Here is a 136,486-nt window from a genome sequence, read left to right on the forward strand (position 1 = left end):
GCTGGCCTCTCCCCACCACCACCCTACCCCAGGAGAAGGCAGGGCAAGCGGGGTGCCTAAGCCACGGCTTGGGGCCCAGACACCCTGGCAGAACTGGGAGTGCTGAGCTGCTGCCCCGTGGAGGGGAGGGTCTGTTCAGCTTCTCTGGAAACGCAGCAAAGGCTGAGGCTGTGCAGGACGAGGGGGCGGCCCTGCTCAACAGAGGACACCTGCGCACAGCTTGGCGATGGGACGCTGTCCCCGCTCGCTGACCTTCAGGCGCTCGGGGGCACTAGTCTCCATGACCCCCAACCCCCGGCCCCACCCCGCTGCCTCCAAGCTGCATTTCTAGCCCCCGCTCTGGTCCGCGCCCCCCCGGGTCCACCCAGAGACCTCCTCCGCAGACCCCCGGCGCAGCTCTACGCGGTGCACCTGGCTGGAGAAAGAGGGGCGGCCCTTCCGGGAGGGGAAGGGCAGGTCAGACACGGGAGCGACAAAGGGCCCACGGGCCCTGCCCTGGGAGCCTGTGGCCTGTCAGACCTCCTCGTCCTGCTGCAGGTCCCAGGCCAGCCGGGAGGGGGGGTGGGGGGGCAGGGCACCGAGCCCCACTGGAGTCCGCCCTGCTCCGAGGCCACACGAGGGCCACGGCATCCCAGACCCTCCACGGTGGCCGCGTGTCCCTACCCCTCGCGTCAGCACCCCAGGGGGCACCCCTGCCCTCCCGCATTTCTCCCCTTCCTCGTCCCTCGCTGGGTACGGTTCTCTGAAACCTGACGGAGAGAAGGCAGCCTGCCTCACCAGGGCTCCTCCTGGGCCGCCCACCGGCGCGCCCCTCACCCCAGCCTCATGGCCGTCATTTATGGGTCACGGGGTGACTGCTCCTTCCCTCCAGGTCTCAGGCTGTGGAGGGGAGGCGAGCAGGTGGGAAGATGGGTCCCAGCGGGGAGGGGGTCTGCCACAGCTGCACCCGCCCCTGAGCAGGGCTGTGGGCTCATTCCCACCGAGCTCAGGCCCTGGCTTTGGGGCCCAGCCTCAGACAGGCTCCTGGGGGCCCTGGCCCACCGCCCAGCCCTCCACCTCACGGTGTAGCCACCCCCTACCTCCCACGCAGGACGTGCCCTGTATCCCCATCTCCTGCGTGTGTGTGGCGGGGGGCTATCTCAGGAACCCCCTGGAATTCAGCTCTTCTCCGCCATCGAGTTCCCAAGGGCCCAGGAACCACGAGGTCATAGCAGCCGTCCCCGCGAGACCTCAGCGTCGCAGGCACTGTCCTCCCCCTGCAGACTCTCCCCTTCCCACCCGGGGGGCAGAGGGGGCGTGAGGCCCAGCTGCACCTGCTCCCCACCCCCCAGGGCAGGAGAGTCTCAGGGAGAGGCCGAGACCAGGTCACCCAGGGCTGGATGCCGGGGTCCAAGAGGGGAGCGGGAGGGGCCCACAGGAGTAGAGCTCGGCAGGGTGGGCAGCGGCTGGAAGGACTCGGGCTGTGTCTGAACACTGGACCCCAGCCTTGCCCTCGCCTCACCAGCCATGTGACCAGGCGGTGGCCTCACGTGGAAGGTGAGCGACACACAGGCCTCTGCCCTGGGATGTCTGCCATGGGCAGGTTTCGAGGTTCAGAGCCCTCTGGGGGCAGTGGGCCTTTGGGTCCACTGTGGGGTGAGCCCCAGGTCACCCCACCGTGCCAGGGAGAGGCTCTCAAGACGCGTCCTGGGCCGGCAGGGACTTGCATGGACCTCCGCCCATCCCTTCTCTCTCTGTTATCACCGGCGACTGCTCCCCCGTGTGAGAGCTGAGGCTCCTGGGGGAGGGCCGGGTGGGGCGAGGGTCCCGGTCCACTCCTGGGCAGAGCCCTGAGCAAGCATGGGGCCAGGGTGTGCCACGTCCTCCCCCGGTCCCGGGGTCCAGGTAAGCGGGGACGCCATGGCTGTGGAGAGCAGAGGCATCTGCAGGTGGGTCCCGGTGCTCTGGAGCCTGGGTGTCCCGAGGGCAGTGGTCAGTTTATGTGACCCTCGGCTAAGCTTTGGTGCCGGTGATTCAATCGCACAGGAATCTAGGTGCTGGGAAGCCGGTTGTAGACGGGCCAGCATCCGAGTCAGCTGGCTTCAGTAACGGAGGCGACCCCCATGGCCCGGGCAGGCCCCCAGAAATCTCCTGACTGATGATAAAGGTGCTGTTGGTTCCATCTCTCTGGCACGGCGGGGCTGCAAGGGCGGGGTGAGGGCCGCCTTCCTGCAACAGCCCGAAGAGCTTCGAGCTCGTCCATTTTATAGCGTGAGCTGGGGTCCAGGTAAGCTCTTCTTTCAATGAAGCACCTTCTGCTAAAAGTAAAGTTTGCAAACCACTGACGGAGCCACACCTCATCAGTGCCCCGAAGGAGGCAGTGCGGCCAGGGGAGGAAGAGGCCGGGCCGGTCAAGGGCAAAGCCAGGTGGGGGCAGCCCACACACCCTGCGGCCTCAGCCTCTCCCTGTCTGGGTCTGGCGCTTCGGGCCAGGGTGGGAGAGGGACCTGGCAGGGAGCCCCCAGCCGGGCCAAGCAGCCCGGCCCCTCTCCCTGCATCGATCCCTGGCAGGCAGCCCCAGGTCTGTCATCAATCACCCAGGGCTGATGGAGCCTCACTTCTGGAAGATTCCGGAACAGTCTGCTTCAGCGCTCCCATTCTTTCTCCAGAAGCGGGGTGGCATCAGGGAGCTGTTGGTGGCCTCCTCTTCCCCCGCCCTGCGCTGACCTGGGGTGGGGCTCCAGGCCATTCTCCTGAGGCTGAGCCCCACCTCCATCGGCTGTGCATTTGGGACCCCGGGGAGGAGGCTGTGGTGGTCTCAGGGCGTAGGGGGCGCTGCCTGCCCGCCGCCCCGCTCATGCAGAGCTGGGCGCCACGGCCAGCCCTAAAGACAGGCCAACCCCAAACCAGGCCAAGGCCCATGGGGCTTTGGAGCCCCCCGCACGCACGCCCCCAGGGGTCTGCTCCCCGCTCCCCGTCCAGGGAACCCCTTGGAGGGTGGCCCCAGAGTAGGACTGGGGTGACAACATGGAAAGACACAGGAGGCGGAGATGCCTCTGGAAAAAGCATGCTGGTCCAGACAGGAATCCCTCAGATGTGCCCCAGCGCAGGCCCGGGTAGCAGAAAATCTAACCTCACCCAAGACGAGGTCTGGTCACGGCCCCGGCTTCCAGGAGGTGAGCCCTGAGCCCTTGGAAGGTACCACCTAGTGGGGGTGCCTTTGTTCACCTGGGGACCTCGGTGACAAATGTGATGTGGGGTGCAGTCTTGGGGTCATGTGGTATCAATTGACCTCAGGAGGGGCTGGACGCTGAGGTCAGCCACTTGGACAATCATCAATCAGTCAATGAATCGTGCTCACGTAGCGGGGCTCCCGGAGGAACTCCGGACTCGGGCTGCAGTGAGCCCACGGTTGGCTGTGCTCCGGGCCCTGGTCTCATGTGGATGCGGGGAGGCCGGCCATCCTACCTCCAAGAGAGGACAGTGGAAGCTTCCTGTCCAGCGTTTCTCCCAGGTTCTGCCCTCAGCTTCTCCCCGTGGCTGCCTTTAACCTGTGTCTCCTTTCCCGGGAAAAACCATAACCCTGAGTGTAGCAGCTCTGGTGAGTTCTGAGAGTCTTTCTAGTGAATTGCAGAACGTGAGGCTGGTCTCAGGGACCGCAGACTTGTCACTGATGTCAGAAACAGTCCTGTGTGGATTTTCCCTCCCGCCTGTGCCGGGTAAACTCTGGAGCCCACCTCCCAGAGCTGCTGCGGGGAGACTGGTCCTGCTGTCCCAGGGGGCCCCCGACGTGTGGCGGAGTTGCTGGAGGTCACCCACTTGCTCCTCTGAACGCAAATGGCTGTGCTGGCAGGGCGGTGAAGATGGAAAGGGTCTGGAAACATCTAAACAAGCTCTGGCCACTGGCCCTCTGGGACTCAGGTTCCTTAGCTGGAGAACGGCGCAGCGGGGTCCCCCTACCGAGGCCACCTTCCAGGGCCACACTGCAGCCGCACGGGGGGCCGGGCCAAGGCTCCACCTCCGCCCAGCGGGCCATCTGCACAGACCTCAGTTTCAAACAGAATCAAAGTCTTTTTGGAGTTTGGGCAAAAATCTTGTGATTTTTCTTCTTTTCAAATAGTTTGGGCTTGGCAAGTCCCAAACTATACTTTGCCAAGCTCTCCTTCCTCCTGTAATTTAACGAAGAAAAAAAAAAACAAGACGCCAAACCACTGTGCATTTCAAGGGAAACTCGGTCTGTGTGCCACTTCTGCCGCGTCATCAAAATCACGGTTTGGAGAATCGACGTCGGGCCCAACGGCCTCGCAGAGCCTTTCCCCGAGTTTGGTCGTTTTCTATTTTATCGTTTTATTTTTAATCCGTCCATGAGGTGCTGTCTCTGCAGGGAGTTGGGAGCCGGCCAGCCCACAGGTGGCCAGGTGATCCCTGCCGAGAACCCCTCCCCAGGGCTGCCAGGCCTGAGGGCCGGTACCCGGGAGCCGGCGGGCCAGACCCCAGCTGTGGGCGGAAGGGGGACAGCCGGTGAGGGGTCCTGGGTTGGGAGCTGCCGCCCTCCGCCCTGCCCGTCGCCTTCAGAGGCTAGGGACCCAATACAGTCTCCTGACTCTGTGTGGCAGGACAGACAGACTTGCTGACACCACCCCCAGGGCCCAGAGGGCCTCGGTGGGCTCTGCTCCGTGCCCCGGGGGCTAACAAGGAAGGGCTGCTCTACCACGGTGGGGTCTGGGGAAGGATGAGGGCCTCGGGATCATGGCTGGTGCTTGACCTGCATCTTGCCCTCTGGGGGACTCCCTGGGAAAACAAAGGATAGAAGGGTGGCCTCCTGGGTGAGCAGACCCCAGGCAGGGGAGACGCCAGAGGGGTAGGGCCCCTGGCTGAGCTCTTGGGACAGGCAGGCAGGATCTGCTGTCTGGTCCATTTGACTTTTGCTGCCAGGGCTCCCCCCCCACCGAGCCCCGTATGTCCTCCTTCCGTGGGTTTTCCGTGGCCCTCAGCGGAGGAGGGATCCTGCAGGGCCTACACCATCTGCAGATGGGCGGGTGCCATGCCCCAGGGAGCCGCCGAGCCACACGCCTCTGCGTAATAACAAGGCACCAGCCCGCTTACGGGGCCGGGAGCCAAGTGTCCACAGCTTTGAGCAGTGGTTTCTGCTCGGATTAAGGGATGCACATCTTCGTTTCCGCCATGGGACCCGTTCTGCAGATCTGCCCGGGGGCACCGGCCTGCTGCGGACACCAGGCCCACAAAGTCAGGCGCAGGCCAGCGCCCAGACCTCATGAGGGGAGGTTTCCACCCTGCAGCCCTGGCACGGCGCTCAGCCGTGCACCCCCAAGTTCAAAATTCCAAAGGACCTACTGTACAAAGATGTGCGGGGAGAGGCTGCAGACCCCTGGGTCTCAGCTGCTGGACATGGGGGGTTCCGGGGTGGGTGACTCCACCCATTTGGGACACACAAGACATAGGACACTGGAGGCTCCCAGACAGGCCTTTGCTCAGTGACTCACTCGAGCAGGAGCCCTCCTCCCGAGCAGGCGGAGCCCCTCCTGGAGACCCCACCCATTTCCAGGCAACCCCGGAAAGGCCACGCCAGCCTCCCCAAGGCAGGACGGTGCCGCCGTGAGCACCGGCGATGACGACTGGGGACACTAAGCAGGCCACGGAAAGCCCGGGGCAGGACAGGAGGGGGCCAGGGTTCTACAGGGAACTTTCCAGACTGTGGGACACACAGCACCAGAAGCTGCCTAAGGCAGGCCAGGCCCGACAGGTGCTGTCCGTCACACCCTGGCTGAACAGCAGCCAGAGGTACACGGGGGACAGAGCCACTGGTGCCCCTCTGACCCCACAGTCACAGCAATGTGGCCACCTGCCCTGAGCCCAGCAGGGAGTCCCGGGGCAGGAGAAGTCACCCAGACCATCAGAACCGGAGGGCTTGGGGGCTGACCTCAGCAAACCACAGCCAGGATGGGGTTGAGAACACCTGCATTTCATGTAGGGTTTAATTCTGGGACAGAAGGCTGGCTCGGCATCAGTAAATCTATAAATATAACCCACTATGTTAAGAAGTGAGGAGAAAAAAATATGATCATCTTAAAGGTGTTGAAAGCATTTCGTATCCTTTCCTACTAAAAACTTTGAAATTTCTTAGCAAGAAAAGAATGGCGCAAACCTCCCTAACTTGATAAAGATTTCCTCTAGAAACCTTCAGCCAAAGTCATGATTAACGGTAAAACTTTAAAAGCATCCCCCTTACAGTCAGGAGAACAGACAAGGGTCTCCATCGTTACCAATATTTTTTTTTATAAAGTTATTTATTTATTTTTATTTTTGGCTGTGTTGGGTCTTCGTTGCTATGCCCAGGCTTTCTCTAGTTGCGGCGAGCAGGGGCTACTCTTCGTCACGGTGCACGGACTTCTCCTTGCGGTGGCTTCTCCTCTTGCAGAGCATGGGCTCTAGGCACACGGGCTTCAGCTTGTGGCTCGCGGGCTCTAGAGCGCAGGCTCAGTAGTTGTGGTGCACGTGCTTAGTTGTTCTGCGGCATGTGGGATCTTCCCAGCCCAGGGATCGAACCCGTGTCCCCTGCATTGGCAGGCAGATTCTTAACCACTGCACCACCAGGGAAGTCCCACCAATATTTTTATAACATTTCATCTTTTACCAGTATTACACTAGAGATCATAGTCAAGGCAGTAATATATATATACTTTAAAAAAAGAACTGAAAGTCATAAATATTTGAAAATAAAAAGATCAAGCCATGACTGACTGTAGGTGCTATCGAGAAATCAGAAGGGGGCCAACTGAAAAGCTGTTTGAATTCCCTGGGGGTCCGGTGGTTAAGACTCAGCACTTTCACTGCCTAGGGCCCAGGTTCGATCCCTGGTCAGGGAACTAAGATCCCACAAGCTGCGCAGTGCAGCCAAAAATATATATATATATATATATCAATGTTAGAACTAATTATATAATTTAGTCAAGTTGTGAGGTCAAAAAGCAACATTCAATAGTCACTAACTTTCCTGTACAAGTAATGACTGATGAAAATACATTGTCAAACATGTCACAAGAGCCAAAAAAAATCTAAAAATAAATCCAAAAAAATGTAAAAGGCCTGGATCAGGGGTCCCCAACCCCCGGGCCACGGAGCACTACCAGTACATCGCCTGTTAGGAACCGGGCCGCACAGCAGGAGGTGAACAGGGGGCGAGCGAGCGAAGCTTCATCTGTATTTACAGCCGCTCCTCATGGCTCGCGTTACCGCCTGAGCTCCGCCTCCTGTCAGCATTATGGGGAGTTGTATAATTATTTCACTATGTATTACAATGTAATAATAATAGAAATAAAGTGCACAACAAATGTAATGCACTTGAGTCATCCCAAAACCATCCCCCCAACCCCAGCCCGTGGAAAAACTGTTTTCCACAAAACTGGTCCCTGGTGCCAAAAAGGTTGAGGACGGCTGGCCTACATGATAAAAATTATAAAACTGCATTGAAAAGCAATTGTTTAAAAAAACTGAATAAAGGGAGAAATTTGAAATACATAAGATTCTCAATTTTGAGAAAAAAAATCAATTCTCCCAAAACTAGCCTACACATTCAGGGCAATTCATGAGACTTCAGGTCGAGCCCAAAGTTCTTACAGAGGAGAATAGCCGAGAAATTTTGAAAATTAAGAAATATGTGTCCTACTAAACTATGGTATTTGAAACAGCGAGGTTTTGGTCCAGACGGAAACCTGCACAGAGATGGGAGGATGGGAGTCCAGAAACACACCTGCGTGGGTTGGAATTCATGTGGACCGATTCACATGGTTGCGGGCGAGGTGGAATCTGCAACGGAGACTCCAGGTGAGAGACTGGTCTTTGATCCATAGAGAATTCCTCAAATATCAATACAGAAAGACAAACAACAAAGGTGGAAGATGGCAAAGGGCTCAGATAGATGGGCCCCAGGAAACACGCAAGGTGCCACGAACTTATGAGAACATCTCAACCTCCCAGTCCTAGGGAAGCACAGATGGAAACACTCGTGAGATTCACCTGTCGTCCAGGTGGGCACACGACAAGGGGCTTCACCTGGCCCGGTGTTTCAGAAGGACAATTTGGCCGTGTTTATTTAAAATATTAAAGTGCACACCCCATAACTCAGCAGACGTGTTTCTGATCATCTGTTCTATAGAAGAACTCATGTGTGCTCACATAGACTCACTGGTGGGATTTAATGTCGATTTGTCTGGAATAACAGAACTCTCGAGCAGAGGCGTGGTTAAATAGAAGGAGAATGCAGCCGCTTTTCAGAATAAAGAGGAAACAAACAGAAAGGACAGGGAGATCTGGACATACGAATGTGAAATGACCACCAGGACTTAGGGTTCAGTTGAAAATGCTCCACAACAATATGCCTGATAGACCTGAACTATTAGGGTCTCTCAGATGCCCAGGTAAGACCCAGAGAAAGTTCTAGAAGGGAATGCCTGCAGTGTTAACCTCAATACTCTGGATGGAGGGTGTGATTTGGGGTGTGAACAGGAACTTTATTTTTCGTCATACACTTCTGAATTTGGAGTTATAACAATCACATATACATACGCTACTAGAGTATTTTTTTAAGTTTTTAGGAAGCTTTAAATTCTGGCTGTTGGTCATGCACACTGGATCTTGGCTGAGAGCAGCGGGCTTCGGCCTGCTCAGCCACCTCTCACTCCAGCACCTCTGCCCACTCCGGCAGGGGCTGCAGCAAATAGTCCCCCTACCCGAGGCCCTGCGGGAGACCCTCCTGAGTGGGCAGCCCTTTCACCTGTCCAAACCAAGCGTGTCACCTGTAAGTCCCAGGATCCCGGGCCCCCCTGCTACCCCATATATAACTGCACTCCTGGCGCCGGGGGCACCCAACCCAGCTCCTGCCTGGTGTCCCCGGGTGTTTCTGACCACTGCAGGGGGTGGGCAGGGGGCTGGCAAGGTCTCTGGTTTTGAAGTGCATTTTCCACATTTGCAGTTAAGTCAGAATACCCAATCTGGACAGCTTGAAGGTGGAGACGTAGAAATGGTCATTTGGTGAGACTAGCTCCTTCCAGAAAATCTGCAGGCAGGGTGGGAAGGAGCCTGAGGCTGGGGGTCTCTCTGAAGCAATGGGAGGGTCAGCAAGCAGGCTGGCCAGCGACCACTGCTCTGAGCCTCATGCTGAACGCAGCCCTGAGGGGCGCGTCCCATCCCCACAGGAGAGGCCCGTGAGGATGAAGAAGCAGGACATCGGGGGTCTTCATGGCCTGGACCAGGGCACGAGGGACATGTGCAGGGTGTGAACACTCAGGTGAGGGCCAGCCTGTGCTGGTCAGAGCAAAGGCGACTATCCCCCCTGGGAGCCCCTGAGCTAGGGAGCCAGAGGTGGAGGGTCAGGGGAGGGGGGTGATGGGGAGCAGCCTCCCTCACCTGTGGCCGGGCTGGCTGCCGGCTTAGAGGACGGATGGAGGATGGATACGCCAGCCCCTGCTGTGAGCTCCGCGGCCTGCTGTGGCTCATGACCTGGCGGTGACGAGTCAGTGGCACACGGAGAAGCCTCTGCGGGAACCTGACATTGTGACGACATTGCTCTTGCCTGTTATGAAAGGGTGGGTCCACTCCCAGTGGGTGGGAAACCAAAAACTCAGAGCCTGAGAAGCTCTTCTCGTGCCAGGCGCTTCCCCTCCGCACCCCTTCCCTCCCTCCCAGGGGACCTGCCTTCCAGGTGACAAATGCAGGTCCCCACCAGGGCTGGAGTTAAAGCGAGGACACACTACCAGATTGCCTCCTTCCCCTGTAACTCCGGTGTCCCTCGCTGTCCCCACTCTGGAAGGTACTGTCACAACAGCTTATCACAGGGACGTCCCAGGAGGGTCGCTCATGCCAGGTGTGCTCTCAGGCTTCACACAAATTAATCAGACTTACGAAGAATGACAACTCTGGGTTTTTTTTGGTGGGGAGCGGGTTATGTAAAATTCACATAACATAAAATTAACCATTTTAAAGCATACGATTCGGTGGCATTTGGTACCTTCACAATGTTGTGCAACCACCTCTCTCTGGTTCCAAAACATTCTCAACACCCCGAAAGGAAGCCTCACACCCACTGGCAGTCACTCCACATTCACCGCCTCCCCCAGCCCCTGGCTGCTACCAACCTGTTTTCTGCCCCTGTGGATTTCTCTCCTGCAGACATTTCGTATAAGAGGAATCAGACAATACGTGCCTTTTGTGACTGACTTCTTTCACTGAGCGTAATGATTTCGAGGTTCATCCAGGTTGTAGGCTGTGTCAGCACTTCATTCCTTTTTATGGATGAATACTACTCCATTCTGTGGGTAGACCACACTTGCTTTATCCACTCATTAGCTCATGGACATTGGGGTTGTTTCCACATTTTATGTGCTGTGAATAATGCTGCTATGAACATTCGTGTACAAGTTTTTGTTTGACTACCTGTTTTCAGTTCTTTGGGGTATATATACTTTGGAGTACAATAGCTAGGTCAAATGGTAATTCTCTTTTTCTTTTTCAGGACCCACCAAACTGTTTTGCCCAGTGGCTGCACCATTTTACATTCCCATCAGCAATGTACGGCACTTCCAAATTCTCCACATCCTAGCCAACATTTGTTATTTTCCATCTTTTTTATTATATCCATCCTAGTGGGTATGAAATGGTACTTCCTTGTGGTTTTGATTTGCATTTCCGTAATGACTAATGATGTTGAGCATCTTTTCATGTACTTTTGGCTATTTGCATATTTTCTTTGGAAAAATGCCACTCAAGTCCTCTGTCCATTGTTTAATTGTGTTGTTTGACCTTCTATGGTTGTGTTGTAAGAGTTCTTGTATATATATACATATATATAAAATATGTACATATATTATATATTTAGTTAATTTATATTATATACACATAGATCTAGACACTAGATCTGTATCAGAGATGTAACCTGCAAACATTTTCTCCCACCCTGTGGGTTGTCCTTTCACTTTCTTGACTGTGTCCCTTGATGCATACAAGTTTCTAATTTTGATGAAGAAGTCCAATGTATCAATTTTTTTCTTTTGTTGCCTGTGCTTTTGGTGTCCTAGCTAAAAACTCATCGCCAAATCCAAGGTCATGAAGATCGACCCCTGTTTTCTTCTAAGAGTTTTATAGTTTTAGCTCTTCCCATTTAGGTCTTTGATCCATTTTGAGTTAATTTTTGTGTATGGTGTGAGCTAGGGGTCTAACTTCATTATCCCAGCACCATTTGTTGAAGGGACTATTCTCTCTCTCAGTGAATGGTCTCCACACCCTTGTTGAAAACCAATTGACCATAGACATGCACGGGCTTATTTCTATTCCATTGGTCTATGTCTTTATGCCAGTATCACGCTATCTGATTACTGTAGCTTTGTAGTGGGTTTTGAAATTGAGAAATGTAACTCCTTCAACTTTGTTGTCCCTTTTTAAGGTTATTTGGCTATTCAGGGAACAACCTTGTATCGTGCCCATTTTTCCCATGAGATAATGGAGAAAGCAAAAGAAGACACAGTGCCCTCCTGGGGTGGCTCAGCTGGGCACTGGCAGTTTGGGCACCAGCAGTGTTGGAGGGGATGAGGGGAGAGGGCTCGGGGGCCAGGCAAGGGCACTGGGTCTGCGGGCCGGGGAGCACCTCCAGGGGCTGCCTTGACCTGGCTCTGGGGCTCCTGGGGCTGAGGGCACAGTGGGCAGGCACCTCAGGCCACCCTCCCCGGCTCCAGCCCCAGCCTCAGGCCTGGGGACCCCTTTGATCTGGGGCCCCCGGGAAGGGCTAGGCTGCCCCGTCTGTCCCCTTCTCGGGGACACCTTGGCCAGATTCTCACTGAAGGGCAGGCAGCAAGGAGACAGGCAAGCTGGTCAGTGTCACTATCCAGTCTAAGCCACCAACTGCCTCTGCGGAGGGGACACTTGACCTCCAGTGCCCCCTGCCTCCCAGCAAAGGTGGGCCATGGCCACGTCCTGCTCACCCAGAACTGGCCCAGGTCTGGGGCGCTCGGGCTGAGCTTGGCTGTAGGGACGACCCAACAGGCCAGGTCATGGCTGCAGGCTGTGGTCACCAGCCTCCCCTTTCTCACCCAACTCCTCAGCCGTGTTGTTCCAGCCGGTGCCTCCTTTATCCATGGGGATGTCCCTGCTGTGCTGGGGGACGGGGAGCTGTAGCCTCCTGTGAGCAGGGCCAGGGCCGGAACCTTCCCTCACCTTGGGTTGCGCCCAGGACAGCAGGGCAGGGCGAGGCCGAACCGCTCCCCACGCCACCCCCGCCAGCAGCGCACCCCTGACTCTGGAAGCAGCCTGCCCCTTGACTACCCCTCCCTCCCACCTTCTACCCGTTTCCAGGGGTAGGGGCCCCTGGCTCAGCGTCAGATGTCCTCTCCCACCCAGGAGGCATTTACTCTTGCACAGAGAGTCAGAGCCCGGCAGCGTCACTGGCAGACCACGGCGGCTGGAATCTTCTCTCAGCCCCACCTGCCAGAGCCTCCCCTCGGGGTCCAGAAGACCCGAGTTCCTACCCTGGGACTCAGTGCACCTGCCAAGGTTGCAAGACCCTGCTCCTCGGACCCTGCAGGGCCCCCCAGGAGAAAGCGCTTCCCTGTGGGCCCACACTCCATCCCCTCCCTGGCTGTGCCCTGGCCCCAGCTTCACACAGCGTGTGGTGGTCTGAGCGTTGGGTGGCTGGGCTGGGTCCTGACCACACAGGCCGGGGGCCTCCTCAGCCCGGTGTATGGGCCCCGCCCCCAGCCCGTGGGCTGCCCACCAAGGCCACTGAGGCCAGAGCCACCTCCCCACTGTTCTCTGCTCCTCCCGGGCTGGCTGACAAGGGCCCCCAGCCTGGCCACCTCTCCCGTCCTCCCTGCCGACTCAGCCCCTTCTCTCAGGCGGACTCCCTGGGGAAGACCCTCGGACCGACGGCCCTGCAGCCCGGGGCACCTTTGTGAGGAGCAGCAAAGATCAGGACAGCCAGCCAGAGAGGGGTCCGTTCCTGGAGCACCGCTCCACGGCCGCGGGGTGCAGAGGAATCATCGCGTCCTGGGCTGCTGGGGTCTCAGCCCACGAGGTGAGCACGGGGTCCGCGCCTCCACGAGCTCAGGGAGCACGTAGGTGAGTGAGCAAGGTCACGTCCGAAGAGCAAGGCAACGCCTTGTTTCAGATGCCGATTCGTCTCTTCCTAAAAATGACAACTGGAATCTGGGTCCTCCTTCGGCCACGTGGTGGACCCTGGTCCTCCTGGGCCAGCTCCTCCCAGGGGCGAGTCCTCCACGGGGTTCTCAGAGGGTGCCTCGAACTTGACCCAGCCCTGGAAATTGCTCTTTGCTTTGGGGACCCAGCAACCCCTGAGGGCTGTCCACACTCTCCGGGTGATGAAGGAATGCTGGAAGGCCTCAAGTGCGGAAGACTGACTTCCCTCAAGGTTCCTCGAGGTCTCAGGTGCTGCATCTGCGTGGACACATACGTCCTCGGCCCCAAACCTCTGGGGCTGGCAGCAACCTCAGACCTGCCCCAAGATGAGTGGAAGATTCCGGGACTGAGCCAGGGCTGTCTGGGGCGGAGGGAGTGGCCTGGTTTGGTTTAATGTGCCGGTCAGCCGGTCAGCCGGTCAGCCGCAAAACAAGGAGCGGCCGAGGGCTCTCTGGCATCGCCCTGCAGGCAGAGTCTCTGCGGGCTTTTGGTAGAAGCTGGTTTTAGAGCCAGCAGCCTGGCCGTATGGACTGGAGAAGGAAAAGATGAGAAGCCAGCGACGGTCCCGGAGGGAAGAGGCGCGGAGGGCACACGGAACCAGGCAGGGAGGGCCGGCCAGCCCAGCCGGAAAGCAGCAAGCTCCCGGTGGCCTGGGCCTGCCAGGAGGGCTTCGCCCCAACACGTCACGCGGTGCCTGGACACCCCAGGGCCCGGCTCAGCCCTCCCCAGGGGACGGGCCAAGGAGCCGGGGCGAGGAAGGCGGCACAGGGAAGAGCGCGCCAGGCGGGCCCAGAGCTGAGGGCGGGGCCTTCTCCTCCAGTGGGTGCGCAGACCCCAGACTCGGGCACGGGCTGTGCAGGGCCCCCCCTCCGTGCAACTCCTCCCCAGCGCGCCCCGCGTGCACGAGAGGCCTGCCCAGGCTTCTGGCGGATCAAAGGGCCCCGCAGAGCTGAGCAGGCTGCCTTAAAGTCTGAGCCCGGCAGGCGTTGGCGCGAGAGGGGCAGGGGGACACGTAGGACCACCCTACGTGCGGAACAACAGGGGCACCCGCGGAGCGAGGGGCAGGGGGACACGTAGGACCACCCTACGTGCGGAACAACAGCACCCATGTTTTGTCTGGCCTGCTGACCCCACGGTGCCCAGCTTGGGCCTCCTCCACCCTCCCTGCTCCCAAGAGGCAGCCCCTGGCCCGGCTTGGGGAGCAGCTCGGTCTCAGAGCAGAGTCAGTCTTCTGGGGGTTGGGGACGAGGCCCACGTCTGGGGGGCCTCCAGAGTCCCACTGAGTGTCTGGGCAGAGTCGGGGCCAACTTTGGGGTCTCCACACTGGGGCAATCCCGGGGTGGCCTTGGGCCGAGACCCTTCATAAGGACAAGAGACGCATTCCCGAGCTGCCGAGTGAGGGACTCTGTTTTCCCACCTCCCCGCAGAGGCAGGGAGCTGCAGTAAACCAGTGGCACCCACCAGGCCCAGGGTCTGGCTCCCCCTCCCACCCCCAGGCTCTGGGGAACCCCGTTAGGGACCCTGACTCCGTCCGCAGGACGCCCCGCCTGGCGAAGCCTCTGCTCAGCCAGTGTCACATTCCCCTCCATCAGCCACACGCCGTGGCGTCCACTTCCTCTCTCAGGCTGCTGCCTGGGGGCCCCGTGCCCTACAGAGGTGGGGGGACCCTGTGTCCTCTGCTGACTCCCAGGGCATCACAACACCTCCGGGGCCCCAGTGGGTCAGGGTGTGGCAGCCTAGCTGTCCTGCCCAGTGCCCTCTGACCCCGTGCCTTACTGCCAACACGACGGGGCCCTCGTTAGGGACACGGCTGGCAGTGACGGTCGTGAGCAGACACGTGGATGGAATTGCTCAATCTATCTGAAAACTTGCTTTTGGGGTTCCCCTGTTGCTCCGCAATAGCTGGGGAAGGGGAGCACCGGCCCGTGGGGATCCAGAGGTGGAGGCCAGCAGGCCGGCAGCCCTAACGTGTGGATCCGGCGACCCGCGCACTCCCCATGTCTTCTGAGCAGCCAGGGCCCAGCGTGCCCTGACCCCTCCCTGGCCGGAGACAGGAAGTGGGGGGCAGGGTGCTGCCCTCCAGGACTCGGGGTCACTCCTCGAGAAGACGGAAACGTGGGAGAGCACAGGCCCCCTTCCGAGATGACTCTAAATGGTCCCTTTCTTCTCAGCCCTCCCTTGGTGTAAGCAGAGGGCAAATCCAGCCCCCATCACACACCCACTCGTTCAGGGACGATGCCACTTCCTTTTCATGAGCAAACCACTCACTCCTTCCTCCCTTTCTTCCATTGCACGTCTGTGTCTGCACGTCTGTGCCCACACCTCTGGCAGACCAGGGCCCCAAAGCAGGAGGTGGTGGTCTTGGTTGGAGCCACAGCAGCCATGTGTGGGCTCACGAGGCCCTCCCCAGTGTAACCCGGCCCTGGCTCCCGAAGCCCAGGCTGCCCCAGACGGGCACTAGATCTGAACGGCAGGGCCGGGGCAGTAAGTGGGGGCCTGGCAGAGGCAGCTGTGTCTCAGGAACAGCGGAGTCCCAGAAGCTGGCACTGGGGCACCTCCTCTGGGCTTCATGACCAGGGATGGGGCCCCTTCCCTCTCCCAGTAACAGTGTCCACGTCTGTACAACATAAGCACTCCCCCGGGTGGGGCAGCAAGGAAGGAGGCTCTGCGGGCCGGACGACTGGACGGAAGAGGGGAAGGAACACTGCAGGTGCACAGGCATCTCCTCTCCAGGCCCCCAAAGCCCCGTGACCTGGCAGAGCCGCCTCCACACCTGGCCTTCCAGCTGCTTGTCATCAAGGCCCTCTGGCAGGGGCCAGCCCCACCCAGAGCCGGGAGGATGGTCCCGCCTGCCATCCCTCTGGGCCACAGGCCAACACCGTGGCAGGGCCTTCATCGCTGCCTCCTCCCAGGCCCTGAGAATGGGGCCCCCAGGAGCTGGGTCCACGCGGGGTCACAGCAGCAGCGTCTCTCCCGCACAGGCACAGACCTCCCTCCTAGAGCCTCACGGAGGAAACAAGGAAACTGAGCCGAGTGCCACATCCAGAATCACACTGCTGACAAGTGGGAGGGCCGGGATTTGAACTCAGGCCTGTTCCTTTCGCTCCGGGACAGGACCAGGGAGTCAGCTAGCGCCAGCTACCGAGATGATGCACCTCCTTTCCTCATGTTGGCTTTCTGTTACTTTCAGTCATCAAGTGTCCTGATGATGCAAAACTGGCAAGAAACTGCACCTGGTGGGGAGGCACGCATGTGCCCTGGGAAGAACCTCCGCCCCAGCCTGGACCCTGGCCTCCCCTCGGCCCCCTCAAGTGCATGGAGGCTGAGCACCCAGGAAGCCACCCAACGTGGAGGAGACCAAGAGGGACGCAGCCAGAGCCCCGCACCCCTGGGGAGGGGAGGCTGCCCGGCCGCCATTCCCAGTTTTCCTTACAGCCATTCTCCAGAGGGACACTGCACCCCTCACTTCCCCGGCTCCCCTCGACGTCAGGGAAATGAGAGCTCGGATCCAGCTGGGGGCATGTCTCCTCACTAGGGGACACTAGGGGAAGGGCCCTGGCTGCGAGGGTCGTGACCTCTGAAGGGGAATGACACGGGGACCTTGCAGGCAGTGGTGAGGATTTCTCTAGGGGATGGAGTCATCATACACCTGGGAGGCACGTGTGCAGGGGCCGTGCCCGTGACCACCATGTCCTGAAAACCGGCCACGTGAGCATGGCACATGGACATTCTGGCCACACCACTGTCTGGAGGCCCAGAAACGCACTGGACGCTGACGCCACCCTGAGAAATCTCCCCGTCTGGCCGGATTAAGAGGAGGCGACAGATCCCCATAACAACAACAGTACGTGTGTGTGACTCTATCGAGCCTCAGGCCGTCTGGCTCCTGCCTGACCCGGAAGCACAAGCACGAGGCTGGAGGTGAGCTCCTGAAGAGAAGGCGGGGACAGGGGCCAGGTGGCCTGAGCCAGGCGGGCACAGGGGAGGCATGCAGGCAGCTGTGCCAGGCACAGGCAAGCAGGAGCAGGCTGGCCTGAGCGCTGCACAGGGTCTGTGAGTCACCAGCATGACTGGGTGGCAGGTGCGTGAGGACGGCCAGAGGCCAGCACGCTGGGGTAGGGGCCTCCCAGCCCCGCTCTCACACAATGACTCAGTGTCTCTGGGTGAGGGGGTAGAAGACTGCAAGCCCCCTCTTGAGGCTGCTGAGCCCACCACTCTGGGAACCCCAGGGGAGCGATGGAGCCCTCCTTCCTACCCACAGTGGACAAGCTCCCCCTGCTGTGAGGTGAAACGGTAAGCCCCCAGGTTCAAGGTTTGGGCACCCTTATTGGCACATGGTGGTTATCCTGGGGTCCTCTTCCAAGGGTGCCTATTTATTTGCTTTCCCCCCATTTCAACCAATCAGGCGTCTGGGGTCATGGCCTGGTGGTCTCTGGGGCCTTTGCCCACGTATCAGGAGAGCAGGAATGGGGTGGGGGAGGGCAGCAGCCGGGAAGAAAGAAACGGAGGCACCCTCAGCTCCCGGCGCCCGTCCCCCCGCCCCGGCCTCTCACCTCGCTTCCCACGGCCCGCATCCCCACCCTCTGCGGCTACCAGCACTGTCCACCCGCCCTGCAAGGTCCCCCGCCGCCTCGCTCACTGTTACGCCCTCCTCAGCCCCCAGCAATCTGACCTGTTGTCGGCCCGACGCCATCCCTTCCCCAAGAGATCACCTGCCACCGCCCAGCGGCCCAAGCCAACGGAAAAGCTTCTGCCCCCCTCGCTCGCCTCTCGAGCACCCAAAGCATCACGTGGAGGGGACACAAAACCGGCTGCCGATCTCCAACAACTAACTCGTTGGTTGCCTCTACGCAGGAACGGGCGCGCGCGAGGTCTACTCTCGGCTAGTTTCCCACGTACAGCCCCCCACTCTCCGCCACAAAAAAAATCAAGTGTGAGCTGGAGCCGCGGGAGAGGCGGCTGAAATGGGCGCGGGGACGAGGGGCCGTAAAGGGGTGCAGGCGGGGGACAAAGGGGACCAAGGCTGCGGGAGCGGACGCGCGAGGCACGCGGCCAGGGTGCAGGAAGGCACGGCCTGATCCGAGGAGAGGGAAGACGGGAGGGATGCCGACTTCGGCTGGGGGCGGGGAGGCCCCTGATAGGCGCGCGGAAGGCGTGATGTCACGTCCGGCGGGGGAAGCCCTGCCTCAGCACCCCCGCCCCCGCCCCCACAGGTGGTGCCGCCGCCCCGGGCGCTGGGCGTGGAGGGCCCGCCCCCGGGGACCCCGGACACGGCCCGCGCGCTCCCGGCCACCCCGCTTCCCTCCAGCAGTCAACAGATCCGCGCGAGTCGGGCGGCCCCGGGAGCAGGAGGGGCGCCCCGTGCGCCTCGGATCGCGCCCCCGCGCCGCGCCCCGCCCCGCCCCTGCGCGCCCCGCCCCGCGCGCCCCTCCCCGCCCCTCTCCCGGGCCGCCGAGGGGCCGGGCCGGGACTGCGCGCTCGCTTGCCGCGCTCTGGGCCGCCGGAGAGAGCGGCCGGACCTCGCGCCCCGCGCGCTCCGCGCCCAGCCGCCGCCGGCTTTTGTTGTCTCCGCCTCCCCTGCCGCCGGCGCCTCCGGACCGCGAGCCGAGTGCGCCGGGACCTTGGCTCTGCCCTTCGCGGGCGGGGGCTGCACGGGCCCGGCCGGGGGCGCCGCCGGCCCCGCCATGGAGCTCCGGGCCCGAGGCTGGTGGTTGCTGTGCGTGGCCGTCGCGCTGGCCGCCTGCGCCCACGGGGACCCTGCCAGCAAGAGTCGGAGCTGCGGCGAAGTCCGCCAGATCTACGGGGCCAAGGGCTTCAGCCTGAGCGACGTGCCCCAGGCGGAGATCTCGGGTGAGTGACCCGGTGCTCCCGGGTCTCCCCTGCGCCCCCTTCTCTCTCCCGTTCTGCCCTCGTCCGCCCTGCGCCTCCGCGCCCCGCGCCGCCCTCCCTCCGCCCGGGTCTCCTCTGCTCCGCTCGGCCGCCCCCCGGCCCCCAACACGCACACCGGCCCCTTCCCCGCGGAGCTGTCCTCGCCGGGCGGCGGACCGGGCGGTCCCCGGCTTGGTGCGTCCTCCGGGAGAGGCAGGGCTGAGCTGCGGGGCCGGCTGTCGGGGCGCAGCCGATGGTGGCCATGGGCTAGGTACTCCCACCGGCTGTGCGGGCCTCTCCGGGAGGCGCCACGGGTCGGCCCGGGGATTCCCGGGGGTCCCCGGCAGAGGCAGCCTAGGGGCCCCGGGGAGGTCGGGAGCGAACTGTGCACTCGGGGAGGGGCGGGGGCGAGGGTGGAGAGGCTCGACCTCTGCCACCGGGAAGGGAACATCACCTCGCAGGGATTCCTGCCCAGGGAACTTGTGCTCGCCTGGCACTCAGGGCCGCCTCGGGCGGGGAGTCCAGCTGCAGGTGGTCGGCGCCTTGGATCCCGCCCAGGGGCCGTGTCATTTCTTTGTAAGAGCATCGCCGTCCCAGGCGGCCTCAGCCCTGCAGCTGCCCGCAGTCCTGCCCACACCCTCCCTGCAGGCCTCTGAGGAGCTTTGGGGACCCGGAGTGAGGGTGGAGGTGGAGCATGGTGGCTAAGGATTTCACAGACGCCCCCCAGGCTTTTTCCTCAAACTGCAAATGTGTCCAGAACCGCCGTGGGTCTGCGCGTCTGTTCAGGGTGCCTGGGACACGGTGGACGGGAGCAGAGCAGACCAGCTTCCTGCCCTGGGGAACTCCTCCCAAACTGGGCCGGGGTTGGGGAGGGGGCAATTTGAGTAGTGACACGGGGGACATGGAACGACCACAGCCACAGGAGTTCTGAGCGAGAGAGGAGTGTGAGGGGCAAGTCCATGGCCGTGTCTTGCTGGGGAATGGGAGGGGGCAGCCAGGCCCTGGACCCCTGCCCCCAGCAGGGCAGGACCCACAGAAGGCTGCCTTGATACCTTGACAGCCCCCTGCCCCGGGTTCACGTCCCCCAGGGTAGGCCTTCCTGTGCCTCTGTCTGCTGACAAAGCCCTGTCATTGTCAGGGCTGCCACCCTCCCTAGGGGACAGGTTTGGGGGGCACATCTGGGTGCCTGGGGCCAGCACACGTTGGTTCGTAAGCCCCGCCACCCGCCATGCAAACAGAGGAGCTAATGCCCAGGAATCCCTGGCCTTTCGGTTGAATCCCTTCCCCTGGACACCAGGGTCTCAGGGCAGCTGAGCAGCTGCCCTCACCCAGCCCCGATCTTAGACGGCACTCCAAGGTCCCCTCGCCCCGCAGCTCTCCTTCACACATCCACTCCCGCTCGGCCGCTGTGTCCTCGGGACCATCCTCAACTTGATCGCATCCACAGGCCTCTGTCCCAGTTAGGCTGAGAGACAGAGTGGCAGAGTCTGGGCAACCGTCAAGGGCTGGGAGAGAGCAGGGCAGGCTGGAGAAGGTGAGGTGGGGCCGGCGGGGGGCTGGGTCTTGGCCTCCTTGGGCTGGGGCTACAGTGGGTTGGGGACCCGGAACCAGCAGAGTGCCTTGCTGTGCATGTGATGGGGGGGGGGGGGGGGTGCGGTGTTCGGCCGCCCAGCAGCTGTCCGAGCACCGCACCAGCCAGGGCTTCAGGTGCTGCCCCCCGGGGCCTGGACTGCACCCCCTCCCGACCAGTGCCCGTGGCTCCTCCGTCCCACCTCCAGGGGCTTCTGGGAAGCTGCTCTCCCCGACCCCCTATGGCTTCATACTCCCCCATAAGCACCTGAGCTGGAGAGTGCCCTGCAGGGCCCAGGCACCGAGGAGAGTGCCGGTGCCACGTGGGGTGAAGGAAACAGGGTGACCTCCCAAGGCAGCGGCCAGGCCTGTCCTCTCCTGCTCCGAGCAACTTGGCCGGGCTCCGTGGAACGGGCGCCCTCTGGTGGCCCCGTGGTGACACGCTGCTCTCGGGGATCCGGGCCTTTGGTCTCCTGTCCTGCCAGGCGGCAGGCAGACTTCTCCAGCCTGGGGAACCCCGGGGGTGGACGGCTGGGCTGGCTGGTGGGGTGGAGACTCAATGCTTGCTAGTTGTTGGAAGGGAGGGAGGGCGGCCCTGGGTCTTTGGGTGGCCTTTCCAGCCTGCGCCTGCCTGGGAGAGCAGAAATGGTGTGGGCTCATGAAGGAGGGACCATCAGCGCGCATGGGGCTCCCGTTCGTGACTTTGTGTAGTTTTTTGGATGGACGGCCAGGTGTGGCCCTGATGAGGACGACGGTCATCGCCTTTTACAGGCTGCGCAGCTCAGGCAGCCTCCCTCCGGCCAGAGCACTATATGGAAGGTGAGGGGGAGCCGCCCCTCTAGCTGGCTCTCTCTGCAGCACTGGGGAAGAGCCCGGCCCCATGCTGCATCTCACACACACACACGCACGCACACGCGCGCGCACACGCATGTGCACACACTTGCACGCACATGCACACACGCACGCACGCACACGGGCCGGCCATCTTCTATCTCTGCCTGTGGGGTTGCTCCTGGTCCCCAGATGTTTCCTGAGCACCTGCTCGGCCTCCTGACACTTGACACGGTTTGTCATGTGTCTCTCTGACCCTTCCCTGAGGCCCTGGGGGCAGAGGCCACCTCTGTCTGTACTGTTCTTTGTAGTAGCCACAGAACCTGGCGCAGTTCCTGGCACAAAGTAGGTTCTCAGTCAAAACTTGCTGGAGACCCGCACACGGCCTGCTTTCTGCCAGCTGTGGTGGGTGGGCAGTGGGAGACGGAGGGCCTGGGCACGGGAGAAGGGGCCTGGACTTCGGGGCTGGAGATCAGAGGGGAGCGTGGGCCTGTCAGTGCAACACGGACTGGTGGGCAGCTCCTCTGCTCCTGGACCCCGGCTGGCCGTGGGCTCCCCACCGAGGACCACCCCTTAGCCTCCCAGCGGAAACCGCTGCTTCTCTGTGCCGTCCTGCCCGAGGCCGAGGGAGCCCGCCGAGCCTGTCCCTCGGCCGTGCGGCTCTCGCAGGCCATCTGCGTACAGCCCGGCCCCACACCGGACGGTTGTGTGCCCCCTGTCCTGTTCAGAGGGCAGAGGCCCCGTGTGCCTGGCCTGGGGCCCCAGGGTGGTCCGTGGCCTCCAGCTGAGCTGCTGCTCTGGCCCTTCACCACTAGAGCAGCTGAGGTTTCATCACCCCCAGCGTGAGGGCAGGGCTGGGGTGGGGAGCGGGGAGAACCACAGGTGGGGGGGCCCAGGGGAGCCAGGAGCCGACGGGGCCACCTGCGCGATGCGGCGGCCGGGGCCTTGCTGGAGCCGTGGTGCCGGCCACGCCGCGTGCTGCTCCGAGGGGCGGGACGTCCTCCGTGGGCCTGGGCTCAGGTGCCAGCCCTGCCGCGTCGGCCTCCCCGCCACCACCACCCCCCCAACCTGGCTTCTCTGTGCCTCCGTTTCTTCACGTGTGACACGGGAGTAGTCACGACCACCCGAAGGCTGCAGGAGGGGAGCATGCTGACCGTGCGCTCTGCGGCTGCCTCAGGCGTGTCCTCCCCTGTGCGCCCCGCCCTAGAGGCCCCTGGAGGGCCTCCAGGCGGTGGTGTCTGGCACTTGGGAGCCCTCATCGTGACCCAGACTCAGCGTGGCTCCCTCCCCGTGACTGTCTAGCTGGTACAGCGGATGAGGAGGGGTCTTTGCAGACCTGCTTCACAGATAAGTAACCGAGGCCGAGAAGCCCCACAGCTTTCTTCAGGGCGCTCGGCCCACGTGGAGCTCTGAGGTCTAGAGCCCAGTCTGTTGACCCCAGAGCCGGTGGCATTAACTGCTGAACAGCCCTGGGCTCTGTGTTCTCTGGAAGCCTCGTGCCGCCCCGGCCTGGAGGCCTGAAATGGGGCCTCGAGGCCAGGCCCTGATGGGCCACCAGCTGCCTCCTCCTGGTCGTAGACTCCACTGTTTAGGCCGGGTTAGAGCTCCTCTTAACTGGAGCACCTCCTGCGCCTTCTCCGGGGCCGCCCTGCCCCGACCCCGACTGCTGCCGGTGACTCGGCCTTCCACGTAGCTGGGCCTCACCCTGAGCTGGTCCCGGGAGCCTGTCCAGTGAGGGCCCGCCGCTCCTGCCCTGCTAGAGAGGGCTGTTCCAGGGGCGGGAATCAGGTGACCCCGCCCGGGGTGTACACAGAGGATGGCCCAGCTGTGTGCTGCTGGCCGACCCTAAGAGCAGCCCCTGGCGTGTCCCCAGCACCATGCCGGGCCAGGTCCCCCAGGAGTCATGGACAGATGTCCCATCCAGGAGTAGGTGACTCCAGCAGACAAGACAGGTCGGTCTTGGTAGACTGGTTCCATGCCGGCCCTAAGAGGGAACAGCGTGAGCCCGTGGTGGACAGGGCTGCAGGGCCCCGGAGGCCTCCCAGGAGAGGGACTGAGGACACTCCCGCCAGGCGGCAGGTGGGCCTCGGAGCCGGGAGGAGAGCACAGAGGGTGTGTGGGTGCACCGGGCCTGTGCTAGGCCACCACGTGCATGGGCACAGGTGTCAGCCTGGCTGGTCCTGGACAGGGAGACAGGCCAGGAGAGGGGCTCACCCGAGGCCACGCCGGAATCAAATCGGGCCCAGGCCTGGACATGCCCAGGTGGTGAGAGGTTGGTCAGCTTGCCAGACCCTCTTCCCTGAGGCCTGGCTTGGTTCAGGAAGATTTCAGACCAAGACTCAGGGTCCAGGCCCTGCCTGTCTGATGTCTCCTTGCCTGGTGCCTGGCACCAGCTGTGACCACATCCAGCCGTCAGCACAGCCCTGTGGGGTCAGGTCATCACCCACATTCGGGAGAGGACACAGGCTCAGGCGGGTGAGGGCTCCAGCCCGGGGCCACCCACCCCGTGCCAGCTGGCGGCCTTCTTGCCACGTGTGTCTAGGAACAGGCCTGGGCAGGTGCTCTGAGCTGCCTGAAGTCTCTGGGCGGAGATGGTTCAGGCGGAGGTGCTGCAGTCCTCCCCAACCCCAGGCCCTACCCCGTCCCCAGCTGTGGGGTGGGGGCTGTCCTGTCCTCCCAGCCGTGACCCCTACACTGGGGGCAGGGCCGGGGCCTCCAGCTTTCTCGACTGTTCTTGGTCTCACCGTGGGTGCCAGGGAAGCTCTGGGTGTGAGGGGTGCATACTGGCTTTCCTGGCAGGAATCCTGGAATCCTGGGTAGATCTAGGAGCCCCTGAGGGGGCCAGGCCAGCCCCACCCCAGCCCCTCGTCTGCCTGTGGCCTCAGCGTTGGCTCCCGCCAGCTCCTGGCTGGCTCACCTTCCTGGCACACGCGCCCCCTCCTGCCAGGGCGGCCCTCCCCATGCCCACCCCCGGCACACGCCCGTCACCATCCTCCCTCCGGGGCTTGGCCCTGCCACGCAGCTTCCTGGGCATACCCAACACACCCACTACTCTCCAGGGCTCTCCCTGTTTTCCCGGGGTGCTCCCCGAGTCTGGGCAACCTCAGCAGTAAGTGTGCTGAGCACTGCCCACGTGGTGCCAGGCTGGGCTGGGTGCTGGGGGTCAGGCGTGTGTCCGCTTCCCCCGGCTGCTGGCACCGATGCAGCAGGCTAGGCGGCCTCACAGCAGGAGTTTATTGTCTTGCAGTTCAGAGGCTGGAAGTCCAAGATCAAGGTGTCACTGGGCTAGTTCCTCCTGAGGCCGTGAGGGAGAAGCTGTTCCAGGGCCTCTCGTGGCTTCTGGGGGTTGCAGGCGATCCTTGGGGGTCCTTGGTCTGTAGTCTCTGGGTTTGTCTTTATGAGTAGGTGTCCCTGTGCTGGCCTGCTTCTGAATTTCATTTTATGGAAATAAGGACACCAGTCCTATCAGGTTAGGGGCCCAACCAGTTACATTTGCAAAGACCCCACGCTCAAATGAGGTCACCTCCTGAAGTCCTGGGGGTTAAGACTCCGACATACGAACGAGGGTCGGGGTTCAGCCCATTGCAGGCGCGGCGCCCCACTCTTGGGCGCATCCTGTCCAGTGGGCGGGGGTCCTGGGCTCTGGGTATTTCGGTGGGTGGCTCCTCAGGACAGGACCATGCCACAGGCTCAGGGTCTCGGCTCAGACGTGCGCTGGAGCCTTGGTGATGGAGTGAGGGTGTCAGGCCATGCTCAGCCCGCTCCTCACCCCCACCAGCCTGCAAGCTTCTCAGGAAAATGGCCAGAGCTCTGCACCCCATGGGCCTTAACTTCTCCAACTGAGTCAGAGGGGAGGGCCGGGCGCCACTCATTCTGACATTCAGAGTCTGGTAACTGCCGACCCGCTGATGCATCTCACTTGTGGCACGTCCCAGAACCTGGGTGGGCAATGAGGGGCCCAGCCGTGAGACCCTCATGGGGGTCAGGGGCACCCGTCTGGGAGAGTTGTGACTCACTGGCACCAGTTTGCCGTGGACAGCCTGGGGGTCCCCCCCCACAGGTGCGAGGGCCCCTGAGCAGGGGACACAGCATGCGGGGCAGGGTGTGGGGAGGGGAGGTGGGCAGGCAGCTGGCTCCTGGCTCCGTGGCCCAGCCGAGGACGCTGGCTGCCGATTTGTGCCAAGTGCTCCTTGGGTTCTAGAGGCTTGGCTGGATGACAGGGCAGGCCCGGCGGGCTCCATCAGCCCTGCGCCCTCACCATCTGCCCTGACCTCGGCCCCCTGGAGGCCCAGCGCCCTGCCTGCCGCCCCGCTGCCTCTTGGAGGAGGAGAGCTGCACAGGCTGGGACGCCGGCAGGGGGAGGCCAGGCAGTTTGCGACCTGGCCGAGTCCGGGGCTGCAGGGAGGGAGGAGACGGAAACCGGGGTCCAGCACCAGGAGATGGTGAGGACCAGCCAGCAGCACCGCGAGGCGGGCCTCCCATCAGCTCGGGCGTCGCAGTGTGGCCGAGCCCAGGGCCCTGCAGGTAGACAGGATGACCACAGCCGGGCCCGGGGCCAAGGAGAGCACCTGGGCTGGAGGAGGCCAGCACGCGGAGGCCCTGCCGGAGCCTCGGCTTGGGCCCTGCCTTCCTCGCCCCTCCTGCCCACCCACTGAAGTGCCCAAGAGCCAGCCCCGGCCTCGGCCCAAGGCCCTGCGTCCTTAAGCCGTGCCCTGGCCTCTGCCGGCCCATTGCCTGGCAGCCCCCCCCAGCCTCCCAGAGCGGGCAGGACGGGGTGCTTGCAGGGCAGGCCGAGTACCACCTGGTGCAGCCACTTAGTGTGCAGGTGGGGAAGCGGGGTCCCAGAAAGGGGTCCCCGTGCTCAGAGCGCCGTCCCTGGAGTAGCTTCTCCTCCGTGGCCTTGCTGCCCTGGCCCAGGTTGGCCCCAGGTATCTGGCGTGGGCATCGGGCAATGGTGCCACCCACTGAGGGGGTGCCCCAGAGAGGAGGAGGGCGGGGCGAGCCACGCAAGCCTGCCTCGTCGGGGCGCTGGGGGCATCCGTGTGGCCCTGTCCGTAGGTGCTGGGTGTGCGTTCCAGGCTGCAGGGGTGAGGTCGGCCAGAGGACAGAGCTGGCGGGGAGGCCACAGAGCTCCCACAGGTACAAGGAAAGACGGGCCCTGGCAGACCCCAAGGCTGGGACAGGTGGGCGAGCCCCAGGAGGGGCTGGGTGGGGTGTCCGGGAGAGGAGCCGGCCTGAGAGAGGCGCACGTGAGGACTCGGGCTGCAGGAGGGCCCGGCCGGCCGGCAGGAGAAGAGAAGGTCAGGCTCAGCTCAACTCCAGCCCAAGCTCTGCCAGCCCACCACCTCAAGGAGGGCCTCCTAAGGTCAGAGCTGGTCCTGCCGACGGGCACCAAACGCCCGAGCCCCGCCGCCCTGCCTGCTTGGAAGGGACGAGGAGAGGCTGGCCAGGCAGGAGGCGAGGACCTTCACCCTCCTACCCGTCCATCCATTCGTCCGCTCTGTGCTCACCCCAAGCTATGGGCCCCACCCCCCGCAGGTCAGGGTCTAGTGAGAAACTCAGCTGGGGCCGCCAGCCCCTCCCACACCCCGCAGTCCGGAGCCAGGCGGCCACTGCGCCCCGGCTGGTGGCCTGGGGGTGGATTTGGCTGCAGTGCTCCCAGCAGCTTGAGGGAGGGACAGGCCAACACGTCTCCCTGTCAGGCGGGCAGCCAGGCCCTGGACAGGCGCACCTGGCAGTGACTGTGGCCCTGTGCCTCCCTGGCGGGGACATCTCTTGGGCTCACCATCAGCACCAGAACCTGTGGAGGTCCGTGGCCTGTGCTACACCTTCGGACAGTGTCCCCAGTGCTGAGGACCGCTGTCTGAACCTGAGGGCGGCCGTCCGGGCTCGTGTGTGTGTCTGAGCGCATCCTTGGCGCCTGGGGCCACCTGTGGACATCTGGGCCCTGTGGTGAGCCATGTGTGACGTCTGTGTGCGTGCTCAAGTGTCTGGGGCCACGGAAAGTACATCCCACCCACCTGTGACCATCTGCAGGCCCTGGGGAGACGGATGATGCCACCTGCTTCAGGGCTGGCTGAGGTATTCACTCCCATCTCCCTTCATCATGGAGTTCGGGACACACCGGACCCACAGGGGTATTTTAAAGGGACGAGGCTCTTAAAACGTTTAGCCCCGCCGTCCCTGACCCCCCGCCCCTGGCCTGGCAGTGGCTGCCCACAGGACACTCCAGGCACCTTGCCGGTCTCCCTTCGAGTGACCTAACACCCAGGGTCTGCCACCTCCCCGTCACTGTATATTTGGGAGCTGCTGCAGGTCAGACACACAGCTAACCGCCCCAGGATGACGTGGGTGTTCCCAACCAGGAGCCGTTCCCCGGGGGCGTTTTTGGTTGTCACAGCATTTAGGGGAGGGGACAGGGAGGCCGGAGACCCCATGAAGTGCAGGACACTCCTGAACAGGTGGGAGGTGGCTTCCCGAAACACCAGTCCCACCCCATGAGAAGCCCTTGAACCGAAGCTCTAGGCAGGATGGAGCCAGCGGCCGAGGGGGCAGAGGGGAGGGGGCACCCCTCTGCTTTGGGGCCAGGATGGCCTTCCAGGGATGGTTCTAGAAGGATGGGCAAACGGGTGGACAGACGTGGGTGTGAAGGCGGGTCATTTGAGGCTGGGCTCCTTCACCAGGGTGCACTGGAGAGGCCCAGGTTTAGAAGTCAGGGAGTTCTGAGAAAGAAATTACATCTCCTTTTTTGCTAACCTTTAGCATTTCCTGTTACTATGAACAAGGCGACGATGGCATTCTAGAATCTGGGACTTGGTCACCAGTGGAAACTGCTGATTTTTTCACGTCCTTTACATTTTTAGCAAATATCTCAAAGTACCGTTTCCACTCATCACAGCTTCGAGTTTCTGATGGGCATCAGGCCTGCAGGATGTTCATAGGAAAGCGCATGGACACCACCTCACGCGCCTGTTTATAATGTTCCGACGGCTGCAGCACTGCAGCTAGCTTCCTTCCTGATTCTCTGCGTAATTTTTTACTTCATTACTTCTTTATTCTGAGAACGGGTCTGCAGTCTTCAGCCAGCGGCCAAGGGGGCCCAGGGCCCAGAGAAGAGGAGGCCTCTGGGCGGCGGGCTGGGCCCTCAGCCAAGGCGCGAGGGCTGGTGGAGCCCCATGTCTGCCCCAGGAGAGCCAGCGGGCCGGACGGGAGCACTGGGGCAGAGCGGGGGCCCGGCCAGCTGCCTGCGGGTGGGGGTGATGGGGACACAGAGATCAGTCTCTCTGAGTCACTCGGTAGTGTTCCTTGAGCTCCTACTGTGTGCCGGGCGCTGTCCTCGGTGCTGAAATGCAGCCACAGTGCCATCCGCGCAGGGACTGGACGGGTGTCAGAGGCTTCACGTGAGCTGCAGCTTTGCTGGCCACGGTGACCACGTGTTACTTTTGTAAGTTATAAGTAACGAGAAATAACGTGGGTTTAGACACACGCATGCGGTTTGCAATCATACATGTCGCTCTTGACCGCAGAGCGAAGACCCCTCCCAGCCTGGGGCGGCCCCTGGCCCACGTGCCGCTTGGCCACTCTCACTGTGAGTCGTGGCCTTCTCGCCCCATCCTCCCTGAGGGCTTGAGGCGCTTGCTTGGCCCCAGCTCCCTCCTGGCCCGAGGGTCCCACGCTGCCCTTGCAGGGCTCTTGCCTTGGGTGAGCCCCCCCACCCCAGGCATTCCTGGCCCAAGGAACCAGCCCCCACCTCCTCTGCTACCTAGAGTTTTCAAGGCCACCCCCTGGCCCAGAGCCAGTGTCCTTTGGATCCAGTGGCCATTCCCAGTGGCGTATGTCTTAGGAAAGAGATGGGGCCCTAGCAGAAGCCAAAACCTGGTCTCCTGGATGCGGCCATCCTGCCGCCAGGGTTCAAGTCTGGTGCCATGCTCCCTCGCTGTGTGACCTTGGGCCAATTGCTGAACCTCTCTGTGCCTCAGAATCCTTTTCTGTAAAATGGGGATGGTAGCAGCGCCTGCTGTGTGGAGTGGTTGTGAAACTGGTTTCTCGTGTGGAGTGCTCAGCACGGGGCTGTGTCCTAGGGGGGCATCACGGCAGGGGGGAGCCTGTTGGAGAGAGAGGCCCATCCTTTCTCCAGAGGCGGCCGTGGGGAAGAGTGCCCCCTGGTGGGGAGGGAGGCCAGCCTGCGCCGGCCAGGCCCAGGGGCCACGCTGGGGGTCAGAGGGATTGGGCTGGAGAGGAGGGGCTCCCCGGTCACTACGGCTGCTTCCTGGGTGGCGCTGTCTCGTGGTGTCCCGTGTTCCCCCTTGGCTGGCCCCGGTCCTGAGAAGTTGGGAACTGCAAGAAGAGTTGGCTGCAGGCCCCTCCTGGAGGGGCAGCCCGCGATGAAGGCGTGCTGCCCCAGCACAGGGCCATGCCGCCAGCCAGGAGGGCTCTTGGGGCAGCCTTGGAGGGTGGCAGCCGGTATTCAGAAATGAGTGCCAAGCAGAGGCCCAGAAGGCCCTGCAGGCTCTGCAGAGACGTCGGAGGGTGACGGGACGACAGTGCCAGCAGGGCCCCACCGTGGTCAGCCCGCGGCCAGCCTAGGGGCCTGGCAGCCTGCATCAGAAGGGGCCTCTCCTTGCCCAGGTCATGTGGGGCCTGTCACTGCCCCTTTGACCCGTCTCTGGGGATGGGGCTGTCTGCCCCAGGAATCTGACTGCCCTGGGCGGGACCGTCCCACCTCTGCCTGCTGGATGTGGCCGAACAGAGTGGGGACCAAGACACTGGGTGCCTGAGGGAGCAGAATTCCCGGCCTGCTTAGAGACCTGGCCCTTCCCTGACGGATGCGTCAGCTTGACCACCCTGCAGGAACTGAGCTGGAGAGGTCAGGACATAGGCTGGCCCACCCATTCCCACTGGCCCCCAGGACCCACAAGAGGTCAGGGTCCCATCTTTGGGGAGCCGGGCAAGCGGGCAAATGCCAAGGTCACCTTACTGCTCCAGGTTGGGAGCCCTTTCTGGTGGGTTTGTGCTGCTGGCAGGAGTGTCCCGGCAGGTGTCCCTCCCGTGCGGGGGGTGGGCATGGCCGCTGGCCCCGCGGGCTCCTGCCCAGCTGCCTGACGGTGTCCTAGGTCTTAGCTGCTCCTGGCCACTGACGGGGTGGTGCAGGCTAGCAGGGTGGCCAGGCCACCACTCTGCCCTCATCTTCCAGGAGCCTTCATCTCTGTACCTGGGACCTCTGGGCTGCTGGTGGGCCCCCAGGTGCCAAGCACTTTCATTTCCTCCCCTTCAGTGAAGACAGGGAGGCACTCGGGCCAGTGGAAGGAGACCAGCACTAGGCAACACGTTTGAGACATTGAGCAAGTCTCAGAACCCTCCCAGCCTCAGTCTTCCCATCTGTGAGATGGGGATAATTGTATCTTCCTGTTGGCTGAGACGGTGAGGCCCACCGTTCTCCAAGGAGGCCGGGGGCTGTGGGAAGGTGGACCCTGCTCTGACATCCACCTCTGCCCTCCTGCCGCTGGCATGGGCAGGGTCTGAGGCCCTCGTCCAGGGAGCCTGGAAGACAGTGCACACGTGTGCATGCCCACGTGTGGCGGGGAGTTGCCGGTGGGGAGCCTGAGTGACTTTGGTCAGGCTTCTCCCCACGCCCCACAAAGGGCCGGGCCGCCAGATTTAGCAGATAAAACTACAGGAGACCCAGTTAAATTGCTATTTCGATAGTTAATAATTTTGTAGCGTTATGTCCTGAATATTTAAGTCTCAAATAAACAACAAATACATTTTTAGTATAAGTAAGCTCCACATATTTAGTATAAGTATGTCCCAAATACTGGGGAGGGGGGATTGTGTGCTTTTTTGGTGGTAAAATATGCATAATAAAATTCACCGTTTGAATGATTTTTACGTGTACATTCAGTGGCACTAAGCTCATTCCCACTGTTGTGCAGCAGTCACCACCATCCACCTGCAGAAATTTCATCTTCCCCAACTTCATACCCATTAAACACTCACCCCCCCCCCCACCCCACTCTCTTCAGCGCCTGGTAATCACCATTCTACCGTCTCTATGAATTTGACTCCTCTGGGGACCTCATTTAAGTGGAATCATAACAGTATTTGTCGTTTCAAGACTGGCTTCTCGCGTTCAGCATCATGTTTTCAGGGTACATCCACGTTGTGGTGTGTGTCGGCGCTTCGTGACCCCTTAAGGCTGAATGGTGTCCGTTGTATGGATGTGCCCCGTTTGGTTTATCTGTTCATCCATCAGTGGCCACTTGGGCTGTTGCCACCTTTTGGCTCCTGCAAATAATGCTGCTGTGAACAGGGGTGGAAAAGATTCTGTTCAAGTCCCTGCTTTCAGTTCTTTGGGGCCAGATACTTCTAGTCTGAAAAATAATGCATCGTTTATCTGAAACGCACGGTTAGCTGTGTCCTGGCTGTATCTGCGCGCACGCCCTCACAATCGTGCCTTTGGGGCTGGGCTCGGTGCCCCGACACCGGCGAGCTGGGTGTGTGCTGGACACGGAGGTGCGGCCTGGGCAGACGTGCTGAGTCAGCAGCTGGGGACCATCCCACCTGAGAACTCCCAGGGCCCTCCGGGTGGCTGTCTGCATATCGCTTGGTGGCAGAGCGTGTCTGCTCCTGCTTCAGCCGCCACCCTCCTGCTCAGGAATTCCCCTGGGACTGGAATCAAGGGAGGTCTTGCGGTGGGAGAGGCGGGGGAGGCCAGGATTCTTCTGTGTCCCTTGCAGCACTCCAAGCTGAGTGGCCTGGGCATGTCACTCTAGCTCCCTGTGTGGCGCCGGCAGCAGTAGAATGGGAGAGAGCAGTTGTCGTGAAGAGGAAAGGATTCTCAAACCCGGAAATGGCCGAGACCCTTGCAGGCACCCAGTGAGAGCTCCATCTCATCAGGAGGTGGCCGGGGCCTCTGGAAGAATCAGGGAGTCCTTGTGGACTGTGAAATCACCCCCGCAGGCCCCCCTCGCACCAGCACGCAGCTGGCTGTCATGCCGCCTCTGGGGAGGGGTCGGGTCGGGGAGGTGCTGGCTTTCCAGGGGAGGGGGAGGTCTGAGGCTGCGGCTCTGGGGCAACGCTGGTGTTAAGCCTCATTTCCCTGAATGCCAACGCTGCACAGAGATCCTTCCTTTATACATATTTGTTACGCAGCACCAGGTCCAGGCTGGATGCTGGGCAGAGAGGCGAGAGAAGCGGAGGCTCCCACCAGCAGGCCGAGCAGCTCTCCTGCTGCTGGGAAGGGTGGCCAGTCGGAAAGCCCCCAGGGGGGGCCGCCCATGCTCAGGGAGGTTACCGGCTAGGCAGGTGCTTTGGCCCAGAGGGACCTGGAAGGCTTCCTGGAGGAAGGGAGAGGTGAGTGGGCCTTGAAAGAGAGTAGGGCGAGGGAGAAGGGCGCGTGAGATCGAGGGGTTAGCGGAGCAGCAGGTGAGAGCTGGATGCCAGCGGGGATGGCCATGACCTTGGAGATGGCTGCCAGGCTTTGTGGGCAGTGGCTCGGTTGGGGGTGAGCGGCTGAGCCCCTCTGTTCCTTCCCCTCTGGATTTACGGAGCCTGTGCTGGGCGTGGGCCTGGGACTCAGCCTGCCCCCGAGGGCTCCCTCAGTGGCACCCAGGGGTCTGCTCTATATTCTGGCCCAGCTGAGAGTCTGTGCCCTCTGCCTGTTCAGCCTTCCCGGGGTGGATGGACGGGCCTGCGTTGGGTCTTTGTGGGAAACTGGCTGAGAGGACCCCTGGGCCGCAGCGTCCCCTTCTGCTATTCCAGGATCGCCCCGGTGGACACGGCAGAGGCAGGCAGCATCAGTCCATCTCACTCCCAGGCCCCATGAGAGAGCCCCCTGCCCTGCAAGCAGGACCTGGGGTCACGGGCACAGAAGACGCCCCTTCATCCCCCCTTGTTCTGAGGCCACGGTGTGAGCCCTGAACCCTGAAGCACTGTGGGAAGGCCAGTGGGAAGAGGCCTGGCCTCTGAGCCAGAGCTGCTTCCAGGCCCACATCCAGGGAGGCCCACCGCCTTGCCAAGGCGCCCCCAAGCCCGGTGCCTGCCGGCAGGGTGGCCTGCTCGGGGGAGGGGGGGGGTCCCTGAGCAGGAACTAGGCAGCAGAGAGCGGCCTTGGGAGTTACCTGGTGGAACCCCCTTCTTCAGGCGCCCTCAGTGTTCTGGGCCCCCTTGGAGAGGGCGCTTCGCTCCAGAGCTACCTGTGCAGCACGTGTCTCCGTGTCGCTGTGCAGGCTGGCCAGGGTGTGGGCGGGGGAGGGGGACCCGGCACGGCGGCACTGCGGCGAGGGGGGCCTCAGTGGGTGGTTTCTCCAGTGGGTCTGGCAGGCACGGCGGAGGCAAGGAGCAGGGCTGGGGCTGCAGCGAGTGGAGGGGACTGGTCCTGCGTGTGGGAGGGTGACCCAGGAGGAGGAGGTGGCTGAGCCAGAGGAGGGCGTGGCCAGGCGCGGTCTGATATTTCCTGGGGACGCAGACCAGGACGTTAGGATGGAGGCCCAGGTCCCTGAGGCCAGAGGCTGGGGGCTGGAGAGGGCGGGGAGAGGATACGGGGAGTGACCGGTGGTGGCCCTTGAGTGCCCAGACAGCAGTAGGGATCTGGTCGTTGTCATGCGGAGAGGGGACTCTCAGGCAGTAGGCTGCCACTCTCCTTCGGAGGAGAGAGCTGACGCCCCTCCCATCACCATTCTGGGATCGGCCCTGGCTCCCCTGCGCACCAGACTCCAAATGGGGAGCAGCCCCCCGTAGGGCAGGGCGGCAGGAGCCGGGCGGGCCCCGGGCCGTGGGAAGCTCGGGGTCTGAGCGCGGCTGCCGAGCCGGCGGCGGGAGGGGTGCGGGGCGGCCGCGGCGGTTTCCTGGGAGACGGGGGCGGTGCCGAGCGCAGCGGGGCGGGGGCCGCGGGAGGAGGCGCGTCGCCGCGCGGGGAGCCGCCGCCCTCCACCGTGCGCGCCAGTGCGGCTGCAGTGCCGCCCTGGGAGGCGGACGCGGAGCCCTCCAGCCGGACCCGCTCGCCTGCGCTTCCGCGCACCTCCTCCAAGCCCTCCAGCCCGATCCCGCTCCTCCGCCTTTCCACGGGCGGACCCCTAGACCCCCACGCACCCGCACCCGGAGTCGCGCGCCGCCCGCCCGGACCGTCGCCGCCGCCGCCACCACCGCAGCTGGGGACGCCGCCGCCGGAGCCGCCGCCGAGAAGGGGTTTCGGGCTAAGCCCGGGCGGCGTCCGCGGAGCTGGGATCCAAGCCGGTGACCCCGCCCGGGCCCAGCCCGCCGCCCGCCCTATACCCATTTCCATCTTCGCCGTCCCACCGCATCTCCATCCGCAGGCCCGCCACCCTCACCTCCACTCCCTCCTCCTAGCCATCTTCATCTCCAGCCCTGTCGTCCCCCATCACCACCGCCAGAACCCCACCTTCAGTCCATGCTACCCCGCCCTCACCCTCACCACAAGCCCTCGTCTGCGCCCTCATGCATTTCTCCACCCCCTTCCCATCATGAGCCCCCTCGCCAGTCTCCGCGTCCACCCCATCGATCCCTCACCCTCACTGCGCCCATCACCAATCCACCTCTCCTCCCCTCAGCTCCCCACCTTCACCCCATTTTCGCGTGCCTCCCGCTGTATCCCCGCAGCGCCCCTGCCACCCCTCCCCGCCCCCATCTCTTCCTGCAGCAAGCCCCCCTTCCTCTTCCGTCAAACCCATTCCCCTCCCCTTCGCTTGCGGCAGCCCCCGCGAGCCCCCTCTCCCGCCACCCCCGCCAATGCCTGCCGCGCCCACTGCGGCAAGCCCCTTCCCCGCCAATCGCGTCGCCCTCCTGCCCTCCCCCCCTCGCCTGCCGCAGGCCCCGGCGGCGCGGCCCCCCTGCTCTCTGCGCGGCCGCGCCCACTGCGCCAGCGCCCCCTGCTCGCTGCGCCAGGAGCCAGGAGCTCGGCCGCCGCTGCAGACCCTCGCGCGCCGGCTCCTGCTCCGCGGCGTGGGGCCCTCGGTCCCTGGCCGGCAGCGACTGGCGCCCGGGCGCTCGGCCTTTGTCCCGCCGCCAGCGACGCAGCCCCTGGGCAGCGGGACCCCTGGCGAGCCTGAGGGGCGGACCCCTCCCGCCGAGCGCAGAGGGGTCGCAGCCGAGACCCCTCAGTTTCGGTCCCCGTGCGTGGCGGAGGCTCTGCAGCGGCGGCAGAGGGCCGCCTTGGTGATGCTGTCATGTGGCCGGAATGGTGGAGGGGCTTAGGGCCGGCGGTGAGGTGGTCGGTGAGGGGTAGAGAAGCGCGCTGGGAGCGGGGCGGGAGGGGTTATGGGTTTTGTTGCCGCGTTAGGAACGGGGGAGGATGGTGGTTGAAATGTCCTGTCCGAGGTGGGTCTGAGGCTGCCCCCCTGGATGGACTCTAGGTGCTCGGGGTGACCCTGCGACAGAGACTGGCGAGGGACAAACGCTTCTTGGTTGGGGCCGGGGGGGGGCGGGGTGAGGAGATGAGGAAAGAAGGTCTGGAGCTCGGGTTGTGGGCGGTGCCCAGGGGACCTCGGGTTATTTGTCCAGCGCCCCCCACCAGCAGGCTGGGGGACGTGCCAGCAGGGTCCTGCAGCACCCACTGGAGCTGGAAGGGGTCCAGGAGCAGGAGTGGGCATGGGCATCTGTCCCAAGAAGGGTCAATTGCTTGGGGAAAGCCTTCTGCACACCCCACCCGCTCAGCAGGCCGGCTGGGGTCCAGAGCTGAGAAGAAGGCAGGGGTAGGGAAGCAGCCCCCTAACTGCTTTTCCAGACCTGGGCCTCTCCCTCGTGTTTTGGAGGCCAGGGTGCCTAGAACTGGCCACAGAGCTGCATTCCAGCACCGTCCTGGGAGACGAGGGCGGCTAATTGCCTACACTGAATTGCCGAAGAGTATTCTAGGGGCGGCAGGATTAGTTGGTGCAGAGCATCTGGGATGTGGCTTTAAAGTCAAGTTGAGCAGGCAGTCTGCATACTCCTGTGTGAGCTGCAGAAGCTTCTGGAGAGATGGGCTTGGTGTGGCGCCATCTTTCCTCTGCAGTCTCCTTGGGAGGGCTCTAGGGCCACCAGTCAGGAGTGGCTGCCAGGCTGGGCCCGGACGAATGAGGTCTGCATCCAGCATTGGTGATGGGGATCACTGCTGCGATGGGGTCTTGGGCTAAAGCACTGGGTCTGCAGAGCTGGTGGGGGGACTGCTGGGTGGGAACGCCATCAGGAGGCTGCTTGTGCCCTTAGGAGGTCTGGGAACTGTGGCTGTGTCAGCAGGTGGCAGGAGGTGTGAGGCTTAAAGATGTTTAAGCCATAGGCTGATGGGACTTGCTGAGGAGAAGCCGGAATCTGGGGTGACCCCAGGAGGTCTGAGTATGGGGGAAAGAGGGCGGATACGTGGTCTGCCATCCAGCAAGAGAAGGAACTGCGGGGGGTGTGGGTAGGAAGCGAGTGCAGGTGTTTTAACCTGGGGAGGGCGGCTGGGGGTTTGGAGACTTGGGACCTGGGGACCAGGCCTAGAGGAGGGGCTCTAAAGAGACTGGGGATGGGGGAGCAAACCTGCCATGAAAGAGCTCTCCCCTCTTCCCCCCAGAAAACCTGGGATCACGAAAGGAGGAGGTGTCCCAAAGGCTGAGGGAAGAGAGAGTTCTAGAAGGATGTAGTCTGCTGTTGAAAAAGCAGCAACAGACTGAGGAAGAAAGGAGGGGCCATCACTGGCCAGCTGGGGGAGAAGCCTCAGTGCCGATGGGAGGGGTCCGTGGGAAGAGGGGACAGGCTGATGCCTCCCAGTGGGGAGCGGGGACCGGAGGGGTGGAGTGGGCAGCTCTAAGATGGACGGAATACCAGCCATGCCCTCCTGCCTGGCCCGAGTGCCCCCCTTTCTCCAGGCGTTTAGCCGAGAAGAGGTGAGGGTTTGGGGGTGGAGGTCTGAAATGACAAGAGGGGAATTTTATCAGTCTGCCTTGCACACTTCCAGGGTCAGGGAGCTCACCTGCTCTCTGGCAGGCCCCACTCCCCTCCAGCCGTTTGGCTTAGATCAGGGAACAGACTTGCTTTTTGGGAAGGTGCCCTGCAGAGCCCACCTCTGCCCGGCTGATGTCCAGGACCGACAGATGACCTGCGGGCCCAGGCCGAGCTGGGCCAGTGCCTTGACCACCGACTAGCACCGGCCACCGCATCTGCCCTGCCGCGGGCTCGGGGAGCCTCAGCCCAGCCTGCCCGGGGCCTCAGGCCGGCGCCCGGGCTCTGGCTCCGTGTCTTCACTCCCGTGTGTGTCCGAGGAGGGAGGGAGGGACGGGGGCTGTGCTGGGGCGGCCGGAACAGCGCAGGTCACCGGGCTGGCTGGACGAGGTAGCCAGGCAGGGCTGAGGGGGGCCGCAGGGAGGCTGCAGGGGGGCGGGGAGGGGCGGGGAGGCCAAGGGGGCGGGGGGGCGGCTCACGGCTGTGAGCGGTGGCTGGGCCGACAGCGCCAAGGAGCCCGCTCAGAGCCGGCCTGAGAAAAGGGGGTCCTGGGTGATTTGTCCTCGCCTCTCTCCTGCCTGCAGGAACGGAAGGTTCGGGAGGGAGCGCGGCCAGCCGGGGAGGCCGCCGGCCCCTGTGGCCCGCAGGTGCTTGCACCTCGCAGCCTGCACCCTCCTGCCTCTCCTGCCTGCCCGCCGCTGCCCCGTGACCCATCCGGCCTGGCCTGGGTGCCTGTCACAGCTGAGCCTAGGCTGGCACCTGCAGCCACTCCCAGCCCCAGGGCACGCCCCCAGTTCAGCCCCCGACCCCCAGCCCGGCACCACCACGGCCCGCTGGTCCCAAGCAGCAGGGGAGGGGCCTCGCCAAGGGTGCTCTCCTGGCCCCTGCCGTTGGAGGGGAAGCCGGGGGGAGGGCGGTCGGGGCCCAGGCCCCTCCTGGCTGGGTGCACACGGCCCCATCGCACAGCCTCCACCATCAGGGAGACAGGTCCAGTATCTGCCCTGCTGTGCCAGCTGGGACGCCGGCTGGAGGACCCTCGTCCTGCTCTGTGAGCTGCCCCCTGCTGGCGATGGTCCAGGGCCACGGGTCAGCGTCAGCAAGGGCAGCCGAGAGGAAGAACTGTCTCTGGGGACGTCCTCGGGTCCCAGCCCTCCCTGCCTAGAGGTGCCCGCCCACCCCACCCCGGCCCCGAAGGAAGGAGGGCAGGGATGGGGGTGCTTACTCTCTGCCAGGCCCTGGGGAGCCGGGCTCTGTCCCTCCACCCCAGCTGGTTCCCGTGAGGCCCACACGTGGCCAGAAAGGCCTGACTCGCCCTGGGGTGGGGGGGGGGGCAGGTCCCAGACCCCTGACTCCCCACCCCCGCGGGCCTGGGGCTCTGCAGGGCGTAGGCACACGAGCTCCGACGTCTACTCCACAGGCAGCCCTGTTCTAGGGTGGAGGCCACAGCGCCCCTTAGACAGCAGGCCCTGGGAGCAGGGGTGGGGGCCCCGGGGGACGAGGCGGCTGGGGGCAGGTTTGTGAGGGAAAAGCGGGAGGGAGCTGCCCTTCCTGCCTCTGCCCACCCCCCCTTCCTCCCCACCGAGCCTCTGACACCTCCCTCGAGTGCCACCCGAGTGTGCAGCGCCCTTTGCCCCCTCCCACCGCGCCTGGGGCACCGCTGCCCTCTCCCCGCTGTTACACTGATGGGCACAGAGCTGCAGACGGGCCATAGGGCGACTCTGCCCTCCGCACCTGTCCCTGCCTCCCCGGGGCGTGTGCAGCAGAGGAAGACACTCAAACCTAAGTGTGACCGAGCCACCCCCGCAGGCTCTTCAGGGTTAATGCAGCCTGCGGAGAGTGACTTGGTCTTACCCACCCCTCTCCCCCCGCAAGGCCTCCGCTGGAGGCCGCTGCCCACCCTGCAGCCCCCCACCCCTCAGGGCAGCCTCGGGACCCAGAGATCTCTGCCCAGGCTGCTCCACGACCCCCTGCAACCATGCCAGCCGCACCGGGCGAGCCCTCGACCCCAGCCCCACACAGCCTCTGTCCAGGCCAGACCCCTGCGTCCACTTTCCTCCGTGCCCTGCCCCGCTTAGAGGCAGGAATTGCGGCCTGTGGGGAGTGGGCCTCGGGGGCTGTGAGGCAGCGCAGTGGCCATGGGGGCCTGAAATCGGGCGGCTGGAGCCACTTGGCCCCTGACTGTGTGACTTCAGACAGGAACCCTCATCTCTGCCAGCCTCAGTTTCCTGGTCTGTAAAGTGGGTTCACAGCACCCACCTCAGAACTGGGCCCAGCACAGTTTGAAAGGTGCGCCCTGCACCACGAGAGCGGTGGAAGCAACCTCAGTCACGTCCTAGCGCTGCTGTAAGCAGTGCTGCCGGGACCCCGCGCCCGGGCGGTGGCACGGGGGTGATGGGGGATTTGAGGGTGCAGAGGAGGGTGCACACACCTGAGGGGGCTCAGTGTGTCCTGCCAGGTGGGTGCGGGTCTCACAGCAGGGCCCCAGCAGACTTGTGCCCGGGCTGTCCTGATGGGGTGGGCCTCAGCCTAGGGGGCCACGGCCTCTGGCCGGCCCGGAGCTGTGGGTGGGTGGCCTGCCCAACCTGCAGGGCCTGCTGTCCTCCGTGGGAGCTGGCAGCCCGGACTGGGGTCGGGGAGGCTGGGGCTCTCCTGCCCTGCCCCTCGGGGATCCCTTCCTCTCCCTGTCCTCAGCCTGGGCCCAGGGAGGGGCGCCGGGCAGGCCTGGACACTTCCCCTGTGAGCCTTGAGTCTGGCAGCCCCCCATGCCCCCCACGCAGGACCTGAGGCCTCTCTGTGCTGAGGTCCAGGCGTGAGCGGAGCTGCTCAGGGCACCTGGGGTGGCCCTCCTCACACGCAGGGGGCGTGGAGAGCTGGAAGGGGCTGAGTGGGGACAGCACCCCACAGCCCTGCCCTGGGGCTCAGCCTTCCGCACCCCTGCTTTACACCCATCCGCACCGGGGCTTGCCCCAGGGGTCCTAGAGGTGGGATTCTGCAGAGGAAGCCCTGCTCCTGTGTCCTGCGCTGAGGGCTGCACGGCCCACCCTAGACGCTGCCCCGAGCCGGGCCTGCCTCCCCCCAACCCTGGCTGGCAGCCCCACCTGTGTGCCGCCTCCCGGGGCCTGCTGCCCACGTCCCCGCTGTGCAGGAGAGCCCACCGGCCGCGAGGCCCCGTCTCCTGGTGCCCCGCCCCCCAGCCTCCTGTAGCCCTCCTCTCCCTCACGCCAGCCCCTCCCCACAGGTGAGCACCTGCGGATCTGCCCCCAGGGCTACACCTGCTGCACCAGCGAGATGGAGGAGAACCTGGCCAACCGCAGCCGCGCCGAGCTGGAGACGGCGCTCCTGGACAGCGGCCGGGCCCTGCAGGCCACGCTGGCCGCCCAGCTGCGGGGCTTTGACGGTGAGGGGCTCCGGGGCCGCAGGACGCTCACGGCAGGGGGCTGGGCACTTGGGGGCCTCTCGCAGCGAGGCAGGGTCAGAGGGGACGTAGTAGCAGAACGCTGGCCGCGTGCAGGGGCCTGAGCGGGGGGTCACCTGCAGGTCTCTGTCCACCCCGAGGCACGCACGTTTGGGGAGGGCCAGCCCGTCCCTTCCATCAGCCCCTCAGAGGGGACCCTCTGCCCTCCAGAGCTGTCCTAGGCACCTGCCAGGGACAGGCCTGGCACTGGCCACCAGCTGGCCTGGAGCTGGGGAGCTCAGCGTGAGGACTGAGATGGGGGGCCAGGACGGGGCTGCAGGCTGGGGGCACGAGGAGTTTGGGGCCCCTGCCATGGCCCTCGAGCCTCCAGGTCAGCTGTGTGTGTCAGTCATCTATTCCCAGCCCCTCACCAGCTCTCTCGTCGTGTCTGGGCCCCTAAACAAGGGACGGTGGGATGACGTCGTGACGCTGACAGCGGGCACCTCGGAGGGGATGGTGGGCGCCGGTGGGAGGGGCCCCAGAAGTGACAGCTGATGTCAGAGCCTGCACAACATCCATTCGGGACACTAATCTGTGTTCAAAGCGATTCCTCATCCGCTTCCAGGCCCACTTGTGCCCCCCCCCACCCCGAGAGTCCTTTCCACCTGCCCCTCTGCGTGCCACTTCCCGCCCCGCGCCTCAGCCCCACTGTCGTGCCTGATCTGGCTCCCTCCGCGCCTCGTGCCTCGGGAGCAGTCCTTACCTGGCCACCAGCGGCAGGGGTCTCAGAGCCTTCGTCTGAAGTGCGCCTGGGACCCGCGTCTAGCGGGGCCTCGGGTGGCTGTGTTCCAGGACGCGGGGCCCACGCTCACGCACCACACCTTTGGGCCGGCTGCCAGGGGCCTGGCTCAGAGCAGGACCCTGCTCAAAAGATGGGGCTGGGGGCCGGCCATGGGATTGGGGGCCCCATGACCACCCCGTGTGCTGCTGGGCTAGTGACTGAGCTACAGACTGCCCATTTGGGCCAGAGGCTGGGGTGGGGACCAGGACCCGGGGTCCCACGGCAGGAGCTGGATGGGAACTTGGACTGTCCGCTCCTTCCCACGGTTCCCACCTGGGGAGCTGCAGGGGCACAGCAGGAGCTGCGGGAGGGTCTTGGGTGGGGTGAGTGTAGACACAGGTCCGAGGGCCAGAGGCCTGATGTCCACCACGCCTCAGAGCAAAGCCAACCTGGCCCTGTGTCCCTGGACACCCGAGTTTGGGTCTGTGTGGGGCGGGCTGGCCACAGCTCTCGAGGAAGCGTCTGAGTGGATGGTCTGTGTGCTTATGGACCCTGCAGTCTCCCTGCTGAAAGGGGTGGACGGCGTTGGGGGCCTCGTTCTCAGCACACGGGGCACAGAGGTATTTCCCCAAAACCACAGGGGTCTGCGGCCCACGCTCACGCCCCGCCTCGGCACCCTGTCCGGGACTCTGGGTGCATCCTGAGGGCTGCGGGAGACCCTCTCCAGACCCTCAGGCTCGCCAGCTTCCAAAACCAGAGGGAGGGCGTCCAAGAGAGATGAGGACGGAGGGGGAGGGCAGGAAGCCCAGGAGAGCCTCAGAGGTGGGCAGGGTGGATAGTGCACAGAGGCACGCCCCCAGGGCAGGGGGCCTGGCTGCGTGACAGAGGCCGGGGGAGGGGGCGGGACGCAAGGAGAGCTGCTGGGAGGGAAAGCAGGCGAGGGACGCCCTGGGCCTTCTTCCCCCACTGGGTCCCACCCCCACTCAGAGCACCCTCCTGCCCCTCCACACAGACCCTTGCCAGGTGATCTCGGGGGGCACTGAGGCACCGTGTGTCCCCTGCTCCAGGCCCAGCTCAGAAATGGATTCTGGATGCCCAGACCCCGGGCCAGGAGGGGGAGGTCTCAGAGCCCCGTGGGGGCGGGCACCCAGGGCCCGAGCAGGCTCTGATGACTCTCAGAGCACCGGGGGTCCCCGGCGGAGCCCCCTTAATGCCGGTCGCGCTGCCACAGCACGCGGGGTGGGCAGGGGGCTCTGGGAAGGCCTGACGCCCGTCTCCCGCGCGCAGATCACTTCCAGCGCCTGCTGAACGACTCGGAGCGGGCGCTGCAGGAGGCCTTCCCGGGCGCCTTCGGAGAGCTGTACGTGCAGAACGCCAAGGCCTTCCGCGACCTGTATACCGAGCTGCGCCTCTACTACCGCGGCGCCAACCTGCACCTGGAGGAGACGCTGGCCGAGTTCTGGGCCCGCCTGCTCGAGCGCCTCTTCCGGCAGCTGCACCCGCAGCTGCTGCTGCCCGACGACTACCTGGACTGCCTGGGCAAGCAGGCCGAGCCGCTGCGGCCCTTCGGGGAGGCCCCCCGCGAGCTGCGCCTGCGCGCCACCCGCGCCTTCGTGGCGGCGCGCGCCTTTGTGCAGGGCCTGGGCGTGGCCAGCGACGTGGTCCGGAAAGTGGCCCAGGTGCGCGCGGAGGCCCCGCCCCCTGCCGCACGTCCCCGCGCCCCCACCCCGGGGCCCTGGGCCTCCCGGTGCCTCCTTTCACCCTCCACCCCGGGCGGATGGGAGGATCCAGCATGCGAGCTGTGCTCCGGGCAGCGATGGCGAGGCCGGTCCCGGGCAGGAAGGGAAGGAGATGGGCTGCGGCTGGATGCTGAGCCGGCTCCAGGGGTCAGGTGGACGGGAGACGGGAGATGAGGGAGATGCGTGCTCCGAGGCTGGGGCGGGGGATGCCTGGCCCCGTCGGGCAGCTCGCTCCGTCAGACCCACCAGCGTCGGGTGTGGGAGGGCATCGGCCTCAGGCGCCTGCAGCCCTGGGCGTGAGCCACCTCCACCCCAACTGGGGTCCCTAACGAGCCTCCCCAGCCCCAGCCTCCATCCGTTCCGCTGCATGGTGGGCGGTATTCCCGCTTCCCTGGGAGGGTTAGTGACCACCGTGCTCCGGGAGGCGTGGCACTGTGAGCGTATCGGTTATTAGACGGAGCCCCGCCGCGGCCAGCAGGCCAGCTTGGCCACCTGAGAAGGACCCCGGCGCGCCCGTGGGGCTGCGCACCTGCTGCGGGGCTGCGCTCAGGCTGCCTTGGCTCCCCAGGTGCCCCTGAGCCCGGAGTGCGCACGGTCCGTCATGAAGCTGGTGTACTGCGCCCACTGCCTGGGGGTGCCCGGCGCCCGGCCCTGCCCCGACTACTGCCGCAACGTGCTCAAGGGCTGCCTGGCCAACCAGGCCGACCTGGACGCCGAGTGGAGGAACCTTCTGGGTGAGCTCCCACTGCCGCCACCACCTGCGGGAAGGGGGGTTGGGGGCGTGCAGAACCGGGCCTGTCCTCTGGAGCAGGCGGTCCCTGGGGCGAGGAACAAGATGCCCCCTGAACGTCCCAAACAGAGTGCAACGTGGGCAGCTGCCCGGGAGGGAGCCCCGCGGGGTCACAGTCCTGCCCTTCCCCCCCGAGCGCGTACGCGCCAACACGTGTGTGACCTACAGCGGGCCAACCCGTGCATGAGCTAACGTGTGCGTTGCTGCCCTGGGGTGGGCCAGCTCTGAGGTGTGCCGACGTGACGTGGGCCACCAAGCACCTGTGCCAACACAGGTGCACCACAGTGTGTACACCTGCTGCTGTGAGGTGAGCCTGCGTGCATCCATGTCGACACACGTGGGCTGACGTGAGGGCTCAGCGTGCCTGTATACCGAGATACGTAAGTTCTAACGCGTGCTGACACGTGGGCCAGCACACATTCACGCGGAGACACGTGCTAACATGGACGTGTGATGGCATGCCTCGAGCCAACGTGAAAACGTGAGGTAACATAGGCATGTGGTGGGCCAGGTGTACGTGTGCCGACAGGCGTAAGCTTACACACATGTGCTCAACCTACACGTGTGCCGACGCACACAGGCGCTAACGTGTACACGGGCTGGCCTGACGTGGGCCGACATGCAGATGTATCGTCTCGTACAAGCTGCCGTGTGCGTGGTAGCACGTGGCGAGCCAGTGCGCGTACGTACAAAGTGCCCCCTGTGTGTGTGCTCACGCCTGTGCCAGACTCCATGGTGCTCATCACAGACAAGTTCTGGGGCCCGACGGGCGCAGAGAGCGTCATCGGCGGCGTGCACTTGTGGCTGGCAGAGGCCATCGGCGCCCTACAGGACAGCAGCGACACCCTAACGGCCAAGGTGCGGGCCGGGGCGTGCGGTGGGCGAGGGGGGGCGCCCCGGATACCGCCTCGTACCCTTCCAGGACCCCTGCGTTCTCCCCCAGGTCATCCAGGGCTGCGGGAACCCCAAGGTGAACCCCCAGGGCCCTGAGCCTGAGGAGAAGCGGCGCCGGGGCAAGCTGGCGCTGCCGGAGAAGCCGCCCACAGGCACGCTGCAGAAGCTGGTGAGTGGCCCCTCAGCCGGGCAGGCCCCGGGTGGGCGCAGTTGGGGGTCCAGGGCAGGCTGGGCCGGGGTGCCCGGTGGCCTGACTGCTGCCCTGCAGGTCTCCGAGGCCAAGGCCCAGCTCCGAGATGCCCAGGACTTCTGGATCAGCCTCCCGGGGACGCTGTGCAGTGAGAAGTTGGCCATGAGCGCGGCCAGCGATGACCGCTGCTGGAACGGGGTGGCCAAGGGTCGGTAGGTGCCCCCCAGCTGACACAGTCCGTCCCTCCTCCACGGCCCCTCGCCGGTCTGGGGCACCAGGTGTTGTGTGCACAGGGCCATACCTGACGTGGGACACGCAGCGGGACGCAGAGCTGGGATGAGGGCTGAGCCCTCGCCCTGTGCCAGCTCCCCACAGCAGGCGCCGTGCCCAGCGCATCCTCACCCCGCCATAGCGGGGCCTGCACGGGCTCCCGTCGGCCCCTGAAGCCTCTGGGGGGGTCTCAGGCTTGCCACCGCCCTGACGGGGGGAGGGGAGTGGGCAGGCATGCTGGGGCAGTGCCCTCGTGCGGGGAGCGGGGCAGTGACCCAGGGCCTGCCTTCCCGGCCTCCAGGTACCTCCCCGAAGTGATGGGCGATGGCCTGGCCAACCAGATCAACAACCCCGAGGTGGAGGTGGACATCACCAAGCCCGACATGACCATCCGCCAGCAGATCATGCAGCTGAAGATCACGACCAACCGTCTGCGCAGCGCCTACAACGGCAACGACGTGGACTTCCAGGACGCCAGTGAGAGCGGGGCCCGGGGGGGCCTGGGGGCTGAGAGCCTAGGGTTGGCGCCGGGACGCCAGGGAGCACCCCCAGCTGGGGAAGGGTGCCGGGGACGGGGCCCTCCCAGCCCCACGGCCTCCACAGTGGCTCTGAGGACGCAGCCGCTGCCCGGGTGTGGTCACAAAGTCCCCCTGCCCCTTGCCCCCAGGCACAGTTGTGACCCGGCCCGGATGTCCTCCCAGCCTCGGCAGGCCCAGGGGGTCGGGGTGCTGCGGTCAGGATGGAGCTGGCGTCACCGGCCCCGGGAGGCCCAGGCGGGGGGACACGGCTCCGGGGTCCCCAGGGCTGGGCGGGCCCGCGGCTCTCGGGGTCCCCAGGGCGGGGCAGGCCCGCTGGAGCCTCCTCTCCTTGCCAGGTGATGACGGCAGCGGCTCAGGCAGCGGCGAGGGCTGCCCAGACAACGAGTGTGGCCGGAGGATCAGCAAGAAGGGCTCCAGCTCCCGGACGCCCCTGAGCCACGCCCTCCCCGGCCTTTCCGAGCAGGGGGGCCAGAAGACGTCAGCCACGGGCTGCCCCCGGCCCTGCACGTGCCTCTTGCTCCTCTCCGTCCTCACCCTGGTTCTCTCAGCAGCCAGGCCCCGGTGGCGGTAACTGCCCGGCCCCAGGGACCGAGGCCAAGGACTGACTTTGCCAAAACTCGAAGCAGACGGTATTGAACTCCCTCGGCCGAGAGCCCCCGGGGCGGGACAGGAAGGGCCGGCGAGGGGCCGCGGCCGTGACCGTGCTGGGGGCCGGGTGAGTGGCTTTGCCAGCCACCCTGGCTTTTAGTTTTGTATGAGGCCCTCAGGTCAGCAGGAAACAGTGTCCCCAAAAGCCATGCATTTCAGGGACCTCGGGGATGCCAGTGCCGTCTCTCCCCCCAGCTCCTGCGCCATCACGGCAGCACCAGGGCCTGTGAGGAGGCGGCCCGAGCAGTGTCCCCCGGAGCGCGAGCCGTGCCTTCCTCTCCCGCCTGCCCCGCCGAGCACCGGGGGCTCCAGGTGTCTGAAAGCCAGGCCCACCCCCAGCGCCCAAGAATCCCTGAGAGGGCGTCGGGGTTCCCGCCGTCCAGGGTCTAACGGGGCCTTTGAGATCATGCATGAACCTTGACCCGCCCCCCCAGAGCCACCTCTGGGCTCTGCTCTCAGCGGCGTCTCTGCGGGGCTGGGCCGCTGCTCCTGGCCATCCACGTGGACCCGCGGCCCACACGGGGACTTCTGGCTGTGCAGGCGCGCCACCTGCTGTTGTCCTGCCCCCTGTCTCCGCCCAGACCCAGGGCCAGTCCCAGCTCAGGGCGACACAGGCCAGGGCTGCAGGTGACCCCTGGCTGTCACCTGGCCACAGGGATGCTGGGTGGCTGGTGAAACTTCAGCTCAGGGCCAGCGAGACCCGGCTCTGCGGGCCAGAGGGACATCCCTTCCCTGACCCCACCAGCTGCAGGGCCCGGGGAGCTTTGACAGTTAAGGGCTTTTCCAGCCGTGCATCCTCTGCAAGCGCTTCCCGTTCTCTCACCTAGAGCTGCTTTCTCAGCTCCTCCCGAGATGCTTTTGAAGGTCCCGGGTGACCTTCTGCGGCCCTGGGATCTGGGCGCAGCCCCGCTCACTCAGGCTACCCAGGCCCCTCCGTAGACCTGTGGGCCCACCCTCCTGGGCCCTGCCCTCTGCAGGGCCTGGGGAGGGGCTGGCGAGAGAGGGAGCCGGGCAAGGGAGGGGGTCCTTGAGGGTCTGGGGGGTGCTGAGCCACCAGGGCCAGGGAAGGTGGTCCTAAGCAGCCCCCGGGCCCTGAGAAGGCTGCTTCGCGCTGCTTTGCTTTTCCTCACAGGACTGGGGGGGGCCCCTGGCCACTGGTTAGGGCTTCTGGGATGCGTGGGGTCCTGCACTCTGCCAGCAGCCCAGCCTCACAGGCACACCCACCCCATCGTAAGCGTGTCGTGCCTGGGCAGGGGGCTGGGCTTGGGGCCTCCTTCCCTGCGAGTGAGGGCTAGCTGAACTCTCAGGGGCTCTGGGGCAGTGACCACCCGTGTGCCAGGACGGCCGCCCTTGAGCTACACGTGGACGGCCCCAGAGCGGCCTGCACGCTGGCCCTGCCCTACGTGCATCTCTGGGAGGGGCGGCCCTGCCACGGTCACTGGCCAGGCGGCGGCCAGGCCTGCTGTCTCCTTGTGCTGCACGGTGTCAGCAGGTGACGTGTGTTCTTTGAGTCCTCGTGTGAATAAAAGGCTGGAGGCCGCGTGTGGCTGCAGTGGTCCCGCTGTGCTCAGCCCGGCTGCAAGGGTGTGCCGTGGGCCGTGCACAGCAGGCCGTGGCTGGTTGGGAGGTCAGGAGGGGCTCGGGCACAGATCGCGCCTGGCGGTGTGGCCCACGGCTGCAGAGTGCACGTCCTGCCCCCGACCGGGGTCCCCCTGCCGTCCACCCTCACCGCCCCTGCTCTGTACACACACATCCGGACACATGTCCCAGGAAGGTTCCCGTTACCAGTTTCTGCCAAGTAGCCTCAGAGATGCCCAGAAGGTCAGAGCATGGGGACCAGCGTCTCCTGAGGTCGGGCCTGGCGGGACATCCTGATGGTCCAGTCAGCCCCCAGTGCCCCAGAGAGAGCCCTGCCACGCCTGGCTTCTCTCACCAAAGCACGGACCCCTGCCCAGCCACCCTGCCCTTCCCCAGGCAGTCCCGTGGGATCCCTGAGTAAAGCTGCCAGACCCACCTCTGCCCCCGGGGGGCCCTGCGGCCCCACCTGGACACCGGCCTCTGCAGCACCGCACCGAGTGCAGGGCCCGGCACCTCAGCCAGAGGCAACACAGAGGCGGGAGCCACTGAGGGTCACTTCATTTGGGTGTCGCAGCCCACGGTGGCCTGCCAGTCAAACGTTCTGCAAAGCCTCTCTGTCACCTGGGGCCCTGGAGCACTGAAGGACCAGCAGCCAGGACCCTGGGCCCCGTGAGTGTAAGGAGCAGGGCCCCCAGCACAGGGTCAGGGGGAGACCAGGCAGCCCACCCTGGGAGGAGAATGCCGCCCCACGGAGGGAGGCCTGCAGGGGTCGCAGCTCCTGCTGGGCCTGGGGCGAAGCTCAGGCCTCCCTGGACACCTGCCCGGCAGCAACTGCGTGCTCACCCGCCCACCCCTCCTCGAGTCCTGGGGTGGTCCCCGTTCCTGCTGGCCCAGCTCCTCCTGGAGCCCTGTACAGGCAGGTGGGTGCCCAGACGCTCACTCGTGACCGTAGGTGGAATATAAGCACCTCGACTTGCGTGGCAGCTTCAGGGTCGCAGACTTCTGTGGCTCGTTGCCACGTTGCTGCAAGGGTTCCCTTGTGAACAGAGCTGGATGTATTCTCCCTGTCGGGGGAAAGGAGTCCACGGGTGAGGTGACAGCCGACGGGTCAGGAGCAGGAAGGGAGGGGGCCCACCTTGGGGGTCTCTCTGCCTTGTCCCTGCAGCACTGGGCCCTCCCTGCCCCGGGCCAGGCCCCGGACCACCCTGGAGCTCCCAAGCCCTGCCCACCCCAGGCCAGGTGCCGGTCAGTGAGAGGCTCCCCCTCCTTGGCTCCTGGTCCCCGTTCATTCCTCATGGGAATCCAGGAAGCCACAGACATCCTGACCGACCCACACTGATGGGCAGAGATCTGCCAGCTCCACAGGGAGCTACCTGTGGGTGGCCTGTGCAAGGCCAGCGTGGGTGTCTGCAGTGCACACACATGCACAAGCATGCACACACTCATTCAGACACACCAGTGTTTGCATACGCGTGCAGGAATGCGTTCTCTGCTCCCCTCCAGGTGACACTCCGTCTCCTTTACCTGGAGACAAGCCCTCCGTCTAGAAGTGATGTTTATAATCAAAGTGCTAGTCACTTCCAGGATGGAGAAGTGACTCCCCAACCATAAGACCCTAGTGAATAATGGAAGGATTAGAATGAGGGTGTCTGTGTCCCTACTAGAAAGTGAAGACACGTGACAGGGCCATCAAAGATGGGGCACATGGGTGGGATCCCGGGAGACCCCAGCAGACCCTCCCTCTGCACAGCAGGGACTCCTTCTAGACAGGACCCCACCCTCGAAAGTGAAACCTCAGTGACCCTAAACACTTCCCTCCTCCCTTCGTGTGGCCTGAAAATAAGGACAGGAACCTGCAGAGTTTCTAGCATAAACCCATTTCTATACCCAGCCTGGGAAAGCAGAGAAACACACCAGCAAGGAACTTGCCCAAGATCTCAAAATATGCAGCAGCGTTGACCTGGGGGAATCAGACCGACTGTCCCGACATGAGAATATCAAGAAACAGGAGAAAATATTAAGAAATGTCTACTTTGAAGAGGTCACGGCAACATGGTAGCCTCAGCTGAAATGACCCACTTCCCGGCAGACATGTTGAAATGTTGGGCAAAATCAAAGTATTTATAAAATCAACAGCTACCTGAGGTCACAGGAGAGCTAAGTCCGATGCACTTAAAAAAAAAAAAAAAAAGGCCCTGTGTGGTTGCAGTGAGTGTGTGAGTGGTTATCAGATGCAGAAACATTCCCTTCTGGGCATCACAGGTGAGCAGACAGGCATGGGACAGGCAGCTGGAGCTGGCAGCCCTGTATGGCCTGGACTGTGGGAGGAACAAAAAGCTCTCCCTGCTGGCCAGCGGGGGCCGAGAAAGCTTCGCTGCCAGGGCTCTGAGCAGAGGCATCTCCCAGCAGCATCAGAGTCCCACTGGTCCTCAGCTGACGACAGACAGGAGCAGATACAAAAGCACCCACAGAGCTCGCCCAGTGTAAGGCAGAATGTGATTTCCCCCAGGGAGAGAGGGAAGAGCAAATCCCCAGCAAATTAGCAAAAAAAAAAAAAAATAGCAAATTTAAAAACTACAACATGCCAAAAACTACCCACCAACCAGAGAGAGCACCCTGAGAACGCTGGATGATGGGGAAACTGGAATAGTGCATAAGGTGGTGTGTGTGGCAGCTGCCAGTGCACCCCAGAAGGTGTGGCCATGCTCAGTTCAGACCCAGCTCTCCCACCGAAGCCACTGGGCACACACAGACTGCACAGGGACACTCCCACACAAGGACAGGCCTTCGAGACCAGCATAGGTGACTGTTTTGCATAATTTCATAGAGACAAACAGAGAAAGTCAAACAAAATGAGACAGAGGAACATGTTCCAAATGAAAGAACAAGATAAAGCCCCAGGAGAAAAAAACTAATGAAACAGAGATAAGTGATTTACCTGCTAAAAAGTTCAAAGCAATGGTCCAGAAAAACGCTCACCAAACTTGGGAAGAGAATATAGGAACACAGTAAGAATGTCAACAAAGAATTAGAAAATACAAAAAAGAACCAATCAGAGCTGAGGAAGACACTGAAATGAAAAATACACTAGAGGGAATCAACAGCAGAATAGGTGATACAGAAGAACATGTAAGCAACCTGGAAGACAGAATAGTGAAAATCACCCTATCAGAACAGCAAAAAGAAAAAATATTTTTAAAAAATGAGGACAGCTTAAGGAACCTCTGAGACAACATCACACATACTAATGTTCACAGTATAGGGGTCCCAGAAGGAGAGGGAGAGAAAAAGAGGCAGAAAATGTATTTGATAAAATAATGGCTGAAAACTTCCCTAACCTGAAGAAGGAAACAGATATCCAGGTCCAGGAATCACAGAGGGTCCCAAACAAGATGAACCCAAAGAGACACATACCAAGACATATCATAATTAAAATGGCACAAGGTAAAGATAGAGAATTTTAAAGGCAGCAAGAGAAAAAGAGAGAGTCACAAACAATGGAACCCCTACAAATCTATCAGCTGATTTTTCAGCAGAAACTTTGTAAGCCAGAAGTGAGTGGCACAACATATTCAAAGTGTTGAAAGGGAAAAACCTACAACAAAAGATACTCTACCAGCAAGATTATCATTCAGAACTGAAGGAGAGATAGAGTTTCCCAGATAAGCAGAAACTAAAAGAGTTTGTCACCACTAAACCAGCCTTATAAGAAATGTTAAAGCATCCTCTTTAAGCAAAAGAGAAAAGACCATAACAAGAAATGAGAAAATATATGAAAAAAATCTCACTGGGACTTCCCTCGTGGGCCAGTGGTAAAGAATCCGCCTTGGGGGCTTCCCTGGTGGCGCAGTGGTTGAGAATCTGCCTGCCAATGCAGGGGACACGGGTTCGAGCCCTGGTCTGGGAAGATCCCACATGCCACGGAGCAACTGGGCCCATGAGCCACAATTACTGAGCCTGCGCGTCTGGAGCCTGTGCTCCGCAACAAGAGAGGCCGCGATGGTGAGAGGCCCGCGCACCGCGATGAAGAGTGGTCCCCACTTGCCGCAACTAGAGAAAGCCCTCACACAGAAACGAAGACTCAACACAGTCATAAATAAATAAATAAAAGAACGTGAATTTCTTTAAAAAAAAAAAAAAAGCAAACTGGGCTATTCATTTCAGTAACAGTCAAGTGGTCTTAGTTTGCATTCAATTTCCAATCAGTTTAAAAAAAAAAAAAAAGAATCCGCCTTGCAGTGCAGGGGACGTGGGTTTGATCCCTGGTCAGGGAACTAAGATCCCACATGCTGTGGGGCAACTAAGCCCACGCACCACAACTACTGAGCTCGCACGCCTCAACTAGAGCCCACTTGCCACAATATACAGAGCCCATGAACTCTGGAACCCGTGTGCCACAACTACAGAGCCCATGCACCCTGGAGCCTGTGCACCACAACTAGAGAAGAGAAAACCCACACACCACAACTAGAGAGAAGCCCGTGCACCACAACGAAGAGCCCGCGCGCCACAACAAAAGATCCTGCATGCCTCAACGAAGATCCCACATGCCGCAACTAAGACCCAATGCAGCCAAAAATAAATAAAATAAATAAATAAAATAATAATAATAATAAACCAAAAAAAATCTCACTGGTAAAGGCAAATATATAGTAAAAGCAGTGGATCAGCCACTTAAAATTTAAGCTAGTACAAAGGTTAAAAGACAAAAGTCACAAAATTAACTACAATAAGGAGTTAAGAGATACATATAAAGATGTAAAATATGACATCAAAAACAAAATGTGGAGTGGGGGAGTAAAAAAATGTAGAGTTTTTAGAATGTGTTTGAACTTACATGACTATCAGTTTAAAACAAATTAGATAGATGGCAGATAGATATAGAGATATGTACATAGATATAGAAATAGATATATAGAGACAGAGATATACATGAACCTCACAGTAACCACAAACCAAAAGCCTACAATAGAGACACACAAAAAAAGAGAAAGGAAACCAAACATAACATTAAAGAAAATCATCAAACCACAAGGGAAGAGAGACCAAAAGAAGAAAAGAGCAGAGAAGAACTACAAAAGCAACCAGAAAACAAGTAACAAGATGGCAATAAGTACATACCCATCAATAATCACTTTAAATGTAAATGGAGTAAATGCTCCATTAAACAGACATTGCATAGCTGAATGGATTTTTTTTAAAAAACCTATCTATATGCTGCCTATAAGAGACTCACCTCAGAACTAAAGACACACACAGACTGAAAATGAAAGAATGGAAAAAGATATTCCACACAAATAGAAACAAAAAGAAAGCTGGGGTAGTAATACTCGTATCAGACAAAACAGAATTTAAAACAAAGTCTATAACAAAAGACAAAGAAAGGCATTATATAATGATCAAGTGATTAATCCAAGAAGAGGATATAACGTTCACAAACATGTATGCAACTAACATAGAAGCACCTAAATATATAAAGCAAATATTAAGACATAAAGGGGGAAATTGACAGTAATACAATTATAGTAGAGGACCTTAATACCCCACTTATGTCAATGGACAGATCATACAGACAGAAAATCAATAAGGAAACAGTGGCCTTAAATGACACATTAGACCAAAAAGACTTAATAAATATCTATAGAACATTCCATCCAAAAACAGCAGAAAACACATTCTTTTCAAGTGCACATGGACCATTCTCCAGGATAGATGACATACTAGGCCACAAAACAAGTCTTAACAAATTTATGAAGATTGAAATCATATCAAGCATCTTTTCTGACCACAATGGTATGAAACTAGTAATCAATTATAGGAAGAAAACTGGGGGGAAAAAACATGTAGAGACTAAACAACATGCTACTAAAAAAAAATGAGCCCATGAAGAAACCAAAGATAAAATAAAAAACACCTTGAAATGAATGAAAATAGAAACACAACTTTCCAAAATCTATGGAATGCAGCAAAAGCAGTTCTAAGAGGGAAGTTTATAGCAATACTGGCCTACCTCAAGAAACAAACAAAAGTCTCAAATAAACTACCTAACTTTCCACCCAAAAGATTAGAAAAAGAAGACCAAAGCCCAAAGTTAGTAGAAGGAAGGAAATAATAAAGATCAGAGTGGGAATAAATGAAATAGAAACAAAAAAAAAAAAAAGAAAAAGAAAAGAAAGAAAGAAAAAGATCAATAAAATAGCTGGTTTTTAGAAAAGATAAACAAAATTGATAAACTTTTAGCCAGACTTATCAAGAAAAAAAAAAAAGAGTAGGCCCAAATTTTTAAAAATTAGAAATGAAAGAGAAGTTACAACTGATATCACAGAAATACAAACCATCATAAGGAAACAGTATGAACAGTTATACAGCAACAAATTGGACAGCCTAGAAGAAATTGATAAATTCCTAGAAACATATAATCTCCAAAACTGAATCATGAAGAAATAGAAAATCTGAGTAGACGAACTACTAGTAATGAAACTGAATCGATAATCAAAAAACTCCCAACAAACAAAATTCCAGGACTAGATGGCTTCACAGGTGAATTCTATCAAACATTTAAAGAAGAGTTAACACCTATCCTTCTCAAACTCTTCCAAAAAACTGGAGTGGAGGGAACCCTTCCAAACTCATTCTGTGAGGTCAGCATTACCCTGATACCAAAACCAAAGACACTGTAAAAAGAGAAAATTACCAACCAATATCCCTGATGAACAAAGATGCAAAAATTCTCAACAAAATATTATCAAACTGAATTCAACAATACATTAAAAGGATCATATACCATTATCAAGTGGAATTTATTCCAGGGATGCAAGGATGGTTCAATATCTGCAAATCAATCAACATGAAACATCACATTAACAAAACAAAGGATAAAAATCGCATGATCATCTCAATAAACATCTAGCAGAACAAAATTCAGCATTCTTTCATGATAAAAACTCTCAACAAAATTGGTAGAGAGGGAATGTACCTCAACATATTAAAGGCCATTTATGACAAACCAACAGCTAACACTGTATTCAATGGTAAAAAGCTTTTCCTCTAAGATGTTAGGAACAAGACAAGGATGCCCACTCTCACCATTTCTATTTAACAATAGAATTGGAAGACATAGCATTCAGACAAGAAAAAGAAAGAAAAGGCATCCAAACTGGAAGGGTAGAAGTAAAACTGTCACTATTTACTGATGACATGATACTATATAGAGAAAACCGTGAAGACTCCACCAACAAACTATTAGAAATAATAAATAAAAATTCAGTAAATTTGCAGGATACAAAATTAACATACAGAAATCTGTTGCTTTTCTGTACACTAATAATGAACTATCAGAAAGCAAAAACAAGAAAACAATCCCATTTACAATCAAATCAGAAAGAATAAAATACCTAGGAATAAATGTAACCAAGGAAGTGAAAGACTTGTACTCTGAAAACTATGACACTGAAGAAGGAAAATAAAGACTATACAAATAAATGGAAAACTACCCATGCCCACAGATTGGTAGAATTAATGTTAAAAAGTCCATACTACCCAAATCATTCTACAGATATAATGCAATCCCTATCAAAATACCAATGGAATTTTTCACAGAAATAAAACAATTACAGAATTTGTATTGAACCACAAAAGACCCCAAATAGCCAAGGCAATCTTGAGAAAGAAGAGCAAAGCTAGAGGCATCACACGTCCTGATTTCAAACTGTATTACAAAGCTATAATAACCAAAACAGAATGGCACTGGCACAAAAACAGACACTTAGATAGTGAAACAGAATAAGGAGCCCAGAAACAAACCCACTCACACATTGTCAATTAATCTCCAACAAGGAAGCAAAAATATATGATGGGGAAAAGACAGCCTCTTCAATAAATGGTGTTGGGAAAACTGGACAGCTACATGCAAAATAATCAAACTAGACCACTATCTCATACCATACACAAAAATCAATTCAAAATGGATTAAAGACTTGAATGTAAGACCTGAAACCATAGAACTCCTAGAAGAAAACATAGGCAGTACTCTCTTTGACATCATCATTCTTAGCAATATTTTTATGGGTCTGTCTCCTCAGGCAAAGGCAAGAAAAATAATCAAATGGGACTACGTCAAACTAAAAAGCTTTTGCACAGTGAAGGAAACCATCAACAAAGTGAAAAGGCCACCTACTGAATGGGAGAAGATATTTGCAAATGATATGTCTGATAAGGGGTTACTATCCAAAATATATAAAGAACTCACACAACACAATATCAAAAAAACAATCTGATTAAAAAATAAGCAGAGGGCCTCAATAGGTATTTTTCCAAAGAAGACAGACAGATGATCAACAGACACATGAAAAGGTGCGCAACATCACTAACAATCAGGGAAATGCAAATCAAAACCACCATGAGATATCACCTCACACCTGTCAGAATGGCTATCATCAAAAAGACAACATAACATGTGTTGGCAAGGATGTGGAGAGAAGGGAACCCTCAGGCACTGTTGGTGGGAATGGAAATTGGTGCAGCCACTATGGAAAACAGCATGGAGTTTCCTCAAAAAATTAAAAATAGAGCTTTCATACAATCCAGCAATTCCGCTCCTAGGTATTTATAATCCAAAGAAAAGGAAAACACTAATTTGAAAAGATATATGCACCCCAATATTCATAGCAACAATATTTACAATAGCCAAGATATGGAAGCAACCTAAGTACCCACTGACAGGTGAATGGGTAAAGAAGATGTGGTGTATTTATACAATGGAACATTACTCAGCCATAAAACAGAATGAAATCTTGCCATTTGCAGCAACATGGAGGCACCTAGAGGGTATTATGCTAAGTGAAATAAGTCAGGCAGGGAAAGACAAGTACTGTATGTTTTCACTTATATGTCGAAGCTAGAACAAAACAAAACAAATATAACGAAACAGAGGCAGACTCACAGATACAGAGAACAAGCAAGTTGTTACCAGAGGAGGGGGGGGAAGGGTAAAATAAGGGAGGGAGATTAAAAGAGGTACAAACTACTAGTTATAAAATAAGTCACAGGGATGTAATGTACAGCACAGAGAATACAGTCAATATTTTATAATAACTTTGTGCAGCGTGTAATCCATAAAAGTATCGAATCACTATGGTGTACACCTAAAACTGTTGATAACGTAAGACTGTGTAAATCAAGTATACTTCAATAAATAACAGTAAATAAAATTAGGTGTTGTGTAGTATCAGAGAGGGGCAAAGGGAGAGATGGAAACCATAAGGTCAGAACAAGTCTATTTTTAAAAAGAAAACAGGAGAAAAAGATTGGGAAATGCACCAAGTGGAGCTGAGGCAGGGATGCCCCCGCAGAAGGCGGGGACCCCCGCAGGAGGCAGGTGGGCAGGAGCTCTGAGTCTGCGGGGCGGGGGGGCGGGTAGGGAGAGCAAGTCTTGGACCCAGTGGGGTGGGAGGTAGAACGAAGACCCCCGTAGAAGTGAGAGCCCCCCACTCCTCCTTCACAGGCTGGCAGCCTGAACGCAGCCCCCAGGCTGCAGGGGCCCACGCCAGCCGATTCCTTCTGGATGACATTCTGGAAAAGGCGAGTGTGTAAGGGTGGGAGCCGACACGCACTGCCAGGGGCGGGGGAGACAAGACCATAAGACAGGTGGTGCCGGACGCGGGCTACCGCGTGGAGAAGATAAAACGGGCCCGTGCTTCCCATTATCAACAAAAATATATTTGGGACGGAATAAGGAGGGAAATGGTGGAAAGCGATGTTTCAAAACAGAGGACGGCGGTGTATGACCTGAGGACGCGGCAAACTTTCCCAAAGCAAAGCCGAGGGATGCGAGGGGCGACCACGGCTGCACTGACGTCCAAGCCCGCACAACAAAGACCACGGACACGGGGAAGTGCAGGTCACAGAGTAGAGAAGAAGCTCCTACTATCAATTTAAAAAAAAAGGCAATTTAACAACAACAAAAAATGGGCAAAGATCACACACATGTAATTCACAGACAAGGAATTCCAAAGGGCCAAAAATAAATGTATGGAAAATGCTCAACTTCGCTTGTCATCAAGGAAATGCAAAGAGACCTTCCAAAGCGTCGTGCAGTGTGGTCTCACAGTGGAAGCAATTCCACCCGTCATGTAGGGAGATGCCAACGAAAGCAGGACCCCAGAACAGGAGACGGGGCGGCTTCCCTGCATCTCGGCCAGTTCTTAACAAGCCAGGCCTCACACGAGCGTAACTCGGCATGGACGCCTGTGTGGACACCTGTCCCACCTGGGGGGAGGGGGGGAAGGGGCTCCTTTTATTATTTTGTTGACTTTTTTAAATTTCCAGCGTTGCACTAGGTCGGGTCCAGGGCCTTGAAGCTCTTATAAGGGGGTGGAGGGTGGTCTCTTCTAAAACAAGAACACAAACCACAAAGGAAACTAAGCTGGGAGCCTCCCCAGGCTCAAGGTCACTCTCCGGACCCCCGAGGAGGAGTGGCAGCGGGCGGGAAGGCGGAGGGGCAGGTGCCCAGCTCCCCAGGCTCCAAGGGCGAGCTGCCGGGGGCTCTGTGGCCCGGAAGGAACCTGAGGTTCCAGGCACTGTGGTTTCTGCATCCTTCCTGGGACCCGCCCTGCTCCCCACCCCATCTCTCCAGAGCATAGAACGCTGGCTCTGGGCAGAACGCCAGCACCCCAAATTCAAGGCCCTTTATCTCAACCACCAACATTCCCGGCCAAATGCCACTGCCCTTTCCCCATCCCAAGGCCTCCTCCCAGGCTGTGCCCCTCTCGGGCTCCCCGACTCCCTTTCCCAGCTTCCGGGCTGCTCCCCAGACCTTATCTGGCATCCCTCAGGGCACCACCAACCGGCCTGGTCCCTCCGGCTCAGAGGCTCCGGCCCCCCACCCCCCCACTGTCCCCTCCCCTCATGCCCTGAGGACATGGGCCCCCCTCATAGCATCCTCTTGGCCTGTCCCCCGCCCCCGCTCCTCCCCCGCTCTAAGAGGGGCCCATCCGCCCATCTGCACCCCCGCCCCTTCGCCCCACCGCCTGGACCTCGCCTGCTCCAGGGCGCAGCGCCTCAGACACCACCGGCCACTGTCCTGATCACCGACCCCCGGCCCGCACCCCGCACCCCTTCACACTCTCCGCCGTCCTCCCCCACTGCCCTCCTGACCTGCTGCTCTTCCACTGAGTCTGGACCCCGAAGGCCACGGCCGCCACCCTCGCTCTGAGGTCGCCCACGGTCACCCTGGGCCACCTCCCCCCTGCGCCGTCCTGCCCCCCCCCCCCACCTCAAGTGCCCCCGGTGTGGGCCTGGGGCGAGGCAGGTGCCAGGGCTCCTCTTACCAGCCTGAGGGAGGACCTGGCGTCCAGGTGGCTGGCCGAGAGGAGCCTGGAGGCGGGGAAGCTGAGAGCGAGGGTCACAGGGAAGCCAGGGGGCATCCGGGCGCACTCTTGAGCCACAGGAAGGGTGGGAGTGGCTGGGGGGAGGGAGAAGGCAGGGGTGGGAGTGCCTCGGAGCACCCTCAGCAAACTGACCCCCCCAACGGCTGCCCGGCCCTCCACCTACTTGGCAGTGACCGCCTCTGCACACGCGGGCACACGCGGGCACACACGGACACACCCCCGCTCCGCAGCTGCCCGGGGCAGGAGAAATCCCACCGCGCGGCCCCCCCTTCCTGAGGCCGTGGGCAGTCCGCTCTCCCCTCCCCTCTCCCCTCAACTTCTCGGGACGCACAGGACTTGGCCCCGAGGCCGCGCCCCTCCCCGTCCAGCCACGCGGCTCCAACGACCGCCCCCGGCTGACGGGTCCACCGCGGCAGCCCCGCCACGTGCCCCCGGCGCCGGCGCGCGCTTCTCTGCAGCCCCGCCTCCCGCAGGTGCCCGGCACACGCTGAGCGTTTCTGCATCGAGCTCTGACCCTGCACCCCCTCTCGCCAACACCTGACCCCTGTCACTTAGACCCGTCGATCACTGCCTTGTGCAGTGATCCCGTGGCCCTCCCCTCCTGCCCTCGTGGCCCTGACGCCCAGCACAGCCCCTGAGGGACCCAGCGCCAGGCCCTCGGGGCTTCTCCCTCTGGGGCACCGAGGTCCCGGCGAGTCACCAGGCCTCGCACGCCGTGCTCCCTGGCCTCAGCCCACCCCCCGCTGGTGGTCTCACCCCGAGCGCTGCTGCCCCAGCGACCTTGGACGTTCCCCTCCCACCAGCCTCCAGCAGGCGACCGGCAGTCCCAGCGACGCCACGACCCCCCGACGGGGTGGGGTGCACGAGGGAGGGGCGGGCAGGCTCCTCCAGGTCCAGGCCACCGACAGGGGCACAGGTGGGGCCCAGCGTGCGGCCTGAACACAGCCTCCCTAGCTTCCTGGGGCCCGTCTTCCTGCAGCGGGGCCTAAGTGACCAGAACTCCAAGTTCTCAGAGAGCCAAGGGGCCAGCGGCCAGCCCAGCCCACTGCGGCCGGGAGAAGGGAAGTGGGATTTCGGGGCACATCCTCACGCTCAGAGAACAGAAGCAGGCAGAGGGTCTCAGCAACATCACAGAACTTTCTGGAAAGGGAGCTTTGCTTTGCAGGAACCCCTAGCACGGGGCCCCCTTTGCTCCACACACACTGGCAGTGCCGGGCACCACCCTGCTCTGAGTCTGTCAAGGGGAAAGCTGACCCCAGGGACAGCCAAGAGCCCAAGCTATCCCTGCGTCTGAAATCCCGACCGGCGGCTGCCCGAGGCACTCGGGACCTGAGGGGGTGGCCACTGGCTTGGCTGTATCCCTGCTCTGGTCGGAGTCTCCGTGGACGGCAACGTGGGAGGGGGACGGGCGGCACGAAGGAGGGGTCCATGAGGCACAGCCTCCCAGACACCGCAGGGACCACCAAGGGCAAGGTGAGAGGTGATGGGTTCCCGTATATTCTGCAGACGCAGCTGAATTTCCGGGTGAGGGAGGGACGGAGAGGCCAGCGCTGGGCCGGTGGCCTGAGGGTGGCGGTGATGGGGAGATGCTTCACCACACAAGTGAAAATACACAGAGGCACAGCATCCATTGAATAGATCAGTGGAACAGAGACACAGAGACGTAAGATTTAAGCTGGGACGACGAACTGTAGCGCAACAACTGTAGAACGGAATGCCGCGTATCCTTTAAGAATCAGTGGCTGAAAGCCTTCCCTTAAAGTCACAGGTGGCCTGCCGCTGCCACGCCATCCAGCACCACTGCAGCACCGGCCAGTGTGCCGGGGAAGGGATAGAGAGCCACAGACGCCGGGGAGGGACGGACCCAGCCATCGCCATCTCCAGAGCCCGTGGCCGACCACCCAGAGGCTGGGGACAAGCAGTAGCCGAGCTGCCCGATCTCGTCCATGGTGTGGGCACAGATCACGTGTAAGACGAACGCTGGGGCCTGCGGGCTGGGTGCCCCGTGGACGGTACTGAGGCACTGTTGTGGCACCTGCGGTTCAGCCTGGCACACAGTTCCTTGTGGAGGCCGGCAGCCGTGGCCCTCCCCCACACAGCAGCTCTCCCTCCTGGAATGTGGGCCCCCCCAGGGCAGGGACCCGGTGCCCTTGTCCTCTGCGGTGTCCTGGGTGCCCAGAGCATGCTGGGCAGCGGGGAGGCACTCAGTGCACGTGTTGGCCCAGAAAGGAGTGGACATCGCAGCACCCATCTGGGGGCGGGAGGGAGGGAATGAACCACGTTTGGGGGAGGGCGGTCAGCCAGAGGGTGGAGCCAAGCGCCAGGGGGGTGAGCGCCAGGGTGGGTGTGGCGACGCAGCGGGGCCAGAGGCGCGAGGGCTCTGAGGGCACGCGGGTGGAGGGCGGAGCTACATGGCCTTGGGCCGTACTTTGAAGGCGGAGCTGAGCAGGTTTGCTGAAGATCTGACGTGAGGTGTGAAAGAGGTTGACGGTGATTCCTTTGTAATGGAAAATATCAAACGCAACAGCAACAGATTGTTGCCTAGAAAACAACATACAGGAGGTGCTAACTGTCTCCCAATCAAACTAAACACTGAAAATAATTACAAAGTCCCAGCAAGACATTCTTGAACCTGACAATTTACAATTCATCTGCGTATGGACAACAGCTAGTGCATTTCAGAGGGAACAGAACCCTGGTGGGATTGTCCCGGGGACAGTGGAGCCAGCAGCCTGGAGCACCCAGGAGCACGTGTGCCCGGGCAGCAAACAGAAGTGGACACTCGATCACCATTAATCCCGGGGGGAGAGGTCCAGCTAGGCGGCTCTCGGGTCCTGCACAAAAACGAATTCTAGGCTGATTATAAAATTCCAGGTAAAACCATAGTGCAAGAAAATCGTTTGTAAAATCTGGGCACACCCTTGTATAATCTCGTCCAGGGTTGCTCCCTAAGCAGGCCAGCAAACCAGACCCTGAAGGATAGAACAGACGGAGTGAACAAGAGAGTAGAAAATTCCACGTGGCCAAGTTCAACTGGGAGAAGGCCCTTTCCACAGGAGAGGGAGAGGGGATGTGCTTTAGGAAGAGTCCTCACAAGTCGGCGAGAGCAAAGCTCTCCAGTCAAAGCAGGGCAAGAGGAAAGACAAATGTTGAATCGGAAGCGTGGAAGTGTGCTCACACTGGTACAAGCCTTCCCCAGGGGACCGGACAGGGCGACAGTGCCAGAGCCCGTGACTGATGGTGCAGTGTGGGGACACGCGCGGTGACCTCCCAGAACGCAAAACTAAAGGTGTGAAGAGTTAACGCCCGTGAATTTAGACAAAGGGAAAGATAGGCCAACGGTGTGCGTGCAGCACCCTCTCACAGGTGAACGGTGAACCCAAACGCCCTTCACAGGGGCATCGGGCAGACATGCTCGGGTTCCCGCGTGGAAGTGACAGGACCACGCGGTGCTCTAGAAAGGCAGGTTAAGGTCGCAAAGTTAACCTTTGTTTTAATTAACGTAAATGGACGGAGTGCATGAAAAAGCACATGTGTGCATGGGGTGCTTGAGGACATACACGCATGTATGCACGCGTGCACAGATGAAAATCTAAACATGTTCAGGATAGTTATACTTGAGTAGGCTAGGATGCTTTACGCTGATTTCATCTTGCATAACCAGAATGAAACAAACTATTTTCATTTGGGGAAAATGATGTTGCAGGTAAGTATTTAGTAGCATAGAGAGATGTTCGTGGCCTAGTTTAGAACACGACCGTGCTCCCACTTTAGATACGCATGTGCGTCTGTGCTGTGTGCACGTGTGTTGTGTGTGTGGTGTCTGTAGACACATAGATGAAATCGGAAGGACACACACCACAGTGCCAACCGTGGTAATTTCCGGGTGTCAGGATAATCGTCATTCACTATTTCTTACTTTTGTGTATCCATATTCTCTAACTTTTCTACGAGTCCTTGTTAGGACGTTTTCCTTCTGGCAGATGCAGTGGGAGGCGGCCACACCCCCACCCCTCCCCCCTCCCCAGGAAGGCCCTCCACTGCCATGTTACGTGTCCCCCCGGGGGGCCTGCAGCCACCACTAGCCGAGGCTGCTACAAAGGCCCAGCCCCCAGCCTCCATGGAGAGCCCCTCTGAAAAGCCAGCCCAGCTCCAGAGCAACACACAAGGTCATTTCTCACTCTGCCCACAGGCCTTCCTCTCCCCTTACAGGAGCATCAGTCAGGGTGGCCCCCAGCAAACTTCCCACATAGGGAGCCCCGTCTCCAACAAGAGGCTATGGAAGTCAAGCAAAACCCCCATGGCTGCAGGTGCCGCCTTGACCAGCAAAAAGCCTGCCTGGTTGCGGACCTCACCTGCTGGGCTCCAACCCCAACTCCCTGCCAACTGCCGCGCCCCGCCCCGCCCCTCTCCCCGAGGTTCTGCTCTCAGCAGCAAGCCCCCCTTCTGCCACCTCCTCCCTGGAAGCACCACCACCTTCTTGCCCTCACTTCTCACCACCCCCCTCCCCCCACCCCCTCCACGAGAGCAGACGCACCACCCAGGGGCCCACCCTCCTCACGCTGTGCTCCTGGCTCACGGTCACCCTCTAGTTCCTCCTCCGTCTCAGTCCACATCCAGCAGCCCCTCTAGAACACCCCTGGCAAAGCAGACACTCAGTAAACGCACGTGGAAGAAATGAACGCGCTAGACACCAGCGGACAGCCTGGAGCCCATGGGCAGAAACGTGAGACACCCAGCCCGTCCCTTCTGAGCCCGGTGGGTCCCCCGGGTCCCACCGTCCCGGCGGTGATCTCTAGAGCGCGCTCCAGCCGCACCCTCTGGCCCTCCTCCTCTCCTGACAGACGGCGCAGGCCCACTGGGCCCAGTGAGATCGCCAGCGCGGACGTGGAGCCCCTGGCCCGGGTAGGGGCAGAGAGGGTTAAAAACAGCCCCACGGGGGCCACTTTACTGGGGGTCAGGAGGGAGACCTTGCTACGCACAGCACTGCAGGCGCAGACCCCCCGCCCTCGATTCCTTGGGGCCAGGAGCCCAGAAGCGACCCCAAGGTGCAGCTGCCAGCAGGTGAGAACAGGCAGCCCGGCCCCCGCAGCCTGGGCACCAAGCGCGGCTCCGCTACTGAGATCCTTCCACCCTCCAGCCCTCGCCCTTCCAGCAGGCCCTGCACCAGGAACTGGCAGGGGGAGGAGAAGGTGAGGGGCCTGGGCCGTCCCCCGGGGGCCCACACGCCCTTGAGGGCCGGCGCTGCTGCTCCCAGAGCCGTACTCCGCTCCCCACCGCAGCGCCAGGTGACCAGAGCCCGACGTGGGGCGAGGGCTGCACAGGCGTGCCGTGCTCCGTGCGCGCACGTGTGTGGGTTACACGGCAAGGACTCCCTGTGTGCTGTGATCGCTCCTCAAAGAGGACCCAGCCCCCGGTGCTGTGAGCAGATCCAGGGTGCACCCCACAGGGGCCTGTTATCAAAAGACCCACTACACAGGGGGGAAACGGAGGTGACACCGGCTGTCAGAGCTTCGGGGGCACAGGCCCGAGGGCAGGGTTCAGCCCAGCCTCTCCGGTGGAACCGAGGACAGGTTCTGAGAAAGAGCAGGCGATGCCTGCCCCTCTCCCTGGCCCCCAACAGGCCCGGGCCGCCCGGCCACGTCCCAGGGGACGGTTCTGCACACAGCCCTGCTCACCACCGGCCTCACCGGGAGCACAGGGCCGGGGAGAGTCACCACCCACTCACCCTCAGCTCTCCTCGCGGCCCACCAGAGGGGGGTGGGGAGGGTGGGAGAGGAGGGTGCTTCTAGAAGCAGACTCCTGCTGCGACAGACACCCGGGAGAGCGGGCTAGGAGGAAACTTCCAGAAGCAGCCCCAAGGCCAAGTGCCCTGTGGTCCGGGAGAGCCATTGTCTACCAGGGCCGTCCGGTGTCAGCAGAGCCCCCAGGTGTCCAGCGGAGCCCCCGGTGTCACGTCACACCTCCAGGGAGCCACGGGCACACTAAGCGTGGCGTTGCCATCTTACACGGGGACAGTGGCCTCCCTGTCCCCACACAGACCCATCTGGGAATTCTGCAAAGTGGCTTGAATTTGAACAATTTCAGAGGATGATGGGGGATGCTTGCCCGGCCACCCTGCAGGCTGGTGCCTGTGTCCCAGGAGCAGCCCGGCCCGGCGCCCGGACTCACCGATGGCCGTCAGTGAGTGGCAGTCCCTCCTGTGGAAGTCGCTCCAGGCTTTGGTCTCGCGGTATTCGCTGCAGGTCAGGATCCCGTAGCAGCGGGTGCAGGGCGTGAGGCGCACCCCAACGCAGCGGCCACACTCGTAGCAGAGCTTGAAGAAGGGAATCCCGCCGGCGAGCCACGTGGGCCGTCGGGAGGCACCCGTCACCTGTGCCCGAGGCCCGGAGCCCCGGGGCCTGCCCTGTGTCCAGTGCGGTGCTACTGGGAACAGGAATCAAGCCTCGTGCCCTGGAAGCCGTCCGGGTGCTGGCCGGCCCGACTGGGCAGGAGACGACACCACACCATTAGGGGACCCGCACCACGGCGTGGGAGTGGGGGGCAGTCTGCAGTGGGGGGAGCAGCCTCCTAGCGGGCGCGCCTCGGGAGTGGGCCTGGCACGCCTGCGTCAGGAGGACGGTGAGCCCGGTGGGTGTGCCTCCCCCGCGCCCAGCCCACCCCCGTCCACCAGGGTTTAGTGGGCGGGCGCCGTCCAGGACGCCCACCGCCCGCAGCAGGGCCAGGCCTCTCAAGAGCCGCGCTGTCCGGGGCAGCGGGGGTCGGGGCCGGCCTGGCAGCACGCCCAGCCCACCGCCACCCTCGGCCACTCACTGCCCCTGCTCGTCCAAGTCCAGCCCCTCGGGCAGGCCGGTGCCCTTCCGCTTCAGCCGGCGACAGGGGGCCAGCTCCGCTGCACCGGGAGACCGCGTTAGCCCCCGAGGGCCCTCCTGGTCACGCGTGACGCCACCTGCGGAGGGGGCCCTGAGCTGCCCACCTCGACCACCCTCCTGTGGTGGGCCCACCCCTGGCTGCGCGGCAAGGCAGGCAGGCGCCCCAAGCCTTGGACAGCCCCCCGAGCAGGTCCGAGGGCGCAGAGCGGGGCTCGGTGCTGGCGGCGCCCCCTGCCCCGGCATCCTTGCCCTAGGATCTGCGGCCTCCTGGCCACCGGCCCCGGCTCTGTGTCCCCTCACCATGCCTTGAAAGGCCACCGGGCAGCGCCAGGTTCTCTCTGGCCTTGCCCGGCTCACACCCCTCTCTGGAGGGGAGACTCTTGGCTCTGCTCTCTGGCCACTGGTGGCAGGAAGCACAGCGGGCCGGGGGACAGGCGGGCAGCGAGCCCCCGACAACAATCACCTGCGGCTCAACCGCGTCCCTCCACCTTCCTGTCCTTAAACAACACGCAGTCCTCCCAAGGAAGGTCACCTATCCTCCGCTTCGCCAGCACCCCTGAAGATGCAGGAACTTCACAAAGAAACACCTGCTGGCGAGTAGAGATGAGTAGAGAAGGTGGGAGCCCCTCATCACCCCCCCAACCGCCGTGCCCACCAGCACCCAGAGCCACTTCCCACGCTGCTCTGGGGACTAGGACGTGGGTCAGGAAGCCAGCTGTGTGACGAAGTGTGCAGGGCCAAAGCCACCGTCCTGAAGACCACATGGCACCAGGGCGATGCTTCTGGGAGGGCTGACAATAAAGCAGAACTTAAAAGTGGATCTGATGGCACCTCGGTGTCACAAATCACCTCTTTAAAAGGAAACAGGGAAATGACAAGAGGGCATGTCTGTTTGTTAGAGTGCTGGGACTCTTTTGTGAACAGCTTTGTTGAGACCTAATTCATATTCCATCCGATACACCCATTTAAATGTGCACAATCCAGTGGCTTTTAGTACATTCACAGCTGTGCAACCATCACCACAATCAATTTTAGAACACTTTCATCCTCCAAAACGGTTCCAGCCCGACAGCTTTCATGCCCCGATTCCCCTACCCCTCCATCTCTAAGCAACCACTCATCTACTTTGTCTCTGTGTATTTTCCTGTCTGGACATTTCATATAAATGGAATCATATAATATACGGTCTTTCACGACTATTTTGCTTACTATAATGTTTTCAAGGTTCATCCATGTTGTAGCATGTTTCAGTACTACATTCCTTTTTATGGATGAATAATATTCCATTGTATGGTAGACCACAATTCGTTTATCCATTCATCAACTGATGGATACTTGGGTTGTTTCCATTCTTTGGCTTTTATGAATCATGCTGCTATAAATCTCCGTGTGGACATATGTTTTCATGTCTCTCGAGTATATACCTAGGAGTGGAATTGCTGGGTCGTATGGTAATTTGATGTTTAACATTAGAGGAACTGTCAACTGTTCTCCACAGCAGCTGCACAATTTTGCATTCCCACCAGCAGCGCACGAGGGTTCCACCATCTCCACATCCTCACCAACACTTATTATTGACTTCGACTATAGCCATCCTAGTGATTGCAAAGTGATATCTCTTATCTCCCTAATGGCTAATGATATTGCACATCTTTTCATGTGTTTGTTCGCCATTTGTGTATCTTTCTTAGTAGAAATTTCTATTCATACTCTTTGTCCATTTCTTAATTTGGTTGTTTGTCTTTATTATTAAGTTGTAAGATTTTAAAATTTATCCTAACTACATACAAGTCCCTTATGAGATATATGATTTTCAAAACATTTCCCATACTATGGGTTATGTTTCGTTTTCTTCATAGTATACTTTAAAGCACAAAAGTTTTTAATTTTGATTTATTTTTTTCTTTCCTTGCTTATATCTAGGAATCCATTGCCAAATCCAAGGATATGAAGATTTATCCCTGTATTTTCTTCTCCAAGTTTTATAGTTTAAGCTCTTACATTTAGCTCTTCAATCCAAATTGAATTAATTTTTGTATGTGGTGTGAGGTCGGGTCAAATTTCACTCTTTTGTGTGTGGATCACCAGTAGTCCCAGCACCGTTTGTTGAAAAGACTGTTCTTACTCTCACTAAAAAGTCTTGGCACTGTTGTTGAAAATCGGTTGACATAGACACATGGGTTTATTTCTGGGATCTATTCTACTCCATTGTTTCTATATGTCTATCTTTAGGCCAGTATCATGCTATCTTGATTACCATTGTTTTGCAGTAAGTTTGAAATTGGAAAGTCAGAGTCCTTCAGCTTTGTTCTTTTTCAAGATGGTTATGGCTATTCTGGGACCCCTGCAATTCCATATTAACTTTAAAATCAGTTTCTCAATTTGTACAAAGAAGTCAGTTGGGATTCTGATAGGGAGATGTCTTTCCATTTATTGAGGCCTCCTCTAATTTCTTCAACAATGTTTTATGGTTTTCAGAGTATAAATTTTACACTGTTTTTGTTAAATGTATTCATAAGTATTTTATTCTTATTGATGCCATTGTAAATGGAATTGTTTTTTAAATTTCACTTTTGGTTTGTTCACTGCAACTGTATAGAAATACTATTGATTTTTTTATGTTGATCTTATATCCTGCAATCTTACTGAATGTATTTATTAGTTTTAATAGTGTAGTAGCTTTATTTTTAGATTAATATTACTATTTTTATATGTAGTCAAAATAGTTTAATACTAGTTTGTTAGTTTTAAAAGTGGTTTCCTAAGATTTTCAATCTGTAAGATGATATCTGCAAATAGAGTTTAACTTTTTCCTTTCCAACCTGAATGCCTTTTATTTATTTTTCTTGCCTAATTACACTGGCTAACAACTCCAATACAAAATGATACAGAAATGGTGAGAGAAGACATTCTTGTCTTCTTCCTGATCTTAGGGAGAAAGTATCTAGTCTTTCATCATTGAGTTTGATGTTAACTATGGGGTATTTTGCAGGTGCCCCTTATTGGGTTAAGGAAAGGCCGTTCTATTCTTTGTTGTGTGTTTTTATCATGAAAGGCTGTTAGATTTTTTACATCAAATGTTTTTCAACATCAAATGAAATAGTTTTTTCTTTCATTTCTAATAATGTAGTGTATTACATTTATTATTTTGTTGTTTAACCACCCTTGCATTTCTGGAGTAAATCCCACTTGGTCATGTCAGATAGTCAATAGTTCTTTTGACATGATGCTGAATTTGGTTTGCTAGTATTTTGTTGAAGCTCTTTTGCATTTATATTCATAAAGGATATTTGTCTGTAGTTTTCTCATAATGTCATTGTCCGGCTTTGGAATCAGAGTAATGCTGGCTTCATAAAATAAGTTAGGAAGTGTCCCCTTTAATTTTTGAAAGAATTTGAAAAGGATTGGTGTTAATTCTGCTTTAAATGTTTGGTATAATTTACCAGCCATCTGTGCCTGGGTTTTTCTTTGTTGGGAGGTTTTTTATTACTTATTCAATCTTTTTAGTTGTTATAAGTCTGTGCAGATTTTTTATTTCCTCTTTAATCAGTTGTGGTAGATCATGTGTTTTCAGCAATTTGTCCATTTCATCTCAGTGATCCAATTTTTGTCATAAAATTGTTCATAGTATTCTCTCATAATCCTTTTCATTTCTATAAGTTTGGTAGTAATGTCCCCTCTTTTACTTCTGATTTTAGTAAATTGGGTCTTCACTTTTTCCTGGTCAGTGCAGCCAGATATGTCAGTTTTGCTGATTTTTTTCAATGAACCACCTTTTGGATTTATTGATTTTCTGTTGTTTTTCCGTTCTCTACTTCATTAATGTTTGCTCTAACAGACACACATTTATCTGGCTAGCTAACTAGCTTACTTTAGGTTAGTGTGCTATTCTTCCACCAATGTTTTAAGCAGGAAGGTTAGGTTACTGATTGAGAGATTTTTTTTCTTTTTAATACAGGCATTTACAGCTATAAACTTCCCTATAATCACTGCTTTAGCTGCATTCCATAAGTTTTGGTATGTTGTGTCTTCTTTTGCATTCATATCAAAGCATTTTCTAATTTCCCTTTTGATTTCTTCTTTGACCCCCTGGTTATTTAGGAGTGTGTTTTATGTGATTTCCCCAAACTTCTTTCTGTTATTCATTTCTAATTTCATTCCACTGTGGCCAGAGTACATAATTTGTATTATTTCTATCCCTACAAATTTGTTAAGAGTTTTGTGGGTTTATGACCTAGCATATCATCTGTCCTGAACAATGTCCCAAGTGCACTTGAGAACAATACATATTCTGTTGTTGGGTAGGTAGAATGTTCCATAAATATGTTGGGTCTCGTAGTCTAATAGTATTGTTCAATCTTCTGTTTCCTTACGATCTTGTGCCCAGTTTTTCCATCAACTATTGAAAGTGGGGGATTGACATCTCCAATTATTTTATTGTTGGATTATCTGTATCTCCCTTCATTTCTGTCTGATTTTGCTTCGTGTATCTGGATGTCTGCCATTAGGTGCATATAGGTTTATAATTATTTTATCTTGCTGATTAATTGACTTTTATCATTTTTAAATGTCCCTCTTTATCATCAGTAATATTTTTTTGTTTTAAAGTCCATTTTTTCCTAATATTAGTATAGCCATTCCAGCTTTCTTGTGGTTATTTCCATGATATATGATTTTTTATCTTGTTACTTTCAATCTGTTTTTATTGTTGACTCTAAAATATGTCTCCTGTAGACAGCATATAGATGAGCCTTTTTTATTTTTATTCAGTCTGACAGTTTCTGCCTCTGGACTGGATTATTTAGTCCATTCACACTTGTTATTATTGATATGGTTGAATTTACATTTGCCATTTTACATTTTGTTTTCTATGTGTCTCATAATATTTTTGTTCCTCTACTCCTCCTTTATTTACTTTTTTGCATTAAGTGAATACTTTTTAATGTAACTTTTACTTTCTTCATTAATTTCAAACTATACTTTTGTTATTTCCTTAGTGGTTGCTTTAGGGTTTACCATATGAATCTTATCAAAATCAGCTTCAGATCCATATTAAGTTAATCCCAGTGAGATATAAAAGAGTAACTCCTATATAGCTCTGGCCTCTTTCCTCCCTTTTTGTGACATTATTGTCGTACATATTACATCTGTAAATGTTACAAACCCAATCTTACAGTGTTATGATTAGTTATATAATTTTGTGTACACTAAAGAAGCTGAAAAAAGCATGTATTTATAGCTTTTGCTATATTAAACTTATTATTTATCATTTCTGGGTCTTTCTATTTCTTCTTCTCAATTTGAGCTGCCATCTGGAGTCATTTCTTACTACAATACATCTTTCCTCCTACCCACCTCCTTTGTACTGTTATTGGCAAATATATTGCATTTCCATATGTTATGGGTTCAGTAATACACACACATCTATAAATATATATTAATATATATGCACACATTATATATAAATGAAATTCATACATACTTATACTAATTTTTATATAAATTGCTTATATATAAATTAATATGCAAATTGCTTTTGAAATCTGTTAAGAAAAATACACATTCATTTTTACAGTGACTTTTGCCAGTGCTCTTTGTTCATGTGGATTTGATTTCCATCTGGAGTCACTTGCTTTAGTATTTCCTGTGAAGCAGGACTACTAGTAACAAATTCTTATGGGTTTTGTCTTTCTGGGAATGCCTTTATTTCACCTTCATTTTTTAAGTTAGCTTTGCTGGATATAGGATTCTTGGTTGAAGTTTATCTCTTTGAGCACTCGGACTATAACATCCCACTGCCTTCTGGCCTCCATTGCTTCTGATGATAGGCCAACTGCTAATTTTATTGGGGTTCCCTTGTAAGTGATAAATCATTTAACTCTCAGCATTTCCCTTGTAAGTGATGACTCATTTAGCTGTCAGCTGTTTGTGGGTCTCTTTGTGTTTATCCTATTGGGAGTTCATTAAGCTTCTTGCATATATAGATTGACATTTTTCAATAAATTTGAGATGTTTTCATCCATCATATCTTTGACTACTTTTCCTGCTCCTTTCTCTCCCATCTCTGCTTCTGGTACTCCAGTTATGCATATATCGATGTGCTTGGTGGAGCCCGCTTTTCTCCGGGGACCTGTTCATTTCTCATCATCATTCTCCCTCTCTGGGGCTGGTTACTGTTATCTGCTCAGTGGCCAGCTGGGTTAACGCTGTGATGTCTACATCCTCCCTGCAGCGTGAAGCTTCTGATGCTGCTCCACACAAGGTGCAGCTGCGTGGGTATGCCCACAGTCACCCAGGACTGACTGTGGTTTGGGCAGGGCTCTGACTGTCTCCTTCCTGGAGCACACCCAGATGTTTAGTTCCATTGACTGCTGACTGATTGTTCTACTGTTTTCAACAGTGCTCTTGGGCATAAATTGCTTCACAGACTGGTTCAATCAAACTAGGGCTCATTGAAGGGACAGTTCCCAAGGTCAGTATTTGAGATTTGCTCTGACCACAGGAGGGCTCCTCCCAGCTGCCTCTTTCCTGGTTTCTTTGGCAACCAGCCAGATTACAGTTTAGCCTTTATCTCTAATGAATCTACAGTCTCCTTAACAACTGCCTTTGCCACAACCTCCACTGATTCTGAGAGTACCATTAGGCTTGAATGTCTCCATGCTCTATTGCCAATGAGGTAATTTCCTTTGAGGTGAAGTTCAGTGCTCTCTGTTTTATGGTGTGCTTCTCCCCTGGGTAGATCTCTGAGCCATGGCTCTGGCACTGTGCTGGGGACAACGGCACACTTTCCTCTTAGTGACACTTCCACTTTAGGACCTGAGCAGTCAGTGGAGGTCAGGGATGACAGCCTCCGGTCTTCTGAGCTTGCCTCTCCCAGCATGAAATCTCTGCCTTACTAGCTGGGGCAAGAGCGATCAGAGCCCCAGTATTCTCAGTGGTACCACATTGAAGGTTGAGCCTCTGTCCCATAAATTGGGGGTTGAGCATAAAAATGAAGCCCCACTCCCTGGACATACCAAAGTCAGGTGGCTGGGCACAGGATGAGAATTGCTGACATCTACCCTTCCCAGAAACACAGCCCTCATATTCAGAGCTGAGGGGAAAGGGAGATCTGAATACCACAGATTCTCCGTTCTTACCAAATTTGATTTTCTTCAATAAATGTTATGCTCTATGATCTTTAGACCATTTACCAAGACTTTAAATGGTTGGATTTTTAAATTATCATAATTTTCAACAGTCTTGCTTGGAAGTGGGTCTGTGGACCACCTCATGCTGTCATGTCAGAAGTAGAAACTATATACCTATTGTTTTATATAATTGCTATTTCAATAAGGTAAGGAAAGGCAAGAAATATTATTTATACTGTCTTTTATAATAACACTTGCTGGTGCTCTGTGTTCGTGTAAACAGAAATTTTCACCTGATCACTTGCTTTCAGAACACCTTTAGTATTTCTTGTAAGGCCAGACTACTAGCAGGTTTTGTTTACCTGGGAATGCCTTTATTTCATCTTCATCTTTGAAAGTTACCTTTTCTGGACATAGGATTCTCAGTTGGCTGCTTTCAACCTGAAGATCTTCCTTTAGAATCTCTTTTAAGGCAAGTCTGCTAGCCATAAATTCTCTCAGCTTTTGTTTAACTGGGAATGTTTTTATTTTGCCATCATTTTTAAAAGATAGTTTTGCTGGATTTAAGAATTTTGGTTGAATTTTTTTTTTTTTTTTTTTTTAGCACTTTGAATGTCATCCCACTATCTTCCAGCCTCTAAGTCAACAATTAATCTCATGGGGTCCTCTCGTATGTAATGAGTCATTTTTCTCTTCTTGCTCCCAAGATTTTCTCATGGGCCCTGGATTTCTGCAATTTTACTATAATGTGTCTGTTTGTGGATCTCTCTGCATTTATCCTTTCTAGAATTCCTTTGTCTTCTAAGATGTATAGATCAATATTTTCAGCACATTTGTGAAGTTTTCAGCTACTATTTCTTCAAATATTCTTCAATCTCTCTCTCTCCCTCCCCCCACCCCAGTCCCATCCCCCCCTCCCCACAATCCCATCACACATATGCTGATGTGCTTGGTGCTGTCTCACATTCCTTGAGGTTCTGTTCATTTTTCCTCACTCTTTTTTTCTCTCTCTTCTTCTGATTGCATCATCTCTATCAATCTATCTTCAAGTTTGCTGATTCCTTTTTTCTGTCACTGCTGTGCCCCTCTTAGTAAAGTTTTCATTTTGGTGACTGTACTGATTTTGAATTCCAGAATTTCTGCTTGGCTCTTCTTAAAATAATTTCTATGTATCTCCTTATGAATGTTCTCTACCTGAGAGGTTGTCATCATACCTTCCTTGACCTCTTGAACTGTGGCTTCCTTAGTTCTCTGAACATACTTTAAATGGCTCCTTTGAAGTCTTTCTCTGTTAAATCTGACATCTGGGTGCTCTCAGTTTGTTGTTTATCTCTTTTTTTTTTTAATCCTTCCAATGTATGCATCATATTTTCCCATTTCTTTGCATGTCTCGTAATTATGGGTTGAAGACAACGATTTAGATAATATACTGTAGCCACTCCAGGCACTGGTGCTCCCGCAGTGCTGGGCTTGTTATTGTTATTTGCTTATTTGCTTACTGACTGGCTGAATTATTTTTGTGTCTGTCCTCCCCCCACCCCCTGCAGTGTGAAGCTTCAGCTGTTGCCCCTGACAGGGTGGAGGGTCACTCACAGCCACCCTGGATGACAGTGGTTTGGGCAGGGCTTCCTTTGACCATCTCTTTTCATGACCACACCATATATTAGCGCCATGGATTTCAAGCTATTGCTCTATTACTTTCAAAAATGTCCTGGGATGTAAATTCCTCCTCAGTCTGATCCAGTCAAATGAAGGCTCTGTGAAGAGACGGTCCCTGAGGTTTGTCGAGGCTTGCTCTGGCCTCTGCAAGCCTCCCCTCTGCTCCCTTTTCCCCAGTTTTCTCTGGCTACCAGCCAGCCTCTAGTATACCCTCGGTCTCCAAGAACCTACCAATCTGCCTCCGTTGCCTTTCACCGGTGGGCTTTCGCTACTCCATGCTGCATGGGAAATGAAGTGAGGCACCAGGCGGGGGACGGCCCATCTGCTGCCCACATTCATTCCATTTGTATGATTTGGGGGGGCCTATCAGAGTCCACCCAACTGAAAAAAGGTGCCACGTTGCAGACCATTTGTGTGGAACTGTAAGGAGAATCCAACCCCCCGGGGGCTCCTCAGGTTCGCCTGCAGGGGAGAGGGTTTCTGTCCGCTCCCAGGAGGGCGCAGCTTTGGAGGACCCTCTCCATCCTTCCTCCACACAGAGCCGGAGCCTCATCTGACCAGCCAGACTGACGTGCTCGGGCCCGTTCCTCAGAGGCAGCTGACGCGTGTAAAGCCGCTGCTCTCGGCCTGCACGCCCTCTCGTCCTCCTGGCCTCTCTGGTTCAGGAGCTGCCGTGGCTGCAGGAGCATCTGCTCGGTGGACCCAGACGTCCCCCCAGGCAGTGACAAAGCTGATGCTCTACCTGCTGGGGTCCCCCTGCACGGCGAGGACCTGGGGCCAGGAGGACCGGTCAGTGGGCCCCAACCTACCACAGCTGGGAACGTGGGCTGTCTGACCACTGGACGCCACACTGTTGGGTAAAAGAGGAACTAGCCAAGGACTAAAGAAACAGATGCTGAACAAAAATCAGCGCTTGGGTCATCGGGGTCACGACGCCGTGCATTCTTTGGCAGAAGCTCAGCACAGGCTCAGGTCCCGGCCTCTGTCCTCACATGAGGTCTGGAGGCTCCTCCGAGCTGGGGGCGCATTCCAGGTGGGACTGGGCTGGGGGCCCAGAAGCTCCGCCTCTGCCTGCAGCTGCTCCTGCTGCCCCCTCCCTGCCCCCACCGCTCCCCAGGCTCCATCCCAAGACCCCCGCTCGCCTCCCTGCCCCGCTCTCCCCTGAACTAGGGAGACTAAGTGCAGGAGTTGAGGGGCTGGGCGAGGCCCCCCAGCCTTGGGCACCAAAACCAGGTGAACCGGGGCCCCAGAGGCAGAACCAAGCCTGGAAGAGAGAGGGGCAGAGCCGGGACCCTACACGGCCCCTAGGAGGTTGTGCCAGCCAGCGCCTGCTTCCCAGAAGAGCTTCAGTGCCAGGTGTCCTGCCCTCTGATGCTTTTCCAACCCCCCCCCCCCCAATGCACACACCCCTACGGTGCCTCCAGACGGTTTTTGTTACCTGCAAGCAAAAGATGCACTTAAGTCCCCACTGAGCCACACAACCCTGCAAGCAGGACAGAACCCCCCGCCAGCGCACGGGCAGCTGGCGGGGGTGCGACACATTGTTGGGAAGCCTTCAGAAGCCAGCTGCCCGCTGGGGGAGGCGCACTAAGCCCCCAGGCCACAGCACACCCCCAGGTTTGCCACACGCATGGCTGCTCCACCTCCCGGGACGCCAGGTGGCGCCAACAGCTTCTGCCACGGGCCCCTCAGAGTCCCCACTGAGGAGGTCCTGACCCCGCCTGCTGCAGCGGCGCAAAAGTGCACTTTCACTTTTAGAAAGATCCATTTTTTCTGTTTGAGCTTAAATACAAGGCAACTTCATCAATACAAATATACAACTCCCGACAGTAATTCGCAATTTTTAAAAATTTGCCTAGAATAAGAATTTACCCTCTGAAGTCACAGTTTCCCGAGCTGCAGCCTGTGGACACCCAGGCGAACCTCGGACGTGATCTCAGAAGTCTCTCTGCGTGTTTCTCAAATAGGAAGGACATTTGCCTAGCATCCTTCCCACTGGTGGATCTACAGGTTCACAGCACGTGCCTCTTAGGAGGAGAGAGACAGGCCATGGTTGGCTGAACCGGGGGAGGAGAGGGGAGCTAGTTACCTCGCCCGTGGGCCAAGAGAATTCTCCGCATCCCAGCTTCACGTCCAGCCCGAACTCTCCTCGGTAGACACAGCCGTCCTGCCACTCCTGCACACCCCGGATGAGCTCGATGTAGGCCTCCTTCAGGTCCTGCTCCCTAAGGGGACCCTCGGGCTCCTCCTCTTCCCCCTCTGGGGCCTCCGGGATGAATCTAGGAAGACGAAGAGCAGGGGGAGGGGAGACCGATGCTGGCTGAAGGTCTTAGGGCCACTGGGTACCGAGAACCACACACCATCTTATTTCAACCAGCAACCCCCGAGGCCGACTGCGTAGCTATCCCTGTTCTCCAGAGAGGGAAACGGAGGCACCAGGGGCACAGTGCTTGCCCAGGGTCACACAGAAGTGGAAAGTGCACTAAGTGTGCAGCCATGTCGGTCTGACGAGGGTAACGGCTGCAGTGCCCTGGAGCCCGGGCCAGGCAGCCCTCTCCAGCCCAGGCCAGCCCCACGGCCTGGAGCCCAGTGGCTGCCCCACTCCAACCGTGCACTGGGGGGCCTTGTCTCCTCCCCTAGCCCAGCGTGCACCCCTCCCCTGGCCTCTCCCCTTGGTTTGACACTCCATCTGGACCAGGACAGGAAGCTTTGGGCCAGGGGAGGGGTCTGAGAGCAGTGTGAGGGACAGCAAGCCAACTAGCAAGGGGCACAGACTGAGGGGAGGATGCCAGGACGGGCAGGCGCGCAGCAAGGGGGCAGAGCACGTGCCACGGTAGCTTTGCCTCTTCCCTGCTCTTGCTAGCTGAAAGCACTGACTTAAAAGTAGACCCACCTCTCGCCCCCTCACACCCACCCCCACCTCCTTCCCCACTCTAAAGGGCTCTCTGGGGGATGCTGCGCCGGGGTGTCTCTGGCCTACAGACCTGTGCCACCGTCAGGCTGATGGCCTGGCGGGGCTGCTCACGCATGGGAACCCTCAGACTGAGCCCCTCCACCAGCCAGCCTCAAATGCCAGCCATGAGCCACAGAGGCTTAACAAAGCACCTGCCCAAGGAAGAAGGGATTCGCCTGCTGCAAACACAAATATCTCTCTTTGCCACATTGTTATTTGTCTGTAGAAAGAAGCCAGGAAGGATAGAGACCCACATGCAACAATGTTAAAGTCTGGGGGCTCAGAATTGGTTTGTTTTTCTTTTTCTTACCTGTAGTTAGGGGTTGAATTGTGTTCCTCTCCCCCTCTCCCCACCCAAATTCATATGTTGGGAGTTCTAAGTCCCGGGACCTGACTGTGTGCCTGTATCTGAAGACAGCATCTTCACAGAGGCGATCAAGCTACCGTGAGGTCATGAAAGTGACCTCAATGTGACTGATGTCCTTAGAACCCAATGTGACTGATGTCCTTATACAAGGGGGAAGTTTGGACACAGGGAGACACACAGAGAGAAGATGATGAGAAGACACAGAGAGCAGACAGCCATCTGCAAGCCAAGGAGAGGGGCCAGGACAGATTCCCACCCCCTCAGAAGGAACAACCCTGGGGAGGGTTCCCACACCTTTTGGTGCCGAGCATGGAGCTCTCCGGGGTCCCGGCAGCAGCAGGCACACTGCCCCCCTCCTCCACCTGGTTTTCAGAATTGCCAGCATTTGGGATTTCGTAATATGAGATTGAGGATAACGATCTTCCATGTCTCTCGTCTTCGAACCTGGAAGCAAAGCCGGGGACCCACATTCGCCCTCAGGGGTCCTGGCAGGCACCCCCGGACCCGCCCACAGCACCATGGGCCTCAGAGGAACAAGGCCCTTTCCCCTAACAAGGCGGACGTCCTGACCCTGTTGGAACCGCCCAGGGAAACCTCCTCCAGCGCCCCGAGGGTGACCCTAGAACCACAGGAAGCACCGGCTGGGCTACCCTCCTGCGACCTTACAGTAGGTCCACGTTTTGGGGCCACAGACAGCAGGCTCCTCCTTCCCCCGCGGGCCTCGGGAGCCAGGGCGGCGAGGACCCGGTCCCCACGCAACCCCACACTCACACCCTCTCACGCACGTCGGGTCCCAAATCTGCTCTGCTCCCCTCCCAGGGAGAACAGCGGGCCAGACCCAGGGGGCGTGGAGCCCAGGCACAGGCCCCCCACCGCCGCCTGCACGCAGCTCGGGGATGTCCCCACTCATGCCCCTGCCGCGGGGCCGCACCGAAGCTCGGAGAGCTCTCACCGACCGCACAGGGTCCACGCAGGCCTGTGGCACACGCAGCGCAGACCGCTCGCCAGCCTCCGCTCGGCACAGCTCAGGGTGCAGGAGTCAGGTTTCCCTGGAGACCGGCCCGCCGTGCCCCAGGCGGCTCCGGGTCCCGGCCAATCCCCGCGCCCGGCCACGCCCATACCCACGGCCCCGCCCACACCCCCTGGCGTCCCGGGTAGGGCAGGTGGGTCCCCTCTGTGACCTCACAGGGCCCACGGGCCGCCCGCCCCCAACCCCCGGCCCGCGCCGCGCCCGGTGCCCCGCGGAGACCCTCACACCCGGCTTGCTGAGCCTGGGCCGGCGGCCTCCACCTCGGACACCCATCTCGCGGTCAAGCAGAGGACGGCGGGTCGGCCTCTGGGTCAGGGACTCCCCGGGGGAGATAGCGCTAAAAGCTCCCAACGCCCCCCGGGAAGAGCTCAGAGGCCCCGTGTGACACCTGAGGACACTGAGGCACAAGGGAGTAAATTAACTTGTCCACAGCCACGTGCTAGGACACGGTAGGGCCAATACTTGATCAAGCCCTGCCTGACTCCAAAGCCGGTCGTTTCCGTTCAGTTAGTGTTTGTGGAAGGCACAGAGCGGGAGCTCACGGCCTGGCTGGGGAACAAGATAAGGGAGGAGCCGAGGGTCACTGGGAGAGAAGTGTTAGCTGTCTGGACCGAGGGGTCACTGGGGAAACCTTTATGGGGAGAAGATTCCTAAGTAGGGTTTCAGAGGATGAGTAGGAGCTCTCTCAAAAGAAGAGAGAGTGCATTTCAGGGAACTGGACTAGTACGTGCACAGACACAAGGCTGGGAAAGAGCATGAGGCCTTTCTGCCACTGAAGCAGTCGTGGCTTCCTGGAGAGCGAGCGAGGAGGGGCTCTCTGGAGGCGCAGGGGTTGGGGTTCTCGACGCAGACTGCCCCTGAGAACAGGGGAAAGGGATAAGAAAACCTGATGACCAGGCCCCCCCACGAGCTGGAGTGGTGGGAAGAAGGCAGCTGTGCCAGGATCCCAGGGTTCCAGGGGCACTTCCTCCACCCTGCGATCTGTCTCCCAATTCACCTCTTTCTTCTCCCTTGCTCCCCTCTCAGCCCCCCAGTACCACCTTGGTTCCTAGATCCCCTCTCTACCTCTTATCCTTTCCCCTCAGGTCCCATCTTTGCTTTGCTCCAACTGCAGCTTGCGAAGCTAAACAGAGACAAACCGTGCTGCCTTTAAAACTTGTTTGTGAAAAGAGAAAGAAAAGCAGTCAGCTAAAACTTCCTGTTAAACCATACCACCTGCTGTGAGTTGAGCAGTGCCCACCCCCACCCCCAAAAAAGGATAAGTTGAAGTCCTAACCCCTCTGAATGACCTTATACAGAAACAGTGTCTTTACAGATGCAATCAAGTGAAGAGGTCAGACTGGATTCGGGTGTGCCCCAAACCAAGTAACTAGTGTCCTTACAAGGAGAGGGAGATTTGGAGACACCAACACAGAGGGCAGAATACACTTCGGTTGTTTTCAGCCTATGGGTTTGTTGTAATGCTTTGTTACACTGACTCTAGGAAACTCATATATCACCCAGAATAAAAGACTGACTGAACAGCAGCTAAAACTATTTGTTTCAGCAAATCTGACAACTTCGTGAGGCTGGCAAAACAATTCTAACATGTGGCCCAAAAAAGGTGTTCTGGAAAATTCTATAAACTGGAAAAAAATGCAGTATGAAATGCTGAAATTCTGCTTATGTTCATAAGAATATATGCACTGGTATTTTTAAAAACCAGGCATACAATTAAAAAGCCCTATTTCCACAAATTGATACAAGTCCTACAATGATGAAGAGTATATTCCAAAAGAATGTTTTCATAGGAAAAATATATTAATATTCATCGACAATATTCAAGAATATTAGTTTTTGGTGAATAAACTTGGTAAAAATCAGCAAATTAGTAGTTCAGCAAACTGACCTTTAGGACGACTGGCTTTCAGCAAGTTAGCTGTTCAAATGACCGGTGATGGTGTTCGCAAATCTGAAAATACTGGCTGAACCTATTATAGTTATGAAATTTAGTGAAATATGACTGATGATGTGTGCATGGGGAAGAAGAGTGGCATTTCTATTAAAATTCAGTTGAAGGCTTTGAAAAGTCAACAAAAGCCACTTAAAAACTGCAATCAAATTAGATGCATGTGAGACACTGTAGAAGATTTGTGAGTAAAAAAATATTTTAAGAAATTCCAAAAGGATTCTACTGGCTGATCACTTCTCAAGTGCTTTTAAGTTCACATGAAGGAAAGCAAGGGAAACTGGAAGTCACGGCCGGGCACCGAGTGCCACTATGAGTAACGCCTCAGCTGACCCACAGGGAAAAGTGAGCGGACGTATATGTGTGATCATGACTCATCAGAAGAAAGGGAGTGGATATACATGACAGGGAGTAGGTCAAAATACAATGTTTAAGGGAATGGGTAAAAATCTTGCTTTAAATGACTTTTTAGATCAACTAAATGATGGTTAGGTTTTTATCTTTTTTTTCAGAATCACATGGAAGGCATGGTAACACACAGCTTCCTGTGTCTCACTCCCAGGGTTTCCGGTTCAGCAGGTCCTGAGTAGGTGGACTCCTGAGAATGTGCATTCCTACCAAGTTCCCAGATGCTGCTGCTGAAATCTGGACCACGCTTTGAAAACCACGGGGCCACGGTGTGGCGGGCAGGTGGTGTCGACTGAAAAAAGAAAAAGCACAACCTGAGAATTATGAGTTAAGTTTTTTGGGGGGCAAAATGAGGACAATACCCCAGGAGGCAGCATTTCAGATAGCTCGGAGAAACTGCTCTGAACAGGTAGCGGGGAGGTCAGTATATATGTGATTTTGGTGAAGGGGGAGTACATGCAATCAAGCACGTATTTCTTGCAGAAGGTTTCTGCTAGTCACGAGGAGCAGACGTCACTGTGAAGGATTTTAGTGCTTTTCTAGATACAAGGAGATGCAAGAATTGGGCTCATAAAATCTTCTCCCGAAAATATCTAACCATCTGAAGAACTGTTCTGCCAGTTTTTCCTAGAGTACAGAGTGCCACATTCCTGATCTCTGCCCTGAACTCCTGTCAGGAGGTGTTGAAGGTCAGCAGCTGCAGCGGCTCATAATTTAATCCTTGTAGAGGTAGATGGCCAGTGCCAATTTGTAGGTGACAAGGGAACAAAGAGAAAGGATGATGGACAGGACAAAGCAGGAGGGGCCTTGAATGCCAGGTTAAAAACAGAAGCAGCAAGACATTTTTACACAGGAGGGCGGTGCAGTCAGACGTGTGCTCTGAGAGGTTTCAAGACTTTTTGCCTGGGACCCATTGTAATACCCCATTTCATATCATGAGCCAGTACAAACATAACTCAAAAAATTATGCGGAAAAACTCACTCTGCTACATGAACGCACCCTAATATTTTCATGTAGTCTATTCTTTTCTATACCATTTTACTAAAAATAAAATACAGGTCATAACCCTCAAAATTGATTTCACAACCCACTAACGGATCACAACTTGCTGAGTCAGGACCAACATTCAGAAAAGCACTGCTTTAAAAAGCGTATTCCGGCTACAGCGAGGAAGGCTGGAAGGCTCCCCTCAGGAGGCTGGTGCCAAGCCCAGAAGACAGTGGCCCAAAGTAAACACAGCAATCAAGGTGGAGAGAATGGATTTGAGATACTCAGGATGACTTGCTACCGACTCATTAACTCCATGGGGTGAAGGAGTGTGAGGTTATCAGTTAAGAGGCCTTGGAACAGAAAATCCACCTCAAATATCCAACAGTAAAGGGTGATTGGATGGCTCAGGAAACCAAACAGTCCAGAAGTTGGAGGCTCTTCAGGTTTGGTTTGATTCAGTGGCCCAACAGTATCTTCGAGGACCGTTTCTTCAGCTGTGCTTTCAACCAAGGCTGGCTTCCCTTTGTGGTCATAAGGAGAGGACAGAGGTTTCCAAGCCCCTCTCTCCTCTTTGGTTCATATGGCAGCCCAAGCCCTTTCCTGAAGCAATCATGGGGGTACAGGCGTCACTGACTGGACGTAATCAGAAGCCCGATTCTGGAGCTGGGCGACAGGGAAACTCCACCTACTTGGATGGCTCCCGTGAACTCTGGGGAAAATGGGAATCCCATCCCAGGAAAGTCAGAATCCTTCCTTAGGCCACAGAAGAGGGAAATGGATGCTGGGAAGGCCTCTACGTGGGTGATGTCTGGACCTGCGAAGACCAGTGAAGACCTGGTTACACGCCAACATTTGAATCTTTAGCTCAAGGGAGAGCCCCAGGTAGCAAAAGAGATCTGACAGTTACCAATGCTTGGTGGCTTTGGCTAGAATGGAGAGAATCAAGGTCACCCAGAGAGACTGTACAGGTTCATTTTGTCAGGTTTATTGAGTACTCTGTATGGGGGAGGGGGCGGGGCATGGGAGTACTGGAGAATAATTTTTAATAGAACGGATTGCAAATCTTAAGTAATGATGCAGATGAACCAGAAAAAATGTTTTCATATTATCAGAATAGAATTGAAATGGCAATAACTAGATGCATGCAGGACTGGAAGACAGTTAACCGTTCACTGAAACCGGCCCCTGAAAGACACTGGACCTCAGAAAAATCTATTGAAGAGGGCTTCTTACATGGCAACTGTGTAATTAAATGGTATTAATTCTTTAAAGTTACAGTAGTAATGCAAAAAAAAATAATTGAGAAAAATAAAAACAAAAATACTGGTCTATGAAAAAATGATGAAAAGCTAACGGTAAGTAGCTTTATTTTATATGAACCATGTTTTACAATAAGAGAGAAAATAAAATGCAGAAATTACACAGGGTGATTTATTAGGAAACAAATAACAAAAAGGAATATACATAAAGCTATACTAAAGGGCACCTCACCTGGCTATGCGGTTATAAGAGAAGCAGTTATTAAGGGGCCTACCTACAAAACCATGTGCAGGATCCCGGTCAGTGCCCAGGTGAGAATCTGTGACAGGGTCCCCTGCTCCTCTGCACATCAGCCACAGCTTGAGAAGCGCACCTCCCCGAGCCCCGCCCAGCTGGAAACCTCCACGTTCGCAGCGACAGGCACCAGCTATTCTCAGATGTCCCGGCTTGCAACCTGCGGGGCTCTGGTATCCAGCGAGGAGAGGCCCATTCCTCCCAGCAACCCGAACCCGCCCACCTCACTGCGGCCATTCAGACTCTTCCGATGGCCACCAGGCCAGCCAATGGCCGCAACCCCCAGCCTCAGCCAATCAGAGGAGGCCTCTCCCGTTTAGACCTGGCCAATGAGGAGGCGGCCAAGGTTTTGTGGGCGTGCCCGCTCGTGCACAACCACTACAGGGCCCGCCCCGGGAGAGAGGGAGGGGCGCCCATCGGAGGCCTCTAGGACCCGGGGGCGCCCGGCCGGCCTCCCGACGGCCCAAAATAGACACCGGGGCTGGGGGCCCGAGAGCAGGTCATGGAAGCGGAACGAGCCGGACGCCGCGGGGCCACCGCGGCCACCCCGCCGCTGTTCGTGCGCGTCGCCCCCTCCCTCTTCCTCGGGAGCGCGAGCGCCGCGGCCGCCCCGGAGCTGCTGGAGCGCGCGGGCGTCACCCTGTGCGTCAACGTTTCGCGCCAGCAACCCGGCCCGCGCGCGCCCGGCGTGACCGAGCTGCGCGTGCCCGTATTCGACGACCCGGCTGAGGACCTGCTGGCGCACCTGGAGCCTACCTGCGCCGCCATGGAGGCCGCGGTGCGCGCCGGTGGTGCCTGCCTCGTCTACTGCAAGAACGGCCGCAGCCGCTCGGCCGCCGTCTGCACCGCCTACCTCATGCGTCACCGCGGCCTCACGCGGGAGCGGGCCTTCCAGGTAGGGCGGGACTTTCTCGTGGGCGGGGCTTCCGGCGGGAAGAGGCGGGGCCTTCTGGGCGGGCCAAGGCTCTAGGCAGGGTCGGGGCCCGCTCGTGGGGGCGGGGCTTCGAGGAGAGCCCGCTCGTGGGGGCGGGGCCTCCGGGCGTTGGGGATGCCCGCGGAGCTTGCAGCCAATGCTGTGCGGTGTCCAGCCAAAGCCTCTCGTTTGCAGATTGTGAAGAGCGCCCGCCCGGTGGCCGAGCCCAACCCGGGCTTCTGGTCCCAGCTCCAGAAGTACGAGGAGGCCCTGCAGTCGCGGTCCCGCCTGCCCGAAGAGCCCTCGGGCCCGACTGAGCCCTAATGGGTCAGCCCTTGAGGACGGCCCAACCCCAAAGGGGGGCGCTTGGAGTTTCCTGCAGCCTCGGGGTGGGAAGAGGTAGTTCACGCACTGACGGGAGGGTGGTCTGTCCTCTCCTGCCTCACGTCCCACGGATTTTTTATTTTCTGCAACTTCCTGAAGGTCTCTGTCTCCCCCTTGACGGTAGGGCAGGGGTGTGTCCACCGAGGAGAGAACTGAGAATCGTTCCTCCCCTGGTCAGCAGGTTTATTAGACAGAGCTTGGTCAGGAACATCAAAACCACTTGAGGAATTTTAGCCAAAACCACATTTACTACAGAGAGATGGAGGCCAGGGAGCCAAGGTCAGGAGATGGGGAAGTACAGGAGTCACAGAGACCCGCCACCCTGTTCCTGGCTGCCTTCCACTCTGATGTGGGCGACTTCTGGGGGGCTGCTGGCAGAACCTCGTGCCTGCCACCTGCTCAAGCCACAGTGGCTTTCCCAAACCTCACACTGGTCCCATCACAGAACGCAACATGGGATCCAGCTGGTGAGGGCCCAGTTTCCAGACTTGTAGCTGCTGTGACACACAGTGAGGGTTTGAGGCTGTGTGACAGACCACCCAATGTGGGCACCCTTGGGGGTCTCAGTGTCCGTACCCACCTCCTACCTTACTGGCCTCCCAGTTTCAGCAACAGCAATGAGTCCCAGCCTAACATCCTGCAGCCAAGGTCATGTCAACAATGCAATGACCACCCGTGTGTCTGAGCTTGTTGATTCCTCTTCTGGTTCAGAGGCACCCCACTTGGACACGCTACAGCCTAAAGACTATACTAGAAAATTAATCACCACCAACACTCCTTAAATAAGATAGTGGGGAAAGAGTAAAGGAAAAATTGGGTAACACATATGAATTACAGATAATATAATACCGGATTAATATACAAATATATACATAACAAGTTTATGAATAAACTACTGCAGTTGATGTTTATCATTTTCCTTGACCCTCAGCCAATGCCTCAGGTCCTGGTCTTTCCTAGTCGGGTGTCTGGAGCCTTCATCCTGAAGAGCCCTGAGCGGTCCTGCCTGCACTGGCGCTGTGGCCTCGGCGACCTCTGCCGTACCACCAGGGAGTCCTGGGAGGCATCAGGAGAACGCCCTGAGTTCCAGCGTCCTCCTCCTGGCCCCCCTGAGCAGCAGCAAAGCCCTGCTGCCCCTTGAAAGTCAGGATCAGGGAATTCCCTGGCGGTCCAGTGGTTAGGAGTCGGTGCCTTCACTCCTGGGGCCCAGGTTCAATCCCTGGTCAGGGAACTAAGATCCTGCAAGCCGCATGGTGCGGCCAAAAAAAAAAGAAAAGTCAGGATCAGTCACCTCACCCAGCAGAGCAACTCCTGATTTGAGGCTTGAGCCCCAAATGGTTAAGTGGTGTCTCAGCCCCCCGTCCAGGTGTGTCCGCAGATGGAAGCATCCTACCTGCAGATGAAGACCTCTGACCCAGCAGAGCCCAAAGTTGTGGGGATGGGAAGCTCACACTCTGTGAGTGAGGCACTGGGGTGGTTGTGAAAGGGTCTTCCTCCTCCCCAACCCTCTTGCTCCTGCACCTGGGCTTCCAGCTGTGACGGTCCCTGGCTCAGAGCACACACCACACCCTGCAGGTCAGCACCCAGCCCGGTACGATGTCACCAATCGGCAGCCCCCATGTCCGAGAGCCACAGGCCTCGTCATAACCCAAATGCAGCTCTTCGTGGCTAACCCGACTTTCACACCTTTATGGAAGGCTTGCCAGCTGCCACTTACTCCCCACAAGCCCCTCACAGCTCGTGTCACTTTTTCATCAACCCCGTAAACAAGCTCCTGCTGTTGTCTCCACGTGGCGAGCGAGGCTCCAGTGGCTCCACCTGTAACCTCAGGTGAGCTGAGCGGTTTGCCCAGCTAGGAGGTCAGGAGCCAGGACCTGAGCCCACATTTTTACCCTGTGTGCTCATGACACCCTTGCTGGCATGCCCCCTCACCTGCTGACCAGGCCCTGGGTGACAGGGCTGCCAGGATGTCAGAGCCTGGGCCAGGCTGAAGGACATCTGTGGGTCACATCAGCCTTTTGTCCCACCAGCTCCATTCTGAGAACCATCCAACTTTGGCTGCCACCAGAGGCCCAGGTATCCCTAGGACCTATGACCCAGGGACAACACAGCCCCCATCTGAACACCACAGGCTTCCTGGAAGCCCTCCTGCCTCCGTGCCCACCCGCTGGCAAGTGAGGCCAGGGACCCACTCCCCTCCCAGTGCCAGCGCACTTGAATAGGGGTACCTAAGTCCACGTGCATCCGGGGAAAGCTGGGGTGCAGGCGGAGTGTCAGCTGCATCAGCCCACCCAAGCCAGCCAGGATTTGATCATCAAAAGGCTGGTGTATGAAAATTCCTACGGGAGGAACCCCAGCCTGTAGCAGTGCCGACTTTCAGTTTCCTCTCCCCTAAGCGGTTTGGGGCGGGAGTGAGAGGAGGACTGCACCGCAGCCGCCCTGGACCTTTGTCAGCAAGGCAGTGCCCCGCCCCCAGCACTGAAGGCAGTGTCCTCCGCAGGACAGGAACAGGGTGGAGAGTGGAGACGACCCCTGTGGCCTTCGAAGTGGTAACAGCCCCTCTGGACCTGCAGGACTGCCCCATTCCACCCCTTCTGTGTGCAGAACTGGCCGCTGGGAGGTGCCCAGGAGAGAAGGGATGAGACCCAATCCCTGCTCACCCAAGTCCAGGGGACCAGGAGGGCGAGAAGCCCCCTGATGTTAACTTACCCCGAGTGTGCAGGTGGCTGGTAGACCTGCCTGCGGGTGCCTCGGGCAGGCTAGTGTGGGTGCCCACACACGGTCCTCCTGAAGGTCTTCTAACTCCAGCCCCACTGGCCTGGTGGGGGGTCGGTGGCTCCAAAAGGCTGGTCAAACTGGGAGTGCCATCTAAAGCACTCTGCCCTTGGCACCTGGGCAGGTGCTGGGCCACCTGAAGGCATAGAGGACTGATCAGACCCCAGTTCTCTTCCCTCTTGAGTCTCGGATGCAGGACTGAACCCCCTCCTCCAGGTGACTGGTGAGTTTGGGGTGGGGCCCCGATAAGGAGATTGTGTCCCCCCAGCTAAGATGGCACATAGGAAAAACTGAAGAGATGCCTCGGTGCAGGTGCTCTGAATCAGTGAACACGTGTCCTCCCACTCAGGCGTCCTTCCCACCCAGCCCCCCACCCGGGGAGGAGGGCAGGCAGGATCACGTGGATGACAGATTGGGATACTGAGCCCAGAAGGATCAAACGCTACGCAGGGATGCCATCAAGGCTTAACCTGCGTTGTGAGTCAGGCCCCAACTTTGCCACAGGGAGACTGATCAGGGGAGAGAGGTGGGTTGGATTCCAGGCCAAAAAGTCCCTTCTCCCTAAGGGTCTGACTTCTTATGCGATGATGACAGCATCTTGGTGGCCCCTCTGGTTCCATGGCTTTGAGATCCCCCTGATGCTAGCTCTTTGAGCACCCTCGCTGGTCTGCAGGCATCCCCTCTGGGCCTAAGTCTCTGGGCAGGCCTGGGCGAGGTGGAATGGGGACAGGCAGGCCAGGTCCTGTTACTGCCCAGCCCTCACCTATACAATCTTCCTCCAGGGCCCTGACAGCCCTTAAGGTAGCACTGTCCAGCACAACTTTCTACAGTGATAGGATATCTGCTCTGTCGAGGATGGCTACCACTAGCCAGACACTACCCTCCAAACACACACGGAGACCTTGAAATACAGCTAGTGCAACTGAGAGACTGAACTTCTAATTTAATTTAAATCTAAATAGCTACACTGGGCTTCCCTGGTGGCGCAGTGGTTGAGAATCTGCCTGCCGATGCAGGGGACACGGGTTCGAGCCCTGGTCTGGGAGGATTCCACATGCCGCGGAGCAACTGGGCCCGTGAGCCACAACTACTGAGCCTGCGCGTCTGGAGCCTGTGCTCCGCAACAAGAGAGGCCGCGATAGTGAGAGGCCCGCGCATCGCGATGAAGAGTGGCCCCCACTTGCCACAACTAGAGAAAGCCCTCGCACAGAAACGAAGACCCAACACAGCCAAAAATAAATAATAAATAAATAACAAATAAATTTTTAAAAATAAATAAATAAATAAATAGCTACACTTATCTGACAGCACAGCCTTAAGGTTCTCGAGCACCGCCATGCACCATATGGCACGTAACACAGACCACTGGTCTCACAGAGGAGTGGGTCGGGTGTATGGGAATCATTCTATCATTCCTGGGGCCAGAGGTTCCCGAATGGACGAATAACACTGAGTTCCAGACGCCACACTTCCCAGCTTCCCTGACCCAGGTGACCCAGCAGTCGCTGCCCCAGGAACCTGGCCCGCAGCATCGCTGAGGGATCGGGCATCCTGACTCCCGGGGTCTCCCAGACGCAAGCCGGGTAGGAAGCGCAAAGGGCTGGGGAGACCGCAGGGCCACTCCGCCACCCGGCGCACCCCGGCTCGAAAGCACCCCACCCCCAGCACAGTGCCCCGGCCACCTGCACACGGCAGCTGCAGCCCCATGCACCGCACCGGCTCCCGGCCCAGCCCTGGCACAGCGTCCCCGGCTCCCCTGTGACCCCGCCCCGCACAGCGCCCCGGGCTCGCGGTCCTAGCCCCGCTCTCGGCTCCTCGGTCTCCCCGTTCACAGCGCCCCCGCTCACTGCGCCCCCGGCTCCCCGGTCTCCCCGCGCACAGCGCCCCCGGCGGCGGCCGAGCGGAGCCCGAGCGGGGCGGCGCACGGCGCGGGGCCGGGCCGGGCGGCTCCCGGCGCGACTTCCTGTTGTGCCCTCGCCCCGCCGCCACCGCCGCCGCCGTCTCCCGGCGCCCCTCGCCCGCTCCCCGCGGCCCGGCGCGGCCGCCGCCCATGGATTTCACCTAGCGCGGCGGCTATGGCGGCGCAGTGCTGCTGCCGCAAGGCGCCCGGCGCCGAGGCCGCGCCCGCGCGTCCGCCGCCCGAGCCGCCGCCCGCCCTGGACGTGGCCTCGGCCTCCAGCGCGCAGCTCTTCCGCCTCCGCCACCTGCAGCTGGGCCTGGAGCTGCGGCCCGAGGCGCGCGAGCTGGCCGGCTGCCTGGTGCTCGAGCTGTGCGCGCGGCGACCCGCGCCCCGCGCGCTCGTGCTCGACGCGCACCCGGCCCTGCGCCTGCATTCGGCCGCCTTCCGCCGCGCCCCCGCCGCCGCCGGCGAGCCACCCTGCGCCTTCGCCTTCGCTGCACCCGGGCCGGGTCCCGCGCCGCCGCCCCCGCTGCCCGCCTTCCCCGAGGCGCCCGGCGCGGAGCCCGCATGCTGCCCGCTGGCCTTCAGGGTGGACCCTTTCACGGACTACGGCTCCTCGCTCACCGTCACGCTGCCGCCTGAACTGCAGGCGCACCAGCCCTTCCAGGTCATCCTGCGCTACACCTCGACCGACGCCCCCGCCGTGAGTCCCCCGCCGCCGGGTGGGCGCTGGGGCGGTGGGCTGGTCGCCGGGTCGTTTCCAGGCGGCTTCTCCCCGCGCTGCCGCCAGGCGAGGGGGGGCGTTAATGTGGGCTCTGCGCCTGAGGCACCTGCGGAGAGATGGGGCCGGCCTGGCACTTCCCCACCTGGCTCCGGAGTCCTGTCCAGGTGCCTGCAGTGCTTCCCAGCTGGTGCCCGGGGAGCCCGTAGGAACCTTGGACCGAGCGAGAGCCTGGGTGCTGGCCCTGGACCGTGGGGACAGGGGACAGCATGCCACCACGGGAAGCCTCTCCTTTCAGGTGTGCAGGGACTGTCCCTGCCTTGGGACAGGGACAGCTTCTGGTGAGCACACGCCAAGCCATACATCTGAGGGAGCCTGGCACTGAGAAGCAGGCCAGGCAGTGTCAGATGTGGAAGGGCCTCCGTGTGACCTGGCCTTCAGAGGAATGTTCCCTGGAGGTGGCAAGAGGGACAGACCTGGCGGAGTGGGAGGCGGAGAGGCCCGGGTTGGCTCTAATGCTTCAGGCCCCCTGGGGACTGGCGGGTGCGTCGGCAGGGTTGCCCCGTGTCCCCAACACAGACACACGTAGGCTCTGCGGGGCTCTGGACGTGGAGCACCTGCCGCCCCAGGGGCTCAGCAGGAAGGCTGGGTGGCCCAGGCGGGGTGCTGTGGCTGAAGCACTCCTCCACCTATGCATAGGAGGGCTTTCAGAATGGAGCAGGGCCTTCCGTTCTGGCAGCATGGGGGCTCCTGGGTCTCCGTGTGAACAGCACACTTGTGACACTGCCCGCCCCAAACACACACACACACACACACACACACACACACACAACATGCACGTAGCTCTGGGCGGCCCCAGAAGTTTCCACGTGTCAGTGCCCCCGGCGCGTAAATGGATAGGGCGATGCACAGAGGCATCAGGTCAGAAGCCATCAAGGTGACACCTGGACAGGAAGAGCCTAGAGCAGACACACACCTACGGGCTTCCTGCATGATTCCCAGGAGCCCTCGGCTGCCACCTCACCTCCTTTGTGAGCTTCCGTGGGTGTGCTGGCCTGGCCCCTGGCCTGCTGGGTTGGCACCTGCCGGGGTAGCCTGGGTCTCTGACAGCGGCGTGTGTGCCTCCCACTACAGCCGTGAGAACAAAGGGGTATGATCCTCCCTGACCTCGATCTGTGAACTTGGAGCCCACGTGTCTGGTCCACCCAAGACTGGCGGAGTGGTGGGACTAGGGCCCATAACAGGCCACCCTTGCTGGCCTGACCATACCCCCAGCAGCCTGACCATGGGGGCCTGTCCCCAGCATGAGCCAAGGGCTACCTGCAGAAGGACTCAACTGTGGGGGGAGTCTCCTTAAATGCAGATTCCTGGGTCCCAGCCCCAGGAAGCTCTGTGGCAGGGCCCAGGAGTCTGCATTTTTGAACAGGCTCCCCAGACAGGCCTTCTGAACATCTGGGGCAGCCCTGGGGGTCCGCAGAAGAGGAAGGTACCACTCACCGTGAGAAGACAGAGACATAGCGGCCCAAAGGAAGTTTTGAAGACGTCTGTGAACGCTGACAGTGGTCTGGCTGGGTCTGCAGGAGAGGCAGCCCCCTCCTGGGTCTGGGGTCTGGGGTTTGCGGGGTAGGGAGCCCCACTTGGGTCTGGGGTCCTCCACGTCTGTGGTCTCAGCACAGACAGCTCGCAGCGGCAAGCGGCTGGGGTTACGCTCAGCCGTGGATTGCTCAGACCTGTCACTTGCAGGGGGCTGGGGTCCTTCCGTAACGGCCCCGGGAGAGCCTGCGTGCGCTCGGTCACTAAAGTAGACGAGGGACAGTCCAGTTGGCTTCAATGATCGTGTCGTCCCGGCAGAGGGGGCGTGAGAACAGATTTGGGGCCCCACGGAATGGCTGCGGTTGGGTTGGGGGAGCTCCCCCAGGCTCCGTGCGGACCTTCCTGGAGACCCCGGAATGTTCGGCCGGAGTTGAGAGGGGGTGTCTTGCAATGGCCCTAGGGAGGCTGGGGGCAGTGGTGGGCACGAGGGTGCAAGGGAGGGCTCCCTCGTGGGGGTGGGGCCTGGCCTCGGCATCTGGGGGGCGGTCGGCTGCGAGGGCGACAGTGTCCGGCAGGTGTGGAAGCAGGTAGGCGGCACGGCACCGAAGAGCACCCCCGTCCCGGGCCCCCGTGGCCTCCCCGGGCCACCAGCGCCGCGCAGCGGCGGCCTCTTCCGGGCGGGGGCCGTTTCCTTGCGCAGCGGCCCTGCAGGGCGTCCTCCCCACTCCTGCCCCGAGCCCACGCCCGCCCCCGACGGCTGCCCTTCCCGAGGACACCGTGCGTGGTGTCAGGTCCTGTGCGGAGGTCCCCGTCCGTCCTGCCGACGAGCGAGGCACCCACCAGTGCTGGCCCGCCCGGGAGGTGGGTGCCTGGGCGCTGGTGGCCGCTGCGGGGTCTGTCCACAGGGCTCCGGCCGTGGCCCCGGCGGCCCTCCCCCAGGCTGCCGCTGTCCCGCCCGTGCCCTCCGAGAGCCCGGCCCGAGCTCCCTGCCCACAGGCCCTGGCCTGGAGCCCTTCTCCCCATGGGGGGGTGGTCCCTCCCTGTGAGGCTGCGCCATTTCCAGGGGTGGCCCTGGGCTCAGGCATACGTGGGGGTCACCAGGAAGCACTGCTTTCCCCACACGTCCACATTCCCAGCTCCCTTTCCTGGCTGAGACCGGGTTCGCTCCTGCCTGTGAGAATTTGGACTCGGGTGCTCTGACCGTCTCAGTTTCCCTCTGGCAGCTGGCGTGAGGGGCACAGGCTGGGGGACTCCCTGGGTGCATGGCCTCCCACCTGGAGAGAGGCCTGGCCCTGGTGGCGAAGCACAGGCCACACTCTGTGTCAGCTGCCCTGCCTGCCCAGGGTGGGCAAGCGATGGTGCCCAGGAGCTGCTGTTGGCCCTGGACGAGCCCAGTCAGGCCATCCCCTCCTGGGCCCTTCCTTATTCCCTCCCTCTCCAGCTGCTGCCCCAGCAGCCCTGGGCCTGGAAGCCTGAGAAGGACAGGGGGGTGGGGGCCACTTCCCAAGGCCTTGCCCTCTCCAGGAACTCTGCTTAGCTTTCAGGAATCAAGGCTGGGCTGGCAGGGGTGTTCTGGCATCCCCACGTGCTGCACTCTGTGGGGCATGGCCCCCAGGCTCCCCCCATTCCCTGTGTGCCTCGGGTGCCCCCGCCTCACTGGTACAATGAGGGCCGTCAGCCAGCAGCTCTGGTCTCCAGGAGGCCTCAGCCCACGTGATGGGGAGGGCGTCACTGGCCAGAGCCCAGGGGCCGTCGGCTGATACCCTGCCCACCGCCCACTGCAGATCTGGTGGCTGGACCCAGAGCTGACCTACGGCAGTGCCAAGCCCTTCGTCTTCACCCAGGGCCACTCCGTCTGCAACCGTTCCTTCTTCCCGTGCTTCGACACGCCCGCCGTCAAGTGCACCTACTCGGCCGTCGTCAAGGTCAGCGCCCACCAGCAGGCCCCGCTCCTCACTCTTACCTGCCCAAGTCTGGCCCCAGCTGCCACCGGGACCGCTGTTCTAGAAGGAGCCCACCCTCCTCACTGTGCAGGAGGGGGCAGCCTGATAGGGTCGGGGTCCTGGACCCAGGATGAGCCAATAGGACCCTGACGAGGGGAGGGCACAGACGGAGTCGCTGGGTCCCAGGGCTCCTGGCCTGAGCGTGGCAGCACCCCTACGCCCACCCGACTCCCGACTGGGGCAAGAGGTGTGCAGACCAGGAGCGTGGGGTTCCCTGAATAGCGTGGGGGGACCTCTGATGGGGCTGAGAGGGTCCCCGACAGTGACGTGGCTACCTGATCCAGGTGGCAGGGCTTCCCGTCGGGGACATGGCATCCCCTACCGTGAATGTGGGGCTTCTGACCGGGCTGTGGACTTCCCACTGGGGACACGGGGTGCCCTGACGGGGCGTGGGGCTCCCCATCGAGGACACAGGGTGCCCTGATGGGTGGGGCCTCCTCGAACACAGGCCCCGTCGGGGGTGCAGGTGCTGATGAGTGCCACACAGAGCACCTACGTGGAGGAGGAGGGCGTCTACCGCTTCCACATGGAGCACCCCGTGCCCGCCTACCTCGTGGCCCTCGTGGCCGGGGACCTCCAGCCGGCAGACATCGGGCCCAGGTAGGGCCGCCTCTTGCTTCCTGCAGCTGCTGCTGCCGCCCGGAGTCCAGGCCTCGGGGAGATCCTACCGTGGGCCGGGTGTGCGGCCCGCGTCTGCAGCTGCCCGGCGGAGGACCCCACATGCCATATCGCCACTCCCCGGGGCCGTCCCTGCCAGGCTCCTCTCACTCCTGTGCACCCCCAGACCTGGAGGCTGGGCTTCCGGCCTCCCCAGCGGCCTGCGCAAGCTGGTCCTCCTGCCGGGCCGGGCCGCCGCTGGACATAGCCTCACGCCTGTGCGGGCTCCCTCGACTCAGAGACAGAAGGAGCCGGCGGCCCCTCGCGTGTGGCCCGGCCCCCATGTGGGAAGGGCCTGCGTGGTGGCCGTGAGTGAGGCAGGGCGGCGGGCGGCAGCTGGGCGGTGGACCAGGCCAGGCTAGGTGTAGGTGGTGTTTGAGCCCAGAAGCAGAGGGAAGGCCTCGTGGGGTGAGCGGGATGGGGGCTGGTCGGCCCCCACCCACCCTCTCCCCTGTGACAGGAGCCGCGTGTGGGCTGAGCCGTGCCTCCTGCCCACGGCCACCAGCAAGCTGTCGGGCGCGGTGGAGCAGTGGCTGAGCGCAGCCGAGCGCCTCTACGGGCCCTACCTGTGGGGCAGGTACGTCCTGGGGCACCTGGGAGCCTGGCTGACTGCAGGAGGGGTCAGAGGGCAAGTCCCCACCCTACCGAGAAGCAGCGGGAGCCCCTGGTGGGGGGCCTTGTCTGACCTGGGGAGGAAGTGGTGCTCACTGCCCGGGCCCCGGCCCTCTCACGGTCGCCCCCCACCCTGGGCAGGTATGACATCGTCTTCCTGCCCCCCTCCTTCCCCATTGTGGCCATGGAGAACCCCTGCCTCACCTTCATCATCTCCTCCATCCTGGAGAGCGACGAGTTCCTGATCATCGACGTCATCCACGAGGTGGCCCACAGCTGGTTCGGCAACGCCGTCACCAACGCCACGTGGGAGGAGATGTGGCTGAGTGAGGGCCTGGCCACCTACGCGCAGCGCCGCATCACCACCGAGACCTACGGTACCGCCCGGGCCGGAGGAGGGGCGGCAGGGGCACCGCCGTGGCTTCGTGCAGGCTGGGCTACCAGGGCCATCCGGGCACTGTGTGCGGGGCTGGGAGCCCAGCCTGGCCCCCGGGGTGCGGTCCCCCTGCCGTGTGTGTGTCCAGCTGGGTGGCCGGGGGTCGTCTCCACAAGGCTCAGGGCAGCAGCCTCGCACCTGCCCCGTCCAGGTGCTGCCTTCACCTGTCTGGAGACGGCCTTCCGCCTGGACGCCCTCCACAGGCAGATGAAGCTCCTCGGCGAGGACAGCCCAGTCAGCAAGCTGCAGGTCAAGCTGGAGCCAGGTACCCACTGCCACCGGCCCTGCTCCGGGCCCCGGACACGTCATCCTGCAGGGCGTCCTTGCCCCCCCCAGGCTAACTCTGGCCGGGCGTCCCCGTCCCCACTGTGGCGTCCCTGCAGAGGCCAGGTCGGGGCCCCTCAGCCTGCCACTGCCTCTCACGGGCTCTGAGCACCCGTCACCGTGGTGTGTGGGCCGAGGTCTCCACCGAGGCCCCCCGGGTAGGGCGGGCCCCATCTCCGCACTCCTGGGACATCCAGATGTGAGGGACAGCGGCCCTCTCCCGCTCCACACAGCACCTGCCCGCCATCCTGCCCCCGTCCCTCGGGACGTGGGAGGGTCAGGGCGCTGCCCAGAGCCATGGGTGTTCCGCTCGCAGGGGTGAATCCCAGCCACCTCATGAACCTGTTCACTTACGAGAAGGGCTACTGCTTCGTGTACTACCTGTCGCAGCTCTGCGGGGATCCCCAGCGCTTTGACAGCTTTCTCCGAGTGAGCGGCCCCCTCCCCGAGACAGGCCCCGCACGCCCCCCTCGTCTCTGCCCCAACTCCCAGGGCTGCCCTTCTCCCCTGGTGGTGGGGATGGAGTGGCGGGGGCCTGTGAGCGGAGCTGGGACGAGGCCTTCTCTCCGGGCAGTGCCTGGGGTGCTTCCTCCCCTCCCTCCCTCCCTCCCAGTTCTGACCCCTTGGCAGGGCCCATGGGGCAGCAGCGGGTGCCTCCGCGCCACCCTGGGCCCTGCACACCGCTCTGTGCAGACGCCTCAGTGCGGCGGCCCTTTCCGGCTGTGCAGGCCCCAGCTGTGGGGCGGGTGGTGGGATGGTGGTGGTGTGCCCAGCCCCCAGGCCAGCCGAGCCCTGCCCCTGCCCCAGCAGGCCTACGTGGAGAAGTACAAGTTCACCAGCGTGGTAGCCCAGGACCTGCTGGACTCCTTCCTGACCTTCTTCCCGGAGCTGAAGGAGCAGAGCGTGGACTGCCGGGCAGGTGAGGCCCACCGCCTGCCGCGGGTCCGCAACCGGCCAGCCCTCGGCCTGCCAGGGAGGCGGCGGGTGTGTGGGCTCCACCGCCCCAGATGCCCCCTCTGCCTGGAAGAAATTCCCTCGGGTTCATCCGTCCTTCCTGCAGCCACCCTCGCTGGACAGTGTGGGCCTCGGGCTGGACACCATAGGAGCAGAGAGGAGGGTGTGCTTCCCAGCACGGAGGTGGCACTTAGCCCAGGAAGACCTGATTAAGCAGTCCCAGAAAGAGGTCCCCGGAAACTGCCAAGGGCCTGGGGCAGGATCTGCGAGACAGAGAGAGGTTTGCCTGAAAGCTAGCTGAAGGCAGCTGGCCTGCGTGCGAGGCTCACGGGGGTGTCCCTGGTCCAAGGGCTTGGGGGCCAAAGAAGAGACTGGAGAGTCTGACGTCTAGGGAGAAGCCAGGGCTTGCTATAGGGCAGTGAGGTGTGGCTGGGAGGTGTGGGCAGGGGGACCCTGTGTTTGGGAAGGTTTGGTCAGTGCTCCAAGCGCTTTTGGGAGCGGGCGATGGGCAGAACCTGCCCCCACGGCTGCCCAGCTCCAGGGTTTTAGAGCAGGAACATCGTTTTCCCAGGGTGGTGCCCCCTACCCCCTCGTGGGGCAGAGCCTATCCCGCCACCTCCCCTCCATGGGTTTACAGTGCCTCGTTGCCTTCTACCCAGGAGAGGCGTGGAGGGGCCAGGGATCCCTCAGTCACCAGCTCGAGCCTCTGTGTGCCCCTTCGCCAAAGCCACCCCAGTGGTTTGGAGTGGCAGGGGCTAGAGGTGACCCCGGCCTCCCCAGACGGCCCCCGCCCTCGGGGCTCCCAGGCCCCGGAACAGTCACACCCAGGCACACCCTCGGGGTCTGGGGTCTCCTGGGCAGGCCTGCTCGGGACCCCAGGGTGGCGTCTCCCCTGCAGGGCTGGAGTTTGAGCGCTGGCTGAATGCCACGGGCCCCCCGCTGGCCGAGCCAGACCTGTCTCAGGGATCCAGCCTGACCCGGCCCGTGGAGGCCCTCTTCCAGCTGTGGACCGCGGCGCCCCTGGACCAGGCGGCCGCCTCCGCCAGCACCATCGACATCTCCAAGTGGAGGACCTTCCAGACGGCGCTCTTCCTGGACCGGCTCCTGGACGGGTCCCCGCTGCCCCAGGGTGAGTCCTGCAGCCAGCGGGGTGGTGGGGGAAGGGAGGGGCCAGTGGTGGGAGAAGGGAGGGGCCGGCTGGCCTGACCTGCCCGTGCCCGGCAGAGGTGGTGACGAGCCTGTCCAAGTGCTATTCCTCCCTGCTGGACTCGATGAACGCCGAGATCCGCATCCGCTGGCTGCAGATCGTCGTCCGAAACGACTACTACCCCGACCTCCACAGGGTGCGGCGCTTCCTTGAGAACCAGGTGCAGCCACCGGCGCGGGCCCCGCCCCGCCCCCGCCCCCGTCCCCGCCCAATCAGACTGGGCATCCCAGAGAATGGGGTGGGGAAGACGTGGCATCGGGGCTGGCAGTGGGGGGAAGAGCGCACACCCCGCCGGGCCTTGGGGAGGCGGTGCCCAAGGGCCAGGCTGGGAGCAGAGTCCGGGGTGGGGGTCTGGGCCCACTGGGCCCTGGGCGTGGACAGCCGGGGCATCTGAGCTCTTCAGAGGCCCTAGGGCCCCAGGCCTGCAGGGGCCCGGCCTCCCCACTCCCCAGACCTGTCCCCCGGCAGTGCCCCCCCTAGCCTGAGCTCCCTGGAGCTGGGGCCTCTACAGAGGCCTGCAGTGGCGGAGGCAAGGACAGTGGGGCGCGCGCTGCGGCAGTGTGAGTGCAGCCCTGGGGCCGGCGGGCGGGAGGGGCCGGGGAGCGGCCAGCGTGACAAGCGGCCGCCCGCAGATGTCCCGCATGTACACCATCCCGCTGTATGAGGACCTCTGCACCGGCGCCCTCAAGTCCTTCGCCCTGGAGGTCTTCTACCAGACGCAGGGCCGGCTGCACCCCAACTTGCGCCGGACCATCCAGCAGATCCTGTCCCAGGGCCTGGGCCCCGGCACAGAGCCCAGCGTGGAGCAAGGCGGGGCCAGAGCGGACTCGGAGGCGGACGCGGACGCACCAGCCCTGCTGCTCGGGGACGAGGCCCCCGGCAGCGCCATCTCTCTCAGGGATGTCAACGTGTCTGCCTAGCCCTGACTTCCCGACACCACGATTGTGCCTTCTGGGCCCCGGCCCACCGTGACCGCGCCTCAGCCTGGCCGGGAGCTCTGCCGGGCCCGCGCATCCCTCCTGCAGGCTCTCTGGGGCCCCCCCGGGGCCGGCCAATGCCAGGGGACCTGGTCCCCCCAGCCCTCTTGCACTGCAGGCCTGGAGCGGCCAGCACACGCCACACCCTCCTGTCTCAACACTGACTGCCAGGCGCTGCCCCTGGGTGGATGGCGACCGCCACACCGTGCCTTACATCTGCCGGGGGCCCGGGCCACGCTGTCCCCCCAGCGTGCTTCCTTCCCGCGGACCCCACCCCCCACCCCCGGGGATGGCAGCCTCGGTTGGCCCCCGGCAGAGGACGCAGACGTGCCCTCCGTGTGGGGGGAAGGGACACCGAGGAGAGGGTGGATGTCCCTGGGGAGGGGCCCCCGGAAAGCCTTAGCTCCTCAGGGAACACGGGATCACAGGATCCCAGGCCCCAGGGGGAGTGGGACGGGACAGTCTGTCTTGGGGCTGCCTCGGGCCAGTGCAGCAATAACACACAGGGAGGGGCAGGCGGCGCTGGTGCTCTTTCTAGGCCCACCCTGCTGGAAGAGGCCTGGGGAACCCAGTGCTTAGAGCCGGGCCCCCCGGGGGACCACTGTGCAGGGTCACCGTGATTGTCCCATTAAACCTCCACTCTGCAAACTACCTCCCGGCCTGTTCGTCCCAGCTCCTTCACACCTGCCCAGCTGCCGTGGGGCGGGGTCCTGAGCTGGTCACCGCCAGACACGCAGGCTCCCGGCCAGAGGCCGGAGGGGATGGGTAGGGCTGAGGCTCTTCTCTACCCCCAGCCCCTCCTGACCATCCCGGCTCTGCCCTCGGAAGCCCCCGATCCTGCCCGGCAGCCCTGAGGGTCTGAGCACCAGCGGCACCCTCCACCATCCCCAGTCCCTCCCCCCCCCAGCCCCAGACCCCCAAACACCAAAGCAAGGAGGCCACTTGTCACCACCCTTGCTGTGGGCCTTTCTCAGCAGTGGTCCCCCATCCCAAACTGGAGTAAAGGAAGAGGTGAGTGTGACTTTGGGGGATGGAGAAGGAGGGACGTCTGCAAGCACAGGTGCAGTCGAGGCTGCAGGTACTGGTGGGGTTTGGAAGAGGGAGTGAGGTTGGGCACTCCACTTGGGGCATCACCACGAAGGATGGCTAAGCTGTGGGCACTGGGATTGATGCAGCCACTGCGACAACGGGCAGCGATCGGGCCCTGCTCCTCCTGGTTGCCTGCGGGGTTGGGCTCACGGGGCAGCACACCTCTGGTTGTGGGTCTCCCACCAGGATTACACGCTCTGGCCCCGCAGTGACATGTCACCTGACCCACTGGCCGGACCCGGTCACAGAGCCCCCTCTACCCAAGGGGCCAGGGCGTGGGAGGACCGCAAATGGTGGGCCAGCAACCCTGGCCCTGCCACATCCGGCTCCCAGGTCACCAGATGTCCCACTGACTCTCCTTCCTGCACTCAAGATCCAACCCCTCCACCGCACCCCCCTGCCCCGGCCAGAAGCTGACCTGGCCCCATCCAGTCACGGCCCAAGGTCTCGGGGGGCTGTCCCAGCACCAGGGCCAGGTGGGGCTCCCCTCGGCCCAGCCACTCGTGAGCTGGAAGGCCAGCCACCCACCCACGGGGAACAGGGACAGGGCGGCAGCAACAACACCCTCGCGGAGGGAGAAACACGGGGGGCCATAAGCCCCCGCCCCATAGCAGTGTTAGAGGCCCACCAGGGACCCCATCCTGGGCCAGGCTCCCCCAGGCCTGGGTTCTCTGTGGCCCTTGGCTCTTCCCTGGGAAGGGTCCATCCTCCTCCTGTCTAACTGACCACACCTGAACGTGGCATTGGCCGAGCCCTCTTTGGGGGCTGAACTGCTTCCTCGGCCTCTTCCCCACCAAGGCCATTTTCAAGTCTCTAGTCACAAACTTTTTAGTCCCAGCCTCCTGGTTTCTTTGGCAGTGCAACTCTCAAAAGCACTGCGGTCCCCCAAGGTCCTGACATGGCCTCTGTGGGCGTGCCGCCACACCCGAGGCGCCTGCTTCGCTCCCCCCGGCCTCGCCCGACTTTGCGAGGCTCAGAAGCAAGCCCCACAGTCTCACCGGAGTGACGCCCACACCTCGGTGTTGTCCTCGCCACACTGTCCTGACTCTGATCTGCCCTCTGGGATGAGCAGGTGCCCTCTCAACCCCATGAGTCCCTGCATTCCTGCCTGTCTCGATTCCTTTTCCTCCCAGCTTGCAAACCGGGAATGTTTTTTCAGCCTCTCTCTTCCTCGTGGTATCTTGCCAAACGCAGCCTGTGACCAACACAGGCTGCCAGGGTTTCCCAACCTCTTCCACCAGACCTGTGAGTTATTTTGGACATCGTTTGCCTCATGGGTCATCACGGTTGAGTTCTACCAAATGTTTTGTGGCTGTATACCACAGCTTCCAGTGACGGGCCCATGCCAGCCCCCGGCCTGCATCCTATGTCCTGATACAGCCTCACACCTATTCTGGGGCCGATGTCTGTGCTCTGGCAACAAACAGCTCTAAAATACCAACGTTTTATTTTATTTTATTTTTAATTAATTTATTTATTTTTGGCTGTGTTGGGTCTTCCTTGCTGCGTGCAGGCTTTCTCTAGTTGGAACGAGATGGGGCTACTCTTCGTTGCGGTGCGCAGGCTTCTCATTGCGGTGGCTTCTCTTGTTGCGGAGCATGGGCTCTAGGTGTGCGGGCTTCAGTAGCTGTGGCTCGCGGGCTCTAGAGCGCAGGCTCAGTAGTTGTGGCACACGGGCTTAGTTGCTCCACGGTATGTGGGATCTACCCAGACCAGGGCTCAAACCCATGTCCCCTGCGTTGGCAGGTGGATTCTTAACCACTGCACCGCCAGGGAAGTCCCTAAAATACCAGTGTTTTAAATGACGAAGTTTTATCTCTCACTCGTGCCTCGTGTCCACTTCAGGCCAGGCGGGGGTGTGGGCTTCCTGTCACTGGTTCCTGAAGGACCTATGCTGATGGACGAAAGCACCTCGCCAGAGGTGGGGCTGTGAAGGGGCTCACACCAGCAGTCAGATGCGCTGGGGCCACGCGCCACATCTGTCCACTCCTGCCACGTGCATGGAGGTGGGGGTTTTCAGCCAGCGGCAGGACTGACCACCGTAGGGGCTGAGGGCAGCGTTGGGAGACAGAACTTTCAGGACAGAGAAGGGAGCAGTCAGGCAGGAGAATGGGGCCGAGGGGGGTGACGTCCAGGATGGGGATGGGAGTGGCCGTGAGCATCGGATCTGCTGGGGCCAGGGAAGGTGGGGCAGCGAGGAGAGATGGCGTGTGGAGAGCTGACGCGTGAGGGTTTGCACGTAGAGCCCCGCGCTGCCTGGAGCCTCTCTGGGGTCCAGGTACAGGTGTCTTGAGTCCCTCAAGCCGTGTCCTGTGTGGTCCAGACTCGCCTTGGGGGCGCTTCTCTCCCCTCCCCCACTCTTACTGGGACTTACTGGGGGTAAGCCCCCCTCTCTCAGGCCAGATGCCTTGGGTGGAACTTCAGATGTGAAGATAAGGCCCAGTCAAGCACCCACCCAGGAGAGCACCAACCACGTGCACGACGGCCAGCACTCACCGGCTCAAACTGACCCCCAGGGAAGCAGGGCTAACAACGTAATCAGAACAGAACTAACGTCTCAGCCACACAATGGCGGGGTGAGGGTGGTTTGAAATAAACCCTAAGACAGGAACAGGCACCTGTGAGATGACCGGGGGTCAGGAAAAAGAACCAGTCAGAGGCCTTGGAAGTTTCTTAAAGGGACAACTTTTTAAATTAAAAAAATGCAACCTGAGAAGAATGGTCACAATGAAGACGGGACTCACGGATCGGAGCACCTGACAAAGAGCGCTCCTAGCGTCAGCAAAGGGCCTTACGAAGGGAAAGTACACAGGAAAAGCGAAGCAGCGGAATTCGCCCAAGACCCGGGGTCACGGAGAGACTGGGCCGCACAAAGCAGCTCAGGCTGATCAAGGCATCCTCGCCCTCAACACATCCGGGACTCCAGCCTCCTTTCCTTAGCCGTTGCCCCCTCTACCCACCATCAGACCTCCCCGGCCAGGCTGGGCCACCTGAGGCCGCCACGCCCCAGGCAGCCTCCCTAGCCCACACACCCTAACACAGGCTGTCCTTTCACCAAGAGCAATCTGATGGCAGCTGTTAAGGGTTTTTTTTTCCTTCTTCACTTTCTTTCTAAATAATCACTGACCAGACCCTGGGAGGATGCAGGCCAAGAGTAGGGCAAGGACCCGAACGTGGGGTGCGCCAAGGCTGCCCACAGGGCTAGCCCGGCATCCGAGAGGGGCTCTAACGGGCGCAGGGCAGGGCGCTAAGAGCGCTCCCGCCCACCCACCCAGGCCCGGATAAGCCTCCCTTGTTCAAAAACGCATGAGCAAGCAGAGAGGAAAAGACTCCACGACCTGAAGTGAATGCAACGGCCGCAGTGCAGAAAATATCCCACTTTGGAAATATGGTCACCTCAGAGGACTGAAGTCAAGGAAGAAATTACCTGTATTGTGTTCAAAATAAAATTTAAGAACACATGACCATTTTGGAGCAGTAGTTAAGGGGGAAAATTCCTATAAGGAGCATGTATTATTTTTAACAATGAGGTTAAAAAAAACCCAAAACTTAATCTAAAACATCACCCCAAAAGAATCCATTCCTCTGTCAGCAAGCAGAGTGACCTGGGCCCGCCTGGTTTCAGAATGCTGGCTCCGTCCCACGTACAGCTGCAGGGTCCTGGGCTGCCACCTCCGCCCTTTGAAGTTCAGGTTCTTTGTCGTAAAATGGGACAGTGACACCTACCTCTGAGATGCGTGAGGATCATACACACTCCATGTATCGTCATTGTCAAATGCACTTGACCCTTCAAGCCCTCAGGGGCGGAGCCTTCCTCACTTCTGTTGAACGGATTGCGGGTTGCAGGAAAGACACGGATGACTTTGTTCCAGCCCTGCCTGGGAAGATTCCTTCAGCTGGAACCTTCAGACAGGGGCAGGGGAGAGACCCAAGCTTCCAGAACCCACTCCCACTCCACCCCAGCTAAGACCGTCCCACGGAGGAACAGTCCACATTCGTGGCCCTCACTGACTGCCCCTTGGCCCAGGCCCAGCACTGTGTCTCACTCAATCCTCAGCACGCCCCAGGACCTCTGCACTGTGGGGTTTGTAGCTGGAGACAGGGGCCCAGAGAGCAGCTGGGACAGCTGTCCAGCAGGGCCAGGTTTCCGGTGATCCTCGCTCAGGTGACTTCAGGCTGCTCCTGGCTCGGGGGCCCTGGACTACTGTTCTGCATGCCTCCCGGCCCCGCTGGGGTGGACGCCCGTGCTCCCACCGTCTCTCAACGCTCAGAGGCCGGAGTCAGCTCTGGGATGTGCATGGTGGACGCTGGTCCTACGGGCCCAGGGCCTTGCTAAGGTAGGGGACCTCCCACCTGTCCCGTCCCCTCAGGAGGAGAGTCCCGGAGAGAAGGGCTTGCTCAGAGGGACAGGCACCCCACTGCCCGCAGGCCCGGGACACGAGTCAATCTCCGGCTGCCTGGGGTGGGGCACATGGCCTTCACTGTTCTGTGGGCCTGAAACTGCCTTGCAGTTCAGACGTGTCAATGTAACTGAGAACGCGTCTCAAGAGCTTCCTAACCTGAGGGGCCCGAGGCCAATCCTTCTTCCAGCTCCACGGGGCCTCCCGATGTCTCACTTGTAACCGTCAAACAGCGCTATGACATGGAGCTGGTGTTCCCGCCTTACAGAGAGGGCCCTGAGGTCAGACTTTAAATAACTGCCCATCCCAAGACCTGCGGTTGTGGAGACTGGGGCTGTGAACCAGCTGCCCCCAGAACTCCTCATCTTCCCACCCCAGGCTGCTTCCAACGCCTCCTGATACCCACAAGCCAGAGGCTCCACTCTGCACAGGGCGGGGGGCGGAGGGAGGGGGGCCCAGGAGGGAGAGGGGACTACTGCCAATTAGCCAAGGGGTCATCTCTGCACCCAGAGGTGGGGAATGGCACCACAGGGCTTGTGGGGGGTAAGTGTGGCCCAGGCCGAGCTGTGCCCGCAGGCCGACAGGAGAGCTGCCTTCATGCCATCTCAGTGTTGGTCACAAACCAACACTGCAGACCTGGGCTGCTGCCTACCCAGCACCAACTGTCTCCTGGCCCCTTCTCTGGGCATGGGCCCAGTTCTGGACACCAACGTGCCCACAGGACACTGCCTGCTCTCCAGAGCTCGCAAGCCTGGGTAAGTGGCACAGCAGAGGCCCCCACTTAGAGTCCAGATCCTGGGCTGGCCCCAGCTCGCTGCTCACCACCCCAATGTGTTACCTGGAGCAGACCAGTTGCCCAACACCCCAGGTCAGGGAAATTTGTCTCAGTCCTTCAGGACACCCACATGAAGCAGAGCCCAGGCCATTCCTGATTCCATCCAGCTACGGTGCAGCCTCCAGCTTGCCATAAACATCTTCTGGGAGAGTCAGCACCACGGGGATGAAGGGTCATGAAGTAAGCATCCCAGAGAGAGATGTCAGACGATGCGGTCACTCCCTTCTCTAGAACCTCAGCAGAGATGAGGACCCTAGGCCTCCAAACCAGGGATCTGGGGCCTGGTGGGGTCAAGATAGCCCATATCATGCCACCACTAGTAGCTGCTACTCATGCAGGCCTTGCTGGGCCTCTCAGAGGGAGAAGCCGCAGCTGTCACAGCAACCGGGGGCTCTGGAACAAGAAGGTCGAGGCAGGGGCTTTTGGACCAGGCTCCGTTTCTCATCAGCAGTGGGGACTTTTTGGATTAGATTGCAGAAGGGCTTCGATCTGACCACCCTTCCTATCTGGGAGGCTGGGCAAAAGCGGCCTGGGAATACAAAATTTGAGAAGCTCTAGTAGGTATCAGAGAGTTGTCCTAGAAGGATTGTGCCCCACCCCACCCCATCTCCTCCCCTGTGCGGCCCTCTGTGAAGGCTCCAGCCACAGTGAAGCAGGCTTGGAGAGGCACTCAGAGAATAAGCCTCTGGCTGGCTGGCTGCCTTCCTTCCTGGGAATGGGGACGCGGAAAGGCTGGTTCCTGCAGCAAAGGTGAATCCTTGAGCAGATCCTGAAGTCACTGCCCTCACCAACCCGCAGCACTGAGCGGCCATGGGCTGTAACCTTAACTCCAGCGGGTCACTGTCCAGCCCACCAGGACCAGATGCCCGGCCATCTGGGGACCAGGAGGATGGTCCAGCCTCATCGCCTGCCCGGCTCCGGATCCAGCGCGTCTGATCCCAGCCTGCCTTGAGACAGCCTCCCAGGCCTGGGAAGGCCCTCCCGGGGCCGTAACATTCCCCAGGACCCCAGCACACAACCACAACAGTGGCGGACACCACACGGTCCCTGACGGCCCACAGCTCCCTTTCCCGAGTCTCATTGGCTCTCCCGACACCAGGTGGCCGGACCCACCGTCCCCGCCGGAAGAAGTGCATTCTGGAGGCAGCGCGGCATGCTGGGACCTGTAGTTCGTGTCCCGACCTCGGCCGAGACTGCCTCTCTGGTCCCTTCAGCCTCAGGAGGCAGTCCCGACGCCCCGACCCGAACCACACCGGCCCGAGGACAAGACGCTGCCAGCCTCCCAGGTGTGAGTCTCGGCTGAGACACCTCCGAGCCCCCCGGCCCTGGAAAGAGCAGTGCAGCCAAGGCGACTAACCGGCTTCGCTGGAGCCTAGATCGAGAGCCACGCCCCCTGGGGGCTGGGACTCTGGCGCGGACTTCCCAACGCTCAAGTGGGATTGGGCCGTTCTGTCATGTGATCAGGGGCTACTCTCCTGGTTGGCTGCAGCCTAGATCGACGGTTACCGGGGCGACGGAGCGGGCGGGCACCGGGGCCGGGTGGTACTGTGGGTCCAGCGGGGCTGGGGGGCCGGGCCGGAAGGGGGAAGCGCGAGGCAGGCGGGACCGCGGCCGGTTCGCTCTCCCTCCGGGGCTGCGCGCCCCCTCGGCTGCGCTCGGCACCGGGGTGCGGACAGCAGATGGGACCTCGGGGTGCCCAAGATGCGGGCGCCGGCCAGGGAGCTCTTCCGGGACGCTGCCTTCCCGGCCTCGGACTCCTCGCTCTTCTCTAGCTTCTCCACTCCGCTGGCCCAGTTCCGGGAGGAAATCACGTGGAGGCGGCCCCAGGTGGGGCAGGGGGGCGCGCGGGTCTCACGGGTCTCGCGCCAGGCGTCCAGGCGCTCCTTCCTGCAGGGGTGCGAGCGCGGCAGCCGGGGTTAGCCGGGGCTGGGTGCACGGCGGTCGGCAGGGTCTGCCGCCGCTGTCCTCCTGCGTGGGCTCCCAGGCCCCCTCCCCAGCCCACTTGGGGTGTGCTGGACCGGAGTTTACGGCCCCTACCTGCGAGAGCTCCATTCAATAGGAGATTCAAGGCACAGCGAGAGGGGCGTTTTAACAGACGCAAACTCAGCCCCACTTGCGTCTGCTTTGAAGAGCTTCTAGTCTGCATGGCTCTTCTGGCCACAAGCGGTCTCGTTCTGTTTCTCATGCTGTTCTGGAAGGGCCAGGCTGAGCCTACAAAGCAAAGCCGTTTTGCTCTGCACGTTCCTGTCTTGGACCTCGTGCACTTGCACTTTCAGATGTAATTATTTTAAGGTGGCAGTTTAGAGGGATGCTCTGGCCTAGTGCTATGCTGATATCTTTAGAAATGGTGTATCAGCTGAATAAGACTGTCCAAGGAACAGTCTCTCCCTGAGCGTATGCAGTCTTAGTGGGGACATCTGCGTGCACCAGGCCTGGAAGAAGGCCAGACCTGGCTTTGGCTGTTGAGGTGCTTTCCATGGGCAACACTGAGAGGGCATGTTTGGCATGGAGGTGCCAAGGGCCAAAGAGCCTGATTGGCCATGCCAGTGGAATTTGGGTTAAAAAAAAGTGGGGGTGGATTTTAGGGACAATGGGAGGCCATTAGAATGTTTTTAGTAGAGGAGTGATTCGATTTGATTTATGTTTTAAGAAGCTCACTCTTACTGCCAGGTGTGAAGTGGATTGTTGAGGCAAGAATGCAGGTGGCCATTGCAGTGGTCCTGAAGAAAGATGAAGGAGCTCAGATTAGTGTGACAGCCGTTGGGATGGGGCTTTGGAGTGGATGGATTTGAGAGATATTTTGGAGGGGGGATTGATAGGTCTTAGTGACCGATTGGAAACTAGAGCTGGGTTCATGGTGGTCAGGAAATGGGAAGAGAAACATATTTACATAACACTCATTATATGCCAGTAAAGGCTAGGTATTGTATGCACACAGAATTTATGCTCTTGATTTTATTTAGTTCACCGAATAATTCTATAAGGTTGGTACTTGTATCTCCATTTTACAGATCAGGAAACCAATGTTAAGTCAAAACGTTGCCCAAGGTCTCAGAACTAAGAAGTGGCAGAGGTAGGTCTGAGACCCGAGTTTGTCTTAGTGACCGATTGGAAGTAGATGGTGAGGATGAAAGAGGGACCAAGAATGACTTCTAGATTTCTAGCCTGAGCACCTGGGGGGATGATGGTCCCGGTTGATGTGCTGGGGAAACTGGGAGGTGGAGGAGAGCTAGGGGTGGAAATGTAGGCTTGGGTTGTGCTCTCACAGGTTGAAGTGGAGCTAACAGTAGGCAAGTGGATATGAGAGTCGGGAGCTCAGGAAGACCTGGGCTAGATGCTCCACCTGGGAGCTGGGACTGTAACAGATGGCTTACTGTCCAGGGTCTGGAAGGGTATCTCAGGAGAAAGTACGGGCAGAGAAGAGGCGGCTTGGAACCGAGCCTTGAGGAACTGCAGGTGCCTTGACAGGTAGACTTGAGAAGTGGCAGGCAGTGAGGGGAAAGGACAGCCAGAAGCCCTTGGAATCATGGAAGCCAGGAGGGGGCTGCTGGGGCCGGGGGCAGCCACTGCTCTATGCTGCCGAGTGTTGGGAAAGACAAGGACAGAGGATGCCCGTTGGAGGTGACGACACGGAGGTGACATTGATAAAAGCGGTTTTGGGGGCATGGCTGGCTTAGAAGCAACGAGGTGTTGCAAGGAGCCGGAGGGAGGAAGTAGGGGCAGCAGCTCTTTCGAGAAGTCGGTCAGTGACGGGCCTAGAGGGGAAATAGTGCCCAGGGACAGTATCTTAGAGAAGAGGAGACATCCTCTCCCATGCCTTATGCTGGTGGGATCCTGCCTGCAGAGAAGGAAGGAAGCAAGGATGGTGGGAGGGATCAGATACTGAGGGCAGGAACGGGGTCAGGTCAGGGGGCTTCTGATGGAGCATCAGGTGAGGCCATCCGCTCAGAGGGGCGAGGGTGTTTTGAGAAGAGAAGGGGTAAACTAGTCTGGGGTGTGGAAAATTGAGCCTTTTAGAGAAACAGTATAGAGGACCCACTTGAGACTTGCCTTTATGAATTTAAAGTGAGACCGTTTTCTAGACCAACATTGCACTGTTTTATGAAAGCGGGGGTAGGATTCATCCAGAGTTGGGAGTTTTGCCAATTAAGGAAGGTAGACAGAGACAGGGACCCCGGAATCTAGGTCGGATGCGATGATCTGAAGCCAAGAGGGGCTGGCGGATACTGGCTGCAAGAAGCCAGCTGCTTCCCGTCCCCTCTTAGGCAATGTGGATGACCAGAAAAGCTCCTCCCCGGCCCCTGTCACATAGATCCTGTGTTCTTAGTTTTAAAGCTAGCCACAGGCATGAAGTAATTCTGGACGATTTTCTTTATTTCAGGAAATCTGCGCCACGCCCCAGCTGTTTGCAGATCGCGCTCAGGAAGGGCAGGTGAAGCAAGGGCTGCTAGGGGACTGCTGGTTCCTGTGCGCCTGCGCCGCCCTGCAGAAGAGCCAGCACCTCCTGGACCAGGTGTCTGCCACAGTGCGCTTCCTCTCCGACCCTTGCTTCCTGTCTGCCCGCGTTGGAAGGAAACAGGAGGCAGCCAAGCTCTTGCTCTGCGGGGCTCGGCCCTCGGGCCACGGGGGCTCCGAGGCGCAGACGCAGTGACCCCCTCCCGCAGGGGCCAGCAGGGGTGCCTTCTGCCCTGCTCTGCCATCTCCTGAGCCCTGGGTCAGGCAGGCATTTGGAATAAAAAGGCAAACATGCCAGCCCAGGGTAGGAAAGGGTTGGCTGAGAGGTCCTATGCTGCTTTGGAGTAAGCTGCCTAGCCAGTTGCGGTTGCTTTTTTTTTTAACAGGTTTTGAATATAAATTGGCAAAAGGTGATTAAAACTGTTTCCAATGCTAAGCAGGTACCACAGTTATAGAAAGCCTGTCAGACTCCTTCCCCAGGAGCCCTCACGGCCTTGGCTAAGTGTCACCGATACAGGCAACAGTGTTGATGGTGGTGACCCCTTTCCGAGCCGCTCCCACGTCCCAGGCCCTGCGCTTAGCCCACCCCAGTTGCTGGCTTTCATTCTCACAGGCCTTGCTGGCTTTGACCCTTTCTTACAAACGAGGGCACTAAAACCATTGTCATGTTCCCAGCTAGTAAGGGACAGAGCCAGGCCCAGACGAGGCCATCTGGGTCCAGAGCCCGTCCTGTCTCTCAGCATTAGGCCAGAATCACAAACCCAGCAATGAAGAGCGGGCCGGGCACTGTCAGAGTTTCTGAGGTCCCAAGCTCCAGCCAGGGGGTCGCTGTACCTATGGTGACCTGCCACCAGCCGCTCTGTCGAGAACTGGGTCACTCGGGCCTATAAAAGTCACATCTGTTTTGGATTCAGGTCGCGTGTTGATTGGGGACACTAGGACATGATGGTTGACTTTGACCTCTGGGAGCCAGTCGGCTCCCTCAGTGTGGCCCTAGCCTCTTTTATTGAAAGGTCTGTTAGTCTTCTGCCCAGTGAGCCGGTTTTGCACAAGCACTGCCAGCCAGGCGTCGGGGGAGGTGGAATCCTTTGCGCGACGGGAGGGTACCGTTGAGCACGGTCACGCTCTGCTCGGGATGCTGGGAGCGCGCCGTGTGGTGGCTTCTCTCACCGTCTCCTTTTGCCTCTCCCCACGCGCGGCAGGTCTTTCCTCCGGGACAGCCGAGCTGGCTCGACCAGACGTACCGCGGCTCCTTCACCTGTCGAGTTTGGCAGTTTGGACGCTGGGTGGAGGTGACCATAGATGACCGTCTGCCTTGTCTTGCAGGGAGACTCTGCTTCTCCCGGTGCCAGAGGGAGGATGTGTTCTGGCTTCCCTTACTGGAGAAGGTCTACGCCAAGTACGCACGCTGGGGGCGGAGGGGCCGGGCCAGGCGGGCTGGGGGCCCGGGAAGCACATCTGCTCGCCCTGGGCTGCAGCGTCCTTGTCAGCAGCGAGGGCCTGGTGGCCAGCCCTGGGTGGGGCGACCCGTCCAGAGACAGAAACTCTGAGACTTGGCCTGTGGTTTGCTCTCCCCTCTGCCCACTCCCTCTTTCCCTGCCCTCATTTCAAAGTCGGGCATGAAGGCCTCGCCTCCAGAAAGAGGGTGTGTGTCTTCCTCTCTCTTTCCTCAAACCCAAGCGAGAGAAATGTCTCCGTCTATCTGTGTCACCACTGGGGACAGGCGGCCTCTGTGCAGGTTGCTGGGAAGTAATGAGGCCGCCGAGGTACCATGCTCGTTTATCGTAGTCCCGAGGCCGAGGGCTTGCTCCCCCAGTGTGCCGATGGCCGTGCTGAAGGGCGCCGGGCCGGTAGGCAGGCCTCCGCGCTGGGAGTGAGCCCTCCACTGCTGCCGCTGGCGGGGCCGAGGGCCTCGATCACGACAGACGCAGGAGTGGGAGCGCACAGCCTCTGTGCCCGCCTCCCGCTGGTGCCCCACAGGGGCAGAGGCAGCAGGGCACCGCGGGGTGCTGTCCCTTATGGCCTTGGAGGCGAGCTTGTGTCTGCACTTGGTGAGGACAGGGTGGGAGGGAAAGAGGGGAGGAAAGAGAGGCGATTGAGGTGGGTAGAAGGCAGACCACAGGGGGCAGGAGAGGGGCAGGGGGCCTGGTGCCGGAGCCTCACGCCCTCCTGGCTGTCTCCCCAGGATCTACGGGTCCTATGAGCACCTGTGGGCGGGACAGGTGGCTGATGCCCTGGTGGACCTCACTGGTGGCCTGGCCGAAAGGTGGAACCTGAAGGACATGGCAGGAACCAGCGGCCAGCAGGACAGGCCGAGGGGCGCGGAACGTAGGACTTGTCGGCAGCTGCTCAGCCTGAAGGACCGCTGTCTGCTGAGCTGCTCGGTGCTCAGCCCCAGAACAGGTAGGGCGGGAGCGGGCGGCGGCACGGCAGGCCTGCGCACCTGGGCCCTCTCGGCCTCCTGTACGGGGCTTTTTACTGTGGTCCTATATGGACTAAGTGGAAAGCAGGACCTTCGGAACTGGTGTCTGGGTGTGTGACCTTCCCTACTGACCGTCCCTCTCTGGAGGGAAGTGTACCCTTTCCCCTTGACCAGGGCTTACCCCTATGGGGAGACAGGAGCCTGTATTGGGGTCACTGGGAACCAGGTGGTGGCACCATCTCTGGCCCAGGTGGTAATCTGGCAAAATCGACACTCAGGTTTTCACTTTAGTAATATATCTGCTCATTGAAAGAAATCCGTTGAAAGAAAAAAATCACTCAGATTTGACTACTTTGGACTTTTTAGTCCCCTTTCTCAGTTTTTTTTTTTCAAAAAGATGTATACGTTTTGTATTCTATATGATATACCATTCTCTGTGTTGCTGTGTACACTTGGCAACGTCTTATTTTATTAGTGTATCTGCTGTGCTCTTCTTAATCCTTCCCTTGATGTTGGATATTTAAGGCCTTTCCCATTTTATGCTATTATAAATAACATTGCAGTGGACATCTTTATGCACAATTGTTTTCATATTTAGGATTATTTTCATAACGGGATTTTTGTCCGAAGAATAAGAACATCAAAATAAACTGCCACGTGTTGACCGTTACGCTGCGCGGCACGTGCGTGAGGGTTAGCACAACCCCGGTCTGGTTTCCCCACCTGCAGACCTCAGGATGGGGGTGGGGAAGCACACTTTGGGGGTGAGGGGGGCCCACAGAGTGCTGTGCTGGGGCGCCGCGCGAGACACGGCCTCAGAGGGTGGCCTGTAGAGCATCAGCTGCCCCCAGGGTGGGGTATGGCTAATTCTAGGCACGTCAGGCTTTGGGGGAACCCCCAGGCAAAGATGGAGAGCAGCTGGAGCCCACCGAAGTGGCAGGGGTCTGGGGACGTGGGCAGGACACCCAGAGTGGCGGCTCTAGTGCCTTTGTAAGCAAAGCCCTTAAAGACATTCCAGGAGTTTCTTCTCCCGTCTGGACCGCCCCCTGCCCCCCCACCGGTCTCTGCTTGGCCCCTCCACTTCTGCGCCTGTCTGTCCCAAGACCTCTGGCCAGGTGGAGGGTCTCCCACGGGCCTCCAGCTCTCCCCACCGGTTTCTGCTCAGACACTACCTGACGCCCCTGACACCCTAGCGGGCCTCTCCGAGAGCAGGTTTCGCTAGTTTCTGGCGTCACAGACCCACCCGTGACGGTGCTGGGAGCAGCCCTTTTGAGAACCTCCCTCATCATCCTCAGCGAGGACTGCGGCCCAGAGAAGGGAATGACTTGCCAGTCCTGGTGGCAGCCGAGCCAGAGTCTAAACCCAGGTCCTTCACTGTGACTCACGCTGCATAAGGCCACCCCTGAGCTGAGTTGTCTGCAGCGGTCAGGAAAGGAGCCCCTGGTGGCCCGCGGGGACCCGGGTGCCTGTGCAGCCGCAGTTGGGTGGGCTGGGGCGTCCCAGGGAAGGAGGCGGACCTGTGCGTCTGCGCGGTTTGGGGACTTGCTGGCTGTTCCTCACCCAGGTACCAGGGCGCTGGGGGAGTTTCACGCTTTCATCGTCGCGGATCTGCAAGAGCTCCGGGGTCGGGCTGGTCAGAGCATCCTGCTGCTGCGGATTCAGAACCCCTGGGGCCGGCGGTGCTGGCAGGGGCCCTGGAGAGAGGGGTGAGTGCGGGCCAGGGTGCGCTCTGGGTCATCGTGCCGGTCTTGGGGGGGGGGGGGGCGGGGCGGGGCCTGAGGGGCCGCCCAGAGCTGCCTCTACCGCGTGCGCGCCTGGTGTCCGAGGCCGGGCCGTGGTCAGGACAGGGTTTGGTTGCTCTCCTGCTCGTGGGCCACCGTGCTCTGTGCTCGGCCCCAGATGGCCTGTTGAGGCCGGCTTAGTGCTGGCCCTGTGACCCAGGTGAGCCGGGGCGGTCGGGGCCTGTCCTGAGGGCACCCACGGACTGGTGGATGCCCTGCCGGGCTGCGGGTGACAGAGACCCACGGGACGCCTGCACCCAGACCTCAGCTCAGCTTCGAGACCGGGACCGAGGCCGCTCCCCTTCGCCGGCCCAGGGTCCCAGAGCGGGAGCAGCACCCCCCCCGCCCCCGCCCCCCACCCAGCCCGGCAAGGGCGCCTCCTGCCCTGCTGCCTGGGCACTGCTGTCGCTCTCAGGCGGGAGGCCTCGGCTGAAGGGAGGTTCCTTCCAGGGGCGAAGGGTGGAGCCGGGTGGAGTCGGCGGCCCAGCCCGAGCTGCTGTCGCAGCTGCAGGAGGGGGAGTTCTGGGTGGAGGAGGACGAGTTTCTGCGGGAGTTTGACGAGGTCACCATTGGCTTCCCCATCACGGAGGCTGGCCACCTGCAGAGCCTCTACTCAGGTAAGGGAGGCCTGCGCCCCGGGGGAGGCCTCGTGGGGACGCGGTGGCCCGGACGGACTGGCCCCTGAAGTCAGGCACCGCGTCCCACCGCGGGGCGCCTGGGCACCCCTCTTGCCCCTTGGCTTCTCTTCAGGGCGGAGCAACGGTCGGACCCCCCCCCCTGCCCTGGGGGGACAGGTGGCGGGGTGGGGGCCCCCTGCCAGTGCAGGGGGCGTGAGGGGGACCCTGTCCCTGCGGCTGACGTGGGGGTCCCCGCCCAGGAAGGGCACTGTGCCACACTCAGGCGCTGCCCGGGGCCTGGGTCAAGGGCCAGTCGGCGGGAGGCTGCCGGAACAACAGCGGCTTCCCCAGCAACCCCAAGTTCTGGCTGCGGGTCTGCGAACCCAGCGAGGTGTACGTGGCCGTCCTGCAGGGACCGCAGCTGCGCACGGCGGGCCACCCAGGCAGGGACTACCAGGCCGTGGGCCTGCACCTCTGGAAGGTAACCCGCCCGGGCCCGGCACCACGCTCTGTGGGATGCAGGCACAGGGATGAAGAGGCCTGAGCCCCAGGAGCCCCCGACGTGCCCCTCGCCCCCCCGGCTGTCCTCCCACAGACCCCGCTCAGATCTGAGTCCACAGGACTCACCTCCCTCCCCTGGCCCAGGGTGCGCCCTTTGGCCAAAGGCAAGCTACACAGAGGCAGCCGTTAGCAGAGCTGGCAGAGGTGTTAGGAGAGCTGCGGGGGGCGGCCTGGGACCTCCCTCAGTCCCCTCCCTGCAAAACGGGCATGGGGTCGTTGTGCTCCCGTGGGTTGTCTGAGGGTCTGAGGGTAGGTCTGTGGCTCCCGATGGAGACCCCTGTCCTGCTCTCCGAGGGGACGGGAGGGTGGCCGACGGGACCGCGCTGCCCGTTGGCTTGCCCAGTCGCTTGGTGTTTAACCCTGTATGTGCTGACGGGGTCTGACAGCTCACATCGCACTGTTCCCCGTCCCTGTGCGGCCACGGCCCGCCTGGCGTTCCTTTCCTCTTGCAGAAACTGCTGGCAGGCCGTTTGCCTGGCAGTCCCCAGGTTGCATCAGCCACCTGCCTTTGCGGGCGCGGCCCTGTCTAGATTTGTCTCTTTCCTCCCAGAGCAGGAGGACTTGCAGGCTTCCATGTGGGACGGAGCCGCTGACCCCAGGGCTGAGGGGAAGGCCCGGGTTCACCGGGGATGGCGGGGGGGACCCGTAGGCCTGGGTGCTTCGAGGGGGGCCCTTCTGTGATGGGTGCACGCGGGCCTCCCCTGCAGGTGGAGAAGCGGCGGGTCAGCCTGCCCAGGGCCCTGTCCGCGCCCCCCGTGGCGGGCACCGCGTGCCACGCGTACGACCGTGAGGTCCACCTGCGCTGTGAGCTCGCCCCGGGCTACTACCTGGCCGTGCCCAGCACCTTCCTGAAGGACGTGCCAGGGCAGTTCCTGCTCCGGGTCTTCTCCAGCGGGAGAGTCTCCCTCAGGTGAGGGCGGCGGGCGGGCCAGGGACTGGGGCAGGGCCGCGTGCGTTCGCGCCACGGCCGCCTCCTGTGCTTGTCTCCCCGGCAGCGCCATCCAGCCGGCAGCCCAGAGCGCTGCCCCCAGGGAGGCCCTGCCCGTGGGCGAGTGGGAGACCGTGAGGCTGCGGGGCTCCTGGACAGTCGGCCGGACGGCGGGGGGCAGCCGGAACTTTGCCTCCTACCCCACCAACCCCCGCTTCCCCCTCTCGGTGCCGGCGGGCGCGGGCCCCCGCTGCGTCCGCATCACCCTGCGCCAGCACAGCCGTGACCACGAGGGCCTCCCCATCGGCTTCCACGTCTTCCAGGCAGGCGCCCCTGCTCCCGGGCGTCCGGGTGGGGTGAGCCGGGGTCGGGGCGAGAGGCCCCCTGGGGTCTGTCCGCGTCATCCAGTCACACGCAAGACTCATTTCTAGGTTTCCTAAAGTCCGTAGCTCACTGGGGGTCACAGCTCAGCTCAGGCAGCCCCGCGTCCCCTCGCCCGGGCTCAGAACAACTGGACCCTTGTGTCCTGAGCTGCCCCCAGCACTGCACCTCCAGCCAGGAGGCCCGAGAGGGCGCAGAGGACGCCGTTGTCCAGCAGGAGCCGCCCTGAAGCCGCATGAATCCTCCCCGCCCCAAACCCCGTGCCTGAGTCTGGAACCAGCGAGGGCCTGGGCTCGTGGGGACCATCAGGAAAGGGAGGGAGGGGAGGCCCACACCCGCTGAGACGCGATGGACGGTCGCGCCACCGAGCGAGGGTCTTTAGATCAGAAAGAAAAGACAGAGCTGGGGGTGAGGAGCTGAGAGCGAGGCCGAGGGGCGGGGCCGAGTCCCAGGCAGTAGGAGGGTGGGGTGGCCTTCGGGAACTCGGGAAAGTGTGCCGGTTGTCCCCACAGAAGAGAGGCTGCCCCCCGGGGTCATGGGGGCCTGGAGCTCTGCCCACGGGTAGCCGGAGACTGTGGAGGCCAGGCGAGGGCCAGGGGCTCACAAACGCCGCCCCGAGCGCCTTCCCCGGCCTCAGTCTGCCCTTCCCCTCCCGGCTCGTGAGCAGGGTGCACCTAGCGGACCTGTAGCTGGAGGAAGCGGGGAGGTGAAGTGCCAGAGGTCAGAGGTCGCAAACCCAGATCCCGTGGTGACGGTGTGGCTCCCCTGCTCCTTCTGGGGGCCCCGCTTCAAGACGGGCTTGGGCAGTGGCAGGTGCCCGAGGAGGGCATGGGCTGGAGGATGGCCCGGAGCTGTGCCATCAGGGGCCCGTCATGGGGCTGGCACGCTTAGCCTGCGGTACCGACGACGTGGGGGAGGGGAGGGTCGGCTCCTCTCTGAGAAGGTTCTGTGCCCTCAGGATCCCAACGGCTGAGGACGCGCTCTGGAGCCTCGCTCCACCGCAGGCCACCCCCGGGGTACCCCCCTGGCGCTTCGAAAAAAGTGCCGGTGCCGGGGCCAAAGAGATGAGTCCCAGGGCAGGGGCTTGCGCAGTGGGGGCCTCCTGGTGCCCTGGGTCTTAATTCCCCCACCTAGCTCCTCCCAGCGGCCACCCTGAAGGCTGGGCTGTGCCCTGGGACACCAGGTGCCCTGGTCTCTTCCCCTGAGAGCCCCAGGCAGAGCTTCTCGGGGCCCAGAAGCTGGGGCTGCAGTGACAGCCCCTGGAGGACGTGAGGGCGGGTCTTCTGCTGGTCCCCAGGCTGGGGCCCTCGGGTGGTGGGGCCCCGGTGAGTGGCGAGTCCAGCTTTGGGGGCCTGGCACGTGTGACGGGGTCCAAGCAGACTGCACCGTTCTGCTCCCAACCCAGGGCAGTGCTGCCGGGAAGGGAGCAAGGCCAAGGCTGAGACAGGGGACTTGCCTTCGCCGTCCTGGCGGGCACAGCCGATTTGGTCCGCCCACGGGCAGGCCGCCCGGTCTGAGCCCGGGCCTCCCCCAGGTCCCGGCGGATGGCGGGGGCCAGGATGCGCCCTCCTTGCTGCTCCAGGAGCCTCTGCTGAGCTGTGTACCGCACTGCTACGCCCAGGAGGTCAGCCGGCTCTGCCACCTGTCCCAGGGGACCTATTGGATCGTGCCCTCCACCTACCTGCCGGACGCAGAGGGGGCCTTCACAGTGACCGTGGAGACCAGAATAGACAGGTGGGGCGCCGGGGCCGTGTGTGTGTGTGTGTGTGTGTGTGTGTGTATGTGTGTCGGTCGGGGGGCCGTGGTCCTCAGCATCTTAGCGCCCCTGGTTCTATCCCGCCTGCCCCACACATCCCAGCTCTCACTGTCCTGGCAGAGCCCAGAGGCCTGTGGGAGGAGAGTGCGCCGTCTAGAGAGCAGACGGGCCTGGAGCGTGGCTGCCTCTCCAAGTGCGCGGGGAGGGACCCAGCGGGGTGACCGCGGTGTCTTCTCCCACAGGCGCTCCATTCACAGCCAGGAGATGCTGGGGCAGCTCCTCAAGGAGGTACGTATGGGGCCTGGGGGGGCCCAGCTCACTCTGCTTTGGGACCTCCTCGTGCCCTGGGTCGTAATTCCCCCACCTAGCTCCTCCCAGCGGCCACCCTGAAGGCTGGGCTGTGCCCTGGGACATGAGGTGCCCTGGTCTCTTCCCCTGAGAGCCCCAGGCAGAGCTTCTCGGGGCCCAGAAGCTGGGGCTGCAGTGACAGCCCCTGGAGGACGTGGGGGCGGGCCTTCACCCCGCCAACCGGGGCAGTGCCGCCAGCCCTCGCCATCTCCTCCCGCAGGCCTCCTTCGTGGCAGTGATGAAAGCCTAACCGGGTGACCCTGCGTGTCGGCTCCGGTGATCGGGGGTCTGAGGGGCTCCCAGTGGCCCACACGCCAGTGCCGCGGCGGCCGGGCCTGAGCGGGACCTGGCAAAGAACCCCCATCCCGGCAGGTGCTGCAGGAAGGGCAAGAAAAACTCAGGGTGGCACCTTCGTTCCACGCCGCTGAGCTGACAGAGCCTCCCTGAAATCCTCCACGCCCTGTCTCCTTGGCCCCGGAGAGAGGCCTTACGGCGCATCGGGACAGATCTTGTTTAAAACTATTTATTAGAAACGTTTTTAGGATGTAACTTTATAAATAAACATTAGCACTGAGCAGCTTCCAGCTGGGTCCTGGTTCAGGTAGCCAGCGGCTTCATTGGCTGTCACTGGGGGAGCAGGTGAGAGGCTCCCGCCCGGCTGCTGAGACATGGGGGGTGACCAGGTGGCCCGAGAGGGGCAGGGCTGGTGTAGGGAAGGAGGAGGTGGGTAGTGAGAAGAGAAAATTGGAGGGGCGGCACACGGCAGTCCGCGAGTGGCCGAAGCAGCACGGTGCCATCGACTCCCCATCCACGCTGGGCCCCCCACCTGGCTGCCTTCTAGTCATCTGGTCTACCAGCCGACGGGCTCTGGTGTGAATGCTGCCGCCAGTGCCCAGTGGCCTCCTGCTTCCTTCTAGGAGGTGCGGGATGAGGTCCTCTGCTCTTGACTTGGGAGGGGATAGCCCGCAGGCCTCCGACCCCGGGACCCCTCAACCCCTAACCATTTCTGGTGCCCCGATCTTGGCCTGGTTGTCTTCTGCCCCATCTTGCTCCTCTGACTTCAACACCGTGTCGTCAGCATGATCGGGGCGTCTAGCCAGTTGGGTCTCTTTGTCCTGTATTACAACATAGTTTCTTGGAAAAAACGGCCAGTGCCTATTCCATTCCGCGAAAACGTGGGCTGTTCCTCATCTTCCTGACCTGCTCCGTCCCGGAGCACTGCCATGCCTGACGCTGCCCTCGGGGAGCAGGAGTTGTCCTGGGAAACCCGAGTTCTGAGTCAAATGGAGCTAGGATGGGGCCACCACCCCCGATGGGACCACCCCTGCATCTTCGGGGACTCAAGGGGGGTCCCAGTCTCCACCCTCCCCCGAGGTACCATTTGTGATTTGTTGTCTGGGGCGGGTGATGGTTTCAGTCTCGCCCTTGGCCTTCCTGACGGGCGCCTCTGACCCCAGAGAGGGTGTTGGTGATTTGCACGTGTGAATCCCAGTTACATGCTTGGAAACCAGGAAGTGACGCCATCGCCCGCTGGGAGCCGGTCCTGGCAAGATTCCACTGTCAACAGCCTCCTGTGTCCCACCCTGGAGGGCCCATGAGGATGCGCCAGAGGTCAGTGTCAGCTCAGGACCTGAATGCCCAGTGGTTCTCAGATGTCTGGACGTCCCCTCCCTCTCCCTGAGCACAGCCAAGGAGTAGAGGGCCTAAGGGCCAGGTGGGTGGGGGCATCTGGGGGAGTCTGCTGTGCACACTTGCTGTTGGGGGCGGGTCCTTCCTCTTGGAGCCCGGCCACCTCTGCAGTCAGTGGGCCCAGGCCTGGCTCTCTCTGCCCTGCAGCTGGAGCTTCTTCATGAGTGACCAGAGGCGGCCTCACACCTGGCCCCCAGCCACCTGCCCTGTCACCCTGCTGTCCGTGTATCTCAAACCCCCGGACGGGACGAGACCACCACCTGTGCCACCAGAGGCAGTCCCCCGTCGCCAGGCGCAGTGGGTGATCCAGCTCCAAACCCCGGGGTATCAACTCTTCTTGGACCTCGGAGGCCGACACGGAAACAAGTTTGGGGTGCAGGATGTTTATAAGGGAAGGAGGGGAGGTCTGACACGTGCATCCAGAGTCCCACATGGGGCTTAAATGCAGGGTGTTTACACCCCGCCTGGCTCAGTCTCCCCGGCAGGTTACCCCTTGGGTGTTCTTAGAAGAGGTAGCAGAGCTTCATGTGAGGGCACAGAAGGCGGCTCTCGCAAGCCAGGATGGGGGCCTCCGCCAGGAACCAAATTGGCCAGTGCCTTGACCTTGGACTTCCAGCTTCCAGAATTGGGAGAAATCAATGTCTGTGGTTAAGCCTCCGAGCCTGCGGTGTTTTGTCCTGGCAGCGACTGAGACAGGCTGCTCCTGATTCTTGAGCCGCGGCCGCAGGCTTCCCTGGAGTGGACTTTCTCTCTAAGTCTCCACAGGGTGCGTGTGCTCTCTGCAGCTGCCACTGCCTTGAAGAGCCCTGTCCTGAGATCGGCTGTGGGGGGGGGGGGGGGAGGGTGCCTCAAGACCCACACGTCCCTGCCCAGCCTCAAAGCCCTTCTGCAGTCAGCCAGCTCACCCGATGGCCCCGCCTGGACGACCAGTGTCACTGCCAGCCAGCTGTGTGCCGGACACCTCTCCCTCGGGCCAGCCTGGGGCTCCCTGCTCCACCGGGGCGGTCTGGGGAGGCCTCCGGGGGGCGCACTCGAGCTGGGCCACCGCGTCTCAACTCTTGTCATCCACTGATCCCCTTCCCTTCCCCACTTGCTTCACTTTGAGGCACTTCATTTACATGAAAATAGAGAAAGTCAGTGCACTGTCTCACCCCCCCTGAGGGTTCAGACGGGGGCCCTGCGGAGCGCCACCCTTCCAAAGGGGCCTGAAAAGTAAAATGCTGCCAACTGCCCCAACACCATCGGCCTCCCACCCTGGGCAAGGCGCCAGGACTCCCAGAACCCCAGAAGGCACGGGTGGGCCTTCCCGGGGCAGAGGGCGGGACGCTGCCGGCTTCTCCCCAGGAGCCCGTGGGGTGGCTCACGGTTCCCCTCGGCCAGACACCCTCGCTGTGCCCGTCTGGGGAGAGTCCTGGTCCCTCGCTGGGCGAGGGCCCCATCTGGGTCCCACGGCGGGGTCGTTTGAAGGCCAGGACCGCGGCCGCTGCAGATGGGAAGGCGCCCACCACCTGGGCTTCTAGGTCACGGCCGGCGCAGTGGGCGCTGGCCTCGTTTACTGAGCCAGAGGAAGCAGAGTCTGGGCACCGAGAGGCAGGGCGCCGTCGGGGGTGGCCTCCGTGCCCCAAGCCCCAGGCCCCCTCCTGCCATCAGCCCCCGGCTTGCGCCAGCTGTTACATCATCCCGTCACAGTGGCCACCGGCCGGCTGAGCTGAAGGGGGCCCGTCCCCAGGCCAGCCTCAGGAGCCAGGCAGGCCCGGGTCCGCTCCACGCGGTCACCTCCTAGCTGAGCCACCGCCAGCGCAGCTTGTGTTCTCTGGGCTCCAGTGTCCTTGCTGTCCAGGCTCTGGCCACACTGACAGGGTGTCCCGTGCCCGCGCTCTGGCCCTATGGTTGGCCCTGCAGTCCTGGGTCTGGATGCGTCTGCTTGGGTGGGGTCCGGCTCAGCCCAGGTCTGCCGACGAGGGGAGTGAAGGAAGGGGACCTGCTCCCCGAGGTCTTGCAGGGTCTGAGCCCGTCCAGCTGCGGTGGCCGTGCCCCCTCCTGCCCATCGTGGAACTCCTGATGCGTTAGAAACCTCGGGCCTTGCTTAATATCATGTCTGATGCTGGCCCCCAGGCCCAGTGCAGGATCCCCCGGGTCGGGGGGCACTGCAGAAGGCAGGGCCCCCGCAGGCTCTGGGAGGGCCTGGGGCCCCAGGGGCGCCCACTGCTGCCTCAACCCTCCACTGTATTGACTGACACAGACTGGGACCCTACTCTGGGCCCACCTGGGCTCCAGGGAACCCACACCGAGCTGAGTGCCCGGTGCTGAGCCCGGGGCTGTGTCCAGGGCCAGGCGCTGCCTGGGGTCCCTGTTCTGTGGACATGCCACTGGGTAAAGACCACCTCCCTCCCATGTGCCGTGGCCCTGGCTGACCCAGATGGGCGGGCCGGGGGGTGTGCAGGTGAGGATGCCTCCTTTCCCGGGCTCTCCCTGCGGACTTTGCCCTGAACCACCTGCTTGAGTTTTGTGTTTATCACTTCCTGCTCCAGGCACAGGAGGCAGTGCCTCCTCAGTGGGAACCGAGCCCTACTCAGTCCCGACCCTGATCTTCTCTCCCGCCATCCTCCCTCCCTCCCTAGGCCTGGTCAGCCTTGGGGGCGGCAGAGCTTCTGGGGTGAGTATCGAGATCCTGGTGCCCTGAGAGCAGATTGTCAGGGAGGGGGCCCGGCGGGGCAGGGCTTCCTGAGCAGGAGGCAGGATGGGGCCAGAGTGAGCTGGACAGGCCCAGCCAGGCCAGGGCCAAGGCTCTCAGATGCTCCAGGCCCTTTTCTCTCCATCTCTATCTCTCTGTCTCTGTCTCTGTCTCTCTCCACTCATAAGTATGCCTTGCGCAGTGTCCCATGTATGCCTCTTTTAGTTTTACTGAATTTTATTTTCTTCCCTGATGTTTAACAGATTAACCTAGCTTTTACTGCCGTTTGAAGTGAAGGGAAAAGTCACTTTGCTCCTGGGGACACAGCACGTGGCCTTGGGCATGGTGCTCCATCAGAGGAAGAGGCTTCTCCAGTTGAGAGGACGAGCTTTGCGGGCAGGCTGGGCTCGCCAGTCCCAGGAGTGCGCAGCTCTGCCGCTCCGGGGCCCTGTCCGTCTCCAGGGTTCTGGCTGCAGCCCGGGGGCGGTCCAGTCTGTGCAGCGACCTTCAGGCCATTCCTCTCTGGTCCCTGGCGAGTACGGGCTGCGTCTGCCCAGCCTGCACAGCCCCGAGTATGGCCTGGGAGCCCTGCTCACTCAGGGTCCCTGGGGCCAGTGGCCGTGGAGGTTTAGTCAGGGGCAATCTTGTGCACGATTTCCTCAGCCTCCCGCCTCCCACCCCGCTGCCCCGCCCCCCCCCCCCCCCCCCCCCCCGCCACAGGGCCGGGGCCTGTCCTCAGCTGCCTGGGGCTCCTGGTCCCTTCACAGATCACCCAGGAGGTGAGGCTGCAGGGTGAGGACCAGCACTGGCTTGGGCTGGGCTGCGGCTGCCCCGTCCGGGGCCAGGCCAGGTCCCCTGCAGGTTCCGGGGCCTGGGCAGACGTGTGCATGTCTCTGTGGGCTCCCCCCTCATCCCCCAAGCCCCATGGACGGGACCCGCCGGCATCTGCGATCCCTGTCCGCCACCTTGCTCCCCCGGTCCCTTCACGCTGAAGCCCCTCTGTGAGCACGTGCAGCTTCAGGCATGCAGGGTCCCCAGGTTGGACCATCTGCACACAGGTCACCCAGAGAGTCATGACAATGACAATGATAGATGACGCATGGGGGTGGCGGTGGGGCTGGGGTGGTCTTCGACCAGCCTGGGGTCTGCCAGGTGCAGGGCAGGGGCTGGCGGAAGAACCGGGCACCCTCAGAGAATGGAAAGAAGCTTTCTGTGCCTGCAGTGCGGGGAGTGGGCTTGGGGAACAAGGCAAGAGCTGAGGCTGGAGAAGTATGTGAGGGTCCCGAGGCCGTTCCAGGAGCTTGGGCCTCACGTCTTGGGCAGTGGCAGCCATGGCAGTTTCAAGCAGGGCCCCACGTGTGCCTATTTGACATCTGTCTCTGGCTGAAGTCTCAGGAACGGACTTGGGGGAGGGGACCGACCAGAAGACTGCCGCCTTCTTGCAAGCGAGACAGGAGGGTGTCCCGGCGGGCGGGGGCGGGGGTGGGCGCTGAGGGGAGAGGGCAGTGCTGTGGTCTGCTTGGAAAGCAAAGCCCGCAGCACGTGATGCTTGATGCTTACTTAATAGGTTTGGTTATGCAGATGGACGTGAGGAGAATTGGGACCTTCAAATCCATGAGCATGGTGTAGCTATCCATTTTTGACATCTTAATTTCTCTCAGCAATATTTTGTGGTTTTGAGCATACCTGTTTTCCATTCCTAGTTTGCTGAGAGTTTCTATCATAAATGGGTATTGAATTTTGTAAAATGATTTTTTTTGCGCCTATTAAGAGGATTATGTTCTCCTTTATTTTATTAGTATAGCGAATTATATTGATGGACATTCTAATGTTAAAATAAACCTTACAATCCTGGGATACTTGTGCATGGTGGATTATTTGGTTTCTATATTGCTGGATTCAATCAGCTAAAAATATTTTATTAAGGATTTTTGTGTCTATGTTCATACATGATGTTAATCCGTAGTTTTCTTGTAATAACATCTTTGTCTAGTTTTGCTATGAGGGTAAAACTTGTCTTTGAAAATGTGTTGGGAAGTGTTCCTCCTTATTTATTTTCAGAAAGTCTTTAAGATTAGCATTATTTCATCCTCAAATGTTTGATGGAATTCACCAGTGACATCATCTGGGTCAGGAGTTTTCTTTGTGGAAAGGTTTTTAATTATAAATTCAACAACTTTAATAGATACAGGTTATTCAAATTTTATATTTCTTGTACAAATTTTGGCAAGTTGTGACTTTCAAGGAATTTGTGAATTTCAACTGAGCTGTCAAATGTCTCTGCATACAGTTATTAATAATGTTCCTTTATCATTCTTCTAATGTCTGTAGGATCTAAGTGATGTGTCCTCCTTCATTCTTGATATTAGTAATTTATGGATTTTTTTTTTAATTTTGTTTTATTTATTTATTTTTACAGCAGGTTCTTATTAGTCGTCCATTTTATACCCATAGTGTATACATGTCAATCCCAATCTCCCAATTCATCCCACCACCACCCCCCTGCTGCTTTCCCCCCTTGGTGTCCATAACGTTTGTTCTCTACATCTGTGTCTCCATTTCTACCCTGCAAACCGGTTCATCTGTACTATTTTTCTAGGTTCCACATATATGCGTTAATATATGATATTTGCTTTTCTCTTTCTGACTTACTTCACTCTGTATGACAGTCTGTAGATGGATCCACGTCTCAACAAATGACCCAGTTTCGTTCCTTTTTATGGCTGAGTAGTATTCCATTGTATATATGTACCACAACTTCTTTATCCATTCATCTGTCGATGGGCATTTAGGTTGCTTCCATGACCTGGCTATTGTAAATAGTGCTGCAATGAACATTGGGGTGTATGTGTCTTTTTTTTTTTTTTTTCCACACACACACTGTATTTTATTTTTACAAGAGATAAATAGACTGACACCAAGCTGTATGTGTCTTTTTGAATTATGGTTTTCTCTGGGTATATGCCCAGTAATGGGATTGCTGGATCATATGGTAATTCTATTTTTAGTTTTTTAAGGAACTCCATATTGTTCTCCATAGTGGCTGTATCAATTTACATTCCCACCAACAGTGCAAGAGGGTTCCCTTTTCTCCACACCCTCTCCAGCATTTGTTGTTTGTAGATTTTCTGATGATGCCCATTCTAACTGGTGTGAGGTGATACCTCATTGTAGTTTTGATTTGCATTTCCCTAATAATTAGTGATGTTGAGCAGCTTTTCATGTGCTTCTTGGCCATCTGTATGCCTTCTTTGGAGAAATGTCTATTTAGGTCTTCTGCCCATTTATGGATTGGGTTGTTTGTTTTTTTAATATTGAGCTGCATGAGCTGTTTATATATTTTGGAGATTAATCCTTTGTCTGTTGATTCATTTGCAAATATTTTCTCCCACTCTGAGGGTTGTCTTTTCGTCTTGTTTATGGTTTCCTTTGCTGTGCAAAAGCTTTTAAGTTTCATTAGGTCCCATTTGTTTATTTTTGGTTTTATTTCCATTACTCTAGGAGGTGGATCAAAAAAGATCTTGCTGTGATTTATGTCAAAGAGTGTTCTTCCTATGTTTTCCTCTAAGAGTTTTATAGTGTCCGGTCTCACATTTAGGTCTCTAATCCATTTTGAGTTTATTTTTGTGTATGGTGTTAGGGAGTGTTCTAATTTCATTCTTTTACATGTAGCTGTCCAGTTTTCCCAGCACCACTTATTGAAGAGACTGTCTTTTCTCCATTTTATATCCTTGCCTCCATTTGTCATAGATTAGTTGACCATAGGTGTGTGGGTTTATCTCTGGGCTTTCTATCTTGTTCCATTGATCTATATTTCTGTTTTTGTGCCATTACCATATTGTCTTGATTACTGTAGCTTTGTAGTATAGTTTGAAGTCAGGGAGTCTGATTCCTCCAGCTCCGCTTTTTTCCCTCAAGACTGCTTTGGCTATTCGGGGTCTTTTGTGTCTCCATACAAATTTTAAGATTTTTTGTTCTAGTTCTGTAAAAAATGCCATTGGTAATTTGATAGGGATTGCATTGAATCTGTAGATTGCTTTGGGTAGTATAATCATTTTCATAATATTGATTCTTCCAATCCAAGAATATGGTATATCTCTCCATCTGTTGGTATCATCTTTAATTTTTTTTTTTTAATAAATTTATTTATTTATTTATTTATTTTTGGCTGTGTTGGGTCTTCGTTTCTGTGCGAGGGCTTTCTTCAGTTGTGGTGAGCGGGGGCCACTCTTCATCGCGGTGCGCGGGCCTCTCACTGTCGCGGCCTCTCTTGTTGCGGAGCACAGGCTCCAGACGCGCAGGCTCAGTAGTTGTGGCTCACAGGCTTAGTTGCTCTGCGGCATGTGGGATCTTCCCAGACCAGGGCTCGAACCCACGTCCCCTGCACTGGCAGGCAGACTCTCAACCACTGCGCCACCAGGGAAGCCCTAATTTCTTTCATCAGTGTCTTAAGTTTTCTGGATACAGGTCTTTTGTCTCCCTAGGTAGGTTTATTCCTAGGTATTTTCTTCTTCTTTTTGCAATGGTAAATGGGAGTGTTTCCTTAATTTCTCTTTCAGATTTTTCATCATTAGTATATAGGAATGCAAGAGATTTCTGTGCATTAATTTTGTATCCTGCAACTTTACCAAATTCATTGATTAGCTCTAGTAGTTTTCTGGTGGCATCTTTAGGATTCTCTATGTATAGTATCATGTCATCTGCAAACAGTGACAGTTTTACTTCTTCTTTTCCAATTTGTATTCCTTTTATTTCTTTTTCTTCTCTGATTGCTGTGGCTAGGACTTCCAAAACTATGTTGAATAATAGTGGTGAGAGTGGACATCCTTGTCTTGTTCCTGATCTTAGAGGAAATGCTTTCAGTTTTTCACCATTGAGAATGATGTTAGCTGTGGGTTTGTCGTATATGGCCTTTATTATGTTGAGGTAGGTTCCCTCTATGCCCGCTTTCTGGAGAGTTTTTATCATAAATTGGTGTTGAATTTTGTCAAAAGCTTTTTCTGCATCTATTGAGATGATCATATGGATTTTCTTCTTCAATTTGTTAATATGGTGTATCACATTGATTGATTTGCGTATATTGAAGAATCCTTGCATCCCTGGGATAAATCACACTTGATCATGGTGTATGATCCTTTTCATGTGTTGTTGGATTCTGTTTGCTAGTATTTTGTTGAGGATTTTTGCATCTATATTCATCAGTGATATTGGTCTGTAGTTTTCTTTTTTTGTAGTATCTTTGGTTTTGGTATCAGGGTGATGGTGGCTTCATAGAATGAGTTTGGGAGTGTTCCTTCCTCTGCAATTTTTTGGAAGAGTTTGAGAAGGATGGGTGTTAGCTCTTCTCTAAATGTTTGATACAATTCACCTGTGAAGCCATCTGGTCCTGGACTTTTGTTTGTTGGAAGATTTTTAATCACAGTTTCAATTTCATTACTTGTGATCTGTCTGTTCATATTTTCTGTTTCTTCCTGGTTCAGTCTTGGAAGGTTATACCTTTCTAAGAATTTGTCCATTTCTTCCAGGTTGTCCATTTTATTGGCATAGAGTTGCTTGTAGTAGTCTCTTAGGATGCTTTGTGTTTCTGCAGTGTCTGTTGTAACTTCTCCTTTTTCATTTTTAATTTTATTGATTTGAGTCCTCTCGCTCTTATTCTTGATGAGTCTGGCTAATGGTTTGTCGATTTTGTTTATCTTCTCAAAGAACCAGCTTTTAGTTTTATTGATCTTTGCTATTGTTTTCTTTGTTTCTATTTCATTTATTTCTGCTCTGATCTTTATGATTTCTTTCCTTCTGCTAACTTTGGGTTTTCTTTGTTCTCCTTTCTCTAGTTCCTTTAGGTGTAAGGTTAGATTGTTTATTTGAGATATTTCTTGTTTCTTGAGGTAGGCTTGTATAGCTATAAACTTCCCTCTTAGAACTGCTTTTGCTGCATCCCATAGGTTTTGGATTGTCGTGTTTTCATTGTCATTTGTCTCTAGGTATTTTTTGATTTCCTCTTTGATTTCTTCAGTGATCTCTTGGTTATTTAGTAACGTATTGTTTAGACTCCATGTGTTTGTGTTTTTTATGTTTTTTTCCCTGTAATTGATTTCTAATCTCATAGCATTGTGGTCAGAAAAGATGCTTGATATGAGTTCAATTTTCTTAAATTTACTGAGGCTTGATTTGTGACCCAAGATGTGATCTCTCCTGGAGAATGTTCCGTGCGCACTTGAGAAAAGAGTGTAATCTGCTGTTTTTGGATGGAATGTCCTATAAATATCAATTAAATCTGTCTGGTCTATTGTGTCATTTAAAGCTTCTGTTTCCTTGTTTATTTTCATTTTGGATGATCTGTCCATTGGTGTAAGTGAGGTGTTAAAGTCCCCCACTATGACTGTGTTACTGTCGATTCCCTCTTTTATAGCTGTTAGCAGTTGCCTTATGTATCGAGGTGCTCCTATGTTGGGTGCATATATATTTACAATTGTTATATCTTCTTGGATTGATCCCTTGATCATTATGTAGTGTCCTTCCTTGTCTCTTGTAACATTCTTTATTTTAAAGTCTATTTTATCTGATATGAGTATTGCTACTCCAGCTTTCTTTTGATTTCCATTTGCCTGGAATATCTTTTTCCATCCCTTCACTTTCAGTCTGTATGTGTCCCTAGGTCTGAAGTGGGTCTCTTGTAGACAGCATATATATGGGTCTTGTTTTTGTATCCATTCAGCAAGCCTGTGTCTTTTGGTTGGAGCATTTAACCCATTCACGTTTAAGGTAGTTATCGATATGTATGTTCCTATGACCATTTTCTTAATTGTTTTGGGTTTGTTTTTGTAGGTCCTTTTCTTCTCTTGTGTTTCCTACTTAGAGAAGTTCCTTTAGCATTTGTTGTAGAGCTGGTTTGGTGGTGCTGAATTCTCTTAGCTTTTGCTTGTCTGTAAAGCTTTTGATTTCTCCATCAAATCTGAATGAGATCCTTGCTGGGTAGAGTAATCTTGGTTGTAGGTTCTTCGCTTTCATCACTTTAAGTATATCATGCCACTCCCTTCTGGCTTGTAGAGTTCCTGCTGAGAAATCAGCTGTTAACCTTATGGGAGTTCCCTTGTATGTTTTTTGTTGTTTTTCCCTTGCTGCTTTCAATAATTTTTCTTTTTCTTTAATTTTTGCCAATTTGATTATTATGTGTCTCGACGTGTTTCTCCTTGGGTTTATCCTGTATGGGACTCTCTGTGCTTCCTGGACTTGGGTGGCTATTTCCTTTCCCATGTTAGGGAACTTCTCAACTATAATCTCTTCAAATATTTTCTCGGGTCCTTTCTCTCTCTCTTCTCCTTCTGGGACCCCTGTAATGTGAAGGTTGTTGCGTTTCATGTTGTCCCAGAGGTCTCTTAGGCTGTCTTCATTTCTTTTCATTCTTTTTTCTTTATTCTGTTCTGCGGTAGTGAATTCCACCATTCTGTCTTCCAGGTCACTTATCCGTTCTTCTGCCTCAGTTATTCTGCTATTGATTCCTTCTAGTGTAGTTTTCATTTCAGTTATTGTATTGTTCATCTCTGTTTGTTCTTTAATTCTTCTAGGTCTTTGTTAAACATTTCTTACATCTTCTCGATCTTTGCCTCCATTCTTTTTCTGAGGTCCTGGATCATCTTCACTATCATTATTCTGAATTCTTTTTCTGGAAGGTTGCCTATCTCCACTTCATTTAGTTGTTTTTCTGGGGTTTTATCTTGTTCCTTCATCTGGTACATAGCCCTCTGCCTTTTCATCTTGTCTATCTTTCTGTGAATGTGGTTTTTGTTCCACAGGCTGCAGGATTGTAGTTCTTCTTGCTTCTGCTGTCTTCCTTCTGGTGGATGAGGCTATCTAAGGGCCTTGTGCCAGTTTCCTGATGGGAGGGACTGGTGGTGGGTAGAGCTGGCTGTTGCTCTGGTGGGCAGAGCTCAGTAAAACTTTAATCTGCTTTACTGCTGATGGGTGGGGCTGGGTTCCCTCCCTGTTGATTGTTTGGCCAGAGGTGACCCAACACTGGAGCCTGCAGGCTCTTTGGTGGGGCTAATGGCAGACTCTGGGAGGGCTCACGCCAAGGAGTACTTCCCAGAACTTCTGTTGCCAGTGTCCTTGTCCTCACGGTGACCCACAGCCACCCACTGCCTCTGCAGGAGACCCTCCAACACTAGCAGGTAGGTCTGGTTCAGTCTCCCCTGGGGTCACTGCTCCTTCCCCTGGGTCCCGATGCACACACTACTTTGTGTGTGCCCTCCAAGAGTGGAGTCTCTGTTTCCCCCAGTCCTGTCAGAGTCCTGCAATCAAATCCCACTAGCCTTCAAAGTCTGATTCCCTAGGAATTCCTCCTCCCGTTGCCCTAGCCCTAGGTTCGGAAGCCTGACGTGGGGCTCAGAACCTTCACTCCAGTGGGTGGACTTCTGTGGTATAATTGTCCTCCAGTTTGTGAGTCACCCAGCCAGCAGTTATGGGATTTGATTTTATTGTGATTGCGCCCCTCCTACCTTCTCATTGTGGCTTCTCCTTTGTCTTTGGATGTGGGGTATCATTTTTGGTGAGTTCCAGTGTCTTCCTGTCAATGACTATTCAGCAGTTAGTTGTGATTCTGGTGTTCTTGCAAGAGGGAGTGAGAGCACGTCCTTCTACTCCGTCATCTTGGTTCAGGCTCCAATACATAATCTTGTATTATGTGTGTTTTACAAAATGAGGATAAAGAGGAACACAGAGATCATCTGGCCACAGCTAGTAAGTAGCAAGCGCTGGGATTTAAAGTCAGTCTGTTTGTATCCAGTCTGAGCTCCATTGCCTCTAGCTGATCAAGGAGTGAATGATCCTTTGTCTGGATTTTTTTTTCTTGATCAGTTTAGCCAGAGGTTTACCAGCTTCATTGATCTTTTCAAAGAACCACCTTCTATTTTATTGATTTTTCTATTATATTACTTTTACCTTTTCTTATTTCCTTTCTTCTACTTACTTGGGTTTAGTTTGTTGTTGTTGTTTTTTAGCTTCCCAAAGTGAAATCTTAGATGAATGATTGTAGGCCTTTTCTCTTTCCCAGTATTAGCACTTAAAGCTATAAGTTTTTCTCTAAACACTGCATTAGCTTTATCTCACAGATATTGATAAGTTGTGTTTTCATTATTAATTAGTTCAAAATATTTTCTAATTTCCCTTTTTTTTTATAAATTTATTTATTTTGTTTATTTATTTTTGGCTGTGTTGGGTCTTCGTTGCTGCACGTGGGCTTTCTCTAGTTGCAGAGAGTGGGGGCTACTCTTTGTTGCGGTGCACAGGCTTCTCATTGCGGTGGCTTCTCTTGTTGCAGAGCACGGACTCTAGGCACGCGGGCTTCAGTAGTTGTGGCTCACAGGCTCTAGAGCGCAGGCTCAGTAGTTGTGGTGCACGGGCTTAGTTGCTCCGCAGCATGTGGGATTTTCCTGGACCAGGGCTCGAACCCGTGTCCCCTGCATTGGCAGGCGGATTCTTAACCACTGCACCACCAGGGAAGCCCTGATTTCCCTTTGATTATTTACTTAACCTTGAGTTTATTATACTTATGTTGCTTAATTTCCAAATATTTGGGCATTCTTTAGATAGCTTATATTTTTTGCTACTGATTTCTCATTTAGTTGTGTTGTATTTGAAGAACATATTCTATATGATTTAAATCCTTTTAATTGTTTTGAGACTTGCTTTCTGGCCCAGTATATGGCCTATTTTGGAGACTATTCATGTGTACTTGAAAAGAATGTGTATTCTGCTCTTGTTGGGCATGCTGCTCTGTGGACATAGGTGTGGGCAAGTCGATTGATGTTGTTCAAGTCTACTATATCCTTAATAATTTTTTCTCAGTTACTGAGAGAGGAGTGTCAGAATAACCTATCATAAGTGTGGATTTGTCTATTTATTCTTCTGAGTTGATCCTTTTATCAATAGGAAGTGTCACCTTTTTATCTCCAGTAAGAGTCCCTGTACTGAAGTCTACTTAGATACCAATATAGCCATCCCAAATTTCTTATGATTAGTGTTTTCATTTTACATCTTCTTCCATTCTTTCACTTTGTTTTCACTTTTTACTTTTAATCTATCTGTTTGTTTAAAGTGTATATCATTTAGAGAGTGTATTGTCACTTTTTGCTTTTGTAACCAGTTTGATAATTTTTGCCTTTTAATTGTAGTGTTTAGACCAGTTATATTTAATGTAATTATTGATATGGTTGGGTTAGATCTACCATCTTGCGATTGTTTTCTATTTATCTCATCTATTCTTTGTCTCTTTTCCTCCCACTTTTGGATTAATTGAGTACTTTGTTTTGTATTCCATTTATCTCCTCTGTTGGTTTATTTATTATGCCTCTCTGTTTTATCTTTTCAATGGTTGCTATTGGGCTTACAATCTGCATATTTAACTTATCAATGACTGATTAGATGTAGGAGGGAGGGGAAATTTGTGTGTTAAGAATGACACTCAAATATCTGGCCTGGGCAACAAGAGGGATCATTCTCTGAGATGGGGAACTTTGAAGGAAGATTACAGCATGGGGGTATGATGAAGGGGCTTGATGACGTGGTCAGTTCTGGTCAAGTTGCGCTTAAAGTGCTTGTTATATGTCCAAGAGAAGATGCCTTGTGGACAGTCCATGTGTGGTCCAGAGGTCTGGGCTGGAGCTGGCAGAGGGGTCAGGGCATAGGGGTGATACTTGAATCAACAGGACTGGGTGAATCTGTATGGAGAGTGTGTGATGGGGCGAGAAAGGGCCCAGGACCAAACCCCAGCGAACCCCAAGTTAGGGACCCACATGGAGAACAACAGGGATGTGAGAGGAGAAGCCAGAGAGGAAAGAGCAAAATAAGGCGAGTGCACCACCGTCACAGAGCCAGAAGGGCAGTGGCCCAGCAGTTAGCCTGTCCCCTGGGTCCTGCTGCCAGATCCAGACAGTATGCAAGGGCGCCTCAAAGGTCATCTGAGGACCTCCTCCTTACCTGTGCACAGGTACCTGGTGTGCACTTAGACCTAGTTAACATTTTATTAAAACATTTTAAAAGTAAAGAACTAGGGATGGTTCATCTCTGCCAAACGCTGCTGGGAGATGGGACAAGGTGGTCTGCCAGGGCCTGCTGGGTCCACGACATGGCAGCCAGAGGGCCCTCAGGGCGGATGCCTCTATGTGCCGACCATGGTGGGTCCCAAACCCCAGTGGCTGAGTGAGGAGGGGTTGGGAGAAGCAGACACTGTGCGTGCAGACGTCTTTTGGGAGAACGTGTGGGCCTGAGGCACCGTACTGCCCTCTAGCCAGGCTCTGCAGAGGGCTGGGCCCCCAGGGGAGGCAAGCAGTCAGCCAGACCCAGGCCAGGCTTCTCCAGAAGGGGAAGTGCAGCAGGGGGGGCATCGAAGCACCATGGCCGACAGGGGGCCCATCCTCTCGGCCGGCAGCGCTTCCCTGGGGACCGGTCTCACAAGTCGTGCTCTGTCCTGCTTCGGCAGCTGCTCTTGCAGCCAGCCGCCCCCCAGGGCAGGTTCCGCAGGCCCCACCCGTCTCCTGGCCGCTTATCCAAACGGGAGCAGCCCCAGCAGCTTTCCACAGCCCTGCAGCCTGACCAATCTGCCCCAGTGCTGACTTCCTCGAAGTGCAACCCCACCGCATGGGGCTGTGCAGACTGACTCTGACCTCGAGCAGGAGACCAGCTGCTCGGCTCAGGGGCCGCCGGAAAGCGCTCAGCAGATAGTGGGGGGAAACGAACAGCTGGTGGATGGGGTGGCGGGCCTGCCGCAAGGGGCCCAGGACGGGCAGGTGGGGGAGGTAAGAGCAGAGGTTGGTGGCCCAGGTGAGGGTGAGCAGGTGCAAGGGTAGGGCCATGAATCCGCCCTGAACCGCTGTGGTGTGTGTGCATGTACATATACGTGCATGCATGTACACATATATGGGTGTACATGTATGTGTGCCTGTGATTGTGTCTGTGTGTCTATGTACGCGTGTGTGCGTGTGTGTGTGTGCATGCATGTGTATGTACATGCATGTGTATATACATACATGTGCATAGGTGGGTGGGGTGCTTGTTAAGTTGGGCTCGCCCCAGACAGACTGGCTGAAACCAGCCTGAGCTAGAGGCTGGCTGCCCTTAGGGTAGGGGGGATGGGGAGAACCCCTCATGGAGAGACAGGACCCTTTCAAGGGAGACGCGCCCCTCCTGCTCTGAATCCAGCTGCTGACTTTAAGGCAAGGATGGTGTGTGCTGGGCACACACTTGGGTTGCTCTCTGCCCATCAGACTCCCCAGCCTGAGGTCGCCGCCGGGAGCAGGGCCTGGGAGCTGCTGTTGGGCAGTGGGGGCCCCTGCAGGGGAGTGGCCACCCGGTGAGGAAGGAGGGTGGAGAGTGGGCAGGGGATGCCCGAGCGGGGCGGCGCGGGCCGGGATGGCCATCTCTGCTGGGAAGGGAAGCCCGAGGCCAGGCGGGGCGCTGGTGCTGGAGGGCCGCCCGGGGACGTGGTGTCCCAGAGGGGGCTGGCCTGGGGCCAGCAGCTGCCTTCCAGGCAGAGAAACCCCGGGCAGAGAAAGGGGAAGGAGGCCCTGGAGCAGGCAGGAACCTGCGGTTGGACCAGCACCACGGCCCACCCACTGCCCCTGCGGGAGGGGTCCCGGGGTTCAGGGCAGGAGGCGGAGTGGGCAGCCTGGGA

The 136,486-nt window shown here is 58.4% G+C and overlaps 6 protein-coding genes and 2 long non-coding RNA genes across 22 annotated transcripts in view; 5 read left to right on the forward strand and 3 right to left on the reverse strand.

Moving 5' to 3' along the window:
* Nucleotides 1-6,310: 6,310 nt before the first annotated feature.
* On the reverse strand, nucleotides 6,311-13,493 carry LOC132368771 (uncharacterized). The gene is made up of 5 exons (XR_009504162.1): nucleotides 12,934-13,493; nucleotides 10,134-10,307; nucleotides 9,406-9,571; nucleotides 7,751-7,857; nucleotides 6,311-6,555 (listed from the first exon to the last, which is right to left on the reverse strand). It is a non-coding gene; the product is annotated as an uncharacterized LOC132368771 (long non-coding RNA).
* A 5,148-nt stretch (nucleotides 13,494-18,641) lies between these two features.
* On the forward strand, nucleotides 18,642-48,156 carry GPC1 (glypican 1). The gene is made up of 9 exons (XM_059929104.1): nucleotides 18,642-19,032; nucleotides 40,604-40,762; nucleotides 42,828-43,219; nucleotides 43,848-44,013; nucleotides 44,797-44,927; nucleotides 45,013-45,132; nucleotides 45,232-45,365; nucleotides 45,725-45,900; nucleotides 46,298-48,156. Exons 1-9 carry the CDS (start codon nucleotides 18,867-18,869, stop codon nucleotides 46,531-46,533), a joined length of 1,680 nt encoding a protein of 559 aa, XP_059785087.1. The 5' UTR covers nucleotides 18,642-18,866; the 3' UTR covers nucleotides 46,534-48,156.
* Nucleotides 48,157-48,684: 528 nt separating this feature from the next.
* Nucleotides 48,685-85,483, reverse strand: ANKMY1 (ankyrin repeat and MYND domain containing 1). Of its 10 annotated transcripts, XM_059929109.1 has the most exons (8): nucleotides 85,244-85,469; nucleotides 83,623-83,747; nucleotides 83,303-83,533; nucleotides 81,475-82,234; nucleotides 78,851-79,000; nucleotides 77,326-77,515; nucleotides 65,747-65,891; nucleotides 48,685-49,252 (listed from the first exon to the last, which is right to left on the reverse strand). In XM_059929109.1, the coding sequence occupies exons 5-8, from the start codon at nucleotides 78,865-78,867 to the stop codon at nucleotides 49,125-49,127; spliced, it is 480 nt and encodes a 159-aa protein (XP_059785092.1). In that variant the 5' UTR covers nucleotides 78,868-79,000; nucleotides 81,475-82,234; nucleotides 83,303-83,533; nucleotides 83,623-83,747; nucleotides 85,244-85,469; the 3' UTR covers nucleotides 48,685-49,124. The 10 variants fall into 10 exon arrangements, with proteins under 10 accessions (XP_059785092.1, XP_059785093.1, XP_059785091.1 ...); XM_059929110.1 differs by lacking the exon at nucleotides 83,303-83,533 and having other exon boundaries at nucleotides 85,233-85,474; XM_059929108.1 differs by lacking the exon at nucleotides 83,303-83,533 and having other exon boundaries at nucleotides 85,244-85,464.
* Nucleotides 84,886-86,689, forward strand: DUSP28 (dual specificity phosphatase 28). Its single transcript, XM_059929116.1, has 2 exons — nucleotides 84,886-85,382; nucleotides 85,596-86,689. Exons 1-2 carry the CDS (start codon nucleotides 84,990-84,992, stop codon nucleotides 85,722-85,724), a joined length of 522 nt encoding a protein of 173 aa, XP_059785099.1. The 5' UTR covers nucleotides 84,886-84,989; the 3' UTR covers nucleotides 85,725-86,689.
* LOC132369356 (uncharacterized) lies at nucleotides 85,654-90,817 on the reverse strand. 2 transcript variants are annotated; one of them, XR_009504343.1, is made up of 3 exons: nucleotides 90,764-90,817; nucleotides 88,494-88,695; nucleotides 85,654-87,023 (listed from the first exon to the last, which is right to left on the reverse strand). It is a non-coding gene; the product is annotated as an uncharacterized LOC132369356 (long non-coding RNA). The 2 variants fall into 2 exon arrangements; XR_009504342.1 differs by having other exon boundaries at nucleotides 90,621-90,785.
* RNPEPL1 (arginyl aminopeptidase like 1) lies at nucleotides 90,533-100,534 on the forward strand. Of its 3 annotated transcripts, none has more exons than XM_059929100.1 (11): nucleotides 90,533-91,162; nucleotides 94,498-94,638; nucleotides 95,165-95,316; nucleotides 95,834-95,950; nucleotides 96,127-96,362; nucleotides 96,573-96,686; nucleotides 97,062-97,174; nucleotides 97,553-97,664; nucleotides 98,598-98,828; nucleotides 98,924-99,066; nucleotides 99,539-100,534. In XM_059929100.1, exons 1-11 carry the CDS (start codon nucleotides 90,635-90,637, stop codon nucleotides 99,824-99,826), a joined length of 2,175 nt encoding a protein of 724 aa, XP_059785083.1. In that variant the 5' UTR covers nucleotides 90,533-90,634; the 3' UTR covers nucleotides 99,827-100,534. The 3 variants fall into 3 exon arrangements, with proteins under 3 accessions (XP_059785083.1, XP_059785086.1, XP_059785084.1); XM_059929103.1 differs by having other exon boundaries at nucleotides 95,183-95,316; XM_059929101.1 differs by having other exon boundaries at nucleotides 90,534-91,162; nucleotides 97,556-97,664.
* Nucleotides 100,535-107,729: 7,195 nt separating this feature from the next.
* Nucleotides 107,730-120,031, forward strand: CAPN10 (calpain 10). 2 transcript variants are annotated; one of them, XM_059929117.1, is made up of 12 exons: nucleotides 107,730-108,034; nucleotides 110,589-110,720; nucleotides 111,865-112,061; nucleotides 112,848-113,065; nucleotides 114,649-114,790; nucleotides 115,316-115,482; nucleotides 115,743-115,963; nucleotides 116,751-116,953; nucleotides 117,039-117,327; nucleotides 118,887-119,086; nucleotides 119,351-119,396; nucleotides 119,677-120,031. In XM_059929117.1, exons 1-12 carry the CDS (start codon nucleotides 107,909-107,911, stop codon nucleotides 119,704-119,706), a joined length of 1,971 nt encoding a protein of 656 aa, XP_059785100.1. In that variant the 5' UTR covers nucleotides 107,730-107,908; the 3' UTR covers nucleotides 119,707-120,031. The 2 variants fall into 2 exon arrangements, with proteins under 2 accessions (XP_059785100.1, XP_059785101.1); XM_059929118.1 differs by having other exon boundaries at nucleotides 117,039-117,294.
* A 3,428-nt stretch (nucleotides 120,032-123,459) lies between these two features.
* The window catches only part of GPR35 (G protein-coupled receptor 35), a 23,511-nt gene continuing 10,484 nt past the window's right edge, over nucleotides 123,460-136,486 (forward strand). Inside the window, exons 1-2 of one of the 2 annotated variants that reach the window (XM_059927518.1) lie at nucleotides 123,562-123,588; nucleotides 123,677-123,801. The gene's annotated coding sequence lies outside the window, so the exon portion shown is untranslated. Of the gene's footprint in view, nucleotides 123,802-136,486 lie in introns of both variants that reach the window. The other variant, XM_059927519.1, reaches the window with a different exon arrangement.

The sequence above is a fragment of the Balaenoptera ricei genome, chromosome 7, assembly GCF_028023285.1.
Source record: "Balaenoptera ricei isolate mBalRic1 chromosome 7, mBalRic1.hap2, whole genome shotgun sequence".
Classification (NCBI taxonomy): Eukaryota; Metazoa; Chordata; class Mammalia; order Artiodactyla; family Balaenopteridae; genus Balaenoptera; species Balaenoptera ricei.

Bases quoted from the DNA above. Each gene is read 5' to 3' on its own strand.
- GPC1 (XM_059929104.1), top strand. From the start codon at position 18,867: ATGGAGCTCCGGGCCCGAGGCTGGTGGTTGCTGTGCGTGGCCGTCGCG. The intron at 45,133-45,231 runs GTGAGTGGCCCC...GCTGCCCTGCAG, and splicing joins CAGGCACGCTGCAGAAGCTG to GTCTCCGAGGCCAAGGCCCA. The intron at 45,366-45,724 runs GTAGGTGCCCCC...CCCGGCCTCCAG, and splicing joins AACGGGGTGGCCAAGGGTCG to GTACCTCCCCGAAGTGATGG.
- ANKMY1 (XM_059929105.1), bottom strand. From the start codon at position 85,255: ATGGCGGCGCAGGTAGGCTCCAG. The intron at 77,516-78,850 runs GTGTGGGAACCC...TCGTCTTCCTAG, and splicing joins TCCATGCTCGGCACCAAAAG to ATTCATCCCGGAGGCCCCAG. The intron at 65,892-77,325 runs GTAACTAGCTCC...CCCTTCTTCAAG, and splicing joins TCTCTTGGCCCACGGGCGAG to CTCTGCTACGAGTGTGGCCG.
- RNPEPL1 (XM_059929100.1), top strand. From the start codon at position 90,635: ATGGCGGCGCAGTGCTGCTGCCGCAAGGCGCCCGGCGCCGAGGCCGCG. The intron at 91,163-94,497 runs GTGAGTCCCCCG...CGCCCACTGCAG, and splicing joins CCTCGACCGACGCCCCCGCC to ATCTGGTGGCTGGACCCAGA. The intron at 97,175-97,552 runs GTGAGCGGCCCC...CCCCTGCCCCAG, and splicing joins GCTTTGACAGCTTTCTCCGA to CAGGCCTACGTGGAGAAGTA.
- DUSP28 (XM_059929116.1), top strand. From the start codon at position 84,990: ATGGAAGCGGAACGAGCCGGACGCCGCGGGGCCACCGCGGCCACCCCG. The intron at 85,383-85,595 runs GTAGGGCGGGAC...TCTCGTTTGCAG, and splicing joins CGCGGGAGCGGGCCTTCCAG to ATTGTGAAGAGCGCCCGCCC.
- CAPN10 (XM_059929117.1), top strand. From the start codon at position 107,909: ATGCGGGCGCCGGCCAGGGAGCTCTTCCGGGACGCTGCCTTCCCGGCC. The intron at 110,721-111,864 runs GTGTCTGCCACA...CACGCGCGGCAG, and splicing joins GCCAGCACCTCCTGGACCAG to GTCTTTCCTCCGGGACAGCC. The intron at 112,062-112,847 runs GTACGCACGCTG...CTGTCTCCCCAG, and splicing joins CTGGAGAAGGTCTACGCCAA to GATCTACGGGTCCTATGAGC.